This window comes from Glycine max, chromosome 4 (assembly GCF_000004515.6).
Source record: "Glycine max cultivar Williams 82 chromosome 4, Glycine_max_v4.0, whole genome shotgun sequence".
In the NCBI taxonomy this organism is placed as follows: Eukaryota; Viridiplantae; Streptophyta; class Magnoliopsida; order Fabales; family Fabaceae; genus Glycine; species Glycine max.
This window is the reverse complement of record NC_016091.4, coordinates 701772-843798: the sequence shown is the minus strand read 5'-3', so window position 1 is coordinate 843798 and position 142027 is coordinate 701772. Positions and strand designations below refer to the sequence as shown.

Below are 142027 nucleotides of genomic sequence, written 5' to 3'. Positions count from 1 at the left end.
GAAAATATATGAATGCTGGAAATCATATTTTCTGGTAATAAATAAAATGTGTTTAGTTAGCTAATGAGAATTTTTAAATAATTTTTTTATGAATGGAAGAATTACATATAATTTTACTGATTATTTTAATTATTTATCATATTATATAATTTAATTAAAAAAATAGATGATGTTTTCACTATAATAAAAGAAATCCAAAAAGTAAAAATCTCACGATCTCACCTCCTTTCATGAAAAAGTTTTTATTTGAAGTTGATTTAAAAAATATTTCTAAAAAATATCTTTTTCATACATGTTAATTTTTTAAAATACATACCAAATATAAAAAACTAAATTTTTCTACCTATAATTTTCGAGAAATAAAATAATTTTCTCCCAGCAAAAGCCCTGCATACATGTAATCCCAATATTTTTATCTTCTAATTATAATTAGCGTCTATTTAGTATATGAAATTAAGCCTGAAATTTGAGAGTTAAAGTTATAATCAAATTATAAAATAATATAAAATTATTAGAATCTACAATATTCCTCTTGAGGTTACACACATTTTTTATATTATTTTATCTTTTAATTATAAATTAGCATTCATTTGACAATTGATATTATCTTCTCAGTCATGACAATTATTTATACCCTTCAACTATTGGCTTAAATATTATATTTTTCATACATGACACATCTCTTTTTTAATTTAGGTTAAATTAATGATTTGATTCCAAGTTTTACTATTCATTATTTTTACTTCTTACAGTTTGAAAGTAATTTTTTTAATCTTTATAATTTATATTTTAATTATTTTTTAGTCTTTATAATTTAAAAGTGTTATTTTTAGTCCTTATAATTTGTATTTTAATTATCTTTTAATCTCTATCATTTTAAAAGTGATTTTTTAGTTCCCAATAATATGTATTTTAATTACCTTAAATATATATAAATAATTAATTATAAATTATCGACTATTTTTTTATTACAAATTATCTTGTGATAGATTAGTTACGAATTAGTTGCTAATATTTTTTTAGTTAATTGTAATTGATAATATTACTCATATTTTGGTGGTAAGGACTAAAAGGGAATTAAAATATAAAGTATAGAGACTAAAAATACAACTTTCAAATTATAAGGACTAAAAGAAAATTAAAATACAAATAACAAGACTAAAAAAATCACTTTCAAACTACAAATATAAGTTAGAGGATTAAAAAAATCACTTTCAAACTATAGGAATTAAAAAGATACGAATCGTGAAACTACTTAATTTATTATATAAAATATATTTTTTATCTTACTACTTAATATTTTAAAATAGATTGTTTTTGTTAGTCTTAATATTTCAAGTTAATAGAGTGTCACATCTTTGATTTGATTAAGTGATCATGTGACATGTTAACGGTAACGAACTTAAAGTAAATAGATATCAAAAATAAAAATTTGAACACAAAAAAAAGGTAGCTCCTGAAATGTGCAAGGGAGATGGAGATGATGGCATAATGTATATACCAAGGAAGCAAGACGTTCTGAGCTGCGTGGGGGATGACGTAGGCTTTCATTTAATTTTTAGTGAGTGGTAGGACTTAGGAGTAGTAGGAGGCATGATATACATTAATATGTGGAAGAATGGATGAGCTGGTATAACTATATAAGTGTTGCGTGGAAAAGAATAATATGTCATATGTGATTGTGAAGCAACGGAGTGGCTTGCATTTCGGCAAATCCAACTCTCATAGCATCTGAAGCTTACAAAGAATCACCTAATCGAAGACCTCTTCGACGGAAAATGACGATAAATAAACATAAAACAAAGAAAAAATATCAAACTCTAAAATTGTCTACTAGTTCTACCAACCTGGCTTACCGTTTTAGCCTTTGTATATCCCATTACGCGCCCCCACTTTGAGCGATTTATTTGGATAATATATTTGCACTTTTCTCTTGTTTTTTGCAACCCCTGCATTCTTGTGTAAGTCAAGGTATCATCTAAGATAGTTCTTTCATCTTCTCCTCCTTCATTAACTATGAATATATGATGATGTTCATTCATGCATAAACTCAGCGTACCATCTTATAGCGTGTTTGTTTGTTTTAGCCCGTTCTCACTTTTATTGGCATTTCTAGTTGCATGCATGAGCAGCATTTGATCATTTAGATTTAAGATTTCTTTCTTTTGCTAGTTTTCTTTTTGGCCATGCATGCTAATGGTTGATTATTTTTGGAGCTTCTTGAGACGTTTTTCAGGGTTAAGGTGCAGGTGTACGTGAAGGCTCCATTGTGGGCAATTGATGTATTCTAGTACTTGATTTTCTTCTGCCTTAGGGCTGCTTTTGCTCTTTTAAGTAAGTTTATTAATCATGACTGACATCATGTCCGCACCTGTTGACCTACCCATGAAACTTGGTAAGTCTAATTCCTTGAATTTCATAGTATTTCACAACATCCTCTGCAGTTTCACTTATATTTTATGCATGCGCAATGAAATCTTTATCTAAATTATTACACTAGCTAGAATGTCGAGTGGTTCACCACAACAATTTTGCAGGCCATCATAGTTCATAGACAAACATTTTATATTTAGATGTGCCGTTTACAGAAATGGGGGTCAATGATTGAGATGCACATGACTGACTTCTTGAATGGTTTGGTTTCCATTGCAACATCTTTAATGTTGAGTTCCAAACAAAGACAACGGATTAATGTTATTGGTTTACATAATTAATGTACCTATAAAATTGAGAGGATATAAACTTTACAACTATTAATGCATTCAATGCTATGCTGCTATTCATTAATTGTTGGTTAGATAACAAACGTAAAGCATTTATAAATCCAGATGTTATGCTCCAGGAAAAGCATGTAATTTATTTTTGCCTAGGTTGTCAATGGAAACAGGTACAACAACAGCAGTGGATGAAGATGTTTAGCGTCAGAATTTCTTTCTTTCGATTATCTTTTTCAAACTTCTGCGGCTAAATTTTACTTTCTTGCAAGCACAGGTCATGAAATTGAATATTCCGAGGATGAAAGGAAGAAAAAGCTTGGATCGTTCAAGAAGGTGGCAATCAGCGCCTCATCTAAGTTCAAGCATTCCTTTGCCAAAAGGGGGAGGAGGCACAGCAGGGTTATGTCTGTTTCTATTGAGGATGATCTTGATGCAGAAGAGTTGCAAGCAGTTGATGCTTTTCGCCAAGCACTCATCTTGGAAGAGCTATTGCCCGCAAAACATGATGATCATCATATGATGCTAAGGTAGCCTTGTGACATAGTTGCTTCTTCAGTGATTTATTTATTTACCAGCTGTAGCATGAGTAGCTTAACTTTGCTTAATGCCTTAATTTCACAGTTCTAATAATTTCTCTATAATTTAATTGTCTGATGATCCAGATTCTTGAGAGCAAGGAAGTTTGACATTGAGAAAACAAAACAAATGTGGGCAGATATGCTTAAGTGGAGGCAAGAATTTGGTGCTGACACTATCATGGAGGTATTTCCGTGCAAAAATAGGAAAATCACTCTTCATGTTGTGATCTTTTGTGTATAATTTTTTATTTATGTATCTAATTATAAATTTTTTGTCCTCAAGGATTTTGAATTCAATGAACTAGAGGAAGTTCTAAAATACTACCCACAAGGGCATCATGGGATTGACAAGGATGGCCGGCCTGTTTACATTGAAAAGTTGGGTCAGGTGGACTCTATTAAGCTGATGCAAGTAACAACAATGGAACGCTATCTCAAGTACCATGTAAGAGAGTTTGAGAGGACCTTCGCTGTTAAGTTGCCTGCGTGTTCCATCTCAGCAAAGAAGCACATTGACCAAAGTACAACTCTTTTGGATGTGCAAGGAGTGGTATGTACAAAATTCTACAGCTACATTTCAGTTCTCCAATCCCTCTGCCATAGAAAAACCAATAGGAGATAAGGACTATTGTTACATCTCAAATGATAGATCATCATAGACATAAATTTAACAAAGCAATGTCCATTTCCAATTATTTGTGGTGGATATCGTATTAATTGCTATTATGTATTTCACATGGAAAGAAGTTTCACACAATTGCTGACTAGCAATGCTTTCTCAGGGTCTTAAAAGTTTGAACAAAGCTGCAAGGGATCTCCTCCAGAGGCTTCAGAAAATTGACGGTGACAACTACCCTGAGGTACTGCCTTATTTTATCTACTAGGCATGGAAACAGTTTGAATGGCCTCCTAAATTTACCCTAATTGAACTTTTCTTTCTACAGTCACTGAACCGTATGTTCATCATCAATGCTGGTTCTGGATTTAGGCTCTTGTGGAACTCCATTAAGTCATTCCTAGATCCCAAGACCACCTCAAAAATCCATGTAAACCTTTTTAGTGTGCTGATCAATTTGAACCAAGGTTGATTTTCATTTAAGCATGGACACTGAACATGTTAATGATTTATTGACCAGGTCCTAGGTAATAAATACCAGAGGAAGTTGCTTGAAATCATTGATGCCAGGTTAAATTTATCTCCTTTCTCATTGAAGTACTATTTTATTTCATACTCATCATAGAGATGTAGGCTATCCAAGGTCACCCTGTGACATAATTTGGAATTGAGTAGTGTTAACTCTTCATGACCATAAATATTCATTGATTTATAAACAAAAAATTAACTATGTTCCTTAAGACCATAAGTAACACCTCAGTTCTCTATTGTATTTACCAGTGAACTTCCAGAGTTCTTGGGTGGTACTTGTACTTGTGCAGATAAAGGTGGTTGTATGCTTTCTGACAAGGGTCCATGGAATGACCCAGATATCTTGAAGGTAGTTTACTGCAGAAAGATAAGTTTCTCTAGTTATAATAGCAAAGAAAAACAATGAAGCATTTCTTCTGAATGAATTAGATGGTTCACAATGGCGAGGGCAAATGCAAGAGAAAAACCTTATCTGGGATTGAGGAGAAAACAATCATAGAAGATGGTACAGCACATCAAAATGTAGTAAGTTTCCTAATTTTTGGCAATTTTAGAGTGCAAAGATCTGTCCTGAAACTTCTTTGCCAGAATATTTTATAACTAAATATACATTTTTTTTCTTGCCTATAATATTATTAAGGGAAACAAAGAATCATTTCCAGAGACATACGATGTTGATGAACAATGTTTATCTCCAAAAAAGCAATGTGCTGTGTATAAATATGACGCATTTGTCCCTGTGCTGGGCAAGCCAGTCGATTCATCTTGGAATAAATTAACACAGAAAGATAAAGATGCTCTTTCTAAAGGTATTATTACATACTATACTGCTATATAAAATGAATTTTCCTTTGCTTTCTAATATAACAGATATTTCTGGATGCTTTTGTTAAAATTGTAAATTTATTTTCCAAAATGTGCAGATTGTTTTCCTAGCAAGACTTGTGATGGGTATAGCAATCACTTTGTTGGAGGAATCATGGCCATTGTTATGGGAATTGTAACAGTGATCCGCTTGACAAGGAACATGCCAAGGAAAATCACTGAAGCAATAGTGTATGGCAGCAGCTCAGGGTATTATGATGGCACTATGATGAAAGCACCCACCATTTCATGCAATGATTACATGGCAGTGATGAAGCGCATGGCTGAACTTGAAGAGAAAGTCACTGTCCTCAGCATGAGACCTGTCATTCCACACGAAAAAGAGGAAGTGCTGAATAATGCTCTGTGCAGAGTCACCACTCTCGAACAAGACTTGGTTGCAACCAAAAAGGTTTACCGCTTTTCCTTCATACTTCAATGCCATAACATAATAGAGCCTCTTCCGTTTTTGTATTTTAATTTGGCTTTCTATTTCGACTTTAGGCACTTGATGATGCACTTGCTCGACAAGTAGAACTCCAAGCTCAAATTGACAAGAAGAAGAACAGCAACAAGAAGTTGGTATGTCATACCATTACCAGCCATACATTTCTATAAATTTCTTCTATCTATAGACTTCTTCTACTCACTTTTTTGGTTTGTGATTACAGTTCCGCTTCCGCTGTTTCGCTACGTGATTTCAAATGTTTTACTGCATCAGGAAGAGTTGTAAAACTGGAGGTTTTCTACTTCGACTGCCTATTCAGTGTTTGATTAAAAACTTCTGTCCAATATAAAGTTTGCCATCCCTTGAAAATATCGTGCATATGCTGGATAAAATTAAGGCATGGTTTTGTTTTAAAAAAAATCATTTTAACATGAGAATTACTGGTTTTTGAAGATGTTTTGTGTAAACAATTTTTCTGGAAGTATCGTGTGCATTCACATAATCATGACATATATTTTTCCCTTTCACTTTAACTGGTATTCCTAATAACTGCCCCCAAAATAGAATATTAAAATCTTGCTTTCTTTCCTAAAATCATTGAATAAAAGAGCATATAATATTAACGTTATCAATTGCGTCTAAAGTAATACCTTAATCAATGTATTGACAACATCAATAAAAAAGGAAGACTTCATCTAGCCAACAACTCTATTAGTAATTTTTATTTTATTCATGAAAATTAAAGCCAATGTCTGGGTTTTATGATAGCTTATTCTTCGTATTTAACCAACTGAATTAGGCTCTCCCTTGACACAACTACCTATCAATATTTTACCAACCGAATGTGCTTTGATATATCTATTCTAAGATCAGCAAGTTTGTATGCCACAGCTTTACGATAGCTTACAAATAAATGATCGGCCTAGACACCAAAACACCTTAGCAAGATATTTCTTCTGTCCCACCCCGCAAATAGATTCTAATTAGGACATTGCCTTTAGAGAGTAACTGCTACCAACTAGGAAGCCGTCACACTAGGAAAAATAAAAGATAGAGCAACATCTACTTTTTGAACAAAGCAGATCTACGGAAACCAGAGGAGAAGGTTAGTAGGCAAATCCTAATCGGGCACATGAATCGGTTAGGCATTAATCAGGTTTTAGCACTACTGAGAAAATACTCAGCACAAGTAAACGAGAGATAGGAGGGGAAAAAGCTTTTCGACTAACAAAGGCAAACAAATTGTAACAAGGATAGATGAAGGTATGACCATAACAAAAGCAAAAAGGCTCGTGTTTTACAAGCCAGCAAAGATAGCATTCTGAATATACACACGTTGAAACAATTCTCCATTATGTTTACTCGTATACTGAAAATCAGTGGTCAGAGTTACATCATGCGCAAGGTTAACATTCCTTAAGAACAACCTGCACTTTGAGACATCCTCTGCAGAATCTCTTTCCCATTCATAAATCTCACCAGCAAAACTTCTTTTTCTGATAAAAACACAGGAAACAGAAAGATGAAAATTTTGATGCATGTCAAGGTTTTAACTTTATTCAAAAGATAGACTTGCCAACTTACCCGCAACTTGGCTTCTTCTTGTCTGTCAATGTAAGCAAGCAGCTCTTCTTGCCTCATTAATGCATCATATAGAGCCTATGCAGAATTCATCAAATCCAAATGTTAGAGTTAGGGGCTCAGGTAAGCAATCAATGAGACACTCTATTCTTCATATCTCCACCCTATACTATGCCATTTCGGAATGCACAAACAAACCTCGATTCCATGCAGATGTTAATTTATTTTCTATGCCGTAATGTAAGTCAGAGTCATGAAGCAATGGCATGTTTTTAGTTTTAAACTTAAAGATGATAATAATAATAATAATAAATAAAAGAGGAAAAAGAAGAAATGGATATATCTCAATGCTTTACACATGTACTCCATAAATATATAGAGCATTGGCATGACAGCATAATCTTCAAATCTATGAAGCACAGACACTTCAACCCCTTGTCATGTCCGGTGTCCGACACGCGTCTATGTCAATGTCCGACACCGACACAACACCCGTACTACGTTCTATATTTTGGACATTACAGGTGTCCACGTATCCGTGTCCGGTGTCCGTGCTTCATAGCTTCAAATAGTAACTAAAATATCATAAGCATCCTACCTTTTTAGTAGCAATTAACTCAGCTTCCAAAGCATCCACCCGGCATACAGCAGCATTCAACAATTCCTCTTTCTCATAAGGCATCTCAGATGGCTTAGATTGGAGTGTGTCAACCTTCTCTTCAAGCTCACCTAACCTTTTCAGCATGGAGGGAAGGAGATTTTCCTCTGTACATGATGGAGTTGATGAAGGAGGAAGAACTTCCATGTTTGTTGTATCAGGAGGTGGTTTTGAAGTACTCTTATCATCATTGGAAGATAATGCTGGAAATTTCTTGGTCACAGGGTATGCAACTTGGCGTAAGAGAGTTAATACAGTCAAGAAGAAGATAGACAGTGCTACCCACATCCGAGCTTGAATCCCTTCAGGAGTTTTCTGAGTGTCAGGAGGAGGTGCTCCTGTATTGAAATTCAATTTAATTATTCCGGAGAAAATTGCATCAAACAATTCAAATCAAGTTGCACTGTTAAGCAACAAAAATCAACTTAGATACAGGTCCTAGGAATTGTTTAAATCTTTATATGACTCTAACAGACCTATCACAAGCCTTTTGACTTTTAAGTCTAGACAAAGTCAGGATACTATGTCAAGGATCCATAGTTGTCAATCCCAGGGCAGAGACCCCAAAAACTCTAGCATGAGCACGAATAGCAAGGTGACTGTTACTGAAGATTAAGCGTACAACATAAATAATGTATACCTACACATATAAATAGTAAAAAATAAACAAAAAAAATCCCAAAATTAAAGACATGTTCTTCAACAATTGAAAGTTATAGTGACATAGTCTAGACTCACAATCACCATAAATCTAAGGCATAACTAATAAGTCAATGACAACCAAAGTCAAGGAGCATAAAGCCTATCAAAATACCATAGCTTTAGAAGCATTTGTGCAACTGGGTAAATTTTCAATGAATAAGCAAATAATGAGAGGATTCATCAAAAGAGTACATCAATAAATACTAGGCCATAAGTCACTAACCTTTAGAGGTGTAAGACCTCTGTAGAGATGCTTGCTTCTTCCAACCAGCATCAACAGGTATGTCTACCATTGGAACATATTCATCATACCCAGACAAGTTGCTGGCATAGCTTGTTTTTCCTACTATCTTAGCCTGACAAAGAACACAAATGCGAACAACTTTTATATTTGGGACAGAATGGGCCAAATCCTATAAACAGGTTCCTTAACATTTTATTTTGATCATCTTCGTGATATTTTCAAGTATTACAGAACGATTCTAATTATTGTATATTTATATGAATACAATACACAATATAATATGTGCAAGAATTACGAAATAAAACTTTATTGGCATTTTAATGTTACTATGTTAACAAGGAGTGTTCATAAACTGATCCAATTTAGTGCAAACCAAATAAATCAAAAACCCAAAAAAAGAAAAATATATATAGAGAGAGAGAGAGTAATTGGCTTATGAAATAATATTTTTTATGCTTCAAATTAGTTTTTATTATACTTATTGTGTATTTCTGGATTTATTTACTACTTCCCAAAAAAGTATAAATACAACAAAACTAATCCAATCAAAACTGCTTTTGATCAGATTAGTTGGATCAGATCTGAATTTAAAACGAAATTGATAGGATGGTAAAATAAGAACATTGATGGGATTGGGTCAATTACTTTTCCTCTCAAAACCGATCCAATCAAATCCACAAACACTCCTAATTTAACTAGGCAGGAGAGTGTGCACACAATAAGAGAATCATAGCAACTTCTCTAATAAGTTAAAACTCACTTCCTCATGAACAGGGGTCAACGTAAGGTGTGAATAACTCTTCATCGCTTTTGGAGAGGATATATCTTCGGCTTCTGACCCTGATTCAGCAGTGGATGTATCACTGCCTTTTACCTGTTAGGTAAAGGTAATAAAATTAAATATGATAAATGATGAATAGAACATTCAGGAAAAGGTATGAAGGGATTAAATTTGGTTCCATCCAAAAATGAAGTACCATCGGGTATCCTGGCTTGGCATACACAATAACCTTTCTTTCATTGTTAAGAACTTTTACAACTTGTTTTGACCGCCATGCTCCACCAGTGAGAACCATCTGTGGAAAATTCACATGCAATCAACTGTCAGCCTATTACAACTCAAACTGACATAGTATAACTATAAAATATCAACCAAGAACAGCATATAACCTTGAATATATCAGGGTTTTTCCAGGGGCCTTTATCAGATCTAAGGCAACCTCCCTGATCTTCACAAGTGCAGGTACCTCCCAGAAATTCTGGCAACTCACTTCATCATGTGCACAATTATATATTAGGCATTTAGAAGGATCATGTAAATTTTAGCAGTGCAAAAAATTACGAAGCATTAGTCAATGGAAAAGAAAAACATAATAACATGTAGAGATTAATATAAACATATAAAAAATGGAGCCATTAAGTACCTGGCATCTATAACTTCAAGCAATTTGCTTTGATACTTGTTTCCAAGAACCTGAGTAATGTTTCCAAAGAAGCATCAAGCAGTTTCAGCAGTCTTAAACCATCATTAAACAGATCATTAAATAGCTAGAAGAGGGTATTTATACATACATGAATCTTAGAAGTTGTTTTGGGATCGAGAAAAGACTTGACAGTGTTCCACAACAGCCTAAATCCAGGCCCAGCATTTATAATAAACATTTGGCAAAGAGTCTGTATCATTAATAAAAGAATCATCAGTCCACTGTTACCATAGTATATCATCTTTCGAATTTGCAATAACTGACAAAACCAGCATTCCAAAAGAAAATAGCAATTAATTACACGTGACAGGGAACAAGACAACACACCTCAGGGTAATTATCACCATCAATCTTCTGCAATCGGGTAATAAGTTCCCGGGCAGACTTTGTAAAGTTCTTAAGGCCCTGATGATGTCAATTATACAACAAAAATGTTACTTGTATGTTATATAACTTTAGTTTACAGTAGTCAACGCAAAGATGAAAAATTAGAGGTAACATAATACCACTCCGTGAACATCTAAGATTGTGGTGCTGGAATCAATGTGCCTCTTGGCAGCAATAGAGCAAGCAGGAAACTTGATTGCAAAAGCTTTCTCAAACTCCTGCACATGGTACTTCACATATCTATCCAAAGTTGTAACTTGCATAAGTTTGTTAGGATCGACCTTTCCAAGTCTTTCAATATAAACAGGCCTTCCCTCCTTGTCGACGCCATGATGGCCATGTGGATAATACTTCACGACTTCATCTAACTCCTTGAACTCAAAATCCTGATGAAAACATGAAACAGTAGGTAAGCCAATCAATCAATGAAAAGCATGTCGTGTTCCTTGTACTCAAACCTGCCAAAGCAGAAGCCAAATAAATGTCCCAAATTCCAACTGCATTTACCTGCACAATAGTATCAGCACCAAACTCCTTCCTCCATTGTAGCATGTCAGTCCACATATGCTTTGCCTTTTCAATATCAAACTTCCTCGCTTTCAAAAATCTTTAAAATCAATAATTAAGAAATTCCAGGTATAAGTTCATTCGTCCAAAATCATAAGTAATATAACACCAAAATAGGGTTCCATTCTTAATTTTTTTCAAGAACATTAGCATGTGCACACAGCACTACACATCAAGGTTTTAATAATCGGTCCATTTCGGCCATAAGTCAAGGTTTTTGGAGTATTCACAACCACAATTGTGGCCGCATCAGCCCCAATTGTCCCCAATTTCCCACAATATCAAGGAATGTAACGAAATTGAGACTACGGACGGCAATTTAAAACCTTGGTACATGTAATACCTTTTTTGCTACTGAAATTCTTGTGGGGGAGGTTGTTACCTTAACATCATATGGTAATCATCAAAGGCTTCGGGGAGCAATTCGTCCATGATCAAGGATTGGCGAAAGGCGTCGACAGCCTGGAGCTCCTCGAAATCGCGAACGTCCTCAATTGAAACGGAGCTAACACGGCCATCGCTTTTCCTCCTGCTACTCTTCTTTCTAAGAGTGTGTTTGAATTTGGAGGATGCATTAAGTGCCTTCTTTTTGAGAGATCCAATTCTGGTCCTCCTTTCATCCTCGGAGTTCTCGAAGTCAGATCTCCTCTCCTTCTTCTCGTCACTGCCCGAAAACCCCTCAAAGCCTGCCAAAATCCAGAATCAATCAATCAATCAATCAAACCACAAGATTGTGGTGTCACAACAGTTAAGGAAGAGGGACTCACAAGGTCTGGCAAAACGATCGAGGGGACCGGACATTGTGGTTGCGATGATCAATTGCGAGACAAACACATAAAGGAGTCAGAAACCCTAAGAATCGATTCCAAGGTACGTGAATTGAATTGGGTGAGATGAGATGATAATAATTAAAATAAATAAATAATCGGCGTTACAGCTAGAGACAGGAAAGGGAAAGAGAGCGCGTGGGATTGTTGTTTGCGGTGTTATATATTAGGAGCTGAAGAAGGAAGAAGAGTGTGGGTCCCGCTTAGGTTGACACGTGGCGGTTGCGGATGTCAGAAGGTTCAGAGAATGAGCCAATAGTCTTCATTCCCTCAGGGGAAGCATTTTGTGACAGCTTTCACACTCATCTCTGCCTTTCAATGTTTTCTAAAATAAACAGAAAATAAGTTTTTTTCATTAAAAAAATTTACATGAATTGGATTGAAAAACTCACCTAGAGTCATGTCTCAAAGTTTAATAAGTATTTATAAAAATATTTGTAAATTGTAATTTTTTTTTTTGGAATACGAGTTATGTACAAAAATAATTCAGTAAAGTCTGCTCAGAAAATTATTTTCATTAAAGTAATTCAACTTTAACACAAATTAATCTTAAATCTTTGTAAAATATAAGTTATATACAAATAATTTAAAATAATTCTATCTTATTATTTAATCACAAATTCATATTATTTTATAATAATTATTTTAAAATTTAAATTCATTATGGTTTTTTATTGACCAATAATATAAAAGTATTTTACATAATCAACATCACCATTAAAAAAAATTAATTTCACTTTTAACATTTTTTAACTTGGATTTCCTAATTTTGGTTCCAAGTTTTATATAAAATAAAAACTACTCACACAAAGGTACTCTATAAAAATATTTATTACTTCATCAAATTTTTAAAACGACATTTAATTTGAAATAAATATTTTTTTTTACTAAAATGTCATATAAACTAGAATGGACGAAGTATATAATTTCTTAAATAATAATATATAATCATATGTTATCCTATTTTATGGTTGAGGTACATTAGATAATATCAATATATGGTATTAAAGTTTAATAAATATGTATTATGAATGTCAAAGACTTCAAACATAGAGTAATTGTTATCGAAATCAATGATAATACAAAAGAAGTTATACTAACAACGCATTTTTTTTCTCTCATGATAATGCGTGTACATGCGCACACGTCATTTTATCATAATTATATGTTATATTTTTAAAATTAATTTGTAATATATTTTTTACTTTTAAATTATTGATTACTTTTTAAATTATCAAAATTATATCTTTTTTTAAAATTTTGTACATTATTTCATTTTCTATAATCTAAAAATTATATAAAAATTGAATAAAATACCATTGACACAATTAACATTAAATATTTTATAACAAATTACATATTTTTAAGAATTAATTAATATATTTTAAAATTTTAAAATATTACTTTATTTTTAAATTATAAAAATATCTTTATATCCCTTCTTAAATTTTCTGCATTATTTCATTTTCTAAATTATAAAATTGACTAAAATATTAATGGCACAAATAACATTAAATGTTTAATAATGATTTTTCATTTCATTTTATAAAAATAAATTTATAATATATATTTAATTTTTAAATTATTATTTCCTTTTAAAATTATAAAAAAAATATCTTTAATCTTCCTTCTGAAATTTTATACATTATTTTATTTTCTAAATTGTAAAAATCATTTATAAATTGACTAAAATATCAATGACTCAGTTAACATTAAACATTTTATAATAAATTACATATCATTTTTAAAAAAAATTATAATATTAATTTTTGTTTCATTAAATTTAGGATTAAACTGACAACATTTATAAATTTAGAGAACAAAATAGTTATTTACTCAATTTTTAAAAGTGCTATATAAATTTCTTATCTATTTATTTAATGTGTATTTATTTTTTTAACTAAGTATAAAGTTCTACCGATGATTATCAAAAAAAAAAGTTCTACTGATAAAATTCTTCGAATAATAATTATAATAAGTACAAAACATTTTTTCAAATAATATATTTTATATAAAAATTATAATACATCTAGAGTTATAAAGCGGCGGACATATCAATTTAACATTTCCAACAGAAACATTCATGAATTACAAAAGATAATTGATAATTGTTTTCTCACACTAAATAAAACAAAAAACAAAAAAAAAAAAAAACATGTTACCACCAGAGGCCGCAGCCCACAGTTGTTGCATGGAAGACTAGAGAGTCGTTTGAGTATGGAACGTTTGGAACTTTTACATGGTCATAATTAAAAAAATTATGGTTCTTATAACAGATTCTTTAATTTATTTTATAACTTTGATAACTAAATTACAAGTATAACACAAACTCTTGTGTATAATAAGAAAATGCTAGCTCCTATTAAATAAATATGTTTTTAAGCTATTTGTCTTAATATACCTTAAGTACTATTCAAATCAAAACTGTGGTTTGTAAATTATCTGAAAATTACAGGCATTTAGTTGTGTTTAATTAATCTTTTGTTTTTAAATTAATCCTTAAAGCTTTTATAATTGTGTTTAGAAAGATATTTTACACTAAACTCAAGTCTGAATAAAACAAGCTCAGTAAAACTCACGGCACTTTTCTCTTTTTGTTATAAATTGTGTTTTTCAAAAATAAAGATTGTCTATATCTTAAATTGCATTTCTTGCAATTCAACTTTCTTGTCTTAATCAAATTGACTTGTATACCAAAATATAGAATTATAGAAATCAACTTGATTTTGATGCAAACAACAAAGAACAACTTGACTAAAGAAGGAAAACTTGTATAGCGAAATATTAAAATATAAACCAATTTGGCTTGTTTTTTAAAAAAACAGTTTGACTTAGTGCATTTCTAACGCATCAATCATACTCAGTTATTATTAAGTAAAGTATGGGAATTTTGAGTTGATAAACACTTGCATAGACACAACCCGGGCCCAAATGTGAAGTGGTAGACATATCCAATAAAAAGGTGACATTTCATCATGATATAACAAAATAATATTAAATTAAAGTAAAAAAATAATAAAAGACACACTTCTTCTTTGGGTCTCCCTGATTGTCATCTTCTCCCTCTCTTTCATCTTTCATAACTTCCAGGCTTCCACCATTCTTCTCTCTACCTTCTATTTCCGAATTCAACCTTAATTTCGCCTTCCCAAATTTCGGAATAGAAAGAAATGAGAAATCTGTCAAGTTTAGGATAAAACAATATAAATATATATAATATATTCATTCATCTTTCTTTTTTAACATGTTGTGAACTCCTTTTGGCATATTTTTATGAATAAAGATTATTTCACTGTCTTGACAAGATACCAATATTTTCACAGTGAAAAGGTACAACGAAATAAAAAATCAAGAATATTAACATCTTAACCTTCGGCCACGTGAAGAGGTACACAACTTACTAGTTGGCGTTATGTATGACTGGAGAGCTGCGGCCACTGTTACAATTAACTAATACTCTATTAGTAATTGTTAATATTAACTTTTTTAAGCAATTGATAATAAATAAATAACCTCACTTATTTTGTCCATATGATCAATTCGATCATTACAATTGTTATCAAAACATATTAATTTTTTAAAAAATATTGATATATCTATCCATATTTTAAGAAGAAATATCCAAAAATATTACCTTGATCACTAAGCAGTATCAGGAGTTTTTTTTATATAGAGGAAGCAGTATCAGGAGTTGATGATATAATTGCTTTGAATTTGATGAATATATCAAGTCCAATACGTCAATAACTACTAGTCTACTACCTTAGACCTTAGCTGGTTTCACCAAAAAAAGGTAATTGGGTAAAAAGACACTGATGGGCTTTGTTGAACACAACCGTCCCAATAGTTATTTTGTAATCTTTTTTTTGTTTGGGCTTTGCAGGGCATTGAAAGAGTTGGATTTTCTTGTCTTTATATTTCAAATCCTGAATCCCGTTGCACTATATATAGACCCCAAACAAATTTCAGAAGCACAATGTACAGAATAATAATAATTAGTCAAAATTTATCTCAATAATCAGTGCCGACTTTGACTGTTGAACATTGCACAAATTGCTAATATAAAACTTTAATTTTGACTGAAGAAGAACATTAAAATTTAAAAATACCTGAAGTATTAGTATTTTTATGTTTAGTTTTAGGAAAAGTTCATATGGGATTTGCTAAATAACAGGAGTTCCACCTTCTTTTTAATGAGTTTTATACTAATTTAAATTTAGTATGAGTCTAAATACCATTTAGTAATAAAAAACCACTAAAAATACACAAAACAACATTACCACTCAGCAATAAAATGTGTTGAAAAAATGAACACTTTATATTCAATTTGATCTCTTAGATTGTTAAAAAGACTAGTCCCTTAATTTTCTGACTGGGTAATTGGGTTTCTTAGTTTTTTTTTTATTTTAAACAATTGGATCATTTTCATCATGTCCTTTAAGTAAATTGATGGAAATGTCATAAGTGAGGAAGTAATTGCACAGTCGAAAAACTAAGAAATTTAATTCTAACATTTTTAATTAACTAAGGGATGAAATTGGATATCACCAAAAATGTATTAAAGATTGCATTCGGTACACAGTACACACATGTTCAAGATCTGATTCCTAGGTCTTATATCCACCCATTTCACTAGAAACTAGTAAAGTGATCCGTGTTTCACGAGTCTCAACTTGTGTATACGTTAAAATGATTAAATAATAATAATAATAATTTATTGTGTTAATGAAAAACAATTAAATAATTTAGAAATAGAAAATTTTACAAATGTGGAGTACAATATTTATCAAAATAAAGAACATAAACCATATATTATAAGACAAATATAAGTCTAAAATAAAAATACTCATTAATTATCTCTTGAGATTAAGGTCAAGTATTGTGTCAATTATAACAATCAATAATTTTAGTGATGGGTATAAATACATCAATATCATCATTATTGGTTGTTGTAATACAACATACCAAATATTACAGCATATAAATGGAATGGAATGAATCAACTCCATGAAATGGTCATTCTCGGAGAATTAACAACTCCATGAAATGGAATGAATCAACTTGCCTGTGACTATCAGCTTGTCCATCACACAAGTGGGAAAAAGACACACATATGTACATGCACACATTATAGCAATTTTTTGTTTTAGAATTTCTTATAAATAATTTTGTTTTATTTTAACTCAAAATGTAGACTTTTGTTTTTAAGGTGAAAACCACACACAATCTTTGTATGGTTAAAAGGTGAATAAGGATAACTCTAAAATATGAATGATAGACTAAAATATAAGCAAATTTTAGTAAATGTTATTTTTACTTTTGTTAGGCAATTATTTTTATCATATTTAATAATATCATCAGTATAATATCCTTCATTTATTTAAGAATTTATTTATACTGGATTTTTCATCTTTGAATGAAGGATAATTTTTAAAAAATAGACGATTTAATAAAATTGAATAATGTTAAATATTTTTCTTAACTGGTGAGTAAATTAAAAATTATAAAGATAAACACAATTGAAAAAATAATAATAATAATGAATACTATCTTAACTTTTTTAAAAAAAAAATACGAATAAAAATATTTTCAAAAATGAAATTATGGTCTATCTTTCTCCAGATAAAATAAATAAATAATTTGCAGAAGATACTCCATATTAAACAGCAATCATTAGTTCCCATATCAAGAAAAACAGAAAACAAAGAATAAGAGTATCCTCCTCTTGTCTTCTTGCAAACTTTGGATAAGGCCAGTTTGGAGATTATGCAGCGACAGCAACGTATCCAAGATATCGCCCCGTTGGGGCCCAACCCAAGCAGGCAAATACCACGACCCAATGCACAAATAGGCCCACAGTTTGGCTTGCTGCCGGCTTCCCTTACACACATTTTTTTTTTATTACTTTTATATATAAAAAATACTCATTAAAAAATTGCTAAAAAATGCATCGCAGATATAATAATTGATGATTTTCACTCTGAAGAAAAGACGAACACAATTTTAGATGTAAATAATCTTTTTATATCTTTTAAAATATTAAGTATATTTATATGTTAATTTGATATTTCTTAAATTAGTTGTTAAATCTCCCATGTCGTCTAAGATTTCATCGATATTTTAAAATATTATATATATTTTGATAACAGGGAGATTGTGGACATTGCTGTTAGTCTTGTATGTTAAGGTTTCAATTTTATTTGCGAGATAAAGGATATTATTCTCTTTTTTTTTTGTTATTTTTTGAGAGAAGTGTAGCTACAATTTTTCTCATTTCTTTTTTTTTTCTTTGCTATTAGTTTTTGGCTCTTGTACGTTGATTGCACGTATTGGTTAATATTTCTTGCATGTTTAACATGATTATATATGTTCTTACTAGAATTATCTTGTCTGAGAGCATATGTTCTACCATAGTCTTTGCTACGCTGCTCCCTTTCTTGTGTTTGATCTCCTCCTTCGGTTGATTTACTCTGTACGATGGGAGTATTTGCAATAGGACTTTGATGTTGAAGCAAGTGTAGTATGAGGTGTTTAGTGTATTATATTCTATTTTTTTAAAACAGTACTGTATTCTAATTACTCACCTATAGGTAAAAAAGAAAGAAAAATTACTTATCTCTGTAGTTGCTTGTAAAAAAAGAAAAATTACTTTCCTATAGTGTTCTTCCTCCTCAATTTATCGATGACGAAAAAGTTATCAAATTGATAATTAGGAATGAATATATGAATCTAAGTCTACAAATTGGCCCATTAAGCATACAAATTGGGTAAATAGCAGGCCTCTTTTTTAAAAATTTGTACTTGAGTTTTTGAATTTGATTCATTAAGCTCATTGACTTAATGGGTTTTATCCACAAACTTACGGATTATCCTTTAATTCACATAAGTATAATGTATAAGTATTATTAATTTATTATTTTAAGATTTTGATCTTTAATTTAGGTTGTTATTGTTATTTTTTTAAGTTTAAAATGTTGGTATATTTTAGTGATAGATTTTAACTAAAAAAAATGAAGTCAACTTTTTCTCTCTTAATTTTATACATTTTTCATTTTTTAAAAAACATTTTTAAATAATTTTTAAATTAATATTTGAATCAGTGAACCGATTTGTTTATCCGTAGATATTTATGGGCCAAATACAGACCTTGAAAAAAAATATATTTATTTCGCGAACAAAACTTATCTGCCTTGTCTAAAACATGGGTTAAGCCTTAAACGGGTTAGAGGGGTATATATACCTACCCCTATTGATACTATTAAGTAGCTTCTCCAACATAATAAGTTGTGTGCAATGGTGTCCGTCAACCTTCGTGTACTAAGTTGTTCGACCTGTGAGTGAGTTCGTATGATACAATGTACTAACTCAGTTTCTTTTTATAAGAAACAAACTATAATATAAAATATATTATAATTTGTTTTTTATAAATAAAAACAAAGTTAATGTTTATTTTATTAAAAAAATATTAAATTGTTTCCCCACCTCATATATGTAAAATTTTAATATTTTTTAAGTCATAATTTTTACATTGAATCCTTTAAATAAAAATCTTAATTCTGTCCCTGAGTAAGCTGAACATAGTGTGTATAAGAGTTAACAATGGATATAAATAAGCATAAAAATGAAGGTCTTTAACATATTGAAAGAGAAATTATTTTGGTTTAATGTGCAAGTAATGTGTAAAATATGACTCCAGATAAAATAAGAGTAAATATTAAATATGCTTAATTAAAATAAAAAAGGAAATAAAAACATTGTAAATTATATATTTTATTTATAATATAAGAATAAATTATGAATATATGAAAGACCACAAAAATAATCTTATTCGAGCCCATTAAAAATGATTTAATAATAAGTGGTGCATGTATTTAAGTATCGTTCTCATCAACCCGCTTTGTATGATTGTGAATAGTTGGGTCTTACACGTCCTTAACAGGAAAGAAAATGATGGAGGAAAAAAATTTGATATTTAAATGGAAGGAAAAATAGAAGAAAATAAAAATTTAAACTTTTGCTTTTTAAAATCATTTTTTCTTCTATTCTCTTTTCAGTAAAAAAAAAAAAATCATTATGCATGATTTTTTTTCTCTCAATTTTCTTTCTTTTTTAGTTTCATTTATTCCAAATGGACCTAAGTCCCCTTGAAAATCCTGCAACAAATCTGCTACTGTGGTCCCTTTTTTTCAACTGCTTCTTTTTGTTTACTTTTTTCTTCCCACTGAAATATTGGGTCGCTTGCAAAGCTAAACCTATTATTATAAATTCTTTGTATGCTGAGTCAGATTCGAACTTTCAAGAAGAATGATGCAATAGCAGTTCCGGTTATTTTTCTAAGGTACGTACCTGACTGTATAACCAACATATAATTTTTCAACACCATTGCTTACATCTCAGTAAGTTTTCTTCTTATGCTTAGTGATTAAAATTCCAATGACAAGGATTTAATCTACTCAGACCCCATTTCCTAAGAATCACGAGGTTAAAATTGTAGAATGGAAAAAGTGGGCCAATGGTATGTAGATGTATAGTCCAAGAGAGAATTGGGTAATTTTGTCTTTTCACTTTCTAATCTACTGCCAACATCTATAGGCACAAGCTTTTCTTATGAATGAAGGCAATCCCAATTTTATAGCATTTTCAACAATGAACTAAATTTTAATTGGTGAACTCTTTTTTAGTGAGAAAAAAACATACTAAATATATGTTTCTTTTCATTGATCATTACATATTTTATGTTTCTGTCTCAATTTCATTCTATTATTTTATGTTCATTTTCATTTTTCATTACATCTTTTTATCAATTCTTTTTGAATATTTTCCTTTATTTTATTTTTCTCTACCTCCCTTCCTTCTATTGTATATCCCAAAAAATGAGACGTGGGTATCATTACTTTTTCTAGTATATCCTAATATGCTACAGCAATTTTAAGAAACTAAGCATTTTTTTTTATTCTGTTAGTGTAAGTTTTTAACAACTTGAAATGGATTCGCAAATTACCTCACACATGCATGTTTATATATATTTTCATTCAATTTTATTTTTCCAACGTAAATACTAGTTCATTGATATTTTAATTTTAAAACATTAAATACATAAAATATAAAATACATGAATAATATACATAGAGAGATAAATATTAACAATATAATTTATTATTATTATTATTCAATTATAAATTATTATATATAACAAATTTGTTGAATTTTACCGTAATAATCTTATAATTATATAAAAATCATAATTAATTGACATCATAAAAAAGTTATGCAGTGCATCCATATTAAACTCAAAATATATTTCTCAACAGCAAAACAAAACAGAAAAAGGAGAGAATCCACCCACTCATGCTATTTAGTTTTGAGAGGAAACGTTTCCCACTTGCATTGGTGGTGTTGACAGATAACATGTATTTGCGTATTCAGTTTTGAGGCACAGAGGATGAATCCCTCTTTCTTCGGTTCTCAATTGTCATTTTCCCCCTCTCTGTCCATTCTCACTCATTGAATATTATCATTTTTTTATATTTTTATTTTTAAGCAACCATTACTTATACAAGTAACATTCTAACATTTGTCTTCCATATAAACAATGATAAGAAACCAATATCATTGGAGATCAAGTTTCATGTGATAAGCTCCCTTCCTACTTGTGGAGGTACTTTCTTATAGGATGATACTAACAAACTAATAATTGGTTTATTGTAAATTCATGCTTTTTAGCTTTCAAATATATACAAAAACTACAACCTAGTTTTTGAAACAAACAGGGATAATTGTGTTTTAGGAAAGACAATTAATGAAATTGAATGATTTATTTTAACGACTAAAAACTAAAAATCAATGCTTTCATCTTGTTTTAAAATTTAAGATGGAAATGTTTCAAAATTAAGTTTAAAAAAATTCTACTCCATTTTAACCACGGGCTTGATTTTGAAATTTACATTTCAAAACTAAAAATTATGACTATACAATCGATCAGTACTTAGTTTTATTATTTTATAATTTTCATTTTTTAAAAATTAAATAATTAACTAATTTAAAATTTTATATACCATTTCCTTATTTTGGTTAATTCTGTGGTACGGTGATTGGTTGATAATGATACTGATATAACTAAGTTAATTTATGACAGAGGGAGTCACAATAAAGACATTGATAATAATGAGAATAATGATACAAAGAGAGGTAAAAATAATTATAATAACAATATTAATAATATTTTTAAGAAAAAAACAATGTTAATCAAACAATAATAAATGATGTGATGAGTGATAGTAATCACTACCAGATAATAATGATAATAGAAGAATAAAAATAATAATAATAATAAGTATGTTTGATGATCAAAATATAATAAAATAAGATATTAGAATAATTTATAGTATACAATATTGTAGCTTCCAATCTAAAAATTGATTCATGTCAAGACTATTATTGTGCTCGCGGTTCCATCTGATCTCATACATCGAGCGTGCATCACAATCGCGCTACTGTAACGGTTGAGGTTCTTCACGCGCGTTTTAGCAAGACACCTTTATACCGTAGGTAGTAGTAGTCCGTAAGCCACTGCGGAGGCTTCTCAGACCCTTGATTTTCCCACTACATTTGTTCTTCATACCGTACAAATTATTACTAGAATCAATATGGTAACCAGCTAATCCAGGATAATTTCTTAGTTTTACCGGTTCCATAATTATTTTTTAGGGTGAATGTGTAAAATTAGTCTTTGAAAAATATACAAGAGGCATTTTCGTTTCAAACCTTTTGGGTGTGTTCGTTTTGAGAAAAAAAGAATGAAAAAGAAAACATGAACGTGCAATTCATATTTTTATACTTTACTTCAATTCAAAATTTTCTTCTCATTAAACTTATAAAAATTAAAAACTCTATTTTTGATATTAAATGAAGTATAAATAATATGTATCACATCGGAAGACTAACAAGAATAGAAGATCCTAATTTAAGTTATCATCAATGTCTTTATCTAATCCGGTCTAATCTTAAATTTTATGTAAGTCATGTAAGTCACTTTTATTTATACATGATGCTTAATAACTACGAAATATAAACAAATTTGATAGTTATTTTGATTAAGAATGACGGAAATTTTTTTACTTTACTATTATTTTTAATGAAATAATAAAGAACTTAATATCTTTGCTATCTTTGATTAGTAGAATTCAAAAGAAAAAAATTTCAAGCATTTAAGAGAAAAATATCTTTAAAAATATTTATTTAGCAGTTATTATTGGCTTAAATGATAGGAAATAATATTTTTCTTATCTATGACTTGCAGATATGAAAATGAAGGATTAAAATAAAATAAAAAAATTCAAAAGATATCGATGAGGAAGCTTTTTTGCATCAAGTCTAACTCCATTCAAGTAGCTATAAACAGGGAGTCAAACCAAGGAGGAAGAGGACAGTCTCAGAACCCACGCATTGGGTTTATCCCTTAGAGGAAATCCTGTTTCCTTAGTCACCCATTTTCTTGTTATTAGTCATCTGTCACCTTCTTTTATTAACCCCTTAATTGTAAAGTCTTTCATGGTCATGAGAGGCTAAATTCCTTCTTGTTGGGGTACCTGGAGGCCAAAATGCTTGTAATGTAATCCTTTGTCTATTATCTATTTAATGCAATTTTATTTCTATTATTCTTCTTTGTACTTTTATGTTATTATGGTATGATCAACCATATATTGTTTAGAGGGTAATGCATTGAAAAATAGTTATTTTCCAAATAGATCGATATTTATTTTGCCCACATAATTTTGCATCTCTTATCTTAATGCACTTGGCTATCTTATCTCATCAAAGAAATTTGGGAAAAATGATAAATAAACTATGCCCTTCGTGCGGGAAATCAAAGATAAGATAATTCAGTAGATGTGGATGGAATTAGGGATTTCATAAAATATAGAAAATTAATTACATCATATCATAAGTAGTTTTGGTTTATTAGGACCCAACATTATCTTCCTCTTATCTTTTAGTTTTCTTATATTGTATTTCTTTATCTTCTATTTTCTTTTATCTTTATCATTTCTTAATTTAAATATTTTATCTTTTCTATCTTCTATTTTTATCTTTAAATCTTTTAGGGGGTGTGTTGGTTTGGTTGTTTTCTGTTTTCATTTTCACTGGAAATAAAAATGGTGATGGAAATGCGTTTGGTTGGATTTTTAAAAACATTTTTAGTGAAAATATTTTTTCAAACGAACCAACAACTAGAAACAATAAAATCTCGTCTCCTGTGTTTTCAGTTCAAACCATGAACCTCATTTTGGGTAAAATAAAAATGCGGTGGCAAGAAATGTAATTTTAAATAAATTTAAAAATACATTTTCTTTTGAAAACGCATTTTCAGTGTTTTTATTTCTTGAAAACAGAAAACAAGAAGTCAAACCAAACATGTTTTCAGAATTTTAATCTTTTGAAAATAAAAACAGTTTTCAGAAAATGAAAACAAAAAATGAAAATACAAACCAAACACACCCTTATCTTTTCTTTTAAATCTTTATTTTATCTCTTATCTTTTCTTTATCTATTATTTTTTTTTCATTGCTTAATAATTAAGTTTGTATCACTTAAATACAACCAAAATTCTTGTGAATTTGACACTTGAACATTTTACTATTTATAATAAAATTAGTATAGTTACTAATCGGTTAACAATGCTCCAATGTATGTGTGATAGTCTTGTCTCCCTCGTAGATGATATGAGATACCTATTGTGTGCATTTGACCTGTTATGTCATAATGTTTCTTTGATCTTATAGTCACATATTTGATGTACAACTTCATATCATGCGTTCTATCATTTCACTTTCTTAGTCAATCAAGATGAAAGTCAAACATCACTTCAACTACTTAGCCATAAGAAACCGTATACTTAGAATGCCTCCATCATCCAAGACTTCTCTATGAGACGATATACAATGTGTTACAAAATATTTTTTTTATATTATGATCAAATTATAAATTGTCAATGTAAGATAAATTTTCAATTATATATAACTTGAAAATGAATTGGAATCACATGATTCAACATCATGTAATAATTTCTAAGAAGATGCAAACCCCTCTTGAACGTTATCATCACTTACAATGATCAAGAGTATAGAAGCCTTTTTTCACTTTTGATATCTAATATTATCTGGTGACTTTTTTATATTTAAATTTATTTTAAAAATTATAATTATAATAAATTTTGTATTATTAATTATAAAGTTTTCAATCGGTAAACATTTAATTTTTTTATAAAATATTTTAATTGCATTTTTAATTATTTAAAATATATTAAAATAATAAAGAAAGTTTTTTAACATCACACAAGTTTATATATTTTTTTTTGTTAGACAAGAAAAATCTCTTTATCTTTCAAGCATCTTTATTTAAATTTTATAATACATCATATTTTATATTTTTTTGGTTTAATATCTCGTGAACTAAATTCAAACACCTAATTTATTCTGTACCAAAAAAAACACCTTATATATTCACGTGTTCTTTCGTACAAGTTTGAACTTTTATGGTTGTCTCTCAAGTCTCAACCATTCAAATTCATGTGTCAAAAGGAATTTTTTTTAGCTTACAATATCTTTTTTTCTAGACGTGCTAAAAAAATATATTTCATCCCTCTCATGATATTCGTAGTCTTAAAAAAATTTAAACAACAAAATTTGAACCAACTTGAACCAACTGTATTTTTATTCTATTTTTAAACCATCAAATCAAACCAAATTAAATTTAAAAAAAATAGTTTGATTTGATTTAAATTTAATGTTATACCTAAACTCAATCAAATCAAATCCTATATTTATTTTATTTTTTGTTCGGACGAGTTTTTGATTAAAAATCAAAGCAAACCATACTATCAACACTCCTAATAAATTGGATTGAATTAATAAAAAAATATCAATCTAACTTAGTGGATTTTTAAATATCATTAATTTTTTTATTTAAAATGTAAATATAAGTTAGTTAAATTGAAATTTGTTTGTAGTTGATATATTTTATTTTTTATATCTACAAATTTTTAAAATATATCATTACACATAAAAATATTTTTAAATTAATTTATTAAAATATACTAAATATATATTTCAGTAATTTTATCAAAATTGAAATATAATGTTAACTTAACCAACACAATATAATATGATTGATAAATAATCTTGTCTTTTAAACATGTTATTACGTATTTTATCACTAGTGTGTATAAAAAAAATCTGTTGAAAAAATTAATCTCTTAAATGAATTTTCATATCTTGGATGACTAATCCTTAGGATAGCTTGATTAAAAAAAATATAATGTAACTTAGGAAAAATAAGTTCACAAAGTATAAAAATAAAAAGAATATATAAGAAATGTTATTTACCAACAAAATCTGGTGCAGTTGGTAGATAATTGGTATATATAACTCTTTATTTTATTTGAAGGAATTGGTTTCCAATTATTACTAGATGAATATCTTTGGTGTAAACTAAAAAAGTTTGATTTAAATAAATAAAAATGAAAAATTATTATTTTTTTACATATGTAGATGAACAGAAATAATGAAAAGAATAAGTAAACTATATAAAAACTTTATATTAATTAAAAAACTAAGACAATTTTTTTTTCCCTTGTTTCTTTGTTGATCGTTTTGGATTTGAAAAAGACTTTCTTATTTTCTTTTCATCAAGTTGCTGGCATGGCTTTTTGGTTCTATAAATTCTCCGGTTGAAGCATACAGAGTCCCCTTCCACTTTCTTCCTTCTTTCTCATCACTCTTTTAAGATATTTTTGTTACATAGTTTATGGTCTACGAGAGCCCTGCCTCTGTAGAGTGTAGACCAACCTCCTTTTCTTTGCTTTGAGCTCGCTCGATCTTCTTCCATTTCATGTCTTGTTTTATTTTATTTTATTTATTTAAGCCTTTTAAATGCCCAACATTTTGTTCTTGATGTTTGAGATTGATGTATTCAATTCTGAGTGAAATCTTCTTTTCCGGGTGTATGATCAATTCCACTGTGAGACGCAGGACCCATTTAGTTCAATCCTTCTCTGTTGCTTTCCTTTACTGGCTCTACTACGTTTCATGATTTCTAACCCCCTCTCCAATTATTAATTAAATAAAACCCTATTATATATCTCTTACATATTTTTATCTGCAAAAAAAAATAATCTTTTTTTGTTCTTGTTCTTGTTTAGTGTCTGGGTCCTGCGAACTCCAAGTACAAGAAGGGTCAATTTTTGTTTTTCTGTTAACTTTTGATTACTATGGCTTGTTCAAGTGGAACATCTTCAGGGGCGACGTCGTCGATGCTTCAAAATAACTCAGGTTCGGAGGAGGAGCTGCAGGCACTGATGGAGCAGAGGAAGAGGAAGAGAATGATATCGAACCGCGAATCGGCTAGGCGATCTCGAATGAGGAAGCAGAAGCACTTGGATGATCTAGCATCGCAGGTGACTCAGCTCAGGAACGAGAACCACCAGATTCTCACATCGGTGAACCTCACTACCCAGAAGTACTTGGCGGTTGAGGCTGAGAACTCTGTTTTGAGAGCACAAGTGAACGAACTCAGCCACTGGTTGGAGTCTCTGAACGAGATCATCCACTTCTTGAATGCCACTGATGGTGGTCCACCACCACCACCAAGCTCCTTCTTTGAGCCCGATGCTACCTTCTTCAACAAGGCTTATCTGAGCCAGCCGATTATGGCTTCAGCAGACATGTTGCAGTACTGAGTGTGATGGTTGTTGGTTTCTTTTAGGTTTTAGTCTGTTAGGGAAAATTGTAATCGCTGGCAGATAGTGAGTACGATAAGGAATAATGATGAATGTGTAACATATCATAAAGCGGGTAAGCTTGTTGGGGCCCCTGTAGTCTTCAGAGATCAGATCACCCTATTATTGTTGCAACTGCACTTCCCCATACTAGACTTATTATTTATGTCATATCACCAAATCATATAACATTAAGTTTAATTTAGTGTCAATGTAAAAGAATTTATCAAAGTGGACTTGGAAACTTTAATCAAAATTTTAGGTTTATTTTTGTTTATAAAAAAATGTGATTCCGAAATTTTTTTTTACCAAAACTAGTTGGTTATATTTTTTTAACAAAATTAGTTATTAATAAAATGATTAGATAACAAAAAAAAAGTGTAAAAGAATTCATAAGATTAATCAATAAAAAATTATCATTTATATAACTTATAAGATAATTATAATAAAACCAACAAATTTTATCATGTATAAGATTTGTGAGTAAATAATAATATAAAATTATTTTATAGTCTTATTTATTCTTTGATTAAGTTAAGATATAATTTCTAGATATGTTATAATAAAAGTTTAATAAAAATTCACTGATAGTGTAAATTTTTTGCTGACTTTGATAATTGATTAGTTAATAAAGAAAAAAAATCTTTACATTGACACTCAATTAAAACTAAAGTCTAACAATAATAACCATATTGTCCACGCTCTCCTTTTAATAATATTGTTCCATATTTTACTTTCTGTGGTGCCCCCTTTGCTCAAATGCTATGTATCATTCATTATTGTATATCTTCAACTCGGCGATTTGTTTAGTTGCATTTTTTCTTACCTTTTCTTTCTGTGGAGCCCCTTTTACTCAAATGGTCTGTTTAATTAATTCATTGTTGTATATCATGAACTTAGTGCCTTCTTGGACTAAATTCGAGGTGGTATACAATTTTGATACTTGTTCTTGAATGATAATTTAGTGGAGAAAGTTGAATTCATTATTATAATAGTGATTCTCGTTTGAGCTTTGACATGATGCACGCACTCTTCAATCAGTGGGACCATGCACAAATTTTACTTCTCAAACATTGTGGTCTTTTTCAGTCAGTTTCTACTGAACCCGTTTGCTCTTTTGATCCCACAAAGATATGAATTAATTAGGTGCATTGAGCTTTCATTATTCACATGCTTCAGCAATTTTCCACGATTCTTCATAAAAAGATTTTATTATTATTAGGTAATGGATTAGTAATAGATTAATAGTAACAATTTAAGGCTAGCTAAAGCTGTTATTATCATTACCAAGAAGCAGTTTAAGATTCCAAGAGATTATAGTTGCTAGAAATCTAAATATATTCGGTTCGTCTATAGAGGCGTCATGAAATGCCCAGAGATTCGCATATCTTAATTGAAGGAAAAGTCCAAAACTGACCAACAAAAGAAAGGGACAAGTGAAGAGGAGAGTTGGCTGTGGCACCCTAACTTCTGATCTCCTCATAATAGTTTTGCAGCTTAGAAGAAATTCCTTGAAATGGGAAACACAAGCATATCTGGGTAGTGTGTCTGTGATATGTCTAACTCAAATTAGAGCCATTATATTTTCAGCTACTCTCATAGCTAACACTAACAGGGAAGATATTTCATGTCTGGGGCCTTTACTTTTGTTTTGACTCGTTTCAGGAAAGGTAATTAATTAAAAAAAATCAGTCTAATAGGAGAGTTATACACTTAGTATGTGTTCTGTTTACTGTTGGAAAATTCCCAAACGACCATTGAATAAAAAATTATGAATTTCTAGTTTTCACAAAATATACATGAGAATGTGTGTTGTTTAATCTAACGTTAAATCAAATACACACTTATACTTGTACTGACAACTAAGAAAATGAAAGTAAAGGATACAACTTTGAGTTAAGGCTGTCACGCCAAGTTCTTGGAAAGTTATAAAGATTAAAGAGTCATGATTTAGTAATAAGAGCAAAGATGAGTGCGCTCTTATTGTGTGCCAGGGAACAAGTTCCACGTGCTAGGACCAAGGTTTTCAGAGCAATTATCACTAGACATGGTACTGAAAGTCATGGTTTGCATATGCTGTATTATGCTCAGTAACTTCTACCTACATCTTATTTAAGTTAAAATACTTAATAGCAACTGACATCAAGCACAATCATGTGGTTTAGTCACATGGAGCTTACTAAATTTCAGTCTAAAGTATGGCTTATAAGATAAATTAGCATCAAACGTTGTAAAAATTAATCAGCCACTCAAGAACCTTATTAGATTATTCTGGTGCAAAAGATGGACCAGGAATCGCTAGCTGCAGCAATTTGCAAACAGAAAGAAGTTAATTAAAAGTTAAAATACTCTTATTGTAACTAGTGAAGCATTGTAATTAATACTTTAATTGTTTGATAGCTTTTTACCTAATTTTGTTCTATTTATTGTATGTTCCTGTTACAAAAGAGAAAAGGAGGATGGAGAGCTTCTTGCAATAGCAAAGGCTGCTTCTCCTAGATATTGAAGTTAATGCCTCATAAAGTAAAAGTAAGCGCGCTAACTTGTACTTGTAAAGTCTATTTATTCAGGAGTATATATTAGCTTGTTTTATTCAACAACAACAAAATATTAGCTTGTTTTTGACTCTAGTCATGAACATTTCTTCGTATATAGATCAAACTTTTCTATAGATATTGAAACCTTCCTACAAATTAATAGTTTTCTCCTTTTTATCTTATTTCATAAAATATCACCGTTTTTTTTTCTTGAATACATTTTTTATCTTTAAAACTATTCATTTTTGTTTTGTTTTAATCTTTATAAAAAAAATAATTTGATATTTGACTTTATTGGAATACATATTTAGTTTGTTTAGAAGAAATACACATTTAGTTATTAAATAAGTTTCTTCAAATGCGAGCTGTCATTGATCATTGACACATAACGTAACTTGATTTTTCCACTTAATCATTTAACGAAACAAATCTAATAATAAAAACTAAAGACGTGTATTTTAATAAAATTAGGGCTGAGATAGAAAAAAAAATAGTAATTTTATAGTGATCAAACAAAAAATTTATAAATATTAAAATAAAAATAATAGATTATGTATGAACGAAAAATATATTATTCCTTCTTTTTTTTTGGAAAAAGATTCAAAACACAATGTTTTTGCTTAATATAATCCTTTTTCTCCTTGCAACGGTTTGATTTATATCCAAATCCTTGGAATACTTCATTAAAAAGAAAAAAAGATGGTATATAAATTACACGGTGAAAATTAAAATTAAAGGCTAAGGAACTTGGGCGCCAACTTAATATTTATAGCTAAAGGTTAATATTACATACAAAAGTTCCCTCCCACATACCATATATTTTTGTATCTACAAGTTAACATTTGTATAAATAATGAGCATAACTTGGGTTTTTCTTTTCCCTACTCTGCTTAGCATTCCAAGTTCCAACGCTCAAGATTTCCCCATCTTAAATAAAGAAAACAAACAATACACGCACACTATATAAATAGTTTTTTTTCCCTTCCCCAATCACTACACTTTTTTATTTGTCTTTGTATGGTACATTTTCTTCCGGGTTGTCAATGCTTCGGTCACAACCCAAACGCATTTAAAATATAATTTCACGAGACTTACGCAACTATGATTCCCTTTAAATAATGCTCGTTTAATTAAAGCATTAAGATGAGTACCATTAACGATAGTTGCCAACTCTCTCAACTTCAATCAATAGACAAATGCAGCACCATGCCAACTTGAAATTACAGATGTGCCATTGAATGAGTATGTACGTCAAAAGAATACTGGATATTTTTACACATGCCAACCATGAAACAAGCATTTTCTAACCTTTTAAAAATAAGACTTCCATCAAATTACCTCTTAGAAGTAATTTAAGGGCGTGCTTAATAAGAACCAACAAAATAAATTAACATGTAATGAATCAACACATTTATCACTTCTGTTTCTCTTATAAGTTCAATATATTATTCAAAAGTGTTTTCCCTTAAAAACATTTTTTTTTTAAAAAAGTTAATCTTTGCATATGATGAATGGTAAAAAAAGTTGATTTTTGTTAATTCTTTATGTTTTAAGTCCAAATAAATTTGAGTAATACAGGAGATACACTATTTAACATACTCATTCTATTACATTCTTTATTATTAGTTAGATTTACTATAAATTATAAAATCATGAATGATAATTATTTAAGTTATAAATGAATCCACAAAATTTTAATTAATAATAATGAGTGTTAAAGAATGTGATTCTAACATTTGTCAATAATTTTTTAGTGTTAAATATTAAATCTTATACAAATTCTTACGATAAAGGTTTAAATAAAATTAAGTTTGAATTTCTTAAATAAAATTTTATATTTGAACGTTGTAGATAGAAAGTTAAGATTTATTCTAATAAAGATAATCAGTCAATTAAGTTTTTCAATGGTGATTATAGTCATAAATAAAATTAATGAAAATTTCATACCAATGACCCAAAAATACACAAATCCTTACTTAATAACTGAAGTTACATTTGGAACACAATTTAGGCCCTGCAGAAGTGCGCTCAACATATAATAAAAAAAGAAACAAAGGGGTACCCTTCACCCATGTATGCCCATCATCGGATTTCCAAACATATGCTTCAGCTTGTATATAAACATGCTAGTTCTTTACATTATACATTGTCCTTGTCCATAACTACTACTGTACTATTTCGTTTTTTCTATTAATTTCCACTCATACTAGCTAGGTAAACACAACAGGAACGCAATAATATGACAGGGAAAATTCTCAAAAAAAAAAAAAAAAGAGAGAGAGAAAAGTGAAAGAAACAAATGAGTTAAGTGGTGGAGCGTAAAAGCACGCGAAAGAGCTATTTCCAGGAAGCAACATCGGACTATCTAGAATACATTGTCGGAGAAAACCAATGGGTACAAGAGATCTGATTCAATGATTCAGTAATCCCGTGTGTGATTTTATTGTAATGTATGGTGGCCTTAGATTGAGTATCATGTAAGGCTTTGACTCACTACCGGCAAAACAATGCTGAAAGAAAGAAAAAAACAGCAGTCGATCTGTTTCATCTCATTTATCCAAAATAGTATAAAGGAGAAATTCCACTTAGTCTATCAAAGTAAATTAAAGTTTTAAATACATTTTTCAATTGGGGTTCAACTGAAGAATATGTGAAACTAAAGAGGAATATAATCTCTGGCTATATATTCTTTTTCAATGCCTAAATCTACAAAGTTGCATGCGGAGTTAGAAGTTCAATGGCTACAGCTAAATTGGCATCTGCACTTAACAAGATTTGAATTGGAGGGTTGACAACATCTTCGAAAGAATAACTTGCAACTTTCAAACGGGACCTTAGGATTATAATCTATTATTGTTGATAACATATCTGCAATTTTGTAAAAAGTCACGTTTGAATGGATAAAAAGAGACTGAACAAAATAAAGAATGCATGATATCAAGTTTTGTTGTTTGGTGGATTATTAAAAATAAGATCAAATGAAATAGAACCTTTTTATCTTGTTAGAATCCATGATAAAGAGATGGAAAAGAGAGAAAAGGAAAACTAAATATTATTTTGGATAATACTCAAATAAACAAGTCAGTTTTTACATGAATATATTGAGTTTTATACAACTAATAAGTTGTTGTATAATTAGTTATAAGAGTAACTAACTTGTAACTAATTAGGTTAATTTTAGTTACATGATGATCAAACTAAATTGTCTCAAGTAATAAAGTAAAATGGAAGTCCGAATGTCGAATCCATATGAACTTTGTTTGTACTTAGATCGGTGTATATCCAAACAATTAATGAATTTAAATAATTGTGACAAGGATAGTAAAATAAATTGATATAAATTTAAACTAATTATCTAAAACATATAAGGGAAGAAAAACAAACAAATACTCGGAGCCTTGAAGCGGATGTTGATTCAGAATGCAGATATGTTGGAACTTAGTTCACCAAAACTACTCTCGATGTAATGTTAATGATTTTTCTCTATTTAATATTATTCCAATGATCACCTACATCTACGCATATACTTTAACCATGATCATTCACATGAAAGAGCTTAATTTATCTAAATTTCTCTTCTAATCCTTTAAGAAATAAACCAGTTAAATTGCATTATAAATAAAGATGTATAACAGGCTAAATAAAATCATTCTATCCCTAGAGATGAATTATTCATGCTCTATTCCAATTCTTAAGAGATAAATATTTCTCAATGCTTAAACCCTAAAACATACCATGAATATGGGTGATCAAACCACAACCAATGAGATTAAGCACAAAAGAGAGACAATAAAATAGACATAATATTAAATATATAATATGAATAATTATATCAAAAGTATTTGGTTGCTATGCTCCCAACAATGGGGTTTTAATCTCTCATTGTCATGAGAGGCTTTACGATTGCGAGAAGATGATGGGAAGAGAGGAAGAATGGAGATGAGAAAGGAATGAATTATAATGATTGATTCCCCCTATTCTTGCACGAACCTGTGAGACTTAGATTTTTTCCAATACACATCTGAAGCACCGCATTTAAATTAATCTTATATATGCTCTTATACTATCTTATAATGCATAATCTCAAGTTTTGTTGTTGGGTGGATTATTAAAAATAAGATCAAATGAAATAGAAATTTTTTATCTTATATTTTTTCCTCGAATTAGGAATGGTAAGGAATCATTTTTTTTATTCTCTCATAAAAATATTTAAACTGATAACATTATTAATTAATGTCAAATGACTCTATTCCTTTTATCTTATTTACCATTAGATATCAGAACACAACCAAAGGAATAAAACCCCATGCTTTATTGCTTATCAGGCAGGCTTATTCTGTTCCTACAATTTTTTTTTTCCATTTCTATGCTTAAAAACTTATGTTCCTTCCTTAACTCTGGTACACGAATGAATAAAACTTATTTCCAGCTTACAATACGAATACAGAATAATAAGGACGGTTTAGTGGTCACTTAGATTAAAGCAAATATATTGTATATTTTAGTGATGCTCTGCAGTGCAATTTTATTGTGTGAAAGCAAGATTGCTGTGAGGAACGAAATTCTTAAACAGTAAAAATTTCCAATCAGATCATAAATTAAAGCTTCTCTTCTGTCTACGTTACTGGCATTTGGAAGCAGTAAGGCAACAAATTAAAGCTTCGTTTTTTATTTGGCTATGCATTCCTTTCTAGCTAGAAGCATAGACTAAATGGAATGCAATTTTGGAGAAAAATTATTGGAACTCCCATTCTTTGTTTTTTAGTTAAAATATAATTGATGAGATTCCCACACCTCAAATACTTGGCTTAGGTACAACAAAGATGAGTCTTAAATCGGTTTCCATTATTTGCTTAACCGACAAAATAGTTAAGCAAGAGAGACCACCAAGGTTTACATTTCGTTTTCTCATGCTTGAGAAGTACAAAACAACAAATATGAAAGGACATTAAATTTGAACAAACTAACAAAATGATGAAAGTGGGTGTACTTTGGTATTTTGGCTTATAATTATATGTCTTGGAGAGAAAGGGTTTACGAAGCTCGTATTATTATATTATGATGTATGCATATAGGCCCCGAAATTTGGAAAGAGGGGACAAGGATGATGTAATCTCCCATGATGCCTTCTTTTCGGATTTGAGTATACATGTTAAGAAAGAAAGTTTAGGGTATTATTTTTTTTATAAGAAAGGAGGCGAGCATGTGGCCAGCCAAGCTATTGAATGGTTCACATGACTTGGTAAAAAAGTTGTCCTAATTCTGAATATGATTTAGTGCAAGCTTAATTTTTTAATTGAGATCTAATTTTAGTAGGTTATGGTGATGTCATTTAGCCAGAGTGCTAATACTATATTTGGACCGGAGATGTAATAAAGAGAACAAAAATTAGAGGTTGAGACATGTAGTAAAAATAAAATAAAAAATGCGTTATTTGGATATATATATATATATATATATATATATATATATATATATATATATATATATATATATATATATATAAAGAAATATTTTTTTCTTTACTTATTTAGATTAATAAAAATAAGAGTAAACAAAAGTAATTAAATTGTATAATTTTTTTTTGTAATAATAAAAATAAAATGAATTTAACAAAGAAATTAAACTTGTTATCAAAATGTTTTTAAAAATATGTTTAATTTTATATTGTATAAAAACTATTAAACGTTAAAAATAACTATATCTAATGGAAAAGAAGAAAAAAAAAACTTAGAGGATTTCGCATATATTGTTTTTCATCTTTCACTTTATAATAAAAATGTTATATTAATAAAATTTATTGAAAGACTAGGTTCTCTTACAGTGATAAAGTTTCTATATCTAAATAAGGAAGACATTTTTTCCTTCTTATTTTTTTGTCTTCCTTATTTCCGTTTTCTCAATCGAACAAAATAGATTGTGTTAGCAACAAAAATATATGCGATCACATTGCCACTAAGATCCCTAGAGGGGGGAGAGATGGGATTAGTTGGAGTTGGAGACTCATTTCATTTACCTTTGCAAACATATTTTTTCAGAAAAATTCAAATTGGTAACGAGAAGCTCCTACAGTCCGTACTATGGGTTCTTATAAGAATTGGAAGTTAGCAAGAATTCTCCAGGCCTGCCATCAGATAACGAACTGCTTAAGGGAAAACCCGAGACAAGGTGAAGATCACTGCAAAAATCAAAGGTTAAGTCGTGAAAAATTCATACAAATCCCTGATCATGGAAAGCTTTTGTTAAATTAAAACATTAACCATACTTATAAAATAAATATTTCGATTTAATGATATAAGTGGCGACTTCCATGAGGTCATAAAACGGCATGCGTTTTATCATGGACCCTACATTATATGAAGCGCTTATTTTATCAGTAATGGTTTTACATCCCTAAAACATGGGGTTTAACTTTAGAGGAGCAATCCATCCCGTCTGAGAGGGTCCATTGATCTGAATTTCTCAAGCCATTGGTCCTCAATAAAGTTAGACATCAGCTTTTGACCCTAAAAAAAGTTAGATTTTGCTGTGGTTGTGCATATGGTATAGCGCAACCAAGAGAGGATGGGTGTTTTAAATGTAAGAAGTGGTGCTCAATGTTTCCTCTTCAATTGTTATTTTGATTTTTGACAACTCCATTTTTTCTTACAACGTTGGTAATACTAATGATATTTGAGTTTTAGATTTCATGCAAACTAATCAAACTTTTATCACCAGATGGACCCTAATAAATTGTCACCTCCCCAATTGATATTTGATTATCAATTTGTCTCCAAAATTGCTATTTAATTCGTAATTAGTTCCTCTAATTGATTTCAATCAGTTGTTGATTATTATTTGTCTACCAAGTTAGACATTAGATCTAGATTAGAATCTTCTTCACCTGTTGACTATAAAAGATTCCCGAAAATAAAAAAATGGATTCCTCTGTATTCACACTTCTTTAATTAACTCTTGATTTCGGACAAAGATCTAACCATTTATTTTCTCCGGTGAAATAGTAAGTGCACGCTACTAACTAAACACATTTTGACCATGGAGAACGATCACGGGATCAGTTTGCACTTTGCATCACCGTCAGAGCAAAACTATTTTTAGAACAATAATCATGTGCCACATGGGAGTTTATTTAAAACATTTTATTTATAAACTTGCCGTATTGTTTTTACTTTTGATAATTGATTATTGTCGTCTTCCTATTTTAATCAACAAATATACGATGAAATGCCAAGGTATTATATATTTTCCTTTCTCAATATTAAAAACCTTCAAAGAATTCCCAAATAAATAAAAATAGAAAGTTTAATACACTAATGCACCCTTTATTATCTCATTTGAAATAATAATTCGAAGTTCTTTGGAACATCTCTGACAATCAAACTGACTACTTTTTTGGGGGTGAACGAGACTAAAATATAAAATTGGATTTTTCAAAGGGCCTAGTGCCATGAAAAGCAAAATAAGTCAATGAAACTCGAATATAATTCTTGTTGCACTTTTGTTTTGGGAAAAAAAATGCATTTAGATGCGGAGCAAATAGAACCAATCATTAACTTAAAACCAATCATGAGAGCAAAGAAGAAAGGTTAGCGGTAACTGGCAAGAGATTTTGATAGTTTGAAAGATAATGTAAGTTCAAACTTATGTGACGCCATACACCAAAACAAATATATTGTAAAAGCATTCAATTCAGACAATACAATGTTTACATAAACCACTAAGAAAAGGTGTCTTAATAGAATACGCAACTTTGTATTCTTATTCTTCATGAATACATTATGCATGTCTTAGCAGGAATAAGGGTCTACTAATTATCAAAGAGTACACTTTTGATTCACTCTTAAAGTTTTTTGACAATATTATCTAGATAAGTATTTGCAAGTCAACAAAAAAGTTAAAACTTTGAAAATAATAACCAATAATAGTTAAACCTTTTAATGATTTGACAATATACGATTAGATCAAAGTATAAACTCAATAATACAAATTAGCTTTTAAATCTATTATTGTCAACATCTTTAACTAAAGAAAGAATGCAATACACATAATTACATAATTATCATTATGCAAAAGCACTGCATAGCGTTATCCACACATCCTTATCCCATACCTGCAGTTCTGCAAATTGCTCACGGTATCTGACCAAAGAACCTCCAAAGAATGATTGCAGCTGCTCCTCTTTTATATACTTTCTGAATTAGTTTTATTAGGCATAACCGAATAGAAATTAGAAACCAATGAATTTGTCCTAAAAATTATTATGATGACTAATATACACTCTGAACGTGCACGTTTGTCATGGATTATAGATCGAAGTATATCCGATCTGGAATGCTCATTATCCAATATAACGAACCTTATTGATAACAACATTTCCCGTTTATTGGCATTTGATCAGAATCTGCGATCACGGCCCAGCTTTGGCATTTGCATTCATCAATGCCCGTATTAGGCATCAAAGCTAGCAGGTCATGTGACTGTACACGGGACATTCTTCACAACTTTTTTTCGTTCGCATGTTTTGTTTGCCATGCTACTGTGGAACATTCTTTGGCATCTGCGTTTGTCAATGTGACAGTACAGTGGGCATTCTCCACAAGGACAATTCTGAAGCTACCAATAATCCTTACAAGAGCACTCTCCATTTTTAAAATGATGGAAACGTATTCTGTCTCTCACTACGATATCTCTTTTGCATATCTTAGAGATTAGTTTCATAAACTCGTGACAGTCCTCGCAAGACCTTAGGTTTTTCACAATCCAGATTGTAGACCCATGACCTATCCTGATTAGACCATAAGCAAGAGCCAGCTTCTCACTATGGTGAAGCAACTGAACGGCCTTTTCCTCATCATCCATCTCAAGCAAGACCTCCGAAACTCTGGGATCATACCCTTCTTTTCTTATCTTATCCATCACCTCAGCCAATTCGACAAATATTTCCTCCGCCTCAGGGTGATTGTAATCTCCCATCACAAACTCATGCACACCACCATCAATCTCAATCCTACTAGATCCCAACGGCTTCACTAGTCCCTTCTTATTCATCAACTCCCTCACTTCTGCCTTGTTACACCACTTTCCCGTGGACGCATAAACATTGCTAGTAAGTATGTAACTTCCACTATCATCAGCCCTCATGTCTTGTATCTCAAGGTGCTTCATCAACCGCTCGGCCCTGTCATCATCGCCATGAACTTTACAGGCCCATATGAGGGTCCTCCAAAGGACTGCATCAGGTTCAATAGGCATTGCATTAACAAAATCTTCAGCTTCCTTCAAACGCCCTGCTCTAGCAAGAAGGTCCACTAAACAGCCAAAATGCTGAATTGAAGGTTTCATCCCATAACGCCTTTGCACATCACTGAACAACATGAAACCTTCACGAATCAAGCCTGCATTCCTGCACGCCGTTAAAACCGTGGTCACCGTCCTCTCATCGGGTTTTACCCCAGAACTTTCCATGTCCACAAACATGTCAATGGCATCCTTGCAAAGCCCGTGGCTGGCGAGGCCAGAAATCATTGCAGTCCAAACGAAAACATCTCTGTCGACAACATCATCAAACACCTTCCTCACTATGCACCCACTCTTGGCATACATATCAACAAGAGCAGTGGAAACGTTGGACTTAGAGTGAATTTCAATTCCCCATTCCTCTAAATTCGCATGCACCTTCCTCCCCATACTCAAGGCTCCAGAATCAGCACGGGCTCTTAAAACAGAAATAACCGTGGCCTCATTCACCTCTACTCCACATTGCAACATTCTCTCAAACAAACTGATGGCCTCAACGGGCAAATCATGATTAACAAGGCCGCTAATCATGGAGGTCCAGGAAACAACGTCTCTGTGAGGCATTCTATCAAACAGGGAGCGAGCGAGGACCAAGTCGCCGAACTCGGAGTACATATGAACGAGGACGTTCTGGATATAAAGATCTGGGGCGAAGCCGAGTTTGGTGAGGAGAGCGTGGAGCTGTTTACCAAGAGGAGGGAGTTTGGAAGGAGCGCAGCATTTGAGGAGGAAGGGGAAAGTGAAGTTATAGGGTGGGGTGGGGGGTTTGGGAGAAGGCGCGAAGGAGAGTGTTGTAGTAGAGGGATTGGTGGAGAGAAGAAGACGAGCGTAGTTGAGGTCGCCAAAGGGGGAGAGAGCGGCGAAGCTGAAGACCTTAGACAAGTTACGCGACGCATCCTTCTGCCCGTGGAGTTGCAGGGCTTCCCACATGCTTCTCACCTCCATTCCACACGCCTCAAGCCTCAGCTCAAGATATTTCAGCTTTTTAGTTTCGAATAATTTATTTTGTTTTGCATTCTACAATTTAAGTCATTTACAATTTCATTGTTTCGTAATTTATATTCTTCTTCTTCTTTATTTTTGAAAAGTCGTAATTTATATTCTTCATTAACTCGTCTCTTATGCTTTTTTTTTTAAATGAAATATCATATTTTTAAAAAAAATTAATTGCAATATTTTAAACCACAAATATAATTAGATTATATAACTATGCAAACGCGATATATATATTAATTAATCATACAAATTAATAAATTGCGGATACAGATACAGTAATCATAGTTGAACACTTTTAAGGAGACTAGAAGTGACTGTAAATTTGTTCTAATGAAATTAGTGGTCGAATTTTATTGATGATGGAACTAGGTACATTACTTAGAAGTTGATCCTATCCCCTAAACACACGTGCAGCAGAGAATCGATCTTATTAAGATGTAATCAGCAGTTATATGTGGATGGATTCAGAGAGGTTCCTCGCAGAATTTGCATTTGCATTTCTTGAAGAAGAAAACACATTGCCCTGAGATTGCATTTTCTGAGGTCTGGCAATGATGACTGCAAATTGAAGAATGGAAACATCTTGCATGGGGCCACGTTTTACTGTTGCGCCAACATCTTGGTCTCGGTTCATTCCCTTCAAAAGCTGCCCACACAGATATATAGCTACCAAATTAATCAAATAGACAAGTTTCTATTCATTTCACATTAGATGCAATTTATACACCAATCAAGCTAGCACTTAATATCTTACATATATCACATTTAAAATGTTACAAATTAATAATCGTGTCTGTTAATTTGAAATCTGAACACATACATGCTCTAGATAATGTGATAATTAAGTCATTAATTGTGTCACTTGCCTGAGGTTACAAGGACAATGGTGGCCAAAAAAGCCGCAAAGACTTGAATGCGATTAAGAAACCTAGCCATGCCCATTCACTTACGCTGCTTGATGTCTTGATATATGAAATGAGATGTATATATAATGGTAATATATACACACTCAGGATGCTCTATTTCATGCTTACGTGGTGATCTCATGGTTAGGTTAAGTTCACAAATATCGTGCACGTCTGCACCAACCGATGATGCCTATGCCTTTACATTTGTACCCCGAAATTAATTAAATATTACTTGAGCTAAAAAAATTACTATATAAAAATGATAAGTTATTTAACACAAATTAAAATATGAGAAATAAGACTTATTTGGAAATGCATAAAATTACTAAATTTCGATTTATGGTCAAATAATTAATTCTTTTGTCTTATTTTATATTTAGAAGCTAATTTCATATTAATTTTACCAATTCTTTTAATTTAATAAGTTATTTTTAAAAAACTTTTCAATTAACTTACCCACTAATTTCATCAAATGCACTGATGAGGACATGACAAGACTAAGGACAAGGAACCTTTAGAAGGACTTGAATGATCTATGTCAAGGGCTAAAACAAAGAAGACAAAAGAAGTTCTTCAACAAATGTTAATCATACTATTTGATTTTAGGCCCAAGTTATAAGTGGAGAAGTTTCGGATTGTCAATTGCACCATGTTCCAAGAAGAGTAGAGGGTGTCACCTTTGTTGAGTGATTTTATTAGCATTTTGTTAGTTGAAATAAAGACCCAAACTTGTGTTAAAGTGACTGTCAATTCTCTTTGGATTTTCAACATCTATGGGCTTGTTTTAATTTTAAAAAATTAAGATTTAATAAGGTGGGAACTCAAGGTTTGTGGCTGCCTCTTGGCTAACCAAGAGCTAAGCATTTTTCCACATGTTTTTGTGTCTTAATTCTAGTTTAATTAGGTATAATGACATCATTAATTGTTGTTATTGGTGATCATTTCATCTTCTCACTTGTGTAACCAACTTGATGTCATTCGTATTTATGGGCTGCACATTTTCTAATAAAAAAAGAGACTTTGAATTGAGTTTTAATCACCTTCTAAAGTGTGAGAATGAATTTCCTTAGTTATTTGAGTGATTCAAGAAATTGATTTATCAAGGAACACCACCTTATGTGTGACACCAATTCCGGAGGAGTGATTCTTTCAACCACCTTTTTCATTCTCCTTATCCATTCAACCACCTTCTTCATTCAACCACCTTTTTGAATTTCATACAAGAAAGAAAAAACCTTTGAAGATCCATCCTCAACCTTGTGCAAATGGGTTTACATCATTTTGGTAATCAGAGCTCTGGTTCAAGGGTTTTTCAAGACTGCTTGGGCTGAAATTTTTTTGATAACATCCTTCTAATTTCTTCCTTGCCAATTTATATTACCTTGTTCATGCTATTTTTTTTATTGAGGTTGAACCATTGCAAAAATTAGGTCTTTAATTTCTTGCTAAAATAAAAGGCAGAAACTTATTTTTTTTTTTAAATATTTGGGCTGAATGATTCATGCTATAATAGCTTTCAAAAATTCTTGAAGGTAATATAATTGGTTGTTAGAAGGTTTGAGTTACCAAATTATGAAGTTTAATTCCTTCAAAAAAATCCTATTGTGTAGTTGCTGGAATTTTTTGTCCTTGTTCTAAGCCTTTGTTAGCCTAACCCTAAGACTTTTCCTTATCACAAATTGGTGGTTGAACTTTGTGTAAACTTTCTCTTAAATTGTTTTAGAACTCAAGGAGAATTCTAGAGTGGAAAAAGGCAAAAGTGTACAAAATTTAAAAAATAATCATATTTGAGAGATACACTTGAGTGTGGTGAAGTTCTATTTTCTTTATAAGTATTATTTTAATTTTATTTTGAACATGTTAGGTGGTGGTAAATATCATGTTAGTGCTTAGCTTTACTGAGCTTTTAAAAGATTGGCTAAAATTTTGTTAAAACATAAGCACTTAGACAATGAAGGAAAGCTGGAGTTGCTGCACATGATGTCCAACGCTATGTCAAGGAATAAGATCGGGCTGCACAATGCACAAGGCAAGATAAAATGTCAAATGAAGAATTGAAGCTGCAGGATCCAAGATGTCGGATACGATGTCCAGGACATCTGGCCCGAAAATACTGGACACATAAATCTGTTATATCTTTAACAGATTAATGTGCAGTTAGCAACAGATTTGGCGATCTATCTTTAGGAACGAATTAAAAGATAATTAAAGTTCGAATTACAAACTTGAATAGTTCGTTCAGGGATTAAAGATTAAAGATAAAAAAACTAAAAGATCAAGCTTTATCTTTTAGATCTTTAAGTGCAGATTTTCAGGAAAATGATAGATCTCATCCAGCGCAAGTTGTTGCAGCCCAGATACGCACACTGCTATATAAACATGAAGGCTGCACGAGTTTTGTACCAAGTCCGAGATTGAAGAGTTATTTTGTGAGTTTTGGGACTTGAGTCTTTTGTGAGCCACCTTGATGTTACCCTAACATCAAGTGTTGGACCTGAGTGTGTAGAGTTGATCTCTATTGTTCAGAGAGCAATCTCTGGTGTATATTTGATTTAATTGTAAACACGGGAGAGTGATTGAGAGGGAGTGAGAGGGGTTCTCATATCTAAGAGTGGCTCTTAGGTAGAGGTTGCACGGGTAGTGGTTAGGTGAGAAGGTTGTAAACAGTGGCTGTTAGATCTTCGAACTAACACTATTTTAGTGGATTTCCTCCCTGGCTTGGTAGCCCCCAGATGTAGGTGATGTTGCACCGAACTGGGTTAACAATTCTCTTGTGTTATTTACTTGTTTAATCTGTTCATACAGTCAAATATAATCTGCATGTTCTGAAGCGTGATGTCGTGACATCCTGTACGACATCTGTCCCCAGTATCAGAATTTCAATTGGTATCAGAGCGGGCACTCGAAATCACTGAGTGAGATCTAGGGAGATAAATTCTGATGAACATGGAGAAAGAAGGAGGACCAGTGAACAGACCACCAATTCTGGATGGAACCAACTATGAATACTGGAAAGCAAGGATGGTGGCCTTCCTCAAATCACTGGATAGCAGAACCTGGAAAGCTGTCATCAAAGGCTGGGAACATCCCAAGATGCTGGACACAGAAGGAAAGCCCACTGATGGATTGGAGCCAGAAGAAGACTGGACAAAAGAAGAAGACGAATTGGCACTTGGAAACTCCAAAGCCTTGAATGCTCTATTCAATGGAGTTGACAAGAATATCTTCAGACTGATCAACACATGCACTGTGGCCAAGGATGCATGGGAGATCCTGAAAACCACTCATGAAGGAACCTCCAAAGTGAAGATGTCCAGATTGCAACTATTGGCTACAAAATTCGAAAATCTGAAGATGAAGGAGGAAGAGTGTATTCATGACTTCCACATGAACATTCTTGAAATTGCCAATGCTTGCACTGCCTTGGGAGAAAGGATGACAGATGAAAAGCTGGTGAGAAAGATCCTCAGATCTTTGCCTAAGAGATTTGACATGAAAGTCACTGCAATAGAGGAGGCCCAAGACATTTGCAACATGAGAGTAGATGAACTCATTGGTTCACTTCAAACCTTTGAGCTAGGACTCTCGGATAGGACTGATAAGAAGAGCAAGAACCTGGCGTTCGTGTCCAATGATGAAGGAGAAGAAGATGAGTATGACCTGGATACTGATGAAGGTCTGACTAATGCAGTTGTGCTCCTGGGAAAACAGTTCAACAAAGTGCTGAACAGAATGGACAGGAGGCAGAAACCATATGTCCGGAACATCCCTTTCGACATCAGGAAAGGTAGTGAATACCAGAGAAGGTCAGATGAAAAGCCCAGTCACAGCAAAGGAATTCAATGCCATGGGTGTGAAGGCTATGGACACATCAAAGCTGAATGTCCCACTCATCTCAAGAAGCAGAGGAAAGGACTTTCTGTATGTCGGTCTGATGATACAGAGAGTGAACAAGAAAGTGATTCTGACAGAGATGTGAATGCACTCACTGGGAGATTTGAATCTGCTGAAGATTCAAGTGATACAGATAGTGAAATCACTTTTGATGAGCTTGCTATATCCTATAGAGAACTATGCATCAAAAGTGAGAAGATTCTTCAGCAAGAAGCACAACAAAAGAAGGTCATTGCAAATCTGGAGGCTGAGAAGGAGGCACATGAAGAGGAAATCTCTGAACTTAAAGGAGAAATTGGTTTTCTGAACTCTAAACTGGAAAACATGACAAAATCAATAAAGATGCTGAATAAAGGCTCAGATTTGCTTGATGAGGTGCTACAGCTTGGGAAGAATGTTGGAAACCAGAGAGGACTTGGATTTAATCATAAATCTGCTGGCAGAACGACCATGACAGAATTTGTTCCTGCCAAAAACAGCACTGGAGCCACGATGTCACAACATCGGTCTCGACATCATGGAACGCAGCAGAAAAAGAGCAAAAGAATGAAGTGGAGGTGTCACTACTGTGGCAAGTATGGTCACATAAAGCCCTTTTGCTATCATTTACATGGCCATCCACATCATGGAACTCAAGGTAGCAGCAGCGGAAGGAAGATGATGTGGGTTCCAAAACACAAGACTGTTAGTCTTGTTGTTCATACTTCACTTAGAGCATCAGCTAAGGAAGATTGGTACCTAGATAGCGGCTGTTCCAGACACATGACAGGAGTTAAAGAATTCCTGGTGAACATTGAACCTTGCTCCACTAGCTATGTGACATTTGGAGATGGCTCTAAAGGAAAGATCACTGGAATGGGAAAGCTAGTCCATGATGGACTTCCTAGTCTGAACAAAGTACTGCTGGTGAAGGGACTAACTGCGAACTTGATCAGCATCATCAGTTGTGTGATGAAGGATTCAATGTAAACTTCACAAAGTCAGAATGCTTGGTGACAAATGAGAAGAGTGAAGTCCTAATGAAGGGCAGCAGATCAAAGGACAACTGTTACCTATGGACACCTCAAGAAACCAGTTACTCCTCCACATGTCTATTCTCCCAAGAAGATGAAGTCAAAATATGGCATCAAAGATTTGGACATCTGCACTTAAGAGGCATGAAGAAAATCATTGACAAAGGTGCTGTTAGAGGCATTCCCAATCTGAAAATAGAAGAAGGCAGAATCTGTGGTGAATGTCAGATTGGAAAACAAGTCAAGATGTCCCACCAGAAGCTTCAACATCAGACCACTTCCAGGATGCTGGAACTACTTCACATGGACTTGATGGGGCCTATGCAAGTTGAAAGCCTTGGAGGAAAGAGGTATGCCTATGTTGTTGTGGATGATTTCTCCAGATTCACCTGGGTCAACTTTATCAGAGAGAAATCAGACACCTTTGAAGTATTCAAGGAGTTGAGTCTAAGACTTCAAAGAGAAAAAGACTGCGTCATCAAGAGAATCAGGAGTGACCATGGCAGAGAGTTTGAAAACAGCAAGTTTACTGAATTCTGCACATCTGAAGGCATCACTCATGAGTTCTCTGCAGCCATTACACCACAACAAAATGACATAGTTGAAAGGAAAAACAGGACTTTGCAAGAAGCTGCTAGGGTCATGCTTCATGCCAAAGAACTTCCCTATAATCTCTGGGCTGAAGCCATGAACACAACATGCTACATCCACAACAGAGTCACACTTAGAAGAGGGACTCCGACCACACTGTATGAAATCTGGAAAGGGAGGAAGCCAACTGTCAAGCACTTCCACATCTTTGGAAGTCCATGTTACATTTTGGCAGATAGAGAGCAAGGGAGAAAGATGGATCCCAAGAGTGATGCAGGGATATTCTTGGGATACTCTACAAACAGCAGAGCATATAGAGTATTCAATTCCAGAACCAGAACTGTGATGGAATCCATCAATGTGGTTGTTGATGATCTAACTCCAGCAAGAAAGAAGGATGTCGAAGAAGATGTCAGAACATCGGGAGACAATGTAGCAGATACAGCTAAAAGTGCAGAAAATGCAGAAAACTCTGATTCTGCTACAGATGAACCAAACATCAATCAACCTGACAAGAGTCCCTCCATTAGAATCCAGAAGATGCACCCCAAGGAGCTGATTATAGGAGATCCAAACAGAGGAGTCACTACAAGATCAAGGGAGATTGAGATTGTCTCCAATTCATGTTTTGTCTCCAAAATTGAGCCCAAGAATGTGAAAGAGGCACTGACTGATGAGTTCTGGATCAATGCTATGCAAGAAGAATTGGAGCAATTCAAAAGGAATGAAGTTTGGGAGCTAGTTCCTAGACCCGAGGGAACTAATGTGATTGGCACTAAGTGGATCTTCAAGAACAAAACCAATGAAGAAGGTGTTATAACCAGAAACAAGGCTAGACTTGTTGCTCAAGGCTACACTCAGATTGAAGGTGTAGACTTTGATGAAACTTTCGCCCCTGTTGCTAGACTTGAGTCCATCAGATTGTTACTTGGTGTAGCTTGCATCCTCAAGTTCAAGCTGTACCAGATGGATGTGAAGAGCGCGTTTCTGAATGGATACCTGAATGAAGAAGCCTATGTGGAGCAGCCAAAGGGATTTGTAGATCCAACTCATCCAGATCATGTATACAGGCTCAAGAAGGCTCTCTATGGATTGAAGCAAGCTCCAAGAGCTTGGTATGAAAGGCTAACAGAGTTCCTTACTCAGCAAGGGTATAGGAAGGGAGGAATTGACAAGACTCTCTTTGTCAAACAAGATGCTGAAAACTTGATGATAGCACAGATATATGTTGATGACATTGTGTTTGGAGGGATGTCGAATGAGATGTTTCGACATTTTGTCCAACAGATGCAATCTGAATTTGAGATGAGTCTTGTTGGAGAGCTGACTTATTTTCTGGGACTCCAAGTGAAGCAGATGGAAGACTCCATATTCCTCTCACAAAGCAAGTATGCAAAGAACATTGTCAAGAAGTTTGGGATGGAAAATTCCAGCCATAAAAGAACACCTGCACCTACTCACTTGAAACTGTCAAAAGATGAAGCTGGCACCAGTGTTGATCAAAGTCTGTACAGAAGCATGATTGGGAGCTTACTATATTTAACAGCTAGCAGACCTGACATCACCTATGCAGTAGGTGTTTGTGCAAGATATCAAGCCAATCCCAAGATAAGTCACTTGAATCAAGTAAAGAGAATTCTGAAATATGTAAATGGCACCAGTGACTATGGGATTATGTACTGTCATTGTTCAGATTCAATGCTGGTTGGGTATTGTGATGCTGATTGGGCTGGAAGTGCAGATGACAGAAAAAGCACTTCTGGTGGATGTTTCTATTTGGGCAACAATCTTATTTCATGGTTCAGCAAGAAGCAGAACTGTGTGTCCCTATCTACTGCAGAAGCGGAGTATATTGCAGCAGGAAGCAGCTGTTCACAACTAGTTTGGATGAAGCAGATGCTCAAGGAGTACAATGTCGAACAAGATGTCATGACATTGTACTGTGACAACTTGAGTGCTATTAATATTTCTAAAAATCCAGTTCAACACAGCAGAACCAAGCACATTGACATTAGACATCACTATATTAGAGAGCTTGTTGATGATAAAGTTATCACACTGGAGCATGTTGACACTGAGGAACAAATAGCAGATATTTTCACAAAGGCATTGGATGCAAATCAGTTTGAAAAACTGAGGGGCAAGCTGGGCATTTGTCTGCTAGAAGACTTATAGCAATTACTTCTATATGAATGTGCTCAAACGTTAATAGCACATTCACTACTGGGCCAAAACAGATTCGACCGTTGCTTCACACGTCCCTCTACATTCCGCATTCAAATTTACATTTTCGTGGCATTCTCGTTTTCATCAGCATTCCCCAACACCTCTCAGACTTTCACGAAACCGTTTCAAAAGCTCTGCTTCTCCATGGCTAATTCACCAAAAGATACTTCATCTCCTGGTTCACCCTTTGTACCATCATCTCCATCATCCACCAAAGCACCATCAAACCAGGAACAACCTGAATTCCATATCCAACCCATACAAATGATTCCTGGTCAAGCCCCTGTTCCTGAGAAACTGGTTCCCAAACGACAACAGGGAGTGAGGATTTCTGAAAACCCTAGCCTTGCAACAAGTCCTAGGGAAGCAGACCCGGAGATGGATAAGAAGATCCGCAGTATTGTGAGTAGCATTCTGAAAAATGCTTATGTCCCTGATGCTGATGAAGATGTTCCAACATCTTCCACCCCAAATGTTTCTGTGCCTGATGCTGAAAAAGATGCTCCAACATCTTCCACTCCAAATGCTGAAGTCATCCCTTCACCCAGTGAAGAGGAATCAACAGAGGAAGAGGATCAAGCCACAGAGGAGACCCCTGCACCAAGGGCACCAGAACCTGCTCCAGGTGACCTCATTGACCTAGAAGAAGTAGAATCTGATGAGGAACCCATTGCCAACAAGTTGGCACCTGGCATTGCAGAAAGATTACAAAGCAGAAAGGGAAAAACCCCCATTACTAGGTCTGGACGAATCAAAACTATGGCACAGAAGAAGAGCACACCAATCACTCCTACCACATCCAGATGGAGCAAAGTTGCAATTCCTTCCAAGAAGAGGAAAGAAATTTCCTCATCTGATTCTGATGATGATGTCGAACTAGATGTTCTCGACATCAAGAGGGCCAAGAAATCAGGGAAAAAGGTGCCTGGAAATGTCCCTGATGCACCATTGGACAACATTTCATTCCACTCCATTGGCAATGTTGAAAGGTGGAAATTTGTATATCAACGCAGACTTGCTGTTGAAAGAGAACTGGGAAGAGATGTCTTGGATTGCAAGGAGATCATGGACCTCATCAAGGCTGCTGGACTGCTGAAAACTGTCACCAAGTTGGGAGATTGCTATGAAAGTCTAGTCAGGGAATTCATTGTCAACATTCCCTCTGACATAACAAACAGAAAGAGTGATGATTATCAGAAAGTGTTTGTCAGAGGAAAATGTGTTAGATTCTCCCCTGCTGTAATCAACAAATACCTCGGCAGATCAACTGAAGGAGTGGTGGATATTGCTGTTTTTGAGCATCAAATTGCCAAGGAAATCACTGCCAAACGAGTCCAGCATTGGCCAAAGAAAGGGAAGCTTTCTGCAGGGAAGCTAAGTGTGAAGTATGCAATCCTGCATAGGATTGGCGCTGCAAACTGGGTACCCACCAATCATACTTCCACTGTTGCCACAGGTTTGGGTAAATTTCTGTATGCTGTTGGAACCAAGTCCAAATTTAATTTTGGAAACTATATTTTTGATCAAACTGTTAAGCATTCAGAATCTTTTGCTGTCAAATTACCCATTGCCTTCCCAACTGTATTGTGTGGCATTATGTTGAGTCAACATCCCAATATTTTAAACAACATTGACTCTGTGAAGAAGAGAGAATCTGCTCTGTCCCTGCATTACAAACTGTTTGAGGGGACACATGTCCCAGACATTGTCTCGACATCAGGGAAGGCTGCTGCTTCAGGTGCTGTGTCCAAGGATGCTTTGATTGCTGAACTCAAAGACACATGCAAGGTGCTGGAAGCAACCATCAAAGCCACCACAGAGAAGAAAATGGAGCTGGAACGCCTGATCAAAAGACTCTCAGACAGTGGCATTGATGATGGTGAAGCAGTTGAGGAAGAAGAAGAAGCAGCTGAGGAAGAAGAAGATGCAGCAGAGGATACAGAATCCGATGATGATGATTCTGAGGCCACCCCATGACCATCAGACCTTTATTTGTGTTTTTTTTACTCTTACTAGCTATAGGGGCATGTCCCTTTGAACAATTGATTGCTATTGGTCTGTAATATTTGCATGCATTCTACTTTTGTCAAATTCTGTCTAAAAAGGGGGAGTAATAGTAGTATTATGCATGATTTATGATTTTGAGTAGTAGGATACTATGTATGCAATAGTAGTATTATGCATGATTCATGATGTTGAGGGGGAGTTGTATGAATATGATTTTGAGGGGGAGACTGCTGCTGCTGATGATGACTGATGTAAGCTACTAGTAGCTGATAGAAGATGCTGCAGTAAGAGCATGGAGACAGGGGGAGCAGAAAGCTGATGTCACATGAGATGTCTTGACATCCTGGAAAAGACTAGTAGCTGATAGAAGATGCTGCAGTAAGAGCATGGAGACAGGGGGAGCAGAAAGCTGATGTCACGTGAGATGTCTTGACATCCTGGAAACGACTTGCAACTTGCAGAATTTTGCTGTCGCCACTACAGATACCGCTGTGCTTGATTACTCTGATAATGAAAGTTGCTGATCCCACTTGCATAACTGCTCGTACCTGCTCAGGAAGTGTCTAAGTATGTTTTAGACAAAATTTGCCAAAGGGGGAGATTGTTAGTGCTTAGCTTTACTGAGCTTTTAAAAGATTGGCTAAAATTTTGTTAAAACATAAGCACTTAGACAATGAAGGAAAGCTGGAGTTGCTGCACATGATGTCCAACGCTATGTCAAGGAATAAGATCGGGCTGCACAATGCACAAGGCAAGATAAAATGTCAAATGAAGAATTGAAGCTGCAGGATCCAAGATGTCGGATACGATGTCCAGGACATCTGGCCCGAAAATACTGGACACATAAATCTGTTATATCTTTAACAGATTAATGTGCAGTTAGCAACAGATTTGGCGATCTATCTTTAGGAACGAATTAAAAGATAATTAAAGTTCGAATTACAAACTTGAATAGTTCGTTCAGGGATTAAAGATTAAAGATAAAAAAACTAAAAGATCAAGCTTTATCTTTTAGATCTTTAAGTGCAGATTTTCAGGAAAATGATAGATCTCATCCAGCGCAAGTTGTTGCAGCCCAGATACGCACACTGCTATATAAACATGAAGGCTGCACGAGTTTTGTACCAAGTCCGAGATTGAAGAGTTATTTTGTGAGTTTTGGGACTTGAGTCTTTTGTGAGCCACCTTGATGTTACCCTAACATCAAGTGTTGGACCTGAGTGTGTAGAGTTGATCTCTATTGTTCAGAGAGCAATCTCTGGTGTGTATTTGATTTAATTGTAAACACGGGAGAGTGATTGAGAGGGAGTGAGAGGGGTTCTCATATCTAAGAGTGGCTCTTAGGTAGAGGTTGCACGGGTAGTGGTTAGGTGAGAAGGTTGTAAACAGTGGCTGTTAGATCTTCGAACTAACACTATTTTAGTGGATTTCCTCCCTGGCTTGGTAGCCCCCAGATGTAGGTGACGTTGCACCGAACTGGGTTAACAATTCTCTTGTGTTATTTACTTGTTTAATTTGTTCATACAGTCAAATATAATCTGCATGTTCTGAAGCGTGATGTCGTGACATCCGGTACGACATCTGTCATTGGTATCAGAATTTCATATCAATTGGATGTGACACAAAGATTCTTGTTGGATGCTCTCAATGCTCAAATGCAAAGACTATTGAGAGAGAATAACGAGAAGTTATATAAAAGAATTGAGTGATTAGAGAATCGTGAATGTCATGAGGACGAAAGGAGAGGAGGAAATGATGGTGGTCCAAGGCCAAGCTCAACATTCCTCCCTTTAAAAGCAAAAGTGATCCAAAGGCATATTTGAAGTGAGAGCTCAAGATAGAGCATATCTTCTCATGTAACACCTGTGAGGAGGTCCAAAAATTGAAGCTAGTAGTTTCAAAATTCTCACATTATGCTCTTGTGTGGTGGAACAAATTGCAAAGGGAAAGAGATAAAAATGAGAAACCTTTGGTGGAAACTTGGATTGAAATGAAAAAGATGATGAGAAAACGGTATCTCCTGACAAGCTATACGCATAAGGCCCAATTAATACAACAATTAATATATAGCAGCGAAACAATGTAAGTCAACAAAGGACTACCCTTATCCTTATTGTTCCTTTGTGTTATGTTATGTGTATACCCCCACCACATCGACTGTGGAGGCTACCCTTATTCTTCTTTTACTTTATTTCAAGCCATGAATTTGGAAATACAAATAGAGGAATGTATTGTTCCCTGCTATATAAATAAGAAACATCAATACGTCAATTCTCACCAAAGTTTTATGAAAGTAAACGCAAAACATATTACATACTAATTAATTAGTTGCGCATATCATGGGTCTCATACGTCCCAAGAAACTTAGCCTGCTCTTCTACCTTTATTTATATTAGTCCAAAAAAGACATTTCATCCCTGAATTTAAAAGTTATTTATATATATAATTGGGTGTAACTTATTTTGAAAGGTAATTATTATTAAAAGTTAAAACAAAACATTATAATAATTAATAATAGTTAAGAGTTAAAATGTCTAGAAAAAAGATGACACTAGATGTGATTATTCTTTTTATAATAATTATAGATAACTCTTTTATAAGTTTCATTGTCTTTATTACCATCGTATTTTATACTTATTTTTCTTTAAAAATATATTTTAATTTGCTGTAAAAGTATAATTTTTCTATATACTTTGGTCTTTGAGTGTGTTCAACATACAAAACAGGAAATGATTGATTGAAAGATAAAAAATGATTTTAAAAAATCACATGATGATTATATATATGATCAAAATTCATTATTTTTGTAAAATTAAAATTTTAAAAATAGTAAATAAAGAAAAATATTAGTGACACACTTTTTAATATTTTTTTTTATGATTGATTGAAATTTATTGAAAATTTAATAGATTTCACTTCTAAATCAGAAAAAAAATATTTAAATAAAAATGTAACTCAATAAATCGGTAATTTCTATTAAATTTCAGTCAATTATAAAAAAATATTAAAGAAAATGTGATTAGCATTTCTTATAAATAAATGTATTAGAAAAATATAATAATATAAAAAATTATACATCGTAAGCATAAATGCATAATACTCATACAAAGTGTGTATAAACTCTAAACCATTAAATCTTAATTATCACTCTGTCGAACATTATATAAAATTGTATTAAGTAAAAACCAACCAATATTGATGCTAAGACAACTTAACCACACTTTCAGACTGAATTGGTGATTTTTCATTGTCAAGCTACTGTTTAAGAATCAAGAGGAACTTAGTTTTAAAAGTCCTCTGTCCTTGTCTTTACAAAGCAAATTTGAAGAATTTTCTTCTTTAAAAATTTAATTTTTCGAAAATAATGTCGAATGATTAATCAACAATTAAAAATAACATAGATTCAAACTATAAACAAATATTATTTTCAAAGTATTTGTTTAAGTGACTTTTATTGGTACAGAAGTTTAAGATAATTAAATCAATTTTTTCTTTTTGTTTCATATTTTTAATGATGTGATATTTTATTATTGGTCAGTCTAATAATATAAAAATATATTGAATATATGTGTATTATATTTCACTACTCGTGTGTATAATAAAAAAAATTAAATCATAACAAACCTTCATAAATGACCAAACCATAACAAACATAATATCAGTTTTTAGAATTGAAGAGAAATACTGGATGATCTCCTTATTGAATCTTTACGGATCGATAGATCAAAATTGTAATCTTCAAGGCAAGACTATTTTCTTATATAAAATAGGAAAGTATTATATTCTACTTCACTCAAATAAATAAATAAAAGTGAGTCAGGCAAAAATATTTTTAAATAATAAAGTAAGTTGAAATCTAGCTGCTATATATATGATTTGTCACACTTGATAATAATGAATAATTGATTTCTTTTTTGACTTAAGGAAAGTTGCAGTCCTGTGATTAGTGGTTTTATTGATTCCGAGCATTCTTTTTTCTTAATTCAGCTTGATCTCTATTATTATCCATTTATAATCAAAATTAGCTACTTCTAAAATGGTTGGTATCTTATTTGATATGGAACCATCCAACAAAACCCACCTACTTGTAAATATAAGCAAATTTATATTTAGCTCACCTCACGGTTTCTCATTGACTTTTTCTTTTTCTCTTTTAAATTTAATTTTAGAATAGCAAGTTTCAAAAGGTGAAAATAAAAGGAAACGAAATAGGAAAAGAATGAGAAACACGTAGCATAATGATCTAATTATCACATCGACATTTTTTAGGTTGTGTCTGGTAGCTGTTTAATACACTGAAATATGATATTATTTATTTGAAAACGATTAAAGAGAATCCAAAAATAAGAAGAAAGGAATTTTCCTAGAGAATAAAAACTTTTGTTAAGAATCTCTTCACGAAATATTAGCTTCATGATGATACCTTTTGTCTAATGTGAAAAGAATGGAATGCGTACAGCCTACTCCGAGTACAGCACAAGACAATACCGGCTGTTAACCTTTTGCCCCACTAAAACTTCCATACTTTTATTTTTACCATAAACACATAATTTAGGTTAAATTTCTATTGTAAAAAAAAATTGGATAAATAATCACTTTTGTCTCTTAACGTGTAATTCACTGACAAATACGTCTCTGAAAGATGAAAATACAAAATTTAGTCCATAAAAGTGTAAAAAGTATGACAAATATATTTGACCGTTAATTTTCATCCGTCACGTTAATAAAATAACCTACATGACACAGATGGACAAATTTGTCAATAAAATGATTGTCAACGTGGATTGCCAACATAGGGGCATATTTGTCATAATATTTTTTTGACTTTTCGTCTTCTCATTCCGCTGATAAATGCGTCCCTAAAAGATGAAAATGCAAAATTTAGTCCCCGAAAATATAAAAAATGCGACAAATATATCCAGACGTTAATAATAGATTATTATTATTATTATTATTATTATGTATATGTAATTTACTGTTCCTACTCGTTTAGTATCTATGCAATATATTTTTTAAAATTCTCTTTTAATATATATATTTTTATTATATTGATTTCCTTGTCAAATCTTAATCTTTGTTGTTAAAAAAAAAACTATCTTATATCTTATAATTTTATCAAAATTCTACTAAATTTTTCACTTTTAATCTTTAAAATTATTCCATGTCTCAATTCTAACTTAAGTATCCTCATATTTAGATTGAAAATAATTTGTTAGAGAGTTTTAAGTAGAGAAAACACAACTGATTGTCGGACCAAATTTATTTATTTTTAAAAAAATTTAATCAACTATTTTTTTAAAAAGTCTCACAAAATTTAAACTAGATAAAGGTAAAGTGGAATTATAAGTCTTTTTCCTTAATCAATAATATATATATATATATATATATACACACACACACCTCAAATATGAAAGAAATCCTTGAATAAACCTTATGTGTTTTCACTTGAGACAACACTTATTATACATAATATAAATGAAATAAAAATAGTTACTAACAAATAAAGAATCCAAATAAATTTAAATAAAAAATATAATAATGTTCAAACTAATACAAATGTTAACTTCAAAACAAAACAAAAAAAACCTAATACAAAGGTCTATTCTTTGCCTTTGGGATGTAGAGTTATATCTCTCACTAATTTAGAGGTTGTAGCGACCTTGCATTTCATTTGACATACTATGACAGAATACGTAATAAAGATAAATACTTAATTGAAGAAACAAAAAATTTCAAGAAATAAAAGGCTTTCATTTTTTTAAATGGTAACTCAATTTTTTTTTATATCATAAAACTAAAGAAATTTATTTTATTTTGGAAAATAAGTAGTTATATTGATTAATTAAAAACTAATTAACAATTTGATAGATAGATAAATAAATAGGTAATCAAAGTATAAGAGTTTAAATCTTAAGCTGTATTTTACTGTTTTTTAATTATTTTTTCCCTAGCTTCTCTCCTATACACTTCATTATTAACGTCTGGATATATTTGACACATTTTTTATACTTTTGGAGACTAAATTTTGCATTTTCATCTTTCAGGAACACATTTATCAGCGAAGTGAAAAGACGAAAAGTCAAAAAAATATTATGACAAATATGTCCCTATGCTGACAATCTACGCTGGCCATCATTTCAGTGACAAATTTGTTCCTTTGTGCCACATATGTTATTTTATTAACTAACGAAAGTTAGGAGCTGAATATATTTATCACACTTTTTACATTTTCAGGGACTAAATTTTATATTTTCATCTTTCAAGACGCATTTCGCATTTGTGAGCGAATTACACATTGAGGGACAAAAGTGACTATTTATCCAAAAAATTATATCGACAACTATTTAGAAATTATTGCCAACCTAATTTTTAAAATAATTATTATAAAAGTTAAATAATTTATCATATAGTAACATGAAAATATTTTATATTATTAGGACATATACCATTTTCTCTTTATATTTTGTATTAATTTACAATTAATTTTTAATTTGCAATTTCTTTTGAATTACAATTTATAATACTAAAGTTTGTAAAGTAATCAACCGTGTTAAGAGTGTAAAAAGCATGTAAACGAGCGTGGAATTAAGCTGGTATTGATAAAATATAAGCTTTCGATCGTAAGTGACGAATAAATTGGCATTGAGAGACTTTTATTTTTGGGTAAGTATATTATAAGTCTCTGTTAGAAATTTCTTTTTCTTACCATATTTTTTTTATCTCAATGGTTTAGACAATTTTAGAATGATAGATTAAAAAAATGTGAGAATATTTAGTATATATTGAAAATGATTACATGCAAGTTATTGTATACTTTTTATTACAAAATAAAATGGCTAAATTCAAAAAGGGCAAAGGCAAGAGTATTGATTTGAATAATTAAAAATTAAACCATATAGTTTTTTATATCTTTATTTTGAGAAAATTGTTGCAAATATATGTATAAATGTAACCAAACGCTTTACATATTCTTTTAACCATGTTATAATATAACATCTTATCATCATTATCAATAATTAATATATCTTAGAAAACTTATTTGATTATCTTTATGCACTGTTTGGTTTAAAGGATGGGAGGAGAGGAAATAAATTTTAATGGAAGAAAAAGGGAGTAAATATTTTCTTGTTTGGTTCACAGAGAAAAGGAAAATATTTTAAAATATAATTTACTTTAATACCCTTATCATTTTGGATCTCAATACATAAATAAGATTATCTTAGTCAATACACTTTTAAATGTAATTTTCATCCTATTTTGTCCTACCTCTCTTCATTTATATTTAGTCATGGTCTTATCTCTTTGCAAATTAATGTTTATTATACTGTCATAAATATATGCACGATAGTTATCATATTTTTTAGAACCATTCCAGTAAAAAGAATAAAATTAATTGACATGATTAAGCTTCACCTAAACTGTGAAAGCAAGTAAACTAAGCTTGAAATTTAGTAAACTGATTTTCTTTGTCAATTTAATAAAGTCCCATGATTGAAAAATTGAAATAGAATTTAGGACTAATTAAGAAACAAAAAAAAAAAAGACTTTGAGGAGATTGCTTAGAGTAGGAAGCCACAGTACCAGACCGAAAGGAGGGGCCGGGAAAGTAGGAAGCTTTTGATTTTGGCTCTTGCATCAGAGTTTAAAATAATATGCAAAACGACATAAAGAAAAATAATATTCAAACTTTCAACAAGTGACTTAACTAATAAACGAATTTACGCATAAGCTGACTATTAAAAAGTTTAAAGAATGTTTATACAAGTGCGTACCGTCGCTACTGAAAGAAGAAGGAGGGGTCCTCAAACCGGCGTAAAAGAAACCGTCTGAAACGCTCCTCCTCTTTCCGTTCTCTCTCTCTGTGGCACTTGATTTCGTCAAAAGGTACGCGTGCTTCGGCGTCATAGTCATAAGATGTTTCCAATTTGCTATCACTGTATTAATATTATGTACCGAAAATCATGTTTATGCACCCAATTTCAAAATCACTAGTTTTTTTTTCCTTTCCCTCCTCAATTACTAGAATATTAGTTACTGCTATTGTTACTGTTCAAACTCTGGAGGTTTCCTTGATTTCAATTTGATTTTGAAGACTAACAGATTTATTGGATCATCTCCGACTCCCTTTTCAATTATTTTTGGGGAATTTTATTTTGTTTTAATTGTCTCGCCAGTGATGTGAGGTTGGTACGATATCCGTGATGAGGGTAAAATATCGTTTTTTTTTCTCGTCATATACAAGTTTTTCCCCTCTTCCTGCAGATTCTACTGTTTTGAATTTCTTGTGTGTTCGTCACTATCGATATTCTATTGTTTTAGATCGATTGCGAAGTTTGTTTTCTGTCTTTAAGTGGGTCACTTTAGTGTCCCCTTAAAATTAGAAAAGACCGATTGTACTTGCCCCTTTTTCAATTCTCTAACTTAATTTTGGCCGTGTTCATTTTTTTTGTGGGGTGCTTTGATTTGTTTTTTGGAATTTTGTTTAGCTTCAGCTAGATTACTGGTTGAGTGACAGTGAGTAACATGCTTTTGACTGTTATGTTATTGATCGTTGCAATTGATGGTGTGCCTTTTTTGGTTACTGTTCCAGGCAAAGGGATGTGTTCCCGAGTGAATGATGTTGGTTTGTATTTGCTGATGCAATTGGTGGTTATGTTGGTTTAAGAAGCTAAGAACTGTTGCTACTACTTCACAATGGGTGCTGCTTGTTGTGTTGCTGCCAGAGACAAAACTATACAAAGTGGATCAACCAGTGACAATTTGCATCGGAATGCTCGATGTTCTCCAACATGGAGCTTTCGGTGGGATCATCGGGGGCGTGTAGCTGGTGAAGATACTTCTATAAATTGGTTTTCAGATGGTATTAGCAGGAATGATGGATCAGAGAATAAAAATGAATCAGCATATGTGTCAGAGGATGGAAGTCCACTGCAGAATTATCAACAGAAAAGATGCCAAAAACCACCAATTTCAGAAGTAACTGCTGCACACAGGAGAAATTCAACTTCAGGTAACTCTTGGGAATTCAGCTTTCTGACTTTAAACATGGACCTACTTGGGTTGGACTTTCTAGAACTGGCTTTTGTGTTCATTATTCATAGTTCATTCTACACTATAATCACTATGATGTGTGAAAGATATGAAATTAGTACACGGTGCTACATTAAATTTTGAGACATGATGTCTTCTCACATATTTTTCTGCATCAAAAGCTATCAGACATGAGTAAAAATTGAAAATTAGCATCAAGTCTGGTTACTAAAAATGATAGTTCTGTAAATGCTCAAAGTTATTATGCCTGTGGAGGAGAGAAACTAACATCACAAAGTAAGAGCAGGAACAGCTGAACTATCAACTGGTTTTGGTTTATTTTTCACATTGTTGCACTAGCAGGCCTAGAGGAATTATATGGTTATTTTAAATATGATGGCACCATCAATCAAAGATAAATGAACTGTTAGGAATTCAAAATTTTCAGTTAAAGTTAAAACCACACACAAAATAAACAAAAAAGGAATGGGAAACAATTTTTGAGAATGATTTAGTTACAGACTTCCAGATAGTGAGATTAAGAAACCAGATTTTAAGACAATCTTAGATTTACGTGTGATGATTCTTTTTTTTTTTTTGGTGTTGGTGATAGTTTGTAGAAAAAAAAGAAGGTAGACTGAAACATGAAAATAATGGATGCATTTCAACCATTTTCCATCAAGATTATTGATGAATCAAACTTGCTTAGTTTAACGGGAAGTTACCAAAATATTGAAAATAATTGCTTACAGTATCGATGCTTGTGCTCCCTATAAAATCAAGCTGGCTATTCAATCTCCTTGGTTCAGGAAACACTGGAGACCATCCTTACATCATCAAATCTTGAAAGTTATCTATTTTCTTATAAAAAAGTTGTTTCTGTTTCTTCTGGGGGTTATACCAAACAAGTTAAGAAAGGTTCCTCTGTCATGCATTTTGGTTACTAAGGAGAAATCAGGGTAGAATTCTTAACACTTGGCTTAGTCAACTTAGCTCTTAATACAGAATATTCAAGTTTCTATTTTGGTTATTTAGATTGGTGAATTTTTATTAATACTTCCTCTTAGAGAACCTGGAAATATAGCTCAGGCAACTAAAACAATAAGTATAGATAAGGTGGTTTTGTATTACCTGCTTTGCAGCCTTTTAAAATATGGATTACAACACTTTAAATTTAACTAATCCAGTGGTTTACTATTATTCTGTTAATTGTTCCTTTGATAGTTTCTTGCATGGTTATTTGTGATAATTGCAGACCAATCTTTTTCAAGGACTGTTTCTACGGATGTGAACATCGAACAGGTGAGGTTATAAATATAATAGTGATTAGTGAATGTGTGTGTGAGTATAGTTGGTATGTGATTTCCTTGACACTCCCTAATGATGAATCACTTTCTAGGTGAATGGGTTGGCAGAATCATCAATAGTATCTTGCCCATCTCCCACAAAACCATCACTGCCTTCAACTTCATTATCAGCATCTCCTTTATCATCTCAATGTCACATACCTCCATCAAGTTCGACCCCTTTGAGGTGGCCCTGCCATTCCCCAGGACACCAGCTATCACAGCAAGCTTATGATAGCCGTATCCCAGCAGTTAAGTCACCCAGCAGCTTCTCTTTGTCTGACGAAAGGCCTGTGTTTTCTTCATGGAGCAATGAAGTGGGTATGCACTCCCATGGTGGATCTTCAGATGGTTGGTCTATACCTGGCTTTTCTGAGCTGATGGGAACACCCCAGAGAGAAAGATGGTCATTTGATAGTGAGTCCTATGGTTTTAACCGAGAAAGATTAGCTAGACCCAGTAGTTGGTTTTCAGCTTCACAAGTTGATTTGCAATCATGTGGTATTTGCTCAAAGCTTTTAGCAGAGAAGTCTTCTTGGAGCATGCAAAAGATAATTGCAAGTAATGACCTTTCTGTAGTTGCTGTCCTTGTCTGTGGACACGTCTGTCATGCTGAATGTTTGGAGATTATGACACCTGATATCAATAAGTATGATCCAGCTTGCCCAGTTTGCACTTTTGGTGAGAAACAAACTATAAAGTTGTCTGAAAAAGCTCTGAAAGCTGAAATGGATTTGAAGGCTAGAAACAATAAATCAAAGAATCGGGTTGTGGACAGTGATATTGACGATGATTCTGTTGTGTTTGATCACTTTAAAGGGAGAGGGCTTAAAGGTAAAGGTCCTAGGATAGATTCCAGTTCCAGTGGGAGAAGCTCCTTTGGGAAACCTTTTCTGAGGCGACATTTTTCCTTTGGATCAAAGGGTTCCAGATCCGTGTTAGATAATCACCCTACAAGAAAGAAGGGTTTCTTTTGGGCAAAATCTAGCAAGGAATAATCTGCTTCTTGGTTATTCGGAGGTCAGTGGCACCATCTTCATTTTATTGCATGCATATGTTTACCATTAGCATCTTTGAATTTAGCTTATGCCATGTATTGCAATGATAAGGTTTTATTGGTTTTCCATTCTATAGTTGGCAAGTTATTGTACTTCAAGGTTCTTTCAGGTTTAGTCGTGTGCAACAGAAATTGAACTTCCAACATTTATGCCCAAGCTGAAGTCTTAGCACGCCAGAAATCTTTAATAATTCTTCTGTACTAAACACTTTTTTCACTTTCTTTATCGCAGGTTCCACTGTTGATCTTCTGTGCATCCTCAATTGGTTTGTGAAAAGGACAAGATGCAATTCATGATTTCAGAGCTTCTGTATACACTAATCTGCGATTTCAACTGGATAAGAGGTTGAAGTTACTCTGTAAAGAAGACATACAGAAGTATAAGATGAACATACAGACGTAAAATATAGTGTTTGAGACCAAGGTTCTATCTGCATTGTACAGGTTGATTTGTTTATTTCATGGATATGATTCTTATATCCAAATGATGTTCTGTTGTCCATGGTTCTTTTACGCAATGCAAACCATTAGCCCTTCGGAGTTTCTGAAGTTAGGCAATGGTTTTCACAGATTGATAGGCAATACCAATTATTTCGATCGACTCTGGTTGCTTTTAATGACATAGCAGTTTCAGGATAGCCTATTATCAAACCAGTGTTTTTGTAGTTAGCAGATTGAATTACATACATTATTCTGATGTGTTGCCTTTAATGAAACAACGGTTTCAGCAAAGCAACCGGTCAAATTAATGTTTTTGTCGGTAGCAAATTGAATTATATGCATCTTCATTAGTGTGTTGTGTGCTTTCATTTATGTTGCTTTAATTAAAAAGAAATCGAAGGAGTTATGTTGCTTCTTGATTGTATGTTGAATCATGTAGTCATAAAATGAGAAATGTTAATTGCGACTATAGATTATAGAGTTGTGTCCCTTTCATTTATTTGTGTTTTTAATTAACATCACTAAACTTATGTTGTCCTCAAAATTATTAGGCAGTACTTTCTGTATTTCTTTTTTTTTGTCCATTTAGGGAAGTTTTTTTTTTCCTTTCATTTATCTGTTTATATAGAAGTTTAATATAATGTTATTCAGAGCTTAAATTTAATATACTATCTGTCTAAGAATTTTTACATTGCCAACCATTGAACTTGTAGATATGACTTCTAAATTAGTTCAAGTTAATGATTTTAATGATATTATGTCATATACAAGACAATTTGAGATTTTGGTTGATAAAATAAAAAGTTATGTTTTGAATATGTTCTTATTTTACTTGATTCTTAAATACTTTATATATTGAGAATGAGAAAAAAATGATTATGAAAATTGTATTAGGAATATAAAAAATATTTTTTAATTTAGCTATCAATAGCATTTTTCAAACTTTATCAATAAATGATTTTATTGTATTTTAGTATTGGTAAATATACCTTGAAGAGTTGCAAGCTTATACATCTTAAAGAGTAATGTAATGGAAATAATTTTGAAATAAGATATTTTAATTTAATAAATGATATTAATAATTTTGGAAATGAAAAAGCATATAGATGAAAAATTAAGTCTTAAAAAAAGATATTTACATAAATTAGCAAAAAAAATGATGATTGTTTTTTTACGATTTTAGCAGTGATGAAATTTGCGTATATTTAGCATCATCTAGACGTTTCCAAATTCCAAGTAGGGGGAGTATCGGACAAGGTGAGTAAAGAGGATGTAAGATTAGATTACAGCATGAGTGTGACACTACAAACAAAGAGACACGTGTCCTGTTAGGTGGCAAACGGGTGTGAGGTGTCTGTGTGTTCTCCTGTCACGTGTTGCCGCCGAATTACATGCATGTCTCCACCGCCATTGAGAGGAAGGAACTAATTACCCAGACTGAGCTATATATATAACTAAGTACTCAGCACTCAGCAGCAGATACTATTCAAGAGTTGAAGGAAATGGCTGAAGCACAACTACGAGACCAGCATGGCAACCCTGTCCCACTCACCGATCAATACGGTAATCCGGTTATCTTAACTGACGAGCGCGGTAATCCCGTCCAACTCACTGGTGTCGCTACCACCGCTACCGGCACAGCAGGTTCTGGGTTTGGGTCCTATGGTACCGGTGCTTACGGTGGTGGTGCAAGTGCAACCACCGTTGCAGATCTTTTGGCAACCCAACCAAGGAGTGGCAGGGAGGCTAGAGAGCTTCGTCGTTCCTCCAGTTCAAGCTCTAGCTCGGTATTCTCTCTTTCTTTTTCATTAATTTACACATGTTTTATAGCTTGTTCAAACTTCCATTTAGATCAAAATTCATTCTATTTAGCCCTTACGTCTTTTGAATATTTCATCACATGATATTACTTACATACACAGTTTTGGATAAATGTTTTATAGTCTGAGGATGATGGGCAAGGTGGGAGGAGGAAGAAGGGAGTGAAGGATAAAATAAAAGAGAAACTACCAGGGGTAGGAGGAGGGAATAATAATAAGGAGCATGCACACACAACAACTGCTCCAACCACCGCCACTAACCACCCTGCTGATCAGCATGAGAAGAAGGGCATAATGGAGAGGATCAAAGAAAAATTGCCTGGCCACCACACCCACTGAAAACCTGCGTTACATTACCATATGTTTGCGCCTGTCTGTCTTATATATGTAACATAAAGTACTATATATGTCATGGGCTGAGTATCTTGTGCAATTATGCTCTTTATATTATGTTCAGAATATATATCTGATTATGTCACTATCTTGATTCTTTTGAATCATGTATATGGATGTGTTCCATCTTCTCTTTGTATGCACCTTCGATTAATATCTCGGCCTCGATCGCATCAGTGTGACTTCTGCTTTTATTTTATAATAATAACGCTTCTTTATAATATCAAGTTCAGCTAGTATATATAAGCTGCGTGTTTTCATGCGCTGTATTGTCATTGTCATCATATAATCGTCTATAAATCTGGCAATTTCCCAGTTGCTTAATAAATACATCGTTTCACGGGGTTTCATTTCAACACAATAGTAACATGAATAATGGTGTGGAAACTGCCTTTTTGTTTTACTCGATCCGTATCTCTGCATACGTATCCATATAAATTTGGACATGCTCACTTTTTTTCATACTTCAAATTCAATGGGATTGGAGTTCACTTTTATTTACCTGCAGACTGAAACAAATTTTAAGCATCGCAGTTTGATGTCTCTGCGATTTGCTCCATTCCTTTCTCTCTCTCTGATTCATTTCCCCTGTTTGGTTAGAAGAAAGTGGGAAGGAGAAGGAAAATGTTTTTTTTTTTATTTATTTAATTTTTACCTAGCTAGTTTGTTAAAATTTTTTGAAGCAGAAAATAGGGTTAAAATTGCTTCCCTCTTATTTAGAGGTCTCTCTTCCAGTAAGGAGTTCAGTTTTATTTTATGTGCTACCTTCTTTATTGCTATTTATATAAAAAAATAATAATATATTATTTACATTTTTCTCTTCCCTCACTTTACGAACAAATGTGATGTTTTCTCTCCTTCTCTTGAAATAAATCAAAGAAAGAGACCTCTCTTTCCTCTCCTTGTCATCTAACAACACTTTTAAAACCTATATTGTACCCTCCCAAACTCCAATCCTATTCTAAGAAGTTAAGACTTCATATAATTTCAGTCTTTTCAGGAGATAGTAGTTAGTTGGTACATACATGGTAGAAAACAAATTATATGTGACGGATAATTAGCTATTTAAACTAGAAGTTTAATTTCCAATAAATTTGTATGTTTTCCTGATTGATTTTCAAATCACATATCATTTTGGCTTTTGGGAGTTTTGTTTCGTTTTAAAACTTCTGTCATTTTAATAATCTCCAACAAATTAATAACATTGCAGGTTATAAAAAGAGGGAAAAAATAACTTTTAAAAAATTGTTTATATATTTGAAACGGCGTCGTTCTGATTATTAAAATGGCAAGAGCAGAGAAAGTGAGAAACAGCGAAAAGGGCACGAATGGAAAAGTGGAAAACTCCTCATTTGTTTTTTGTGTGTTTAGTATCAGCTGCCATTGAAGCCACGAAGCAAAGAGATTGAGAGTGGCAATTGCAATGTTCTCACAGTGCCATTTTCTCTCTCACTCCCCAATTCCCAATACTACCTTTCGTCTCAGAGCCATGGCGCCTCACAGCACGCCTCTTGAACTCAATCGCTTCGCCGAGGTCGGTAACAAAGTCGCCGATGCTGCCGGAGAAGTTATCCGCAAATACTTCAGAAAAAACTTCGACGTTATTCACAAACATGATCTCAGTAACTTCATTCTCCACTTCCTTTTCATTTTTTTTTTATTTCTGTGCTTTTACTTAATGTTGCATTGCAGGTCCAGTAACCATTGCAGATCAATCTGCTGAGGAGGCTATGGTTTCAATCATACTAGACAATTTCCCTTCTCATGCCATGTAATTATTTAGTCCTATAATCTTCTTGTTGCCGAGTAATTGGAGATTTTATTTTATTTTATGGTTTCAATCATACTAGACAATTTCCCTTCCTTGTTATGCCTCTTGAACCTAATGAAATAAGGGATTTACTATTAGAAAACTTGAATTTGTCTGTGCTCCAGAATTCTAGCCTTTAGATTGATTATTTTGCATTGAAATTTATGTTATTTAATTTACAACTAAAACAACTAAACAAGCAAGAAGTGTATAATGCTGCTGTTTCCCTAGTGCTTATGTACATGGGTGATCAGCAGCAGAACCCATGGCATACTCCATAAAACTTGCAACAGGATGGTAGATTCTGTAGACTGAAGCTCAACACTGGATTTTCACTAAATTGCAGTTACGGAGAGGAAAATGGGTGGAGGTGTGAAGAAAAGAATGCTGATTATGTTTGGGTATTAGATCCCATAGATGGGACTAAGAGCTTTATTACTGGTAATTTTCTTTCATTGTTATATTATTGTTGACTCAAGAGTTCCCAAATTTCACTTTGACTCCGCTTGTTTTGTATCCAATTCAGGGAAACCTGTATTTGGTACTCTCGTTGCTCTTCTACAAAATGGCACACCAGTAAGTATGTCTCATCTCTTGAATGCTTATATGGAGTTGGACCCGGTCACACTAGATTTTCCTTGAACTCCATCACTAATTATTGCAACCGTCTTACTAAAGAATGAAGAAAACGGAATATTCAATCATCTTGATTTCTTTAATATTTTAAACAAGTCCGAGTCTTTTTTTCTTTATGCATTACAATATGAAAACAAATGAAAAGAAAAAAATGGAAAATGTCAACATCAATTGATTGCATTCTTTCTATTAACTGATACACTTTCCAATTTGTAAGTAATACTTGGTATTTTTAACAACATAGTTAGACTGGGGACAAAGTGAGGATGTTGTCAACATAAACTACAAATTGAAATTGATCTTGTCATCATTTTCAGTCAAGTCGTAAACTTTATGTTGTTGAGTTTGGTTTCCTTTTCAATAGATCCTTGGCATAATTGATCAACCTGTGTTAAGAGAAAGGTGGATCGGGATAGCAGGAAAGAGAACCTCACTGAACGGACAAGAAATATCTACACGCACTTGTGCGGACCTTTCTCAAGCATACCTGTATACATTTCTTCTTTTTCCTTAGCAAATTTTATTATGCATTGTTTCTTGAGTGGAATAGGGTTGTTCTGGAAGGAGAGTAGTTGACATTTATTTTCATTATCTGGCATCTGCAGCTTTTGACATGGCTAGCATAGGTTTACAAGTCTAACTGTTATCAAATCTAATTTAATTTTTTCCCTGTATAGGTACACCACAAGCCCACATCTGTTCAGTGGAGATGCAGAAGAGGCATTCATTCGTGTTAGAAGCAAGGTCTGTTAACATTTTTATTGCATTTTTAACATAAAGGGACTCCACATAATATCATAAAAGGATAAAATATACCGTCAGAATATTAGTTTGAGGTGTGCTTTTTCCCAATTTTAATACTGTTTAGTTTGTATTAATGCAAGCATTGATCACAATTTCAAAAAACACAGGGTTGGTGCACATGAATCCACTTGTGTTGTGAACCTGTTCAGTTGATAATAAGAATACTGCAATCTTTTTTTATTCTATATATTTTTATCATTACACATAAGGGAGGAGCCGTGCGAGATTTTCATCTCAAGTACGGTTCTGGAGCTGAGATTCTTTGAACCAAATAAGACCGTAACGGATGTCAGCTCAATCTGAAGGAAATTATAAGGAAGCTTTACAGAATTATTATGAGGCTATGCGACTGAAAATTAATCCCTATGTCAGCTCAATATGAAGGAAATTATAAGGAAGCTTTACAGAATTATTATGAGGCTATGCGACTGAAAATTAATCCCTATGATCGAAGTTATATACTTTATAACATAGGCCTTATCCATACAAGTAACGGAGAACACACTAAAGCTTTGGAATATTATTTTCTGGCGCTCGAAATCTATTATTGTATTACTGAATTCACCTCTCCTGGTCAATTTGATCCTAAAATCTATGCATAATTACATATTATTTACAACACCTTTTTGACCATTACAATGTCAACCCTTCTGAACTACTGAAGTATCAGAGAATATGAATCCAAAATGTCACACTGCACTTTGTCTTCTGCTTAGTTATGTCTCTATCAATGCTACATTATTGCCAAAATGAAAATTTTTCTGTTCCCAAAAATATGTATATCTATATTTACAGTTATTCCTTTTTGCACCTTTACAGGTTAAAATTCCATTGTATGGCTGCGACTGCTATGCATATGCACTTTTGTCTTCTGGTTTTGTGGATCTTGTTGTTGAGTCTGGTCTGAAGGTATGCTGCACTCTCACCTTTGGTTGCATGTTTAACTTTAGAAACTTTTGCCCAGTGTAGAGCAAAACGTACCCCAAGATGATTAAAACAATATTTGTTTGTTAAATATTGTATTTCAGCCATACGATTTTCTTGCATTGATTCCTGTTATTGAAGGCGCTGGAGGTGTCATAACTGATTGGAAAGGAGATAAACTGTTTTGGGAAGCTTCTCCACTTTCAATCGCCACAAGTATGTATCTCTCCTTAGCCCTAGTTTGAATTTCATTCTTAATTGCTTTCTTGGTCTTCTTGCCACCTTGAATAAAATGAGACCCAAAAGTTTTGGTCACTTATCGAATATCGCTCCTTTGAAGCTTTGTCTTATTTGCATGTGGCAGGTTTTAATGTTGTGGCTGCTGGTGACAAACAGATTCATCAACAAGCTCTAGATTCATTGCAGTGGAAGTGATAGCTTGAATTAATCTTCAGTGCAAATAATCTTCTCTGCAAATGGTCTTGATTCAGATGTTCCTAAGGACATGTATTACCGTACCATTTTCTGGCATTTAAGTTGAAAACCATGTACTCAGAATCTTGAATAAGTTCCTGCAGAAATTAACCTCTTTCTCTATTGGTTGGTCACGAACTCTTCAACACCTTGTAACAAGTTCCAAATTCAAAATAAACTCTATAAATAAATTTGAAAACTCTAACCAGAAGTTTTTCAAAATTTAAGGAAGTCACGTCTTCCACTCATTTTCAAATTTATCAAAGGAGTTAGAATTCCATGTTATTGTAATATGATCGTTTCGTATAAGTTAATGATGCTGCCAACCTGTTTTAAGATAGATTGATCGAATTAATATAAAGTAAGTGCTGAAGGCCAAAATAATCCAGTTTTATAATTGAGTTATGGACAAATTAATATTATTAGAAAAGTATAAGATTAGTAGACAAAGTACGGTACCTCGAATTTATTCTACCTGCAATTTTTTTCCGTGAGTGTTGAGCCATCATCTAATTGACTTTAATCCTTCAAATTTTCAAACGAATTGTTATGAACATTGTTTCCACCTTAAGTCAGACGTATATTCTTTTTAATTGATGATTTATTTTTTCACTGGACAAAACTTGAGCTAGACAATTACGTAACAATCTGAGCAGACATCAGAAGTGAAGGATGGTAGTATTTCATTCATCGCAAACGGTAAAGTACATCTTCCAATTAAATCTAAACTTTCTTCCATTCACCAAAAGCATATTGGGTAGCGAGAAATTGAACTTGCGGTACAACTTTTTTATACGATGAACGGTGATGTCCTTCTTTTGTCTTACAAATTTAAAAAGGAAAAGAAAATGTAATGAATGTGATATCAGAAATGCATTAACCTGCAAAGCATTTGAAAACTGGCTAGAAGAAGTCAAACAATGAAGGGTGCAGTAGTCCTTTGTGTTGCAACCAGACAAACATCTGTGCCAAGTGCTAACAACAATTTGATTTTATATCCTGAAATTTACATTATAATGGGCGCTTGATTCCAGTTTCTTTGTTTCATTCAATTTGCGCACAGCCAGAAGGATCAGAAACACAAAAGGCCAAGGCAATTAAGAATTTATAATAAGTGCATGCCCTTCCCCCCAAAAATTCCGTTATCAAATTGGGAACACATTACCTTCACGAAATCTCCATCAATCACATAATCACGTTGTGCCCGAATGGCGAACAAACCAGCTTCAGTGAAAACATTACGAAGATCAGCACCATTGATCCCCTGAAAAGTCAAAACAACAAACTAAACCATTAGGAAAAAGAATGAGAAATACTTTCAACCTGCATATAACTCTAATTTTACCTCAGCAAGCTTCGCAACTGCTTCAAAGACGATTTCACCAGCAGAATAGATTTTGAGGATTTATTTCCTCAGTTTTCGCAAATACATTCTGCCTGATCGAGTACAACAACATCAATTGGGCTTTGAAGTGAAAAAGAAATGCGAACCTATTGGGACCATGCGAAACGCTTTCTTTGATACTCGGCCACCACCGCAGAACGACGTCGTGCAGCTAAATGCTAATGCTCTTCTTCACAGTTCTCAATTTCATCTCGGCCAAATAAATTTCGAACCATATTTAAGCACCTTTGCCGCCACCCCTCACCAACATATTACTTTTACTTTCAAGTCATCATTATACTATTTTTTTTTTATTTCTTGTAGTAATTGTTAATATACTCAGAAAATTACATTTCACTATTATTTTACTATTTTCATTATTTAGGATAAATTTTTATTTTTCTATAATTAATTTTTTTAATCAATATTTTTTTAATATGTAAACTACAATTTAGATTATTTAAATTATGATACAAGATTATTTTTAATTATTAATAATTTATTTTAAAATCTATTAATAATTAGGATAATATTTTTTAAGAATTTAATTGAAATGCATTTTGAGTTAAAGAATTTTCATACTACCATATAATTATAAATGATCTATATAATAAGATTGCTAATTTTTTTAATAATATTTTTCAAAGATATATTAAAGTGATTTCTATATAGTTGATGCGGACGGTATATCAATTTTTTTTATTAGGTGTGTGATTATTCGCATTCTAAATAAATAAAATAATATTGTTATTTATACTATTTTAAAAACTTATATTTAATTTTTTTTAAGTGGGAGGGGCGAATATGAAACTACATCTCTTATGATATTTATTGTTAATAGAGAATCCCGGGAGAAAAGACTACATTTCAAAATTAAGTTGGAAACAATCTTTGTTTATTTAATATAATTTCCTATTAGTCAGGATGTATCCACGATGCATCGTGGCTTAGGTTGATTACCAAAAAATTTTTATATTTGTATTATTCAGGATCCACAAAATAAGTGTGACATCCTATATGGTATTCTTTGAGACACGTGTCAACCCTCCACGAGTTCTGTAACAGGAACATGGACACTCAACCCTTGACAGTCGATTCCTTAGCTAGAAGGTTATCTCTAACTTATTAATATTTGAATCTCTATGTGGAATATATATAATTATTTACTAGTTTTTATCTATAAGCTATCATTTATCTCTAACATTATGTACAAGTTATCGATTATTATCTATAAGTCAGAAATTATCTTCAAAGGCTATAACAACTCTTACAAACAAGAATCCACATTTACGCCATACTCCAATAAATATCATGTTTCATCTAACTCTCAACACATCCCACACACTCAAACACATCTCTCTCTATCATTTACTTTAATCACATTCACCCTCACATGTGATAGTTTCAAATTTTGGTAAGTATAATACCAAATATTGGACTATTGGAATAAATACTCGTTTAATGTTTTACGCATAATCCCTCTGATTCTAACACTGAATTAGGATGATGTTTTATGCATAATCCCTCTGATTCTAACATTGAATTAGGGTGATGTATGGAAATCTTTATCCATAATTTAAAGCTGTTGAATTTTGTGATGAGAGTCCAAATTTCACCTTAATTAACCTAATAAGCGAGACATTAAACAAGTACATTGCTATACATTATGAATCTTGATGTGTGCAGACTACACGAATAGATACATGTAACAAATTCTTTCTTGACAAAAAATTTGGAACAATGTGTATTAAAAAACAATTAAATACTTTAATCTCTTTTACACATATATTTTTTATTATTATGTTTATTGATATTGAACTTAATTCTATCTAGACCAATGTAAGGTTGATATTTTAATTTTCATGCCTTTAGATTTATGCAATTAAGTATTTTTCATTTAATAATGCCTTTGAAATTAAACACTACATGAGTGACATGACCATTGCCCAAATATTTCCCTCTTTCCTCTCTAAAATGGATGGTTGTATTACCCTCCTCTTCTTACCCATTCTTTATTGGTCTATATTTTTATTTGCACGTGTCAGAGGAGGTCTGGTAACATGCTAAAATGAGAAATGAAGAGAAAGAAGGGTAGAACTTTGCATGCATGCCTTCAGCCAAAAAATAGTAGCATCTTGAATGATCAAGAGGAAGTGTAGACAAAGGATGTGATCATAACCCTGTATCTATAAACACCAAACATAATAATGGGTGAAGATTTATTCAAAACCTTCCCATATTTATTGAACCCGAAACCAAACCCTATCCTTGACGAATGAAATTCTCACATCATTTTTCTCACAATCAGAATTCAGCGTTGGGTTATCTTTCTTTCCCTCTCGGCAATATGGAGCAAGAAATTGACAATTTGATATCAAACATGGGTTCACTTGGAACCAGCTTTCCACCAAAGTAAGAGCATTCAGCTACAAAAAGAAAAAAGTCCATGTTTGTTTTCATTTGTTCGTATAGAGTTTAATTTTGATGCACTCTTGGTACAAAAAAATTTCACACTAAATAAATTAAAAATCACTTTAGAGTTAATTAGATATGATTTTTAAAATAATTATTACAAAAATTAACAATTTTTTAATTACGTGCATAGCATGCATGATGGCAATTTAAAAAACCTTTGAACTATTAAATGTATTTTAATTAATTTTAAATTTTGACTTTTGTTTGCACAGGAGAGGATTGTCAAGGTATTACTCGGGAAAATCAAGATCATTTGTTTGCATGGAAGATGTACATTGCGTGGAGGATTTGAAGAAACCAGAACATTATTCTGATACAAAGAAAAGGAAGAAACGTTCGCACAGAAAGGAATTGCTCAACCTTGCTCCTTATCCATGCCGAAGGGCACCAAGTTGCACTCAATTAACTACCCCATACGTCAACGTGTAGAACTTCAATTTTGTAGCTGAAATTCCATATGATCACTCTACATTTTTCCCACATCGATCCCATCTTCCTATGCCCATGTGTATATATATTTAAGCCAATTTTATTATTAAAGCAAAAGTGTGTCACGCTTTTATGCGGTTTGTTTGTATCAGTGTAGATAATTGAAATAAAAAAATTATGATTCGGTGTAATCCTTTTTGCCATTGTTTTTCCTTGCCACTACTGGAGAAATTGGAATAAACATATTATTTCTTCCCATATTGGATACCATCCCAATTCAATGATTGTCATGGACATGTAATATATAATTCTTGTCTTGCCATGAAGTTTTCTTTTATTTTAACTTTATCTTTCATTCCTTTAATTTGTATTTTGTGCAATTTTGATCCTCTAAAGCTTTTTTAGTAAATTAATTCCTTTATTTTTAAAACCAAGCAAATTCCACTCCTCTGCAAAAAAAAATTCTATTTAAAGTTCTCAAATTCTCATTTTCTAAGCATTTGACGATCTATCTATAATAGATTTGAGATATGATATAACTTTAAATGTTTAGAAGTTAAAAATTGAATAAATATTTGATAAAATTTGAAAGATATTATAGAATGTGAGATTAGGGTTTAAGGAGGACAAAATTGAGATTTTTTTTTTATTTCAAGTAAAATTTAAAGTTTTGATTAATGAATTTTAAATAGAAAAAGGTTTTAAAATAATTTAGTTGATTCAAGTTTATAAAAAAGTAGAAAATGATAACTTAAAGGTTTTAACTTTTAAATAAAAAATAATCAATGGAAGTATCAAATTTGTTTAATTCAATGAAAATTTTATCTTAAGAACAAAGGCGGCAAAGATTAAAAAATCACACAAGTTTTATACCTACCAAATCCACTCTCATTTAAATATAATATTTCATTGGACTGCCAGTTCGTGTCCAGTGTGCAAGTTTCATGTTTAATATATTCAATTCCAAGCATTAATACAATAATCAGCCAATCCATTTATTATTTACCATTCTCACGTTTCTTGATTTCTTCACAGCAAAATAGACCTAAATATACATGTTTCCTTCTACACATTAACCATAAGATAGATCTTCCCAATAAATTTCATGATATCATACAACTGTTTTGTCAGTCCTATCATCCTTTGAGGGACCACTGAGTTCCTTCTATGATTCACTGTCTGTAAAATGGTCCCAACATCAGCACTCACCACTCTTTTCCTTCCCACGGAATGATTGCAAGAGATTATCATCATACTTCAAAATCATGTAGCATATGAGGTGAATTTAACCTTTGTTGTTGGTTTCCAGCACCAATGCACTCAAGTTCTGTTGTCTCTACTCCAACTGTTGAAGCTGCGGTCGCTTTGGAGATGTCGTCCTCCCTCATGGAAACCAAACTGAGATGGGTCTTACCAGGCAAAAAATTACCTCCTTCACAATGCTGCAAACCCAATGTTAGAGACACTCCACTTCCTGACTTGAACCTCTCAGACTCTGGCATTTGGCATGTTGGACCAACTGACACAAACCTCTTATTAGTAGCTCCATCAGACTGAACAACTGTGTCATTAGAGAAGAGACCACAATCATCCAAATTTCGCCTATGTTCAGTTTCAGCCCCATAACCTCCATTTATGAGACTAGCTAATCCAATGGATGCCATCATTTCTGTATCAAGAGCCTGATCATGTCTGAGGTCCTTAGCTTGTCCACCACTGTGATTTGTATCGGCCACAATTGGACTTTGACAGTGCTGCGAATCATCACCCACATCATTGGAGGTCTTGACATAACTTTTTGTTACCTTGGACACATTTTCAGATGAAGAATTTGAGTCCATGCCAGCAATACAATTATCTTGCTTGTACATCTCTTCAATCATAGGTTTCCATAGACGCACTCGAGCATTTATAAACCAATTTGACACCTAATTCAAGCAAAAAAAAAAAAGGCGTTCATTGCAAATAAAACTATCACCCTCTGGAGTTCTTTTGAAAAAATAATTTCAAGCAACAAATGAAAAAATAAAAAACACTTTTTTTTCTCATCTTATAATTAACACAAGAAAGCACTATCTATCATGTTGCTAAAATCATATTCAAGTTGTTTTTCTACCTGACTTCTGGTCAAGCCTGTCTGTCTTGCTAGCATGATCTTATCAGAATCCTTTGGATAGCTATGAAAAATAGAAAATACCAATTAGATTAAATAACCACAATGATCATGGTAAAATAGTTACAAAAATTTACAAAAAAAAAAAGACCAAGGTTGGTATGCGAGGGTTTACGGATGAAGGAAATGCTCAAAAAGCCAAGCGCGAAGAATTGAAACAGAGCTTTCTGGAAGCCCCCTTTGTGGTCTCCATGCATGTTGCATCATGCCAAACTGCTGAATAACCCTCTGTTGTCGGATTTGTTGGTCCACATACTTTAGTCTTGCCATTCCAACTCCATTGTTACTTCCAGAAGCATCTTGCTCTCCAAGGTTCTTTTGTGTTGCACTGATTTGACCAGTGATTGCATCACGCAAACACCGAAAATGGCATGAAATGGTTTGCAGAGCAAGGGCTGTGTATGGTTTAGCTGCTCCACATCCTGCTATCACATCAAATGATGACACTACAGTCTGCATCTGCTGATAATATTGTTTATACCTATTGTCAACCTACAGCAATTGACAGGGGGCCATTAAAACTATATTGTTGCTACAAAGAAGAGCAGAATGTATGTTAGTCTAGGAGGCTCTATCAACTTTATGGATTTAACTATAAAATTGGCACCGGATACATCATCTTATGTACTAAATTACACAAAAACAAAAACAGTGAATGTGAATTTTACTTTTAGCGTGCCAGTTAGATCCATCCATGAAACTATACAAAGATAAAAAGGAGGAAATAACAATTAGTTCTACCCATATCATCTTATTTTCAGTATCACATACCAGGAGAGGGTTTTTTTCAGATAGATATCAGTCATAAAAGATAATATCAACAAAATAGATCCAATATTTGCACTTGTATCACTTCAACATATTCCTTTTTCATGCTTTAAGGTGCTTAAACCACTGTTAAAATGATGACTAATATACAGGATAGAACAAACATAATTATGCTCTATCAGGGGAAGAAAGTCAATTTCCGTTATCATAGTTTAGCATGCATTTATTTAACAAATGCTGACACACATGAACATAAACACAGGTGAGATGGAGTTATAATATTCAAATTGGGGAAGGTTACAGCGACTCATAACTCTGAGAAAATCTACATTTTCTTTTATAGATATATAGTCAGGGTCAACTGTTTGAAGAAATCGGAGTTACAAAAGTATGGGAATCTACATAAATATGTCTTACCTCGTCCAACATTGACAAAAGCTTTGTTAACTTGTGGTGCAGATCTTGTTTTTCAGCATGTGAAAGCTCACAAGAGGTCTTACCAGTTGAAGCTTGAGAATTAGGCACTCCATTTGCAGAAGGCCTGTCGTTTTCTAGTTGCTCATCATCCTCCTTAGAGTCCTTCTTAGATTTCTCATGTGTGCTATGACTTTTCATAGCAGGTCTTTTAATAGCTTTTCGGATGTCAACAACTTCATCAAGTAGTAGTTGCACTGTCTTGAGGTATTTGGAGCTAGGAACTGTTTTTCCAACACCAGACATTCCATGAAATGAAAAATCCGCTTTGGCCAAATCTTGATTAGCTTCAGGTAAGCCAGGTGGAAGATTTTCAGAATGTCTCATACCCTCATCTCTAGATGAATCATTTTGGTAGGCCTCATTACCCGAAATTGAAGGATTAGTACCCAAAAATGAATCAAAACTTGAACTATGAATTCCTGAGGGTATATGGGTTCCAAGGCTGAGAGATAATCCATGACCTTGTAAGTTCTGTCCATCCATAGGTTGTCTGACTAACATTTCACTTCTACCTTCCCTCCATGCACTGAAATCATGAAACCCAGTTTGGAACCCACTAATATTGGCAAAGATTTCTTGTTGTTCAGGAGTGGAATGTGAAGCCCCTACTGATGGTGATGGAATCACAAAGCAATTGTTTTGCTGCTGAGAATTGCCAGACAGTGCTTCTGAATATGATCCAGAGTTCATATAAAATGTCATATTGCTCGGCAAAACTGGTGTCTCGGGATATGAATTAGGCAAAGGTTCCCTAAGACACAGCATAGGCACTGCGTTCCTTTCATTACTTGAACTCGTATAGTAAGTTGCCATAATTTTAGGACAGTGGGAAAACCCACTGTTTGAAAAATCCTAAGATAGATTACGGGCGGCGGCTACCTATAAGTAAAAACAGCAAACTTATACACACAACCTATTTTGCTAAGCAAATGAGACAAATATTGTCTGAACTTTTCTGATTCCTAGAAGTCACAGAATTGGTGGGTGCTGCAAAGTTTGGAATTTCATATTGTTCAATCATGAAAGTTGAAGCAAAAGTTGAATGCCTCCTGAACAGAATTTTTATGCAGTAACATAACAATTAGTATGTCACCAACGTCATGCTTCCATTGCAGATCTTCAATCTCGGGCCTACCAGGCATTACACATAAGAATTAAGCTTCAAAAAGAAGAAAAGAAAAGAAAAAAAAAAATCAAAACTCACTTGCATAAAATGAAAAAGAAAACAAAGCAGGTTTAAAATAAAAGCCACTAAACATGCCCACATTCGTGTAAAGTAGTCTTAGCAATGATGATTTCAAAGAGAGAAAGATGCAGAGAGGACCGAACTTTGGTTTCTGAACTCAATTCCAGAAAACAAACCAAATACCAGGAGTAAAAGAAAGAGTATCCCATCAAAGAGAAGAGACTTACACCGGGTTGCAGAGGATAAGTAACCCAAGAACAATAACATATGCTACTCTTTGGTTGGAACTTGAAAGGAAGTGCAACATTAAAGCAAGGAGAGAGAAGCAGTTTTCTGTTCAATAGTTCATCTCATAATCTGAAACAAGAATGAGTGAGTGAGAACAAAGAAAGAAAGGAAAGACAGAAGGTGGGACCTAGATAGCTTCATTGATATATTAAAGGGATGTGTGTTGTGTTGTGTGTATGGTGGGGAGAAGGGAAGAAAGATGAAGAGAAAAAGAAAGGAGAGGAGATAAGAGTGAGGAGAGAAAGGGAAATAAGCAGTGAGAGAGAGAGGGAGCAGTGTGGAGGTGGGTTGACATTACATTACATAATGTTGCCCTGTCTTTGGGATTGGTGCAAAATCACTGTTGGTGTTGGGAGCAGCTTCAATTTGCGTCACAATGAACTACCTTCACACCAAAGTACTAAAAAAAGCTTGCCATGAAACTGCAAAACTAAAAAAACAGATTAGTTGCACTTCTTTTATTAATAAAAAAAAAATACCTGAATTTATATATCTTACTATGTCAAGGCTCTTTGAAAACAGTTTAATGAGAGTTTCGTGTGAGTTTTTAGTAATGTATTGTTTATTATTAGTTAATATTTTTTTGCAAAGTCTATTAAATTAAGAACGAAAGCCACTGTATAAAAATGAAACACGCATTTAACGAGAGTCTCTTGTAAGTTTCAAGTGATATTAAAAAAAATATTTGAAAAGAACAGCTGATAAAAATATATTATTAACATTTTTTTACTATCCACGATGAGGTTAGTGTGACTTAAAAATAAGTAAAAACATTGAACAATGACATTTATTGGAATATTAATTTAAAGAAAAAATATTTTATACAATGTGAATAAAATTTACACTCTCATCCGATTAAAAAATGTTACGTAGGTAAGTTTATTAATTTTTAAAAATTACTTGAAAATCATACCTATTATAATTTTTTATTGATTAATAATAGTGTAAAAATCTTGCATAGAAATTGAACTACACGTTAAAAATAAAAACCTTTATAATAACTTCCATAAAACCTAACAAATTTGTGATATTTACAAATATTATTACTAAAATATTTTGTTTTAACATCCCTGATTAATTAGAGGTAATCATAGGAAAAAAATTATGTTAGGCAAAAAAAAATTACACTCACAAATATTCGTAGATAAAATATCATAATATCAAATATCTATCTTTAACAAGTCATCACAAGTTACCAGTACAAGTATTTTTACTATCCAATTATTAATGGGGGAAAGACGGGTATCATAGTACCAGAATTTGTTAAGCTTATTGTCTTTCTTTCTTTTGCCAAAATGATGCTCAAACAAGACAAGTTATAATGGCAAATGAACCGATTGAACGTACGTTGAGAAGAAGCTTGCTTTCCTCTTCCCTTTAGCATATGAAAGGACACTCCAGTCCCTTACAATAATGTGCCTTAAGCCACGTTTCTCATCACCATGTGTTACTACAAATCTAAGAAAAAAATTATTAAGAAATATCCATGGATACATGTGGATATAAAAAAATTTCACCAACAATTTTTAAGTGGGTATATGGTGGATAACAAGACAAATTTTCTCTAACAAGACATATATAGCTATTAATTATGCTTATGTTTGTCTTTCCTAAAGTTGGGGTCATAACAATAATGATGATGACAATGTAATGAGATGACGGTAGTAGGAATAAAGACAATATTAATAGTGATGTCGGTGGTTTATGATAATCGATAAATAGTCAGAGCAATTATGATAAGATGAAAATCAAGATAAAAGTGATAATGACTCGATGACAGTAATAATGAAAATGATGATAACCAAAGCTACAAAATAAGGCAAAAAATTACATAATATCACAAGTTTTAATCCTTTACATCAACTATGAAATTAATCTCCGGTCCAAAGTTTAGTCATTCTAAAAGTTTATTATTACTCTCCAAGAATGCATTATGCGGGGATCAAACTTAAGTTTTTCTCACTAAACTTAGTGTGTGTTTAACTCAGTTATATCCATTGAATTCTCTCTTATTTTCTTTAAAGGAACATTTCATGTATTATTCTTTTTTATTTTTTAAATTAAAATTAAAGGCTTTTTAAAAAAAAGTAATAATTAAAATAAATTCATATAACACTTTAAATTATTTATTATAAATAGAAAATATAATTTATAATTTAAAAGTATTTAATTATAATATAGTTTATATAAAATTTAATAAAATAAAATAAATATTTATCCTATATAAATCACTGCTAGTTTTTAAAACTCCTTTCGTTTCTTCTCTTGCTTTTCTTTTATTTATCCCTTCTATTAGTTTCTCTCTATTTTTTTATTTTTTTTTAATCTCAGTCTTTTTCTTCCTTCTACCTAATTATCAAAAAATGAGATGCAGGTTGACAATTCTCCTTCAATAAACCCCCTTCAAAGAAGGCAAAAAAAGTTGGCACTTGGAATGAAAAAAGCAGAACAGATCGCATCTTGTGCCCAAAGCGGAATAGCCTCAATTTACCGGAACGATCCACGCTTCCGTTCCGTGATGTGTAAAGCACACTCAAGAGTATTACGCGATACATTATAACCGAATGCCACATGGAATGTCCTACATCCCATTCCATTTTTGTTAGGTCCATCCCATTCCTTCTACTTACAAATCATTACCATATTGTGCCATTCCATCCCTAACTTTGTTGTAAGAAAGAGAAAAAATATTACAAATTATTACTCCAGTCTCAACTATAAATATAAACATATTCCATTAATTTTATCATTTTTAGTGAGACAGTCTTCTTAATATTTTTTATTTAACAAGAATTTTATATTTAATATTAAATTTCAATAAAAAAATAGTTTCTTTGTTATTTAAAATTAACATAATTTAATAAATTTAATTTATTTTTTTAATAAGTATGTAATTAATTATTTTTATTTATATTTGAGACCAGAGTAATACAAAATTATTTTCTTTGATCCCAAGTATAAACAATAAAAATTAATTTTTTTCTTAAATATAAATAAAAATTAACTAATTTTATCTTGTTAAAATTATTTTTAAGATACTCTTTATTTAATAGAATTAAAGACTAAATTATGCTTGATAAAATTTTTTAATAAAGGATAATTTAAAAACATTATTTTTGTTTTGAGATTACCATAATTTAATAAACTTACTATTTTTTAAGAAAATAAATAATTTTTTTAATTTTCTTAAAAAATTTGTTTCTTAGGTATGAAATTATTTTTTTTCTTATAATAAAGACCAAAAAAGTACAAAATACTGTACTAAAAGTTTCTGGTCCATTCTGTGTACGGTGTACCTGCAGGTCAATGAACGTTGATAACAACGTCGGCCCACCATTTCACCCTGTTCAGCGAAGCACTGAAACAAAAAGTGTAATACACAATTGTCATATAAAAAAAATAAAAAAATCTGTATTTTTTTTTTCATCCTCAATCTTCTCCATAGCGTGTGCTTCCATTCCATGGCCAAACCGAAGGCTCCAAGACGAACCCTAGAGTCATACTCAGTCAAACACATAAGCAAAACCATTAGAGGTAAACGCATTCACTCGCTTTCTCGGCCAAAAATTAAAAAAAAAGAGATGAATTCTGTTTTGTGCTCTCTCTGTTTGATTGTCCTAAATCGAAACGCGCGTTTCGTTCTTGTCTCTCAGCTGGCGATTGCGTGCTCATGCGGCCCTCCGATCTGTCGAAACCGTCGTACGTGGCGAGGATCGAGCGGATCGAAGCCGACGCGCGCGGCTCCAACGTGAAGATTCACGTCCGGTGGTACTACCGGCCGGAGGAGTCAATCGGCGGCCGCCGCCAGTTTCATGGCTCCAAGGAGGTTTTCCTCTCCGATCACTTCGATGTTCAGAGCGCCGACACAATCGAAGCCAAGTGTACGGTCCACAGCTTCAAGAGCTACACGAAGCTCGATGCTGTCGGAAACGACGATTTCTTCTGTCGTTTTGAGTACAATTCCTCCACCGGCGCCTTCAATCCTGATAGAGTTGCTGTGTGAGTCCATCACTACTCCGAGATATAGATATTTTTTTTTTCTGTTATAGTCTTTGCTGCGCTAAATTTGAAATATATATTGTTCTTGTTTTTGGTAGATTCTCTTATAATCTCTGCTGCGCTAAATTCGAAATATAAATTGTTTTTGTTTTTGGTAGAATTTCGTTTTGGAATGGAATTTGTGTCTTTATTTTATTCAGCAGCCATATATGATTAGCAATTAATTTCGAGTGTGTTTTGGTTAATGGCTCAGGTTACTGTGATTGTTCTAAAATATGTAGTGCCTAATATGTTATTAGGATTTTTATTTGTTTGTTCAGTTGGAAAATGGTAAGTAGTAGCTTTTTTTTAGAATCGAGAAGCTGTGGGATCTTATCTAGATTCTGACTTGTGTGATGTAAGTTGTTTAAAATTTTCATTGCAGGTATTGTAAATGTGAGATGCCTTACAACCCTGATGACCTAATGGTCCAATGTGAGGGCTGCACTGACTGGTAAGTTGAATATGTAAGGTGATATTAATCTTTAATTTATTCCGTGTCTGCCCTGTTGTTTTGTTTTATGTTTCTGGACTCTGGTATGTTCAGTTCTGTAGATATCTTGCATCATCCTGATGGAAATATCAGTTTTTTATTCATGTTTTTTCTCTTTTCTTCTGGTTTCATTTGAAGAAACCAAGTATTTTAAGTCAGCACCAACTATGCATGCATCATTTTTCCAATAACAGAACAGCCTCTGCGTTTGACTATTTTATGTATTGGTGATTTGTTGTTCTGGTTTTGTTCATCCTTGCATATTTTGCTTCTGTCTAGGCTGTGTTATTTAACTTCTCCCCTGCCCTTCTTTCCAATTTTTCTTATACAGTACTTGTTTATGTGCATATACTTGTATTCATGCATTGTTGCATGCATTTAAATGTTGTGCAACTCCTTTTTGTGTGGGTTATGGACATCTGGATTGTAACTCAAAGAGAACTAAGTTACCTATGTTTTGACTTTTGTTCCTTCACACTTTATAGGACTATGTTTTTTCCTGTGTTCCATTCTTTCTTCTTCTTCACTTAAACTTCCTAGTTCACATTCTGCTAATTTTTAATCTAATTTGTTATGTTCTTTTTCTATTATTTCGCTATCATCTTTCATTTTTTGACTTCATTACTATGTTTTTGTTGCTCCTAGAATCTGAATTAATGGTGATTGTGTGTATAAACTGTAACTTGTTATTTATCATGAATTTCATTAATTTTTTTGTTTGTTTTCAGTATTTATATGTGTAGTATAAATTATTTAGTTTGTAATATAATATTTAAAATAGCAGCCATTGCAATCCTGCTATAGCGTAACTGCTTTCCAAGATTGTTAACTATGGCTTGAATGGAAAATATATGGATAAGGAAGATCTGAGATATAGGAGAAGATTTAGAGGATTAGTATTACATTTGGGATGGAATCCCTCTCTTATTCCAGGAGGGGATTCAGCTGTATAATTATTCCTGTGGCAATTTAAATAGTAGCACATCCATGGACTAATTAAGGAATAGCATTATAGATTGTATGGTGTGATGAACTTGACTTTCATGGCTATCCCAAATTGTTAAAATCTTGATCAAGTAATAAGTTCATGGAACAACTGAATTAAAATCCTTGAAGCTTAGTAATCAATTTTATTCATAGCGATTTTCATATCCTTGTCATAAAACTAACTGAAGATATGCTTTGTGAATGTTGAGACTTTTAACTTATTTTTTATGGGTGGCATACTAATTTTGTTAAGGTTTAGTAGAAAGCCAGTTTTAAGAATGGACTTTTAAGATCTATTTCAGCCATTAATTTGTTAGATAAATCATGATAAACAGAAGATTTGTTGGCTTTGGTACCTTTTTCAAGGAGGATTTGTATGTTTAAAATAACCTGTTTTGCAACATGTGCTATTATTTTGTGCATATCAGGCTTTGAGTGAATGCAGTCTTCAGCATAATATTTTATGTATTCAGGTTCCATCCTGCATGTATAGACATGACTGTGGAAGAAGCCAAAAGACTTGACCACTTCTTTTGTGAAAATTGCTCTGCTGAAGGTCAAAAAAAGTTGCAAAACTCTCATTCTGCTTCTAGACACTCAGATACAAAGGTATTTTAAATAATGTTGTTTGATAATGTGAGCTTATTTTCACTTTTTAAGAATTTAATACAATTTGAATTCACTTGCTGAGGCAGAAGTTGATATCCTCATCTATTATCTATTGGTGTGTTAAATCCTATTCCATTGTCAAATGATTATATCTTGAACATTCTGTGATTCTTCGTCAGATGCATTATCAGTTGGTTCAATTTGTATGTGCGGGGAGTTACTTATTGAGGATAAGATTCTATCAACAGTTACAAATATGAATAACAAAAGCTGATTGTGACAGTCATGCATTCAGTATTTCGTATCTTTATTGTTATACTGCCTATTCAAGAATTTGAAACTTCATTTTGAATTGCTTGAATGCTTAACAAACAGGGCTAGCATTTTATTTGTGCTACATATTTATGAAAATCTGCCATGATATTATACATAAGAATTGTCAGTTTGGACAACCTGAATAATGTAGATATGTCTGGATTCTTTTTCATATGCATTAACATCTATGGTTGAAGTGCTATTGCTCATTACAAGGATTTACGTAAGAGTGCAATTTTAATGTGAAGTTTCTGCTGAAAAAAGGAACGGTTGATGTATTAACATCTATGTTTTGCCTGGAATTGCAGGTGGATACTAAACGCCGTCGTAGGTAATAGTGTGATAGTATATAAAGCATAAAATGAGTTAGATCTATAATGGATGTACTTAAGATCTTGCTTTTCTAATCCTGGGTAGGGGCCAGACAAACACATACAAAGTTATCTAGTAGTAAGCTGTAGTCTTTCTACTTTCATGGACAGAGACTAGTTTGGAAATGTTTGTCATGTCTATTTGGTTTGAGCACTCATCCTGTTTCCTTTGGAAGTGGAGGACGTGTTTATGTAATTATTTAGTGTAGATTCTGTCTCTCTTCTCCTCTGGTCCTTGTTCTGACTTGGACGTTTTGTAAAGTATTTTGACTTATTTATAAGCAGTAGACACTTTATTCTTTCTTTTTTACTGATAGAGGTAGGGAATGATCTAGAGTTTCTATTCACCGATAATGACACCGTGTTGTTGGCGTGAAAAAATTTGAGGATAAAATATAGGCAAAATTACAAATTTGATCTCCAATTTATCTCTAGTTTTGAATTTGGTCCCCCTATTTTGTAAAACCGTTCAATGTTGGTCCCCTAGGCCACAATTGGACGTTGATCGTTAACAAGTGATGTTGACTGTCACGTGTCACGTTCTTATTGGATGATGACTGTCACGTGTCATGTTCTGATTGGATGTCAACTCCATAAAAGAAATGAATTGTTGTTTTCATTGATTAATTAGAACATGACACGTAGCAGTCATCATCTAATAAAAACGTGACACGTGATCGTCAGCATCACTTATTAACTTATTAACGGTCAAAGTTCAATTGTGACTTGGGAGACCAACATTTTACAAAATAGGAGGACCAAATTTGTAAATTAAATTACTGGGGTACCAAATCCAAAACTGAAGATAAATTAGGGGACCAAATTTGACGTTTGCCTAAATTATACGATATTGGGTTGTAATTTGATTTAGCCTTTCATACGCAAAAACCTCTGAAAGAACTTGCTAGAGACATTGCATGCCAATAGTGTCTCAGATCTGTATCATTTGGCGTCATGACGTTTGAAATTGGAAAATACGTATTTTTCCCATCAAAAATCAATATTGGAGTGGATTAGATTGGAATGTCGCGGAGTGAAACAAAATAGAATGACATTGAATGGAGTAAAAATATTGTTCGAATATTTAATGTAAGGTAGAATAAAAATATCATTTTATTGCGAATAAAAATTAGATTTAGCTCTAGTGTTTTTCAGCTAGAATTTAAGTTTGATCTTGGTAATTTTTTGTTAGCCTTTAATGAAAATTTTTCTTATGTAGATTATCAAGGTGAAATCTAAATTGGAAAATGACACTGAAAGTATCTGTAGAACTGCATTTTTGTTTTGTTCTTTTATTTCATACCTTTTAGAGGGAGAGAAATTAAAGATGAGGATAGGGTTTGTAAGTACTTTGGAGTACTTGACTCTTACCATGAACATATTTTAAGATAATATTTAATTATTACTTGTTAACGTACTTCAAAAACTTTACATTAGCAAATTCATATAGAAAATGTCAAAAAAATGATATTAACGCTATAACTCAAATTAATTTATAAAAATTTAAAATAAAATCAACAATTAATATTATAAAAAAATAGTTAAAGTGGTTGAAAGGAGAAGGGAGAGAGAAGTCATGAATTAGAATTCCTCCCACTAACAAATTAACCATTAACATTAACTTTTAAAAAAACAAAAGTTAAAGTGAAATAAGTTAGTTTTGCTAAAATTTAGCTTTTAAAAAAACAATAGTTAAAGTGAAAAAAGTTAGTTTTACTAAAATGACGGTATAATATTTGGAAAAATTAATAACACGCCTCAATTAATAGGTTGGACTAGGATGAATAAAAAAGAAAGTTAAGAAAAGAAAAAGGAAAAAAACTAGATGTGGCAAGTGATATGATAAAAAAGAGAGGGATACAAAAATAGTAGAGACAAATAGGAAGAAAAGAAAAAAAAAAAAACAATACAAGTGATGTGATGAAAAAGAGAGGTTTAAAAGAAAAAACATATAGAAGAGAGACATGAAGAAAAAAAGGTAATAGATATGACTAATGATATGATGAAAAAAGAAAGAGAGTGATTGAAAGAAAACTAGATTAAAATGGACTGAATGAGATAGTAAGTAAATATTTATATTCATTCCAAATAATATCATAAAAACATGCATCATGCAAAGAAAAAAAATTACTTGAAATTATAATGGCTAAAAGTATAATTAAAAGAATATTTAATTATCTATTAATATTATAAAATGATAATTTAAGAGAAATGTGTCACTTATTAATTGATACGAGAATTTATCAATAATTTTTTTTGTTAGTTCGCAAGTAACATTAATGAGAGAAAATTTTATTTGAGCTCGATTGTAGTAAAACAATTATGATCGAAAAAAAGCTCTCACTTTAAGAATTTAATATAACTCTATACTTAAAATTCAAATTCAAAATGTTAGTTAAGTTAGATTAATTAGTGTCAATTGATACACAGTAATATTAATGATTTATTTAACTAGGTAGATATGAATGACCATATATGAATGAGATAGAGTAAGAGTCAATAATAAATTAAGTTTTAAATTTGTATTCTTTGGATTATTTATTTGTTTTTCATAAAATAAATAAAGAAATAATCAATGCAACACATGATTCATCAAATAATAATACACAAAAATGAATTATGTAAAAAATAAAGTCTACAGGAATTATTGACATACCTGGTGAAGTGTGTGTTTAGATGTGGATCTCTAAGTCAAGTCTCAAAATTTTGTTCACATCTAGATTTGAGAAACGCAAAAGCTAGTTTTTGTAACTTGTGCATGACGCGGATCCATCGGTAAGAAACATATTACTCCAAAGACGCGGGAACTGTCTGTCCTCTTTGTATGGAAACCTAAATTCTGAAAATTACATCAAAATTCAAATCAACTATCCAGTCTCAAATCCTTCATAAGCATTGTATTGTATCTAAAGCGTCACAAAAACAAAAGTAACAATGAGAATTTGGTTATATGAAGAAAATAGTAGTTGAGTACTCGACGGCGGAGAATTCCGATGCATTGGGTTTCATCACCATCGCGCCCACCTTCACAAGGCTCTCGCTTGTCGCTCCATTGGTACAGAAATCCAGAGACAATTTTATTTTAGAAATATATATATCATCAAATATTGGAAAATATGATTTTTTAATAATTAAACGAGGGTAGTGATTTGGGTCTATAGTGGGCTGATTAAGGCCCACACCACCAATGAATACATCTGTCTATCTATGAATAAAATAAATAGACATTTTTATTCAATTGAATGATGATTTCGTCAAATAATTCAACACATTTCTTATCAATAATCATAATATTTTGTATTTTCATATAATTTATTTGGTAGAAAAAATTTATAATAATTAGTTTGACTTATCATTTTCTAATTTTTTATAAATTTATATCTTATTTTGTGTATTATTTCTTTTTTCGTATAAGTAATAACTTCAGTTATGTCCAACAAAAAATGGTAATAATTACAGTTATTATTATAATTAACAGTAGTTGGTAAGGAAGAATCAAACTTACTAAGTTTATCACATTCAACTTGTAATCTCAAAGAGTTAGTGCATGCATGTTTGGAAATGAGTTGAGAACACAATTTATGGCATTCAACAGCAAAAATAATACGAAAGCAACAACTGATAGTTTCAGACGTGAAAAACTCATCCAATATGTTTTTGGATTCATTTTCAATCACGGTAATTGAATAGATTTGAACTCTCGTTATTCTTTTCTATGTAAAGTAAATGTAGTTCTCTTATAAATAAAGTTTTGAAATAGTAAAATTTAAAAGAAAACTTCAACTACATAACTCAAACATCAAATAAAGCATAAAAAACTAATATCTCTAACTTTTTGTATCAAGAAATTATAAATATTTAAATAATAAGAAAGAGGTCAATATATACTAAACAATAAGTAGTAATTATTCAAATACTTAATAATCTTTTATCTCCCATTACAAAAAATATACGTAACGATCTTAATCACACACAAAATAATCTTAAGTAAATTAAAGTCTAAAATACTACGTAGTTAATAATATTTTTTTTTTTATAAAAAAAGTTGGTATATAGCCTGACTCGTTAGCCCACGAATCATATCCATTTAACTCATGGATCAAACGAACCAAATCAAATAAGTTCCTATTTAAATACACTAACATTTTAGTTGGTCCTATCTTGCTTGATTTGTAAGTGAAATACACTATTTGCGGGTTTGAACATTTATATACCCACCTCTATCCTAACAACATACTTAAAAGGCGTGGTTATTGATTATATTCCTCATATAACAAATTTATTAAAACTTGATAATCAAACTTCAACTCACATATTATTTGTCAATTGTATCACTCCATATTGGTACAAAGTTTACTTTTATATGATATTTTTTTTATAAAATTATTTTCCTTTATTTTCATTATACTATTTGTAACCCTTCGATTTATGAATGATCAATTTTTTATTATCCTTTAGCCTCTTTGTGTTTATACACTTAAGACTATAGAATTATGTATCCCTTTGAGTTCACTCGATTGACAATTCGTTTCATGAGACTCACACACTTAGATTTTGACTGATTGAGACAATCTCTTGTGTCAATCGTTGAACATGTCACAATCTAGAAAGACCTAAATGTGCATCTTGAATGTAATCCCATACGCGGGACGCCGGGGATGTATGCGATTTATAGGTATTCAGAATTCAAACGATGTCAAATCCAGAGAGGTTGAACCATGAAAACAAAGTTTGATCAATAGACAATAGATTTCATTCAAGGAAAGGAGAAGAATAGATTTTTTTTATGAACATAAGATGAGGAGATGAAAAAACGTGAAGAATGGAGTCTGGAGTCAGTGAGATACGTTAGTTAGGAAATTGGGATGGGTTTAAGGAAAGTTAATAGAAATTTACTTTTTTGGAATAAATAAAATACTTTAAATGACATTAATTGTGATATTGGTTAATTTTTAAAAAGATGATATTGATTGACTGATTTTTAGAGAAGAGAGACATTCTAAATTATTTTATTTTGATCAGTTAAAAAAGAGTTAAAAATACAAATGTAGGAGCAAAATAATAAAATTTGAAAAAATGACTATATTCAATCAATAGACATTGCTAGACACACGTTCAATAAAAATATAACGATCAAATGACCCAACACACAAGATAAAATGAACTAAAAAAGAAAAGATATTAACACATGTACCAATAAATTAGGTTCACATCCAACAAATAACAGACTTTACATCCAACTACAAATAAAGAGAAGAAAGAGGGTTAATACAATATAAACTAAATAATTAAAGAATTTTTTACATGATAAAAAAAAGCAAAAATGTCATATATAATTTAAAAAAACAAAGGAGATAGAGTATAATTTAGTGATTTAAAAACCGACCATCTATCCATCCTTGGAAATCCAAGACATAATGTAGTGTAGCGGATAAAAACAACGTCCCTCTCTGGCGAGTGCACATAACCCACAGGCAAAGTGCCAACAGAAACTCTCATTCCCGACGCAACTGACTGCCACACACACACACCGACCCTCTTGAAGCCGACATTTTGGGGTCCCGCACTTCACCTCCCCCACGTTATTTGTCCACGTGTCTCGCTCTCCATTGGTCACCTTACAGATCCACCATTACCACCGTGTCTCCCTCATCTTTTCTACACTTCTCTTCTTTTTTTCCATCCTCGCACCTCCTCAAGCTATCACTTCACTCGCTCACATACTTTTTTTTTATTATTCATCAAAATTAATTAATTCTAGAGTTATTTCTCTAGACTATTCTTTTTTTTCAAATTATGAATAAAAGTTAAGAAAGTAAATTATTCAATAATTTCTCTTTTTAATATTTCCATCCTCACATATAACAGAAATTTGCTTATCTTTTAAATTTTCTATTATATTAATTATTTTTTTATAATAATATTTTTTATTATTTTTCATTTTTATAGTCAATAAATAATAAATATTAATATAAATCAATAAAATAAACTACTTTTTCTCACGAGAATTGGAAAAGATGACTTATACACATTAATTGATTGGATAAAAAAATAATTAAGATCTCAAATTGACACACTTGTTTTCAATTGTCTTTTGTTATCGAATATTTAAATAGGAAAAAGAAAAAAAAATTGGTTTTACTATTTTCTACATATATTTGAAAAGAATGAATAAAAAATAACGTGATAATTTCATAGTTAAAAATAAAATAAAAAACGTTTTCCCAAAATAAACATATTTTCTTTTGGTGACAAAGAATATTTGAAAGAAAGTTATTAATAATTGTCACCTAATTAGTAAAGCGAATTATTTTCGATAATTGAAATGATGAGTAAAAGTCAATTAGGATTATTCAATAATTTTTCTTTCTACTATTTCCGCCCTAATGTATAAGAGAAATTTGCATATCTTTTTTATAAGATTTTTTTATTACTATGATATTAATGTGAAATATTTATTGATTATGTTAATAATTAATTTTTTTTTATAAAAATCTGATTAATTACTCCAATTTTCCTCAAGGTAACAATATATTGGTTAAATTGTCTCTCATATCAATTATTTTTTTTTTATCAAAATATTATTATTTTTTTAATAACTTTTGTAGATAATAAAAATAAATGCTATATATTAATAAGATAAATTCATTTTCTTGCTTGGGGGAATTACAAAAAATGACTATCACACGTTCAAAAATTAAGTAAAAAAATATTAATTTAACTACCTATTTAGTTTTTTTTTCATTTTTAATTTACAAAATTAACGTTTTATTAATATTTTTATTTTGTTTTTGTTGTCAAATATTTGCCTAGGAAATAGAGAAAACAAAAAATATTTTCACTATTATTATCTGTACAAGTTTTTTAAAATAGAAAACAAAATATCAACTTGTAATCAATAGTAAAGGAAGAAAATGAAAATAAACGAAGTTTCCATTTAATTATAAGAATATTTTTTTGAAAATAATATAAATTATTAATAAATTTAATACATTAATTAAATTAATCAATTTTAATGATGATTTTTGTAAATTACTTAAAAAGGTCTTGTATATGGAGTATTACACATGCATGAGGTTGGTATTGGAGCCAAATTCATAGCGAGTGCATATGTAGGCGCGTGGAGGAAAGAGAGAATGAACTCTCTTTTTTCCCATAACTTAATTCACACGTCGGTTACCACCTTTTGGGTTTTGGTATTTCTTAATCGCGGGAAGTGCGCGTTATGTGAAGTATAAATGGTGTCCCAGTCTTGCACCTTAAAACCATCCAATCCAATTGAATTCTCCAGAGAGAAGAAGAAACTTAATCGATCATCACTTCACTTCACTAATACATCATGGCAGACGAGACCCAGAACAAGTATGAGAGCTCTGAGGTTGAGGTCCAGGATCGTGGTGTTTTTGACTTTCTCGGTAAGAAAAAGGATGAAGAAGACAAGCCTCATCCTCAGGAGGAGGTCATCGCCACCGAGTTTCAAAAAGTCACTGTCTCAGACCAAGGAGAGAACAAGCACAGCCTCTTAGAAAAGCTTCACCGATCTGACAGCAGCTCTAGCTCTGTAAGCTTCTTTTCCTTTATTTTCTTTGCATGCATAAACATTATATATATATAACTTGTTCATCCTGAAAGGAATAACTTTATATTAACTTGTCTTTTTTTTTTAATATTTATTTTATAATTTAAACAAAACTTAATTTTATACGAGATTGTTCTAGTTGAATCAGCGATCTTGAGTTTGGTTCTAGGATTGTCAACCCTTGATGAATGATTTCGGATCTAAAAAATAAAAAATAAAAAATGTTACTTCAAGGTGGGTTTTGATTGGTATATATATGTTTGCAGTCAAGTGAGGAGGAAGGAGAAGATGGAGAGAAAAGGAAGAAGAAGAAGAAGGAAAAGAAAGGGCTGAAAGAGAAGATCGAGGAGAAAATAGAGGGTGATCATCATCATCACAAGGATGAGGACACAAGTGTCCCTGTTGAGAAAGTTGAGGTTGTTGAAACAGCACATGCTGAGGAAAAGAAGGGGTTCCTCGACAAGATTAAGGAGAAGCTACCAGGGCACAAGAAGACAGAGGAGGCCACAGCTACTACTCCTCCTCCACCACCACCTGTTGCATCATTGGAGCATGGTGAAGGTGCTCATCATGAAGGAGAGGCCAAGGAGAAGAAAGGTATATTAGAAAAGATAAAAGAGAAGCTTCCTGGTTATCACTCCAAGACAGAGGAGGAAAAGGAAAAGGAAAAGGAGAGTGGTGCTCATTGATATTTAAGATTGAGACAAGGCTTTTTTGTTGGTTGGAGATGCATGATTGTGGTGTGCTTTGTTTTCATTTCATCATATGACAGCCTTGTGGGTTTCTTTGGTGTTTCTTGATGCATACTTAATTTACTTTATTATTGTGTATTTATCTCTTCCATTTACAAAAAAAAAAGTTTGTGTAGGTTTCCTTCTTTGAAGTAAAAAGAAATTAAATATGTACTGAAAATGGAATAATAGTGTGTTTTATTTGTGTTTTATAATTTCTTTTTTAAACAGTTGTCGTCTTTACATTTCTATGCACATGCACCCTAATAATTGTCGATCGTGTTCTCGCGTGTGTAGCTAACTCGACCATGGTACATTTTTTAACTCAATTTAATGTGTAATATCTAACTAATTGAAATTGAACGTTACTACTTTATTTGGAATAATTTAATTTGATTTAACAATTGAAATTTACGTTTGATATTATTAAAAATAAAAAGATTTGGAATAAAAAAAAATTGATGGAAAGTTTAATTAGTTATATTTTAAAATCAATTTAAAGACTTCCCTAAACGTTATATTTTACGAGATAAGAATATAAACGCATTAAGTTCTTGATTTCCTTATTTATAAATAAATGAAAATTAAATATTATCACATTAAACATGATTCTAAATCTAGAATTCTAAAAATTAAATGATTTTTTTTTCAATATTTCAAATGAAGGTTTTTAATAAACAAATTAATGTATAGCACACTGATTTTATTTGAGAAAGAAAATTGCAAAACCCGTGCTTGACTGTAGTCTATATGAATTCGTTGAGAACATGATAATAAATAACCCCTTACCAATAATGGGTTTCCACGGAATTCGATCGCCTTCTTTATCTTAGCTAAGATCCTCTTATTGTAGGGCATTCGAGCAATAATTTATACTATGCTATACCCCACTTCAAAGGCCTTACAAATGATGAATGTTGACCAGTTGTTGTTGATCTAGACAATGGTACTAACTAATATTCAATTTCTGTGTTAGGATTATTTAATACTTAAACTGTTTCTCAGCACTCTGGCAGGTAGGTCACATTTTTCCAATCTTTTTTTCTGTTAATTAATACGTACCCGTGTCCACGACCATTCATGTACGTGTTAGCACAAGTTTAATAACAGCATTAGCCTCCACTAACCCTTTTGGCACCAGGTTGACGACTTCTCAATAATCCAAACTTACATGTCAGCTCAATCACAGACTTACAGTAACAATTGTGAACTCATGCATAGAATGTACACATCTACCATCATATACATAAATCAATCAACAAGTTCAACAATCATCACCACTTAGACCCGATTATGATGAGAATTGAATTTTGAGGGACCTTTGATATCGTATATCTCTATTAATTAAAATGATTTTATTTTATTGGGTTTCAAAGTAATAATTTTTAAAGTGAAAAAAAAAAACAAAAATTATACAATATATTAATATTAAATGACTTTTTAGGAGACCAAAAGTAAGAGAATGCTAATTTACTTACTTTATGTCATGGCCGGCCCCCACAATATGTCCACTACCTCTTTAGGTTGGACCTATCTACAAAGTATGAAGCAAAAATATCACATTTTATAACAAAAAAATTGAAATTTGCTTAGGTTCAAATAGTGTGGATTAGATATACCAACAATATGGATTACAAAGAAAAAAAATACAATATGCTTGTCACCTCTAGGTTGGACCTCCCTACAAAGTACTAAAAAAAAATACCTATTATCAAATCAATTAAAATTTTGCTTGGATTCATATTTTCTGGATAACAGATATCAATAAGATTAAATGACAATTCTTTATCTTATTTTTTTGCTGTTTATTTTTTATTTTTTAAAAATTATTTTAATCCTTTATCATATTTTTTGGTTTAATTTGATTTTTTATCTTTTAAAAAATTTATTTTAATTTTTTATCTTATATTTATAGTTCACTTGAGTCTTTTAATTCATTTAAAATTAAGATCGTTAATAATTTAAAATAAACATTTTTTTTAGTTTTCTCTCATTTTCCTCCATTTTATTTTTAACACTTAGATTTGATTTAACTTAAAAATTTATAAACTAGATTAAAAGTCAATTGAAAATAGGAAAACACTTATTAAAATCTTTTGTTTTGAAGCTAAGCTTTAACACATTTTTGGATACTCAAACCTTTTTCTATTAAAGACAATTGATATACCTCCCTTCCTTACTAACTTACCACCCTTTTGCATGCATTTTCTAAAAATACCCTCGATGTAATTAATATAAACGTACCTCCCTACAACAATCTGAAGAGGCGTGGTTGGTCAAAATGGTAGACTTGTGGGACATGTTGAGGGGTTAGGTGTCCATGCTCTTCCCGCTTCTCACCTTTTTTCTTCTATGCGGAAATTAAGTATATTTAGAAAGTACCCTTTGCTGTGCCCACAATGACAGAAAGGTTTTTGGGGGGTATGCAGGAACAGTTTATGAGTATTGGGGAGGTTGTGTCGTGCACAAATTTATTGACTTGCTGGATGGTATATTATAGTGTGGTGCTAATTAGAAAATGCAAGGGTGGGTATATCAGAATATGGCAATTGTGTTTCTTGATCATGTGTATAGCTTTAGGTTATTGGGGTAGAGGATTCATATAGCGCTCTGTACATGTACGATGTTCGTATCTTGTATTTGTATGAGTGGATACCCTTTATAATCTACCTTAATAGCATTCAGTTTGGAGGGGCGGTGGGTTTGCAGGAGAACTTCTCAGAAGCATTTAGCATATGGTAACTTGGTTTCTTCAAATTGTTGTGTTGTAGTTGTAGGGGTACATTTATACAACGGGTATTTCTGAAAAAAAAAATTACAGAAGGGAGGTTAGTTAGTAGAAAGGGAGGTATGTATAAAACTGTGCAAGCGAATTAGTATCGTTTTAAAGGCCTAAATATGTATATTTTTCAAAACAATAAGCCCAATTTTATGTACTGTATTTTGTTGCCGTGACCAAAATCTCAAACTTCAAGCACATTTTTCTCATTCTATTTAAAACGAAACGAGTTACAAACTTTATGTACTGTATTTTGATAGCCTGCCTTCAAAAACAGTATTTTGATAGCCTAAAAAATATAGTTTTTAAAAAGACATCCCATCATGTTTGATTAGAATATATCCAACGTACGAGCAAACCACACATATTTGCATTGTAAGATTGAGTACTGCGGCTTAATTAACCTATGATTGATGCAGCATTATTAGGAAGCTGATGATAATAAACCTTCACGTGATGTGTGTCTCGAGGCTCCAATCCAAAATTAATTCTAGACCAATAACGGAACCTATTACAGTATTAATACACTGATAGTAACAAATAACAGATTAGTTGATCCAATCCAAAATTCATTTGTGGAAGTGGCTCACGATCAAATCTGGCAAGGGCAAGAACCTAACCTCCTATGACAGTATTTATACACAGATTACAAATTCATTTGTGGATGTGGTCATATAGAGTCTCGCAAGGAAAAGAACTGAACCACGTATGCCAGCTAGCATTAATACACATATCTAACAACTAGTATAGCAGATTGCTTCACATATGAATAAATCAAAGGAACTGATTGCCGAGACAGTCTAGATTCATAACTGGAAGAATCTTGAATCCGCCAATTTGGATTTCACTATATCCCCGTCAGAGGAACTAAGGAGTACTTCAAAGTTCAAAGTTAATAAAAGAATGTTTTGTCAATTGGATATTATTGACATTTATGTCATGTACTTTTTTGTAAACTATTCTATTTTTCTTCATTGGTTTAAAAATATTAATCTCATTTTGGAAAAGAAACTGAATTTGTTTCGTTTTATCTACCACTTTAAAACAATAAAAATATGATTAAGTATTTCTCTTTCTGGCATGCTTTTCTTAGTAATATACAACTGTAGCATCTCCGGGACACATTTTTAATGGAATTTTCTGCAAAATATGAATATATATATATATAGGTTGAGTGAGATGAAAATGAAAATGAAAATGAATGATATGACCATTTCAAGGACGGAAAGTCCCACGGCCAGTTCCCAAACGATGTTCATGTTTCGCAGGGCAGCAATGTGGCATTAGTAATGCGGTCCAAGATATGCTTTTTGACGAACACGACATCAATCAACCGCCTTCAATCTTGCTTTATGAAATAGTTAATCCCATAGTTATAAGATGAAAAAAGAAATGCTATAAAAGAGAAAACGATAAATATGATGATAAGTGTGAAGTGATGAAATAGGTGAAATGAAATAAAAAAGATCAAAGTGAGAGGTGAAAGAAAAGAATGTTATAACAACCCTCATACATAGATGCAATGAAAGACATAGAATGTCCACTTTACTATTGGCTTTACTTTTTCTTTTCTTGTTCCCAAAAAAAGTTCCATTGAAATTTGGGGATAAAGGCATAAAATTTGGCCAAATACTTAATTGAAATTGCCTTACTTTAATTTCTTCATTCCCACTGGTTTAAGATACTCCCACATGCTACAATTGTTCCAACCAAAACATGAGACCGAAAGGTACTTGAGCATCGTGATAAGGTATTTTATTGTTGTTGATGTTGCGGAAATGTATTTGTAAAGAGAGAAGAAATAAATATATTATGTAGATAAACTTTACTGTTGTCAGTATTTTTCTCAAATTTAAGAAGCTCTGTTTATAAATCTAGCATTTTAATCTTAACAAATCATAATAGATAATATCTTTAAATTTATATAATATTCTAAAATAAGATATCATCATATAAATTTAAACAATATCCTAACAAATAATATATTCTTAAAAGATAAAGTAAATTATTCTTTTCTAAAAACTAAAAAATCAAGCTTAATTATCGTTAGGCAGAAAGGGAGAATTACTAGTCGAGAAAAAAAATAGTAATCATTAGAATTGTTTTCGTTAATATGGAAATTAAACCATTAGCATAGACAAATGTATAGGTCGACTATAAAAATTTAATTTTTGTTAAAAAAATATACCATCATATAAGCTAATTCAACGTTAAAAAGTTAGCATTACTATATATATTATGGGCGATGACCGTTTTCATGTTTTACTGTTTTGAGTAACTAATAGGTGTGCATCATACATAAGATATATTGTATGTAAATAATTTTTATTTTTTTATATTGCTAGATATGCTATGTAAATAAATTTTGGAGCGACTGACTTTTTGGTTTTCTTCAAATTAGGGTTTCTGTTTCTGAAATATGACTTTATTTTTCACTTGCTAATATTATGGTCAATGCGCCGGCAAATATATTTTGAGGGCTAGACGGCTAAACCAGCAATAGGTAACCAAGTAAGTGTGCAAAAACGGATAAAAAAAATGTTAGAAACATACTAAACCATTTTTTAAATATATATTTTTATTTAATATAATTTGTTGCGGACTCCATTTCCAGGTTGATATCCAAGGTCCAAACCAACCTCTGAGATGGTCCAAAACATAGTAGTCCAGCGGCCCAAAATAAATAACAGTTAGACTTGGCATTCCACAAAAAAGCTATGCAGATAATTAATGCCAAGACACTAAATTATAATTTTTTTAACAATCATCTGATAATCACGAAAAAGAAGATAGACGAACCATCCATGCATACATGAACTTAGCACCATCGTAGAGGTAGTTGGTATGGCGCAAAATATAAAATCGAAAAGAGCTTAACACTAAAGTATGTGTTTTCACTCTTGGTAAAAATCTACCCGTACTCCTTATTATTTTACCAAAAAATATATTAATAAAAATACTGACAGCAAAAGATGTATTACTAATATTTTCTCTAGACAAGAATACATGACAAAAAAGCACTTTAGACACGCTAACTTTATATCTGCCTAATACACTACTATAATAATTGTTAGTTTAAATTTCAGACATGAAAATTAACCAAAGACATCTAAGTACTGTTGAAGATTCATGCTTAAATTTATATATAAAGTGATTCACTTACTAAAGTGATTAATTATACCTTCATTTTGTTGTGAGGACATGACATGACCCTTTTCCTTATTCTAACACGTTTTTTTCTGGTATGTTTGCCTAGTGGTTCAGTGACGTGGGTTTTACTTCAACCTAGCTAGAATTGATTCTCCTGCCATAATGTACTTGTATTTTAGAACTCGAGCAAAGTGCATGATTATATAAATAACAATAATAACTTTGGTAACTAATTATTTAACAAAGAGAAAGAGAAGAATATTATTGCTTTCAGTAGGAGTAGGTACTCTAGAAGCAGTGGTGGAGCGCTAGCCGGGCCAGAAAGGGTTCTTTTAGAGAAAATAAGATGCAAAGGGCGACGCAACAAGGCATATCAAGTTCAAGGGGTTCAAAGTGCCATGACTGTGGGAACCAAGCCAAGAAGGAATGTTCATACTCAAGGTGCAGAACTTGCTGTAAAAACAAAGGCTTTCACTGCCAAACCCATATCAAGAGCACTTGGACTCCTGTGGATAATATTAGGAGACGCCATATTCCTCAAAATCACAACCCATATTCAGGTATGCTACTATTTCTTTATACACAACCAAAATTAAGAACCATATACTCTACATCCCTAGGAGCTGTAGCTTTTTCGGTTTTTTTTTTTCTCAACTATATGTACTTATATCTTTTTCTATGTCTGACAAATATCAAACTCCTGAAGGATATATATATATATATACACACACATACATACACTACTGCTATTACTGAATTAGGTCTAGTTATATCTGTATCTTTCTGCTCAAGCGTTATTTTACTTAATTACTGAATTACTTCTCTTTTTATTTTGTGTCGTTATCTTGTTGACACTAGCTATAAATAAATAGATATATATGTATATGTTAATGTTAATTTCAGGATTAGAGTTGAAATTTCCGGGTGCTACAAATTCGATGGCTATATTTCGGTGCGTGAAGGTTCGTTCTATGGATGATGCGGTTTATGAAATAGCGTATCAAACATCTGTGAACATCGGAGGGCATGTATTTAATGGACTACTATATGATCAAGGTCCTGACCAAAGCTATAATAATAATTGTAAGGGTGAAAGTTCCACGAGCCTTGTTGATCAGCAGCAGAATAATCTGGGTTTTGTGAATATTAATAATGGTTCAATCCAGAGTAGAGATAGTAGTGGTGCAAGTGCAAGTGCAACTATGGCTTCTGTTGGTCCGGAAGAGACTCTTTTAACTCCATCACCATATCCGTTTTCCCTTGCTTCTTTCAGGTCCGGTATGCCATATTAATATCACATACCCATCAAGATCCTAATTAATTGGTTTCTTTAATAATATCTTGCTCATGAAGAACATGCATGACAGGGCAAGAGGCATTTATGGATGGATATGAGGAAAGTACTAATTAAGAATAGAATGGAATATCGGCGTTGATGGATATGAAATACTTACTTTAGCTAGCTATCTAGCCACCTTAATTTGTGGAGCATTTTATATTTTAATGCTCAAGAAATAAACACGCAATGTGTCATGCCCTAGAAACAAATTTATTAATTAAACAAATGCGATCGAGAGTGATTGTTCTTTACTTGTTGAAATACCGATGACTAGATTTGTTCCCTTAATCAATTTGTTCAAACAAGTTTGGCAGTTTTGTCGTCTTGCTTTGCTGTGATCCCCTTTTTAGATTTTTGTTGATGATAATGTTTAGTTCCTGAACTTCGACTCCCTTTTGTCGCCATTATACATGGGACAAATTATACGATTATGAGTTGAAATAATTAAGGATAAATTTTTGTATTAGATAAAAAATAATATATTAAGTAGAAATTTTTAATTTGATTTTATAATAAAAATATGTAAATATAAATCAACCTAGTCCAAATCAATTTTAAAAAAAAAAAATTATGAGTGAGTTTGCTTAAATTTTTTGTTTTATTAGTGTATTCGTTTAAACTGATTCTGCTTAAAAAAATGGTTTTTGTTTATTTTGAAAAGCAAATCTTATCTACTTATTAAAATACTTATTTAAAAAGTGTTTCTTTAGGTTTAAACAAACCAGTCCTATGTTAATATTCATCCAAACACAATAAATTTTTTATAAAACCAATCAATAAGTATAAATTTATACTTATTCTGATTAAGAAGTTAAAAATATGTTTTTTTTAAAAATATTACTCTCTTGATCCCTAAATACAAGATTTTTTTTTCAGTTTTATTTGTCACTTTTAATAAGATTCTTTTTAAGCAGTCTTTTTTATTAATTATTTTTTGACTAAAATACCTTTTATTACTTTACAATAAATTTTATATTTAAAATATAAATACATTATCTCTCTTATAAGAATTGAATAAAAATATTAACACACATTAATTAATTAAGTGTGAAAGCAATTGAGTGAAAAGAGAGAGAATATGAGTCACAATAAACTTAAGGGTAATTTTGGCAAAAAAATTACAAATTATTAATAAATTTAATGTTATTAACTAAGTTATTCAATTTTTTAAATGTGTAAATTAATTAAAAGAGTTTTATATTTACGAATATTATTTTAATGTAAGACTATTGTATGCATTTTTTGTGTGTATATTAGTTAATAAAGGATACGTTATATTTGAATTATTAGTCCATGCATTAATTTAGAACACACGTAATTTTTATTTTCCTATTAAATGTAATAGCCTAATAGGTAATTAATTATCTTCTTCCTTTAATTTTGTCTATGATGCATTATATACGTTATTGTTCCTTATAATTCACCAAAAAAAAAAAATGTATGGTTCGTTCGTTAATTTGATTTTTATTTTTTAATAGTGCGTATATTATAATTTTTCCTTGAAAATAGTATAAACAAATAATTTAACAACAACAAAAAATGAAATTATACTCCATAAAATGAAAATTATTGATGACTAATTGTTGAATGAGTTACTACCACTCCTCTTACATACTATCATATTTTTTGTTGGGCTTACGAAGCCCTGAGGGGAGTTACTATTCTCACTCCCCACGTCGTTGATATTTCTTTCAATTCCAAAAATGTTTTTCTCACCGAAAATTTTTTTTTTTTGGGCGGGGGGGGGGCCCCCCTTGGGTTAGCCCCCCCCCCCCCCCCCCCCCCCCCCCCCGAATTTTTTAAGCTTAGTTTTTTATATGTATTATAGAGATAATGACAGTTAAGTTTTCTTGTATATTTTTATAATAAAATATTTATTCTCCTTTTATAATATTTATTATGAATATAAAAAATGAAACAAATATTTTATTTCCATTTTTATAGTCTTTAGAAACAATTGTATTCTTTTCCTATTAGACAAAATATTTAAGTGTGACTTTTTTTTTTCAATTTTAAAGGTAATAATTGATTGCATTTGGAATCAAATTACTTTATTATTTTTTTCTGTATTGATTTATTTTTAATTATTTAATAATTAAAGACTATTCATTGTTAATTTTTGCAAATGGAATAAACTTACTAACATTAGAAGAAATTTACAAATTAAATTTTGAGACACATTTTTTTTCTATCAATATTATTTGTATATTTTTTTCCTCTTGTCTTGTTCTTATCATTATTTTTTAGGCTCTAATACGTTTCTGATTTCAAATATATGATTCTAGACATATTATTGTGTAAACTTTGGAAAAACAAATCCATTATCGGTTGAACTATATGTCTGTCAAATTTGGATTTCATAATTAATAAGACTTTTATTAGGCGAGTGCAAGTTGAAGAAATTTGCAAAAACTCATCCAACTGAAGATATTCATATTTTATAAAATTCTACTGCCATTTTGTGGGAAGTGATAATTTATATCAGGCTTCTTTCACATCAAATGCACCTAGAGATCGCAAAATGGGATATGCTAGCAAAGCTAGCCTAAACCTGTCTGGTGAAATGTAGAGCATTGAGCACTGAATTTCAGACTTGTAGGCATGTGAAAATGCTTCTCCAAACTAAAAACTCGCAAGCATTTCATGCAACATTAGTCACATTCGGCAGTTCCATATCAATTTTAGTCCGAATTTGGATCATCTACAGTCCTATACAGAAATATATATATATAACTAACTCGATCCGATTTACTTTTTTAGTAAAGACCTATGTGATCTTTAGAAGAAAAATAAACTATATGGAAGTTGTAAGTGTATATGAATCAATCTAACATGACTTCTGTAGTTTGAGTTTCAAAAGTCGAGTATCCTACCTACACTTCTAGCATATAACCTATGCAATGATATGAAAATATTGTAAGTTTTATTTGACATGTGAATCAGTTGAGTAACCGGTCTGAGTTGAGTATGTTATTAGATGAGTTTCGCAAAATATTAAATGGAATCCATTGGTTGAATTAATGAGCCAAAACCTAGCATCCTGACAGAGTAGATATATGGATGGGTCAAGTTTAATAACACTGAATAATGGTATACATTGACTAATTAAATAGTACTACTATTAAATATAGCACATGAATTATGAATCACTTCATTTTTAGAGGAGGTATAATAAGAAAAGGATTAGGGATTTTACAAAGTGCAGACCTCGTGTCCTTCTAAAAGAACTTTTGCATAGACACTTGAAGTTCTGTATTACACATGGAAAACAAGTTTATGAAGACAATTGTACTTATAGACTCAATTGTCGGCTCTGTTCAATTCTTAGTGAAAACATTAAAATCATTTTCTCTACTCTCTACTTTATGTTTGCTTAAATAAAGACGTTTAAGCCAGTAGGAATGGTAGAAGGTAGAAAAAAAGAAACCAGGAAGATTCAATTACTTTGAACTCCTAATGTGAAGCAAATAATCTTTAAAGCTGTTAAATCCATAATCTCAAATATATCCTATAGAAAATTATTCTAACTATTAGTTATTTTCTTCATGAATTCTGCAGCTAGCCCGAAATTGAAAATGGTGATAAAAGTAAGTTTCCACATCTAGCCAGGTTAAGTTTTATATCGTGTACTATGTTACCTGTCTAAATGTATTGAATATCGTCTAGGTTAGTTTTTTAAGTCTTATCTTATATTTAATTTGATGTATGCTCTTTCGGTCTTTCCACTGATGCTGATGTCCAATTCACAAAATATGAATTGGTTTGGTTCGTCAAATATAGCCAGGATCTTCAGATTAACGGATGGGAAAGTTTATTTCTTTTCAATTTAAAATCTGACATAAAAAATATAAAATATAGAATAATAAAAGGACTACATTGCAAATAACAAATTTTACAACAAACACATAACGTGGCACGAGTAAATGTTGTGTCTCAATATTATATGTCCAAACTCATGTTGGGTACCAAAACCCTTCAGAATTCGCGCCACAAAAAGTATTGCTTTCATGCACTTTGTTAGCTTAATAATTAGATGAGAAAAGATTATAAAAATCATTTTAAGATTCGAAAGCACTTCTCACTCTTTCTCCCACTTAGTCAACTAGTAATCACTCTTATGCGTATTAAATCGGTGTCCTTATTGGAGTCAATTGCCGATTATTGAAAAGATTTCTAAAATCAGATGGTTTGAATGGTTTATTCATGATTAAATAGCTAATAATTAAATATTATTATTATTTAATATAATATATCAAATAATATTATAATAAAATAAGATAAATATTCATAGTTTTATAATATTGAAAATTAAACTTTAATTGTAAATATTTTTATTTATCATAACTTGTAATATATAATATTCAATATTAAATTAAGTTGTCATGACATTTTTTTTAATAAAAAAAGGTTTAACAACACACAATTATATTTATTAAAAATTATAATAAAAAATTAAATAAATATAATTGATATCATCACCATAATATTAAGTTATAATTATATCAATCATCAAAATATTTTTAAAAAAATTATTGTGAACCTATCTGAACCAGTTATGCATAATTTTAAACCAATTTTATTCTATTTTCTTGCAAAATTAAACAAATTTTAAATATTAACCAAACTAATTGAATGATTAATTCTCAATTAAGTTGGTCGGATCTTCCATTACAATTCTACAACAATTATGATTTTTTTCATGTCAGCATAATATTGGTGAAAAGTATTAACAAGTTTTAAAGATAAATAATCTTTATTGAAAAATTTGACTATCATCTTTAGTGAATCTTCTCTTTCAACTCTCAATCATATTTTTTTCTTTTGTGAAATATTTTGAAAACAAGCCGTTATATATATATACACACGTTAATGTTTTGTGTTTAAGTTATTAAAATAGGATTCTCACCCTTAAAAGTTAGGTAACGACTTTATCCTTAAAAATACACTTTTCTTGTATTTTTTAAAATATAAAAGTAGTGGTAATTACTTTTAAAAAAATTACGTCTACATTTTCTAAATATTAGTTAAGACAAATGATTACTATACACAATAAAATTATTTTTTAAAACATTTAAATAATTACATACTTAAGATTCAAACTTACCTTAATCTAAAATGACACTTTAAAAAATAAAAAAATTCTTAAATTATGAGTAAAGATTTTGGTGGGAACCCTTATTTATGATTTTGAAACACCAATAAGAAAGATTGAAGGGATAAGCAAATTTGACTAAAAATTAACGAGTACATGTACATGTAATGTATCCAAGCTATAGAGAAAGAAAGTCTATGTAGTATGTAATATGTTAAATACTCATAAAAAAATGTAATATGTTAAATTAGGATTAATCCCATACGCTAAAGATCGATGAAGAGAAACCTCCCAAAAAAGGAAAAAAGAAATAAACAATGGCCTTAAATCAAGGAAGAAAACTTAAAATTAACCAATATAAGATGATGTTATTAAACAGTTTTGAATAGCAATATAGTCATAGAGAAAGGGGAGGACAGGAAATTAACAATCCCTATTAATTATCTCTGTTTACATAAACATCCATCTTTAATGTGTCAACAACTTAAATAAGTATTTAACAATATATATAGACATCTATATATAGTATTAAAAATTATAATCATTAAAGTTAATCTCATACGCAGAGAAACCTCCCAAAACTAAAAAAAAAAAAATGCTTTGAAACCAAGAAAACTTAAAATTAACCACTGTAGAACTGTAAGGTGAGATTATAAAATACAAAAGACGGTTAAATAGGAAGTGAAGTGAGGCCTACAAAATTGAACTTATTAAAAAATTGTTACTAGCATTTCTCCTATCTATATCTATATTATTAACAATTCACGGCATGGAATGAAAGATGGACCCGTGGAAGGAATCTAAGATGGAAATTAGAGCTGGCAGTGGCACTACTAGTTGAGAGTTGCTCCAGCTATCTTTCTCTCTGGCTTAGGGGCATCATTTACAACAGTGATATTATTTATTTAAACAGAAAGGGAAGGGAAGATTAAAACTCGTGAATCAATAAAGGAAGTAGATAACGGAGACCATGCCTGAGAGTGAAAGGCAACTTGCACTCTCCCTATTTAATAGTACTACCAAAGAAAGATAAAAATGCATATATGGCAATCGTCCAGAGTTTTCTCAGAGTCAGAAATCACTAAATAGCCTTGATCTCTCTGGACCCCTAAAGCCAAGTCGCCCATAATTTGTTTGTCCCTATACTCATACCCCCCCTTCACAACATTAATTAAAAGCCCACAACACACAAACAAACAAAGCACAAGAGAGAAAAAAAAAAAGAAGAAAAAGATGAAGATCCAGTGTGCTGTGTGTGACAAAGTGGAAGCCTCCGTCTTCTGCTCTGCAGATGAAGCTGCTCTTTGCCATAGTTGTGACCGCACCATTCACCACGCCAACAAGCTTGCAACCAAACACCCACGCTTCTCTCTCCATTACCCCACCTCCCAAGACTTCCCTCTTTGTGATATTTGCCAAGTACGTACTCACTCCTTCCTACTTCCTTCTCAAACAAATATCTACATGTTCTCTCAAAAGATCATTCAACGTTAAAACAGTAACTAGTACTTAAACATGTGATCGGAAATTCTATCCATTGAGTAGTCTCTATGTATAAAAAGAAACATCTATCTCAGTCTCTTACCCACGAGTCTGTGTTTATAAGAAGAAAAAAACATGTCAGAAGAAATCAATCTCTTACATGAATCTTCCTACTTCCAGAGATTAGTTTGTGTGTCCCCGGGGAATAATACCCTTGAATCTTGATTTTAAGAAAAAAAGACACAGTAATATAATTAAGTAGTAACCATTTTTATTTATTTAACAGGAGAGGCGTGCATATCTATTTTGCCAAGAAGACAGGGCATTGCTATGCAGGGAGTGTGACGTTCCTATCCACAGGGCGAATGAGCATACCCAGAAGCATAACAGGTTTCTTCTCACCGGAGTGAAGCTCTCTGGTACTTCTTTGGATCCTGCTGCGTCCTCCACCAATTGCACCCATGGCTCTGAAGGAAGAAACAACGCTCGATCTAGAATGAACAGACCCAGATCATCAGTTTCCAATGAAGAAAATGCAAGTAATTCTTCTTGCAAGGTTGAAGACAACGTGGCTAGTGACACTGGTTCGGTTTCAACTAGCAGCATTTCTGAGTACTTGATCGAAACAATACCCGGTTACTGTTTTGAAGACCTTCTTGATGCTTCATTTGCACCTAATGGTTTCTGTAAGGTTTGCTTTACACCTTATATATTATTATGTATAACTTGTTTTTTCTTCTCAGGTTATATCTAATTAACAACTTTGAACCGTGTTTGTTTCTGTTGCAGAACCAGAACTATGATCGTCATAGGCGTTTCAGGACCAAGATCTTCAAGTTATTAGGACGTGTTTGGTTTGAGTTAAGGAGATTCCAAAATCTTAACGCTATCGATGATCAACTGTTTGTAAAAATCTGTTGGAAAATATCTTCTTTTGTTTTTGTTATTTGCATTTCTTTTTGGGCTCCCTGCTGCATTCTTTATGATTTTTTTTTCATTCTCTATTCCCGACCACTGTTTCGGCCTCTTATTTTAGTATTTTTTTCAATTTTCATTGGGTTAATTAATAATATTTTTTGGGGGGGGGTCCATGCTTTTATTGACATGAACATGAATTCATTGAATAACGCAACTGAATATTATGTGCCACTTTCTTAAACTAGAAGTCGGCTCTAAACCTTTTAGCATTTTTTTGATATGACTAGTAACTTTATGCGTATAAGAAAAGGTCTTAATGCATCTTTAAAGCTATCCAGTATTTTCATAACATGGCTATCAAATTGTCGTAATTCGTAGTCAATGCTAACAATTAAACAAGAACAACCGGCAGTTTTTGCGTAGTTGTAATATGCGACGTTGATTGATCGTGATGGATAGCAGGATTTTTCAAGCTGTTATGTTTGCATTGTCACCTTGGAGGATATTAAGAGAACGACTTCACATAAGCTTCAAACCCAAACAAGGGGTTGGTGCACGGGCCATTTTTCTTTGAAAATTGATTAGAACTGAATTTGAAGTGCAGTATTAAACATGATTTAAGATGTATAGTTAAATTAATTTCAACCACAAATTTTACATCAAGGATTTGTCAAAAATATACACTAAATCTTATATCTGACTTCTTCCTTTGAGTTAGTTTAGTTGAGGTATTTAAGCGATAGAGATAAACGAGAGACAAACATATAAAGAGAGAGATTAATGTTAATAAGGCATTTATATTCAAAGGTGCTCACATATTAGTATGCTTTCTCTTATTCATTCATTTCCTATTTACCTCCTCCTTCTAAGGTTTACATCAATGATATGTTTGGAACATTAAAGAGAAGGTGAGAGGTAAGAGAACATTAAAATTTGAATTGAAAGAAAACTAAAATCGTGGGGTTGGTTCAAGCATAAGGCGGTTCAAACCCTATAAAAAAAGTTATTTAATATTAATATTTATACATCTTTTACTATTAGCTAATTTAGCGCTATGGTAAGTGATAACTACGGTGTGCTTTTTCATTAATGAATAGAGTTTGAATCCAAAGAAAAATATGTTTGCTGGCCCTAAGTGAAAGAAAAAATAAATAAATTTTGCTTTTAGAAGTAAACTTTACTCTCTCTTTTTTACTTCTATTTTCTCTCCGATAAAAAAAATACATTATTTTTCTTTCCTCCTAATTAAACATACACAGATCTTCTCTTTATATATTTGATTTATACCAAACTTTTTTACTCTTAATAATTTATCTGATAAATTTTACCAAATATGTTGTTTCTAACTTATTTTATAAAGTTTCATAATGTTTATAGTATAATTTCATACGCGATGAGTTTGTTATTAATTGAACTATTTATTCAAACACACTCTAGATATTAAAACGCCCACGCCCACGAAGGCCCGTCTCAGTTTGACCCAACCTGGAGAGGAAGATGTCAGCGACACAAATGCCTTGTTCTGCTTTTCTTGAAACAAGACTAGAATCATGGTAATCTTCGATAGCAGATGCATGTGGTTTCACATTTTTTTTAAAAGAGATATGGGGAGACATGGTTTCAATTTGAAATCAATTACATCAGGTGGAGGTTAGCGTTTAGCGTTTAACATAACTAGGATTGATTTTCAATTAATATACCTACAACCTGAATCCCCGAATCCATCTCCAATTTAGTCAAAACGGGAAGTCAAGAATATCACCTGTAAAACGATAGCGATTCCTTCTTTCTAGATCAACGTATATTTTTTTTTATTAATAAAGCGCATCAAACGAAGATTATTTAGTTAAATATTTTTTTACCAAATTAGTCAGGGTGGATTTGATCGGTTGGAATGGAATGGAAATAAATGAAAAATAATATTTAAATTAAAATAGGGAGATAAAATATGAGATGACACAATTTTGAAAATTTTCATTCCTTTCTTTCATGTTTGAACACAACCAATTCAACCCTTAAAGATGTTCATACTTATTCACAAACACTCACCTAGTGTAATTGGTGTTATTGGCAACAGAGATTGTAACTAATGATTAAATGCATACGATTTGTTTAGATAAGCTTATCTAAAAGGATTTTTAGAATAAGATCAGTAAAAAATTAAATAAATTTCTCCCAAAATCAGTTTATATATAAGTTAAAAATCATCTTTTAAAAAAGTTTTAAAACTTCTACTAATTTTAACCTACGAAAAAATTATTAATTTTTTTTCTTAGTTTTTTCTCAAGAATTTGGGTAAATATATGTAAATAATCCCGAATTTCACCGCCTGAACATGAGTTCAGGAGGTTCAATGCCATTTAACCATGTGTTATGTTTAGTTATCAACGTAAATTTTAATCTAAACGTATGAAATGTATGCCTTTCCAAAACATAGGCTAGGAGTCTTGAATTGGTGATCGTGGGCAACCACCCTCTTCAAGGAGATCTCCCCAGGAATAGAGTCTTCTTGAATAACCATGTAAAAAACAAATCCATAGCCTATAGTACCTTGCCTAATCCTCTGCGTATATCTCTACTATCCTTCAAGATTCTAGACATATCACTAATGTGCTGCCCGGTAATAGTTTTAGTACCTTATTATATATCCCTTCTTATCCTTAAATGATATTACAAACTATAGATAACTTTTGTGCAAGAGACTCATGCCGAACGTCAAGGAAGTTGGTGACCTGACCGAAGTCCCGGTGAACGGTGGTCATAACTATAATGGAACTAAGGTAGTGAAATTCCTTGTCGGGTGTGAAACTTCCGATAAAACTCGGAAGTGGAAAGAAGCTGTATGTATCGCAGTGAGACAGTATTATGCACAAATTGCAGCAGGAGAGAATCAGTAAGAAATCTCACAGCTCTTACACTCAGCAAAGAACATACAGAGGATGGGAAACAAAATTCTGCTGGATTACATAAAACAAACGTATATTGTGCACATGTACTTCAGCAGTGCTGTTTACACCTTTTTCTTTTTACATTCTTTCTCCGCACCCCTTTGTCCCCCCCCCCCCCCCCCCCCCTATAATACAGTTCCCCTGGGGTAGTATAAAAGAAAGAAGATATTGATATATCTTTTAAACGGATTTACATACAGGCAAACTAATAAAAGAATTGCACCCGTAACAGCATGGAGTATATTAATTCAATGGGATAGAGCCCTGCAACAAATGAAAGGCCGAAAATGAAACACGTTAATGTTTTTACAGCATTTGAATAGAGTTCATAAAAATATTGTAAGATAATGGCAGGACCTCTGTTATGTAAAAGCAAAAATCCTATCTGTAATATTTGTGCGGCATATTGGACACTCAGAACAAGCAAGTGAACAAGATTTACACACTGCAAGATGAAACAACAGGCTAAAAATATTCAGACAAAAATTGTAAATCCAAAAAAGAAAAATCACCAAGAAATTTTTAGGGTAAGAGATTCAGACAAAGTTAGGAAGAGACTTACAACAAAAATGTCGGCATGGAAGCAGAATTGCTGCAGTTGGAGATTCAAAACATACTTTACAAACATGGGAATTTGCATCGCCGTTCCCAAGGTACTTGAGTTCTTTTTCCTTCATTTCTTGCATGCGCGCCTGAAATCATTAATCTCACTGAATCTTTGAAGACCTTTCAGCATAAGTTATAAACTTTTGCAGTAAATATCAAAAAATTATTTGTTTTCTCAGACCTAACCATCCCCTGTCCAACAAATTCGAAAATTACAGAGATTGAAAGTTACACTCGGGTGTCTTAACAGTTTGAACATCTAGCAATATCTTTGATGTATGTTAGAACATTTGAAGTGTCTCAAATGATCTATTAAGGCATCCATATTTCTTGATTTATTTCCTTAATTAGGATTAGTAAATCTTGTCATCTAAATGGATTTAGGACTTGTATTCTGCACTTGACCATAATATAAACCAGAAACACAATTGCACGCTGCGAAAGCATCTTAATGTTTTACAGAAAAAAAAAAAATAGTAATTAGATATATTAAGTTAAAGAAAGTGATTCGTCCCAATTTATATCCATAGAAATCTAATTGTTTCTTATTATTGGATGATTGCAAGAGATCAATTTTTTATTTGCCTTTCTCGTGACTATCATTACAATAAGGAATTAGTTATTATATTTACTTAGGGATGACAAAAAAATCTACACATGCAAATATCTATGGATAAAATTTATTATAAATAAATGATAGATACTTTAAATGGATACTCGCTGTCGACAAATATGGATATCTTTTATCCGCTCGTTAATGGATAGGGTGAGTATCATAGTACTGGTACCGTGGATACTCACTACCCGTTAAATTACACAAATACCCTATATATATTACAAAAGTAACATTTATATTCATATTGATTCATTGTTACAATTTTCTAATGAATTTATTTTCTTTTTCAGGCTCCTTAAAAATGAAGATGGATAAAATGAAACTGAATACAATTATAGAAGATTTGGTTAACGAAGATGTTAGTACTTAGTAGTTTTTTAATATTTTATTCCATATTCTAACTATCATTATATTAATTGTTATTGATATTTATTTTGATCTTGTTTGTTTTAAGTGTCAAAAGTAAAGTTAGTGATGAGGGAACCATTAACGACTTTGTAATTTAGACTTATTGAATTATGTATTTTTAATTTATTATAATCTATATTTTTCTTTATATTTATGCTTTTGAGATATTGTAATTTTATTTATAGTTGTACTTTGGATTTATGTTTAATTCTTTTGTATTGTTTTTTTTCTTGATGGATATGGATATGACTCTAGCAGTCTAGACACAAGAGAAGAGGACCGGAACTATAAGTACTATCGTCGGATTCAGAAACAGGAAGTAAAGGAAGCGTTGAAAAGAATGAGTAATGGTAAGGCGGTGGGGCCAGACAACATACCTATTGAAGTGTGAAAAACTCTTGGAGATAGAGGTCTTGAGTGGCTCACCGAACTCTTTAACGAAATTATGAGGTCAAAACGCATGCCGGAGGAATGGAGGAGAAGCACGTTAGTGCCAATCTATAAGAACAAGGAGGATATACAAAATTGTACAAATTATAGGGGAATCAAGCTCATGAGTCATACCATGAAATTATGGGAAAGAGTGATCGAACGGAGATTAAGAAAGGAGACTCAAGTTACTGAGAATCAATTTGGTTTCATGCCGGGAAGGTCGACCATGGAAGCGATTTATTTATTACGGCGGGTGATGGAGCAATATCGCATGGCCCAACAAGACTTGCACTTGATTTTTATTGACTTGGAGAAAGCGTATGATAGAGTGCCTAGAGAGATTCTGTGGAAAGCTCTAGAGAAGAAAGGGGTTAGGGTTGCATATATTCGAGCTATCCAAGATATGTATGATAGGGTATCGACTAGTGTTAGGACACAGGGTGGAGAGTCAGACGATTTTCCCATCACAATTGGTTTACATCAAGGGTCAACCCTTAGCCCCTACCTTTCTACCTTAATTCTGGATGTCCTCACGGAACAAATCCAAGAGATAGCGCCGAGATGCATGCTTTTTGCAGATGACATAGTCCTCCTTGGAGAGTCGAGGGAGGAGTTGAATGAGAGGTTGAAAACTTGGAGACAAGCTCTAGAAACACATGGTTTTCGCCTAAGCAAAAGCAAATCGGAATATATGGAATGTAAGTTCAACAAAAGAAGGAGGGTTTTTAACTCAGAGGTGAAAATAAGAGACCATATTATCCCTCAAGTCACACGGTTTAAATATCTTGGGTCTGTAATACAGGATGATGGGGAAATTGAAGGGGATGTGAATCATCGCATTCAAACAGGATGGATGAAATGGAGAAAAGCTTCGGGGGTGTTATGTGATGCAAAGGTACCGATCAAGCTAAAGGGAAAGTTTTATCGGACTGCGGTAAGACCGGCGATTTTGTACGGAACAGAATGTTGGGCGGTCAAGAGCCAACATGAAAATAAAGTAGGTGTAGCGGAGATGAGGATGTTGCGGTGGATGTGTGGTAAGACTCGACAGGATAAAATTAGAAACGAAGTTATTAGAGAGAGGGTTGGAGTAGCGCCTATTGTAGAGAAGATGGTGGAAAATAGACTTAGGTGGTTTGGGCATGTAGAGAGAAGACCGGTAGACTCTGTAGTGAGGAGAGTAGACCAGATGGAGAGAAGACAAACAATTCGAGGCAGAGGAAGACCCAAAAAGACTATAAGAGAGGTTATCAAAAAAGATCTCGAACTTAATGATTTGGATAGAAGTATGGTACTTGATAGAACATTATGACGGAAGTTGATCCATATAGCCGACCCCACCTAGTGGGATAAGGCGTTGTTGTTGTTGTTGTTGTTGTATTGTTTTTTTTCTTGATTTTTAATTCATTAGTTTTGCTTGATGTTAAAAGTCCTTTTTGAAAAAAATGTTTTTCTTTTGTTTAATTTGAAGTATCCAAGGTATTCATTAATACCTACAGATATAAAAAAATCCACCATATTAACCAAACAGATACCTGTCAAACAAATGGCGAACAACAGACAAAAGTTTTCTCCAACAAGCGGGCAGCATGCAATCCATGTAATCCCTACCCGTGTCCGACCCTATCCATTTTCATTCATATATTTACTTCAAAGTTATTGAGAAATATTCTTGGTCAGTTTTGTATGTCTTCCTAATATAGGTTGGATATACTTCACTGATGTTTTTGGTATGTTTTCAATAAAAGAATAGGATTATGATATTGATAGTGCTCATTTAAACTCCCTAGTCTAAACTAATTGGATGCATAGATGCACCTAAAATAAAGGTTGTCACTCCTAATATTTTTTATGCTAATCACTCTAAAGACATGAAAGAGATAGATTGACTAGAATGGTCTATATAAAGACAATACCTATAATAGTTTAGTTAGCAAGATAAGTTGAAGTCAAGATTAATGGGTCAGTATTTTGTATCACAATCATATCATATCAATTAAATATCCCATTATTCAGGGTCTTGATTCTCTCTCTTTTCGTTCGTCCCTACCTAAAACCCTATAATTTCAAAACCAACTAAAGAAAATCAAATCAAAATTTTCTAGGACAAAGAAAAGTATAAATAACTGCAGAATAGGGTTACCTTGAGGCGAACAACCAAGGGCTCATCTTTGGGCATTTCATCATCTGGTTTTGGTGCATCCAAAAGCTGTTCCTTGGGAACAATATTACTTTCAACGTCATTAATTTTGGGATTATTTATGTGCTCTGCACCATCATTTTTTTTATCGATGTTTGATTCTGGGACAGCACCCCCTTCTTTTTTTAACTTAGCAACAAGGACCCACATATTTGCTAAATCGTTCTCTAAGGCTTCTTCTCTTTTCTTGGCCTCTTCAGCTTTTTTCCGGTACTGTTCTTCCACAAATTCCTTCTCGGCTAATGCAGCTTCCAGAGCTGCCTCTCGTTGTTTCCTTGCCTGTAGTTCCATCTTCAAATCATCAGCAACAAGACTCCATGACTCAAAATCATCTACACCAGCTCCTGAAATTTCACTAGCACGGCTAGAAATCCTCCCCTTCCTTCCAGCTCTTGGATCGTTGTACTTGCGGTTGACACCATTAACCGTTTGCATGACAGCACTACGAGAGTTGACCAGGTCTCGCGCGGCCATCAATTCTTTTTCTAACTTTGCATTCTGCAATGAAAGTTTTGTCACTTCCCCAGCCAAATTTTTCAGCTCCACAGCAGCTGCAGAGGCCAGTTCTTTGGCATAAGAAGCTTCTTCAGAGAGTTTCTGATTCTGCACACGCAACCCACTATTCTCTTCTGACAAGTGAACTTGCCCTAGCTTTAGCTTTTCATTTTCAATTTCCTGAAAGTAGGGAAGAGAAGTGTCAATTTAGTACATAATGCAACACTGAAGCCTTGAATGACTTAAAATATCAACCCTAAAAGCGGATTTCATTAATAACTATTGATAAAAGGCGGAGGTACAAAAATCATATAAACGAAGGAAAGAGAAACAAACAGAAACCAAATGAATGGAATTAAAAAACATATAAACCATTCAAATGTGCTACTTCAAAAGCAACAAATTCCCAGTTACCTGGGATTGTATTTTCTTTTTCATGTCATCAATGTGTTCTCCTGATGCACACTGTTCAGAAGACACTGACGATGTACCACTGTTAACTGCTGCCAGTTGCTGCTCTAGCTGCCTCACCTTTTCTTGCAACTCTCTGTTTTCAGAACTCTGTTAACAAAAGAAGAATCGAAGAGGGTGATGGTCAACATAGAAACTTTTACACTTATGAGGTTTCCATCATCTTTAACTTCAGCGAGGTAAAACTAAAAAGAAAGGGATGACACATAAGGATCCAAGTAAACTTGCTAAGCTTAAATTAAAAGTGAAAAAAAAAAGGTCAAAATGTTGAGAAAATAGCAACAAAAAAAAAATCAAGCACGTACCTTATCATTTAACTGTTCCTGAAGGACACGGTTGTCGGCAGATTTTAGCTACAAATATTTTAAAAAGACAAATTAATTTATATGAAAGAATGATCAATGTTGACTATGGAGTATGCTGAACATGTATAATGCAATTGCCAAATACTTGGGAGAGGGGGGCACAATTTTGGAAGCAAAGGGACAGCTGAAGAACACCCTAACAAAGCTAAAGTACTACTCACCTCCAACTCAAAGGCCTTTTCATTACATTGAGTCATTAACTTTGTGACTGTCTGTAATAACAAACATAAAGAAAAGGTATAAATGAGCCTTATCAAAGCATTTACAAGATGCAGCCTTCAAATCTATATTATTAATTTTAATACCAACATCACTACCTGCTGCATTTCAACTAGTGATGAATTAGCCACAGGAGATTCTTCAGTCTCAATTAATCTTTGTTCTAGCACCCTCATTTGCTTCCTTTTTTCTTGGATCTCACGTTCCAAATTCTCAATCTGTAATTAAGACAGCATTTTTCAAGAAGAATATGAATAAAAAATACAAGCATTTCAATAATGAAGACTGTAAATGTAAAGGCAATCAGAACACTTGCACAATATTGTTTGGCATCAGTAAACACATCAAACAAACTTGATTGACATTATAGGAACTACAAACATGTATTTGGAGACATCACCATTGAGGAAAATAAAAAGATTGGGGAGGAAGTTACTGATTAATAATTTCTTATTGCATTTACGCCAACATATTTCAGTGTGACGTTTGAAAGCAAGGCAAAATACCTGAATTTTGGAGCATTCAGGGTCATGTACCGATTGCTCCATCAAGCGCTTCAGAGTGCTGGTACTGAAAGCAATATCGCCGGCTAGCATTTTGACTTGTTCAATAAGAAGATCCTTCTGATCAGATGTTGTCATCCCACCCTACAATTCAATTAGCAGTCCCAATTAAAAATTTTAATAAAGCATACAGCAACCAACTACTTAAAGTAAGGAACCAAAATCAAATACAATTGTGTCTAGACAACATCCAAAGAACATTCTGTATTTAAAAGATCAAAGCAATTTTAGTAAAATGGACCTGTAACTCTCAAAGGATCAGAAATGGTGATTCTTACCATAGTTATTAGAATCTCACAGTAAGTGATTTTAATCACACAGTTCAATACAATTTGACAACAATTGTTGTGATTCTGTATCATCGAAATGAATTGCACAATTCAATAATTTATTTATTTATTTTTTTGCTTTTCTTTCACCAACTCTCAGCAGAGAAATTCAAAAGTCAAATAAGGTTAAAATGTTAAAAGAAAAGAAACAGAAGGAGCACTAACAAGTTCACCCTATTTGGTTATTCCATTGCTTTATTTTCATTTTTCTGAAACAGGGATTTTAGAGTCATTCAGGCATCCTGTTTGGTTATGTTGTTGCTCTGTATTCATTCTTCTAAAACAAAGGCTGCACACAACTACCACCTTACCATGCATACCTTACTTGGCTGTACCATATTATCATTGCTTTATTTTTGTTCTGACTTGTAACACATATGGTTTATGCTTTTGTTTTGTGAATCCTATAGTTAACTTGTTTTGCCAACTCATAGTTTAAAACGTATGAGAAGGGATCAAGTTACTCCAAAAGTAACTCTTTGAAAGTTACTCCTCATCTCACCATTTATTTTCTTGAAATCTAATGGTTAAGATTAACTACTCATTACAACCATTAGATTTGATAGCCTCCCGTCCCGTCTAATTCTATTGGATCACCACCATTGGTCATGTCATTCTTTATTCTTATACATGATCAATCCATCTTAAGAAACTCTCTTGGTGGAGGTATTTTAGACTAAGGTTTTGAAATGATGTGATTGCAATCCTACTTACATAAATTCCTGCCCTAGGATGCTCTAACTTGGATTGGAGTGTACATGCTCTATAGTCCTACTCCATCACTCAGGCCATTGACATCAACAAAAGGCAAAAAACCAACTTGACCCTCAGTAAATATTTTTTCTAAAGTTACTGAGTTGACAAAATGTAGAACCAGACTCCAGACTGATCCCATCTCAATGCCATGCCAGCTTTCTGAGAACTTTATTGAAAACAAAAATTGAGAGAGGTAATATGAAATATTAAAAAAATAACAGATACTGTTATAGAGAAGGATGATGAGTATACCACTGTCAATTTTGTTCTACTGATCAGTTCACCAGCTTGTGTTGATTCAGTAACAGTACTGCTAGCTGGGGAGAACTCTTCATTCCATCTACTAGATGATCTTTTATGTCTAACATCATGAAACAGATCTGATGACACTGCAGAAGAATCTTTCTGACTCTCATTTTCAATCTGTAGAGTGAGGAGTTCAAAGTATACACACTTTCAGAATGAAAACTGAAAAAGATAGTAAAAAGACAATCTACATTATTTCACTGAAGGGTGAGCTCACATCATCCTCGCCAACAGAGTGACTTCGCTGATGGTTGGAAACATCAGTTAGATATCCAGGAATTGCATTCTTTGAGGAAACCAGAATGAGTTTGGTTAGCCTCTGGATCCTACTCATAAGAGCAGCCTTGGCTTCCTCCTCTTCTTCCAATCTTGATTGCATTTTCACTTGACCTTCTTCTAACTACTCATATATATTATATGATAGAGAAGCAAATATGGTTACACAATCACAGAGAGCAAGTGTAACAACTAACAACAACAATATGAAATGAATATCAGAGAAGGCTAAAAACCTTTTGCTTTAAGGTCAAAATTTCCTCATGATTGACACCAACTAGCATCCCCTTCCTTAGTTGATCAAGTTCTAGTTTGAGGAATGAAATTTCTTTCTGGTATTTCTTAATTAGAGATTTCTCATCAATAATCTGTTAACAAATAATTCCACAGTGAATCAGGAACCTTTCATGCTAATAGGCATGCAATTCTATAGATAATCACTAGCTTCAGCAAACCTTATTACGTGACGCATATATTTCTACTCGTTTTGCCCTGCTGGCAAACTTCAAGGTATTATGAGTTTCCTCCATATTACTGGATGCTGGAGTTACTGTGCATATAAGCTGAAATTTTCACATTGAAACAAATTTTAAAGTGGTACTTATGTAAAGACAATCTAACATTGCAGGAATAAAGTGAAAGAAAAGAAACTAGAATAGCCATAGCCTTACTTAAGAATCATATTCAAATAGAATAACTCAGCAACTATACAGAGTAAAAGAGACAGAAAAATACAACTAAACCATATAATCATTAAAAATGGTGTAGAACCCAGAACTCACTGAAACATGGCCATGTCCACCAAGAGAAGATTGCAGGAGGCGGGTTAGCTTTGAATCTCGATATGGAACATGAGATGCCTTCCCCTCACTCAATTTTCCAATAACCTTCACAATGAAATCACAAAACCAAGAATAAATATATGGTCCCCCCCAAAAATAAGGGAAAAAAAATTTAAAAAGGTATACTATTTAATCCAATCCATTCCCACCAAAACAAAAAGAGAAGCCTATGCACTACTAGTCTATCTACAATGCAGGACTGTTCACTAACAGTTGGTCCGACACTTGTTTTATCAACATTTAACAGAATTAGATTTGTCAATAAAATTATTTTCTGGTTGCTTGCTTTACCCAAAAAAGAAGTTTAAAATGAATTAATTCCATGCAGTTATAAGTGTATCTTTTACAAAGATATTGCATGTCATACAACCAGTCATCTCAAGTGCAAACAAAATGACATAACCTCTCCCTAGCCAAAAATATAGAAATTACAAATAGTGATTTGAAGTTAAAACAAAATTTCATAACAAAACTACGCAATTGACAAAAACAGAAATTGTGTAACACCTACAGTTCCAAGTGTCAGAAGACTTTTGTTGATGTAAGATCCTTCCTTTCTTCTTAATCCAGTTGTTTCAGTTTTTGAGCTCTCAGATCCAGCCAAATCAATCAAATTCTAAAAGAAGAAAACAAACAAAAAAGACGTTGGACATAACTGTCCAATAAGTATAAATATGTAGATTTTGGGGAAGCAATAAATAATTTTCACATACTAGCTGAGAGAAGATGACTCCATCATAATCATCACCATGAGCACTGCTCTCTATCATCTGCAAATGTATTGGATAACAATAACAATAGAGCTAAGTTTTTTTTTATAAAAAAAAAAGGTAATAATAAACAGCTGACCTGAAGATGTCCATGACAGAAAGCCAAAATACATTACTTAATCATTAAACATTTCTGTGAAGCAATCATCAATCAGTTTTTAACAAGCAAGCAGAAAAGGCAAATACAGCAATCCACACAAGAATATACATGCATGCATGTAGCATGTTAGCATTTTTAAAACTTTAAAGCCTCAGGCATGATTCAGATATTATTTCTTATTTTCTTTATACAATTGAAGCAAGCGTAGAAAGGAGTTGTTTGATAACAATTTTAACACTACCGAATCAAGCATGCTTACCAGTGTAAATATTGTGTGACTCCGGCTGCTAAAGAGATTAAAATTGTTAGATCCAACATGACGATGCTCTGCCATATTAAAAGAAAAAAGAACTTATTAAAGAATGTTTCTCAGACCACCATCAGTCAAAAGACTCTGATAATATATAATACTCCCTCCATCCCTATTTATAAGACATTGTTTTGAAAATTTCTTGTCCCTTTTTATAAGACTTCATTTCAATTGTCTTGTGCATTAATTTTTTTTGACTAAAATGTCTTTATTTATTTTAATCCATAATTGAATGCTACTCTGAACTGTCTCTTTCTCTCTCCTATGGAGATTGGAGAAGACGAATAGGCTCCCAATAATGTTAAGGGTAAATTTAGAAAAATATTATAATTACAAACAAATTTAATGCTAATACCTAAAGTTAACCAATTTTCTTATTTCTTAATAAACGTAAATTAGTCAACAAATGTCTTATAAATAGGGGCGGAGGGAGTGTATAATTTTGAAAACAAATGGGAGGAAACATGTTACTATCATCTCAACATAAGTACCTTCTCCAGCAGCAATAAAAGAAAGTGCATGTCCGGGAGATAAAACAACTTCTTCCTTTATACCCTCCACATAAGTTCCCTGGAAAACAAGCCAACATAAAAACTCAAATACATACCCAATCAGACTACAGAAAGAAAATATATTGTTTCAACTTCAAAATTGGCAATAATTTCCTAAATTTTATTTGAATTACAAATGCTTTCATTTTCATTTCTTTAATAGAAACTATGACAAGTTATTTCAACATAGAAGTGAATGTTTTAATATACAAACACAAAACAACAAAAACGTAAATCTTCTAAGAATGAACATCATCACAATTACATTGTAAGGGTAGAAAAAGAAGGGCGGAGAAAAGAATAATGAGACTCAAAAATCAGAATTCACCAGGGACCAATTTATCATCCATGATCTCACCAAAGCAATTTTAAATTAAAGTTCATAAATAATACTTGCATTCCACATTCCAAGATGATTGGAAATATCAGTATTCGTGTATAAAAAGACAAATGAAAATAAAGTAAGAGACTCATCATTTAAAGATAGAATAGAAATAGTGAACCAAGTACTCTAAACAGATTTCAATTTAGATAAGAAATAGTAAGAATATACGAAACCTGTGCATCTTCTCTAACTCGCAAATTTTGGCCAGTTGGATCAAGTAAATCATTTATCACCTGATACCAAGAAGAAATAACAAAAATCTCTTTATTAAAAAAAACATTAACACACAGAGACAATATAACAAGCAACAAGCTGACAATCAATGCCACATTGTGGTAGAGACGAGATGAAAAATTTAAGGCAAGTACTAGACCATGTTCAGCACAAAAATGATGGAACCAACGATATTCTGTCATTTACCTCATTGTATATTTCTAAATATGACACTCGGAGTAAGAATTCTCTTCCTGGGGTCTGCAGTAAAAATACAATTAGACACTCCAAGCAAGATGATGTAAAATATATTTAAGATGGAATACTTTGGAAATCAAGTCAAGTTGAAGCAGCAACCATTAACTACTATCAAGCAGAACATAGAGCTCAAGTATACTTGTAAATAACTAAAAGGAGCACAGAGATGGCCATTTACAGGAGGAAGTAAGAGAGTGACACACATGATACACACAGAGAAACTATTAACAAAAGATACAGCGATCTGACATGACATTAAAGCATAAACTTATAATGACAGCAATGGCATAAGGCCAGATATGTAATTTAAATAATCAACAACTACTAATCTTGCAAAATAATCTTACATCTTGGATCATACTGAAAACATCCTTTATAGCCAGTGGTATGAGACCAGGAGAATTTTGGTCTCCCTGCACGTTATTATTGAAAACAAAATTAGAGTTTAGAGACATAACTGGAGAGATCATGTCTATACAGAAAGTATCAATTAGATAATGCAGTATAAAGGCATAAAGTATTTTAAGACAGAAGCAAGAAACATGACAAAGAAAAATGTGGTAAGATTGTAAACAGAACTATAAGTTAATCAAGCATTACCAAGCAAAAGCATGCTACAATGATACCAAATTTAAAACTTTTACAATAGACCTACTAATAGATTATACAAATGACTGCAACTTACAATAAGTATGCAATTAACCATAATGTATCACCATCCTTCATAAGCCTTATGTAACATGCATATAAAGAGCAGTACAAGTCACCCAAGAAGATTTCTTATCATGTTAGAGCTCGGTAACAGATTTTCTTTGAGACCAAGTTACTTTATAACATCTTACTTTCTACAGTTCAACAAGTGGGAGTGAAATTGAAAGTGCTATTCTAAGGCTATGTTAAATGGGTAGCAAGAATAAGCTATCAAAACTACATATACTGGATGGAAATAAGAAGTTAAAAGTGCATCTATTATAAAGAATGCACACTGTACATGTCAAGGTAAAAACTGGCAGCCAGACGATGTTTCAACTCAGGCTCTAATCTCAAATCAAATGTTCAGTTCAAATGTGATTTTCAGAGCTAATTCGCATTAGAATACAAAATTCCTATACTTTCTTGTAATGTATTCTTTATACACACACCTTTTAACTTAAACAGAATCATAATTCTAGTTGCAAGTTTTCAGCACTGCTAATATGACATTTTTCAATTTCCAGCAGAAATTATCCTAACCCTACAAGTTGTTTCACACTTTCACATGTAATTTATCACTAACATAAGTGCTTAGTAGGCAGTTTACCAGATTGTGTTATACCAAAAACTAGTTAACTATCTATCCTCCCTAGTGTCCAGAGAAACTATGTCAACCATAAGTGGACCAAAACCCTTTAAACATCACCGAGAAATAAACCTTCCGAGAAGGTATCCTTGGCTACAGAAACATCAAACAACGGCTGGAGCAATAATATTGTCTTTATTCTCCAGAAAAAGAAAAAATTATAAAAAATTCAATGTTTACAAGCAATAGATGTCAAATGGCATATGTGCTGCTGTGTTGAAAAATATAAATCAATACAAAATCATTAACTTGTTGACACGAACCTTGTTTGACAAATAACCAACACTAGAAGAAAAGAAAATCTGTATAATTTGAATGACACACAAGTTGCAAATTTGCAACATGGTGATTGACGAAAGGAGATACATGACACTTGGATTTTCAGCACAAGACATCAAATGAAAACAAATAGGAAAATCAAATCGGTAAATCAAGGAATGACACTTACATGCATAGTATGTGTCTTACCACTACTTGTCACACCATAGGCAAACACAGTTCCTGCAATGTTTAGAATAAAGTTATCTTTCATCCACCAAAAAAATTATTTAACAACAAAGAAGAAAATAACTTCCAAATTCAACTGAATCCAAATCCATTGGCCACTCTAACACTAAACCAGAATACAATTAACCAGTTCGACCTGGTTATTCAAGTAGAGCCTAAACCAGTATATAACCATAGCAGCTTTCGTCAATCCATTAAAATGAATTGATAGTACCAAAATCAGACTCTGCTCACATCACATTGTCATTTTGTCTTAAATAAAAAAACCAGCATTCCATACCATTGACCCCCTCCATGGCAGCCTTCACTACAGGTTTTGCTGCCACTTCATACACTTCGTCTGAATTGGTATGTGGTCCAAAAACTCTATCTGCCACAAATTAAATCAGAATTCTAAAATTAACATTCACAATTTCTAAGCTGAAAGCAAGATCAAAGTCAATTTTCCAGTAGAAGCCTATTTGACTGATCGGGAAATCAATCAGAACGGATAACAATAACATCACACGAGGAAGACAATAAAAACAATACCAAATGCATAAGCAGTAGCTGGATTATACTCATTTCTGACAATCTTTTCGCCATCGGCATACCATGCGATCTCGTCCCCTCTCTGATACTCCCTTTCACTGCAACCGAACCATTCACTCGTTCAGTGAGTAGTGACATTCAATCCTCGGATAACAGAAATACCAAAATCAAACGATTCAATCGCGCAGCGAATGGATCTGAAAGCACAACCTCAGATCTAAGCATTAATTACCTCAACGGCCTAAACCGAATCGTGACCGAAATGCTATCGCCGGTCCTCGAAGAATCCACCACCGGCTCCGCAATCAGCTCCTCAGCTCCGAACGCCACCGGAGAACGGGCGGCGTAACCGCGCGAGCCGTGATACGCCGACTCGCTGCGACCGCGACTCGGAGTCATGGATCGGCCTCCGGAGTTGAAAAACGAGGACGTGGAGGAAGAGCTGGAGCGAGGCATTAACCTTCCGTTGGTGAAGGAAGAGGACGAAGAAGTGGAAGAGTAAGGAGTCGAAGGTTTTCGGTAAGAAAACGGTGAGCTACTCCTTGCGCGCGAGGAAGAAGCCATTGAGTTCTCTCACTCGCTGACCGAGTTAGTGACTCAGTAGAAACCACCAAAGCGAAGAAGCCACGCAGCGAAAGGGGAAGAGAATGTGTCAGAACTCACACATGGCTATGCAAACAAAAGAGAGCAATATTTGGTTCTCAACGCTTTTCATTTTTATTTTTCTCCGTTGCTTCCTTTCGATGGTTTGGGATATTATTCTATCAGACAGATGGAGGAAAACACGCACGCACGCACACAGAGACAGATTGTTTCGTCTTCTTTAGAGCAGAGGAACTATCAGTGAGGATGAATCGGGGCCGAGAAAACGGAGAAGAAGGTCGTCAGAGTTTAAATTTAATTTTTCTTTTTAAAAAAATAGTTTTGAATGAGAGGACAGGGGATTTTAAAATTTATTTTATTGGAAAATTAATCAATTTTGTTTTATTGGAAATTGGATTTGATTTGGATTTTACCGAATCACAATGACAATGTAGCGGGTGAAAAGAAGGGTTTAAATTGAATTGAAGTGTTTGGAAGCACCCGCGCCGCGCACGATAAAATCGAGTGGCGACGAAATCCTTTCAAAAATAAAAACGTGAAATTGAGCGGGAATAACTGCGGCCGCCAATCAATTCATTCATGAGCAAAATACATAAACATCTCTATAATTTAGATATATTATAAGCATGTCCTTTCCTGTTTAATCCTTACACAAATATTTATTATTTTAGAATTTCAGTTACACTAATATTCTTTTCTAGATGTTAATTTCGTTTATCCATAATAATTACATGATTCTTTAAAATAATTTTTATAAAAAAAATATTCATATTTCCTTTCACGATCAAACTTTTTAGGAATTTTTTATATCTTTTTTGGTTTTTACGTTGATTCCTATTGGTTAAATTAATTTTTTCATAAGAGGTGATAACAACCATTTGTCAGATGTAATGTAATATTTTTTATTGCAAATTTAAACAAAGATAACCACCATTAGTCTTTCAATAAAATCAATAAGCACGATAATAGTTTATTAAGAAAAATAAAATTGCTATCTATAATTTGGAGATAAATTATTAAAATTTCATCAAATAAGTATTATGCATCTAGTAAATTGTCTGGATCCCCTCTATAACAACTTGAATTTCAGCTCCATGCTAGTGTTCTTGTTCTCCCATTTTTCATGTAAATATATATGATGAATATTCTTGGAATATAGTTGAAGCATTTGTTTATTTGGAGGGAGTTTAAATTTTAATTCATTTACAATACTAAAAATCATACTTATGAATGTCAATATCGACCCTACAAAATGAAACATAATTTTGGTTTTTCATTGATGAAGAAATCTCAATAGGAAGTTGACGAAAATCCCAAAGTTGTCCAAATACAAGAGCCTATGACCAGGAGTAGGACCAAATAGTCAGAAAATACCCTCCAACGAAAGGTATCAGCCATACTTGACAAGGTCCAAGTGGAGAAGGATGTAGACTTACATGCACTACCAAGAATCTTGTTTGTTGTTGAAGGCCCATGTCAAATATTTATCTATTTTTTTGTAATTTTAATTAAATAAAATTAGTGTCTTTTCAGTTGCACCTCGTCTACACTGTATGTATTGAACTTATTTTTAAGAAAAGGGACTTTTGACATTTTGAGAAAATACGTGTGTATTTTTGTGAGAACATTTTTATTGATTTCTTATTAAATTAATCTCGAACTTATCAAAATAGTCCTTGTGGTGTCTATCTTGACTTATTTTCCATCTCTGAAAGTAGTGTTATCTCCACTCCTAATAAAAATCACATCAAAAGCCAACTACTTATTTTAGATCACATTAATGTCTGTATATACAAAAATTATTGTTTAATAAGGTCAAGTGAAACACCTATGTAATATAACTTCAATGAAGATGGTGGTCATCGAACTCGAGAAATAACTCAAACTCCAGCAAAATACATTTTGGGAGTTTTAGAACATGCGAGAGAGCAGTGAAATAAGGGATTTCAAAATTATGAAAGATAATTTTGATCTTTCACAAACACACTAACAATATTAATTAACAAATTCGGTTAAGGATACAAAAGAAATACATTTTAAAAGAGAAAATATACATATAATATGTTTAAACATAAGGGAGTGTTTGTGGAATTTGTTCTTCATTCATTTTGTCAACAATGATAATAAGACAAAATTATAGTTTGAAATTTTGAATACTTATTAAGAACGAGTAAAATATTTATTTAATTATTTAGAGAAACTTTGTAATAACGGGACTTGTTTATTAATCTATTAATCTTTTATTATTACAAGTAAAGATTTTGAATTTACGTTTCTACATTCTTTGGGCATAGTGGTAATTTGACGTTGTTTGAATTCAAATTTTTTTTACTTTATTTCTCCTACAAAGTGGAACTTTTGTTTGGGCGAAATGTGTTGCATTTGGGTGACTTGGTAATTTGCGCGTTGCCCAAAATGAATTGCCGGTGGAAGTACAAAAAGATGTTCCGTAGGCTTTTTGGCTACTGATGTTACGTTTGTTAGCAAAACGGCGAAATGTTCAAACGCAAATGACATGAGAGCGTTCCAACCACATTGTGGAAATAAAGAAATAGCGAACAAAATTGTATAATCGTGACATGACGATGGCCAACGACAAAGTGTGACTTTAGGTGAGCGATTGCAAAAATTTAAATATAAATGAACTAAAGTTTGTAAAAAATGATCTCTTCTAAAAGTAAGTTAATAATAAAATATAACGTAACTTTTCAACTTAGTACAAAAATTTGAATTCATTATATCTGCTCAAACTTGATTTTAGAGGCAAAATTAATTATATTCTAATCCAATCAAACATATATCCATGATGATGAAAATACTTATTCATTTATTTAACGTCATTCTAATGATACAAATTAACGTGTTTGCCGACGAGCACGAAAGGAGCTCATTAAAAAAAGTGATGCTGTCATTTGTCAATGCATTTAATTTCCTGTTGTTTTATTTTTCAAATGATATTTGTACGCTTTCTAATGTTAAATAGTTTTGTTTTGTACAGTATGAAAAAGAAACAAAAAATAAGAACTTCTTGGCTAAGACAACCAAACTATGTGTGTGCTTGAGTAAAAGATTGTAAATATATGTTTACATAAAGGTCATCACTTTTTACTTTCTGTTAGATTTACATAGAAACGCATTATCATATTTTGAACTTAAATTCAAACACACATTATATATGCATATTTGTCGGAGGTTGAGGCAAAAGCTCGAAACCACCTTTCGTCATCGCCCCAATTTTGACAAGACCATCTGTCCATGACAATATTTTCTAAAGAAAAAAATTTCCTCCACCCAACAAGACTCTATATTAAGAATGCTTGTAAATGACCTAAAAAAAAGGGATGCTTATAAATTAATCCTTATAAATTAATCCCAAAACCTTATTAATTGATCGATTTATTAAAAAAAAACGAAACCATTCAAACTTTTAATTAAAATAAGGTTAAAATATATTGATTATTTATTTTATTGTGAAAAATTGTTTAGTCTTTTAACTATTAAATTTAAGTTAATATTATTCTCCCTTCGATTTTTGGAAGTAGCACAATTATTGTTTCATTATGTGATAATTTGGTTAAAATGCTACTTTTAACATCTAACTTTTTATATTTTATTTTTTTATTCTTAATATATTTATCTTATTTTTTATTAATTTTTTTAAATAAAATATGATTTTGTTGTTTTTCATTTTCTAGTTACTTTAATGGTTAGTTTTATTAAACACTTATAATTTAATAAATAAATTTTTTAGTTTTCATCAATCAGCTTTTTTTTTCAATTTGTAGATAATTTTTTAACTTTCAACTAATGTTTTAATTAGTTTTGTGAGACATAAAGGAGTAAAACAAATCTATATAAGAAATAAAGGATAAAAAATATAATTTAGCTTGTTTTTATTTAAGATCAAATAATCATTTTTATTGTGAAAACCTAACCCTAAATCAAATCACGAAGTGCTAGAGCATATAGGAGGAAAAGGTGTGGCACCGGTGGAAACAACAACGGTCATCCATGGTTACACCGATGACAGGAAACAAAATAATTGGCAAGAGAAGAGGGTGGTGATAATGGATTGATTTTTGGTTGCATGGTTTCTTAATGATGAAGGAGTCCACCTTCGATGGCGGAGCGGAGCTCAGCAACACCCCTACCAAAAAGGAAAAGTAGAAGAAGAGAATGAAACATTGTTTTTTAATTTTTTTAGTTTTATTACTTTGATTATAAAGAAAATAAATGTACTTTAAATTGAAATCATTATATATCATTAGTAGTAAATACTTCCTTTATGTTTTATATAAAAGTTTAGAAGACACTTGTGCTGTGAGATGAGAAAACCACACACACACCTGCAAAAGGTAGATGGGATACATTAACACTCGTAATTATATAGTCAACCCCCCATAATTAACTCCCCCGTAATGAGAAAACCACCCACTGGTGTATCAACAATACTACCCGAAATTATAAAATCTAATCACTAATTATCAGTCACAACCTTGTATTGTATTCCTTCTTAGTCACGGTACAATAATGATAGATTTGAAGTAGCTTTTACGTTAAGATTAAATATTTGATTTGGTAATTTTAAAGAATCGTCACTAAGTTCATGCATAACATTGATAAATTATTTAGTTGTCAAAACATATTTGTAATTAATTAATTTATATCTGTAAATATATTAGTTTGGAGGCTTTTCTATTGTATAGGTTCAATGCCTCTCTTACATGAATCATATCACTTTCCAAAGATTCCCTTAGTCATCATCCAGCAAACCGCTCAACTCTAACTAAGGCAAGATTAAACAACAAAAGCCTACAATAAGATAAAAAAGCATCGAAAACATGCATTTTAGTTTGAATAATTTTCTTTATAATGATAAAGTTACCTTAAAAATTGTTTTTAACTATAATTTTTTTAGTGTTAACTTGGTCTAGAAATGACAAGGTTTAGATAACATTTTTATTTAAAGTTTATTTATTATAACTTATAAATTTTTATTTTATACTTATTGATTACAAAAATATTGATCAAATTCTATAATTAATCATTTTTAAAATTTCACTCCTAATATATATAAAATAAAAAAGTATGCAATTTATCCTTTAACATAATCAATATTAAATAAGATTTGAGTATCTTTAATTTTATAAAATTACTTTCAACAGTAACAATAGTTTCAAGTATTTAAAGCCATGCATGTATTTGAAGAAGAATATAATCTTTTGACATTAATTACTTCTTGCAATATTTTCATTTTTTTAAATTAAGAATTTTAATATTACAGTACTCATTCAAGTACTGAAAAATCATTAGCTTTTGCTTCCAATTTAGAAGACTAACTATCCTTATCCAAATCCATCAATTTCTTCAATGATGGTGATTTAATTTGTAAACTTAAAAGTGAGAGAAAAGGCGTAACGAAAACCAAGATAAAAGAAAAACTTATTAGCCTTCTCTCCCATTTTCAGTTAGGATGTAACTGTTTGTTCAGTTAGTTATGAACTAACTCTTGTATATAGTATCCATTATTGAATTGATAATAAGAGAGAGAGAAGCATTCCTTTCATCTTCTTCTTCAAGTACCTTTCCTCTGTTACAGAGTATGCTGTGCCATACTTTTCACAAAACTTAGAGGAAAACAAGCCAAAAAGATGTGTTTGTTTCAACTAACCAATAACTATGGAAGCATTAGTAACAAAAACCAAGATAAAAGAAAAACAGAGACAACAAATCGAGGCATTAGGATTCCTTTCCAATTTCGTGTTGGACGGTTCTTTTTTTTCTTCAGATGCTGCCTATATAACCTGCACATGAAAGAGTACAAAGCAAAAGAATTAAATGATTTTATTTTTGATTCCATCTTGTGGGGGATACTAGCTTTTAGGGCACATGCAAGAGGCAATTAATAGTTTTATATTTATATATTGTGTGTGGTCCATTTTATTGGTGATGCTTGTGAGTGTGTCGAGAAGCTAGCCACAAGCTGTGAGCTCTACATTGAACCACACTAGTGGCTCACGTGCAAATGGGACACATCTTGATGAGAGCTAGGGCAGTTATGCGGGTTCCAATTTTCCATCTTTTGGGTTGGAAGGCAATGCTTCACCACATTTCAGAATACGGATACCCTAACTCACTATTTTTTTCCTCTCTTCCTCTTCACGACTTATATTAGCTTTCATCTTTGCTCGTATGAAACATAGGCTGACGAGGGTCTCATAGCTCCTCCTTGATTCATTGCTCGATTTCTTTTCACTAATGAATGTGCTATTTCACCCAAAAACAGTATCTTCTTAAGGCAAAACCTTCTTGCTTTGTTTTATTAGAGTCATAAACTATTTCCTCTGTTTTCCATCAAAATCTAAAAGTACTCATAATTGTGTCCGTACGATTTATACCACAGGACGTCACAATTTTTTTTTCTTGCAATTATATAGTCTGTCTTTTTAGAAATATTATAATGCTGAATTGGTTAATGTTACAACAAAGCATGATCGAATTAGCAAAAAAAACGATGTCTTTTTATTTAAAACAATAAACCATAAAGATTACTGCTAAATTTACACAACGTTGTCTACCAACAATAATTCCCATGTTCAGATTCTCTCTTGTTTAACTGATTAAATTTAAAAAGGATGACTAACTGAACCAATCAATAATATTTAGGAAAAATTATAAATTTAATCCCCTAGTTTATCTTTGGTTTCGAATTTGGTCCCTCATTAATTAAATTCACAAATTTGGTCCTCCTATTTTGTACAATCGTGCAATGTTGGTCCCTCAGGCCACAATTGAACGTTTACAGTTGATTGTCACGTGTTACGTTTTTATTGGATGATGACTGTTACGTGTTATGTCCTGATTAGATGTCAATTCCATGAAAGATGAAATGAATTGTTATTTTCATTAACCAATCAGAACATAACACGTGGCAATCACTATCCAATAATAATAATAATAATGTGACACGTAACAGTCAGCATCACTTGTTAACAATCAACGTTTAATTATAGCTTGAGAAATCAACATTGCACGATTTCCTAAAATAAGAAAACTAAATTTATGAATTAAATTAATGGAATACCAAATCCAAAATTAAAAATAAACTGGGAACCAAAAATACAATTTTATTTAACATTTAAATAGTTATCTCGTGTTTTGATTGTATTTTTCAACAACACACTCACAAGTAGTTACTACCATAGGAAATCAAAAGGCCCAATAGGCTTATTCTTCCATGATCCCACCATTGGGCCATATCATAGTGCAAACATCTTTGATGTTGAAATGAATAACTTCTACTTCTAGTAGACCCCCTAAAATAAATAAATAAGTGAATGAGTTCTAAATTTTTACTTTCCTCCCCTTAAAAGAATATAAAATAAATCAGCGCGTCTCTGCGACTTTTCTAAACATTGCTGGTCATAAAGTGATCTTTCTGGGGGGATTTGACGAAGAAGATTATTTCTGAAGCCATTTGGTATCATGGTTTTCTAAAGATACTTCAGTAGTCCACCTACCACATGTCGTCTTAAATGATAAATATCTATCTTTTCAATATGGGTAACTGATCCTTGCTTTGTAGCACTAAAATATGTATCTTTCTTATAAATGGAAAGAAAAAAAATCCTGGTACCCATCTTTTCCTTAACTGTTTTTCATACAAAAAAAAAACTATGAATTTAGTTTTGATACATTATAATTATAAATATTAGTTTTAAACTGATTATCACAAAAATGATTGGTTTTACCAAACATAACAAATTTATGATTGGGTGATTTACACTGTCAGCACATTTTAAATAAATTTTAAACAATATTTGACAAAGCTCGGAAAAAAGGTTGAGTAATCCTAGTATATAGATATAAAAAGTAAATTTGAATTTGTAGACTGATAGGAAAACCCCCCTTTGACTTAAGACGAGTTCGGTATTTTGAGATTTGTAAAAACGGGTTGGGTACACACAACGGTATATAACAAGTAATATTATTTACAGTAATTCTCACATTTTTTTATAAGTTTTTTTGTTATCTAGTATAGTATTTTTTATATATTGTTAGAATTAAAATATAATTAATAACTTAAATATAATTTATTTAAAATATTTAAGTAGATTAAAATGGTAAAAAAAATGTGACACTGATGAAACATGACAGAGACAAGGATAAGTTTAAAATATTTAAACGTGCATTTTTAAACTTGAACGTGTCTCACATTTTGCAAAGATATGGACAGATCTCTCTTGATTTGTCTTGTTACTATGTCTACCAATATATAAAAATTGGCAAGGATAACCTTTGTCATAATAATTAAATTAGGTAATTTAATGTTATACTTTATATTAACAATATAACTTAGGTAATATACTGATGATATAAGAATTAAACTTGCGGGTGTCATTCAATGGGACAAAGAATTTCTCATCCTACCGAGAATAGCCAGAGATTCAACAGTAGACAGATCAAACTTAATTTCGCTTCACCTTTAGAGGTGGGTGTGTAGGTTGTAACTTGCATAACATAGGAGCTAGCACAAGTTTGAAAGTCACAATCTATTTAATCACGAGCATACATGAGTTGATTTGTGAAACCTACAAATCGAATAGGTTTGAGGGTTTACGAGTTTGCAAATTAATCAGTTTACTTATTTCGTTCATGTTTATTACATGATTTTTTCGTAAAAACTTTGAGTTATATCTTTTACCTATTCAGCTTTGAGGCACGTAAAATAATTTAGTAATTGATTTAAGTTATATGTAAGTGGACAAAATATCCTTATAAAAAGTGATGCCAATAATCACAATGACAATACTGATGAATGGTGATAATGATAAAGATAAAAGATAATAATAATGATAATTGTAATTTTGATATGGAAGAAAATTAGGATAATTCGGATAGTGACAGAATGAGTAGTATTTTTTTTATCTTTATAATTATGTTATATGTAGGGACAAAAAGTTGTAGCTCAATTTATTGAATAAGTTTCTTTTTCTTTTTGTTATATTTGTTTTATGTTATTCCATGATCAGTTTTAAAATCAAATATATAATAATACATTTAATTTAATTAATCCATTATTTACTAGAAGGAGGCAGATCAACAACAATGTGAATTATAAATGAATTTAAAAGGCAGTGGGAAGATGAGATCGTGATATAAACTATAAGCATACATCTACATAACGGAAACGCATTTCTCTTGTATAAAAAGAAATATAAAAAAATATACAACAAAAATACATTTTTATTACATATTTTATACAGCAAAAATATATTGTTGTCGTGTAATTTTTTTTTCATCTTTACTTACATAGTAGAAATATGTTTTTATTTTGTTAAATTTATTGGAATAAAAAAATTATATATATATATAAGTTTTTTTTTTAAAACTAATCAAATTAATGGTGAGACACATTATCTTTTTCTAATATTAATATTAATTACCTTTTTAATTAAAAATTTAATTGACGACGACACAAATTATTATTTTTTAATTTTAACCAAATAAACTATGATACAAATTAATGTCATATTTAATTCGGTTACTATTAATAAATTTATTTTTTATAATAATTAATTTGATTATTTTTATAAATGATAAATTCTATTAAAATAAATCAATTTTAATTAAAAAATATTGTGATACTGATTACAATTAAAAAGAATAAATTGTATCTTAATTAAATTAACTTCAATTTTAAAAATATATAATTTATAACACCATTAATTTGATTAGGTTAAAAAAGGTAATTTATATCTAAAATTAATTATATTATTTCATAAAAATTTAATAAAACAAAAATATATTTTTATTATATAAGATAAAAAATACACAATGAAAACATATTTTCATGCATAATATATACAACAATGAAATGCATTTCCATTATATGAACTAAGGGAAAAAGTTACTCCGAGTATCTCTAAATTTTTTTAGAAATAAAAATAATATTGGATAGTTTTTAGGAAGTGAGTGGGGTGTGAGTTTAAGAGAGTAGTTATAGGAATAAAAAAGAATTTTGAAAAGGTGGTTTTAGGGATAAAATGGAAAAAGAAATATATACACCAAAATATCATATTCCCTTTATTAATAGTATAGATATACAAGGAAAATATATTTCTGTCTAAAACTTAAAAGAGTATTTTTGGAATTATAATTTTGTTTTTCACACGTTTGAGGCGAGAATAGGAAAACAGCAACTACCTAGACCGAAATAAAGCAATACAGCTCTACGCGGTATGCAGCCCAGGCCCAGGACGAGTCATTGCTATCAAAGTCATTCAGTCAGGCCATTTAAAATTATTTGATTTTCTTAACTGATTATTCCTTTCATTTTAAATTAAATTATAATAGAATTTCAAAATTTATAAATAATTATAAATAAATTAATATTACAGTATAAATTATTTAAAAATTAAAATATAATGATATATAAACAAATTATTTATTTTAAATTTTAGTTAAAAAAAATATTATTGCCCATAGTGCAATACTAGTTTTAACATAAAAACTTGGCTTAAATTAACAGCCAAATCCAAATACCAAGACAGGAATGCTGAAAATGCCTGAGCAAAAAAAGAATAACCAGCAGAACAACACTTGGCGTTGCTGTACGGATTTAATATGATATATATATATATATATATATATATATATATATATATATATTCTTGTTTATTAATTTATAAAAATTACACATTAAAAGAAAAACATTCTATTTAATTGGAAGGCCAGTAAAATCCAAATCCAAATATAAAAGTACCAATTCAATACGAGCATGGATAGTTAAGTTATTCATTCAAACATGGATTTATTATTATTATTATTATTATTGAGAGATAAAATAAAAGCGAAAACAAAGAATTGCTGAATTGCATCCTCAATTTAGATACATTTTTATTTTTTTTTAACAAGGAGAGTATAAATATTTAATACTTTAACTAAACCATACCTATTATCATTCTAATAGAAAAGAGAATCATAAAGCGATTGATAATCACAAGAGAAGAAAAAAAACAAAAAAACTTGTCATCTATATATCACAAATCGATTGTTGTATGCTAAGCACACGTTATCCATTAAGCACAAAACCAAAACATACGCACATTCAAAATCCCTGAGGCAGGAAACCACCAACTCAACCAAGCAGAAACATTCAAAACACTTCAGCCACCTTGCTTGCGAGGACTCGCTCCCTTCTTTCAATGTAACCAAATGGAAACCAACCTGCTTTCCCTTTGCATTCACCCTCAGCCCATCCATTGTTTGTCACCTGCCAATCAGAGTCATATTGGGAACAATTTAAAATATGTAATGATTTTAGGGTTATCCATCCCCACTACCACCACAACCAAAAGTTTGTTTTAAATATGATCTTGAATATGACAAATTAGTTATACAAGCTTTTGCAGGACCACAATTCCTTTAGAGCCGAGACAAGCATGTCATGACTCAAGCAAATGACCAACATCATATTAGATTAACAATTTTGTCTGAAGCTTAAACTGATAGGAAGAGGGTCTAACTATTACATTTTGGTACACTTATACTTTACTTTCTTTTCATGTGTCAATTTTAAAATTTTTGTTTCTATGGTTGGTAAATACCAGAAAAACAATCCAAATATAAAGCATTTTCCCCAAGGAAAATAGAGATTCCTTAAAAAAAAAAGATGTAACGATAGACTTGGGCAAGAGACAAACCTTTCGAACGACAATATAATCTCCGACGGATAGATTCAATTCAACTTCAGACTCAGCATGGTAGGGAAATAACACCTGCATGAGTAAAATGTACAATAGAAAGTAAATGTAAGCACTAAACAGACACTTATTTTTCGGTACAATATCTCTAACTTTAGTGCAAGAAATAGTCTAACCTCTCCTAAGAAGTAACCCATACTATCTGTTGAGCCATTATGTGCTTGAGAAGCACATACACCATTTACTTCTTCATATGATGGGGGTGGTGTCATGCTGCTATCCACACTAGGTGTAGGAGGGGCTTCAATTCGTTGTCGTTCTGATATCATCTATTATTAAAATATACATATGCCATATAATCATTTGTTGATACCAAAAGAAAACAATGTAACAAATAGCATACTTTTCTATATGGAGAATATAATGAAAAAATGAAAAAGGGATACAATGGCTCACCTCTCCCTCAAGCTGATCAAGTATTTGGAGTACTCTTTGATGATAGGCATGCTCTGCTTCAACCTGCATAATAGAAATAGCACGCTGGAATTAAGTGGGAATAATAATTTCTGATAACTCAGATCCAAGATTTTAAAACAAAAGAATTGCAGAATCATATGGTTAAACAGTAATACCATAGCTATAAGACGCTGGAGGGTTAACCTCTGTTGCTGTGCTTCTACAGCAGCCATTGCGGCAGCTGCTTCTTTTCCCAATATGGCCATGTTTGTCTTCAGGTCTTGCAGCTTTGTTTCAGCTGCTTCCAGCTTCATAGCATTCTCAGCATTGCCTGGTGTTTCTCTTACTTTTGCCTGGCGTTTGGAAACTTCAATAGCCTGTCTAGGTTTAAAAGACAGTGTAATTAAAAAGTACATAGGAAAAAAAAATCGTTGATGAAACAGATACTCATTCAGACATTTCCCAAAATGTAAGCAGGTGACAAATGAAAAAAGTACAATAAAATTCCAGATACCTGTGCTTCGGCTTCCTGCCGCATTCTGTCATAACGTTGAGCAAGATGCCGGGCATCCTCCAATGGAGCTCCCATCACCATTGCTCTCAAGGGCTCTGCAACCTAAGCATCAAGCAATACTTAAAATGTTCACTCGCAGAAACATTATGCCAGATAAAAAAAATCAAGCACAAATTGGATAAATTGACAATGAGCCAGCATATTAATATAGAGAGAAAGAATAACTTGATGAATGTATATGGCTGTTAATCATTAAGTTCAATTAAAGGTTGAACTGGGACCTAGCCTAAATATTACTTCTTCAATAGATTAAATAGATCTGAATATCCGTGTATCCTATGATAAAATAGTTCAGTAGCTGAGTAGCATGGAATCCAAGCATCACATCAATGAAGCCAAATTTAAATTTAAATATCTATAAAGCGCAACCAAGTGTACAAGCTATGAGGCTCCCAACTAATGAGGTCTGGCTGGGAAGGGTATAGTATATACAGTTTTTTATACCACAATTGGAGATGATGTTTCCTCAGGTTTGAACCAATGACCTAGGTCACAAGGCAGCAACCTTACGACTGCAACTAGGCTCTCCCTCTCAAATTTAAGTACCTATAATTCTGTATCTTATTCATTTTAGTTAAAAACATAAAATAGTTCAGTTATGGTTAAATCCAAGAATTACATGTAGGAACACAGATTTGAACCCTAAAATCACACAATTATCAGCGGCTATATGATGGACTCATGCATAACACCAAAGAAATTGGTTAATGTCATAAATCCCTATCATTTCTCCTTTTCAGAGAAATACAGAGAATTTATTAGGCAGAATTATAGGATACAGTGTATAATATAACAGAAGGCAAAGCAAATGTAAGAACTCAAAAGCAAATGGAAAAAATGTATAGAGTAAAATAAATATCAATACTTAAATTTCAAGTGAATAAACTACTGTAGAGGATTCAGGAAACTGCTAAAAATCTCACTGCTTAACCAGGGATGGTGGAGCTTGGATTAAAAAAAGGCAGCAAAACAGGAAAATAAGTAGTATCCATCCAAGCAGTATTAATATATCAATATACTGGTATTTTAAGATGCTTAAATCTACATTATTTTGGCACAAAATCACAAGAACTGGCAAGAAACTTAACTATAGAACCCTATGATGTGTGACAGTACAAATGTGCATGTGCTAGGGCGTGTTTACCTGTGTGCCAAGAGCTTTTAGTAAGCTCCCACGCTCCTTCTCCATTTGTGCACGGGCATGTGCATAATTTAGCGCAGCTCTTGATAATGTACTACCACTGGTACACGTATTATCTGCACCATATTTCCTGTTATCTTCTGATAACTTTGTTCCTGTTAAATAACATGGTAATTCAATAACAATACCGAAAAGAGCTGGTATTAAGATTAAACTAAGATCAAACTCGTGGAAATGGAAATACATATACCAGAAAACAAATGTAGAAATAACAGATAACAGCTGCATAAATGGAAATACAGATACCAGAACAATACCGATAACAGCTCCATAAATGAAAATACATATACCAGAAAAAAAATGTAGAAATAACAGATAACAACAATCATAGCTGATACACAGATTATGCCCTCCCAGGCCTAAGCTACCAACTCATTCCCAAAATTCCGTTCTGTCTTGCCACTATTCCCCACTACTGTTTATTCACATTTCCATTCCTCTCCTATAAGTGTATATTCTGTTACACTTTCCCATCATTGTTTCCTCAGTCCTCCTAGCAGCACTCCTATTTCTCTTATCATAAACACTTAATTTTCATACCACCCTCCTTTTTCTTCTCCTGCACAGATATCAAAGCTATGACATACAATATATTCCATAAATAACTGCAAAGAAAATTTCACCAACCAAAATTACTGACCTATTTCAACTTGCTTGGATCCAGTTACAATATAACCTTCCACACCACGGACAATATCCCTTTGATAATGCTGAAAAACAATATATTTCATTATCAGCCAAACAGGGAGAGCATAAGTGGAGGTAAAACACAAACAAAAATAGAGGGTAGGTACAGAAAAACCAAGTAACCTTTCCAGCACGTGTTGATATGTAAAGCTTCTCAAGTTTCTGATGTTGCTGAAGCTCTACCTCATCAGTAACCATATTATCTGATCCTCCATATCCCCCAGCCCCAAACTGTTTAAGCACAGCCTGAATAGAAAGGAAGCAAGCAAAACTGAGGAACATTAGAGAACAGGAAATAAAACAAGGAGCAAAAAATGAATTGAATCTTATCATAAAAAATAACAAAAGAAATTTCATTATAGAGATGAGAGAATAAGTATTTTAGTACAACCATGAGGGAGGATAAGGTATCCTCTAAAGAAAAAATTCAGTGATCTTCTGATTTATGCTCACCCCTTTCACGGAAAAAGAAAAAGGCTACCATCATATTGCAGACCACAGTCATACGAACAATATCTCTTCAATTAGTGTCCCAATGTCTCACAGGGACAGGTTACTGGTATTGTAAAACAGTATTATTTTTCTTTTTTTAAAAATTTACTTTCCTGTTCAGGGGTGGGGGGAGTCAAGGCCAAATCTATGGACCCAATCAATATCCACCCCAGTATCATGGCTCAGGAGGACAGTAAATTGCATCATGGCAGTGTGTCTTTGTGATTTAATCTTGTGTAGGATACTAATAGCAGTGCATCCAATTAG

The 142027-nt window shown here is 32.1% G+C and overlaps 15 protein-coding genes and 1 long non-coding RNA gene across 23 annotated transcripts in view; 10 read left to right on the top strand and 6 right to left on the bottom strand.

Annotated features, from left to right (window-relative positions):
• The first annotated feature begins 1750 nt into the window (after positions 1 to 1750).
• Positions 1751 to 6256, top strand: LOC100802579 (phosphatidylinositol/phosphatidylcholine transfer protein SFH3). 3 transcript variants are annotated; one of them, XM_026128148.2, is made up of 13 exons: positions 1753 to 2395; positions 2992 to 3244; positions 3380 to 3479; positions 3579 to 3845; positions 4078 to 4155; positions 4240 to 4341; positions 4432 to 4481; positions 4692 to 4791; positions 4872 to 4967; positions 5083 to 5251; positions 5366 to 5718; positions 5811 to 5888; positions 5978 to 6256. In XM_026128148.2, the coding sequence occupies exons 1-13, from the start codon at positions 2350 to 2352 to the stop codon at positions 6002 to 6004; spliced, it is 1719 nt and encodes a 572-aa protein (XP_025983933.1). In that variant the 5' UTR covers positions 1753 to 2349; the 3' UTR covers positions 6005 to 6256. The 3 variants fall into 3 exon arrangements, with proteins under 3 accessions (XP_040870668.1, XP_025983933.1, XP_040870669.1); XM_041014734.1 differs by lacking the exon at positions 5978 to 6256 and having other exon boundaries at positions 1751 to 2395; positions 5811 to 5949; XM_041014735.1 differs by lacking the exons at positions 1753 to 2395; positions 5978 to 6256 and adding an exon at positions 2470 to 2887 and having other exon boundaries at positions 5811 to 5949.
• A 699-nt stretch (positions 6257 to 6955) lies between these two features.
• LOC100783495 (phosphatidylinositol/phosphatidylcholine transfer protein SFH6) lies at positions 6956 to 12355 on the bottom strand. The gene is made up of 14 exons (XM_003522850.4): positions 12145 to 12355; positions 11760 to 12063; positions 11318 to 11417; positions 10930 to 11196; positions 10751 to 10828; positions 10512 to 10613; positions 10364 to 10413; positions 10110 to 10209; positions 9917 to 10015; positions 9700 to 9813; positions 8919 to 9051; positions 7934 to 8331; positions 7339 to 7413; positions 6956 to 7250 (listed from the first exon to the last, which is right to left on the bottom strand). The coding sequence occupies exons 1-14, from the start codon at positions 12176 to 12178 to the stop codon at positions 7230 to 7232; spliced, it is 1875 nt and encodes a 624-aa protein (XP_003522898.1). The 5' UTR covers positions 12179 to 12355; the 3' UTR covers positions 6956 to 7229.
• Positions 12356 to 26951: 14596 nt separating this feature from the next.
• Positions 26952 to 28194, top strand: BZIP125 (bZIP transcription factor bZIP125). Its single transcript, NM_001250720.2, has one exon. It carries the CDS (start codon positions 27473 to 27475, stop codon positions 27938 to 27940), a length of 468 nt encoding a protein of 155 aa, NP_001237649.1. The 5' UTR covers positions 26952 to 27472; the 3' UTR covers positions 27941 to 28194.
• A 10621-nt stretch (positions 28195 to 38815) lies between these two features.
• On the bottom strand, positions 38816 to 40842 carry LOC100802052 (pentatricopeptide repeat-containing protein). The gene is given in 3 exon segments (XM_003523465.5): positions 38816 to 40567; positions 40569 to 40614; positions 40617 to 40842. Coding segments are annotated over 3 exon segments (1626 nt in total). The 5' UTR covers positions 40759 to 40842; the 3' UTR covers positions 38816 to 39129.
• Positions 40843 to 59174: 18332 nt separating this feature from the next.
• Positions 59175 to 63613, top strand: LOC100778123 (uncharacterized). Its single transcript, XM_003522840.5, has 5 exons — positions 59175 to 59332; positions 60039 to 60458; positions 61734 to 61780; positions 61878 to 62844; positions 63114 to 63613. The coding sequence occupies exons 2-4, from the start codon at positions 60143 to 60145 to the stop codon at positions 62820 to 62822; spliced, it is 1308 nt and encodes a 435-aa protein (XP_003522888.1). The 5' UTR covers positions 59175 to 59332; positions 60039 to 60142; the 3' UTR covers positions 62823 to 62844; positions 63114 to 63613.
• Positions 63614 to 64809: 1196 nt separating this feature from the next.
• Positions 64810 to 65694, top strand: PM12 (dehydrin). Its single transcript, NM_001250385.1, has 2 exons — positions 64810 to 65109; positions 65266 to 65694. The coding sequence occupies exons 1-2, from the start codon at positions 64825 to 64827 to the stop codon at positions 65479 to 65481; spliced, it is 501 nt and encodes a 166-aa protein (NP_001237314.1). The 5' UTR covers positions 64810 to 64824; the 3' UTR covers positions 65482 to 65694.
• On the top strand, positions 65668 to 70306 carry LOC100527811 (bifunctional phosphatase IMPL2, chloroplastic). Of its 2 annotated transcripts, XM_003522836.5 has the most exons (9): positions 65668 to 67157; positions 67228 to 67306; positions 67692 to 67786; positions 67872 to 67921; positions 68346 to 68470; positions 68659 to 68725; positions 69605 to 69694; positions 69814 to 69925; positions 70074 to 70306. In XM_003522836.5, exons 1-9 carry the CDS (start codon positions 66959 to 66961, stop codon positions 70142 to 70144), a joined length of 888 nt encoding a protein of 295 aa, XP_003522884.1. In that variant the 5' UTR covers positions 65668 to 66958; the 3' UTR covers positions 70145 to 70306. The 2 variants fall into 2 exon arrangements, with proteins under 2 accessions (XP_003522884.1, XP_040870667.1); XM_041014733.1 differs by lacking the exon at positions 70074 to 70306 and having other exon boundaries at positions 69851 to 69925.
• LOC106798361 (uncharacterized) lies at positions 70208 to 71993 on the bottom strand. The gene is made up of 2 exons (XR_001387750.3): positions 71529 to 71993; positions 70208 to 71447 (listed from the first exon to the last, which is right to left on the bottom strand). It is a non-coding gene; the product is annotated as an uncharacterized lncRNA (long non-coding RNA).
• Positions 71994 to 73821: 1828 nt separating this feature from the next.
• LOC121174758 (uncharacterized) lies at positions 73822 to 74723 on the top strand. The gene is made up of 2 exons (XM_041014732.1): positions 73822 to 73979; positions 74255 to 74723. The coding sequence occupies exons 1-2, from the start codon at positions 73843 to 73845 to the stop codon at positions 74469 to 74471; spliced, it is 354 nt and encodes a 117-aa protein (XP_040870666.1). The 5' UTR covers positions 73822 to 73842; the 3' UTR covers positions 74472 to 74723.
• A 675-nt stretch (positions 74724 to 75398) lies between these two features.
• Positions 75399 to 89297, bottom strand: LOC100801522 (BEL1-like homeodomain protein 6). Of its 2 annotated transcripts, XM_006577849.3 has the most exons (9): positions 89151 to 89297; positions 88833 to 89015; positions 80711 to 80821; positions 79662 to 79785; positions 79303 to 79432; positions 77830 to 79020; positions 76760 to 77136; positions 76588 to 76648; positions 75399 to 76399 (listed from the first exon to the last, which is right to left on the bottom strand). In XM_006577849.3, exons 6-9 carry the CDS (start codon positions 78700 to 78702, stop codon positions 75722 to 75724), a joined length of 1989 nt encoding a protein of 662 aa, XP_006577912.1. In that variant the 5' UTR covers positions 78703 to 79020; positions 79303 to 79432; positions 79662 to 79785; positions 80711 to 80821; positions 88833 to 89015; positions 89151 to 89297; the 3' UTR covers positions 75399 to 75721. The 2 variants fall into 2 exon arrangements, with proteins under 2 accessions (XP_006577912.1, XP_006577911.1); XM_006577848.4 differs by lacking the exons at positions 79662 to 79785; positions 80711 to 80821; positions 88833 to 89015; positions 89151 to 89297 and having other exon boundaries at positions 77830 to 79048; positions 79303 to 79645.
• LOC100526926 (uncharacterized) lies at positions 82816 to 86293 on the top strand. The gene is made up of 5 exons (NM_001249165.1): positions 82816 to 82897; positions 83017 to 83362; positions 83787 to 83855; positions 85355 to 85490; positions 86114 to 86293. Exons 1-5 carry the CDS (start codon positions 82825 to 82827, stop codon positions 86138 to 86140), a joined length of 651 nt encoding a protein of 216 aa, NP_001236094.1. The 5' UTR covers positions 82816 to 82824; the 3' UTR covers positions 86141 to 86293.
• Positions 89298 to 93405: 4108 nt separating the features above from the next.
• LOC100816984 (dehydrin family protein) lies at positions 93406 to 94729 on the top strand. The gene is made up of 2 exons (NM_001253177.3): positions 93406 to 93737; positions 94022 to 94729. Exons 1-2 carry the CDS (start codon positions 93516 to 93518, stop codon positions 94442 to 94444), a joined length of 645 nt encoding a protein of 214 aa, NP_001240106.1. The 5' UTR covers positions 93406 to 93515; the 3' UTR covers positions 94445 to 94729.
• A 5952-nt stretch (positions 94730 to 100681) lies between these two features.
• LOC106798607 (protein SHI RELATED SEQUENCE 3) lies at positions 100682 to 102067 on the top strand. The gene is made up of 2 exons (XM_014775221.3): positions 100682 to 100975; positions 101319 to 102067. Exons 1-2 carry the CDS (start codon positions 100762 to 100764, stop codon positions 101705 to 101707), a joined length of 603 nt encoding a protein of 200 aa, XP_014630707.1. The 5' UTR covers positions 100682 to 100761; the 3' UTR covers positions 101708 to 102067.
• Positions 102068 to 107246: 5179 nt separating this feature from the next.
• On the top strand, positions 107247 to 109802 carry LOC100800981 (B-box zinc finger protein 20). 2 transcript variants are annotated; one of them, XM_014774397.3, is made up of 3 exons: positions 107247 to 108265; positions 108615 to 109019; positions 109118 to 109802. In XM_014774397.3, exons 1-3 carry the CDS (start codon positions 108080 to 108082, stop codon positions 109484 to 109486), a joined length of 960 nt encoding a protein of 319 aa, XP_014629883.1. In that variant the 5' UTR covers positions 107247 to 108079; the 3' UTR covers positions 109487 to 109802. The 2 variants fall into 2 exon arrangements, with proteins under 2 accessions (XP_014629883.1, XP_014629884.1); XM_014774398.3 differs by having other exon boundaries at positions 107252 to 108265; positions 108615 to 109014; positions 109118 to 109274.
• A 2338-nt stretch (positions 109803 to 112140) lies between these two features.
• LOC100812720 (kinesin-like protein KIN-7D, mitochondrial) lies at positions 112141 to 126964 on the bottom strand. Of its 2 annotated transcripts, XM_006577846.4 has the most exons (25): positions 126275 to 126964; positions 126043 to 126140; positions 125792 to 125881; positions 125453 to 125505; positions 124013 to 124078; positions 123615 to 123668; positions 123368 to 123427; positions 122750 to 122828; positions 122208 to 122275; positions 121792 to 121848; positions 121590 to 121694; positions 121019 to 121123; positions 120692 to 120799; positions 120473 to 120604; positions 120178 to 120360; positions 119907 to 120077; positions 118513 to 118653; positions 118105 to 118224; positions 117949 to 117999; positions 117728 to 117775; positions 117366 to 117512; positions 116400 to 117131; positions 112757 to 112886; positions 112552 to 112639; positions 112141 to 112458 (listed from the first exon to the last, which is right to left on the bottom strand). In XM_006577846.4, exons 1-24 carry the CDS (start codon positions 126604 to 126606, stop codon positions 112557 to 112559), a joined length of 3213 nt encoding a protein of 1070 aa, XP_006577909.1. In that variant the 5' UTR covers positions 126607 to 126964; the 3' UTR covers positions 112141 to 112458; positions 112552 to 112556. The 2 variants fall into 2 exon arrangements, with proteins under 2 accessions (XP_006577909.1, XP_014629882.1); XM_014774396.3 differs by lacking the exons at positions 112141 to 112458; positions 112552 to 112639 and having other exon boundaries at positions 112864 to 112992.
• Positions 126965 to 137660: 10696 nt separating this feature from the next.
• The window catches only part of LOC100810746 (SH3 domain-containing protein 2), a 5746-nt gene continuing 1379 nt past the window's right edge, over positions 137661 to 142027 (bottom strand). The window contains exons 1-10 of one of the 2 annotated variants that reach the window (XM_041014731.1): positions 141660 to 141805; positions 141392 to 141514; positions 141222 to 141291; positions 140525 to 140676; positions 139321 to 139422; positions 138983 to 139183; positions 138807 to 138869; positions 138527 to 138679; positions 138351 to 138425; positions 137661 to 137920 (exon numbers count right to left, since the gene is read on the bottom strand). In XM_041014731.1, the coding sequence (XP_040870665.1) occupies positions 137804 to 137920; positions 138351 to 138425; positions 138527 to 138679; positions 138807 to 138869; positions 138983 to 139183; positions 139321 to 139422; positions 140525 to 140676; positions 141222 to 141291; positions 141392 to 141514; positions 141660 to 141662 (1059 nt within the window). In that variant the 5' untranslated portion in view covers positions 141663 to 141805 and the 3' untranslated portion in view covers positions 137661 to 137803. Of the gene's footprint in view, positions 137921 to 138350; positions 138426 to 138526; positions 138680 to 138806; positions 138870 to 138982; positions 139184 to 139320; positions 139423 to 140524; positions 140677 to 141221; positions 141292 to 141391; positions 141515 to 141659; positions 141806 to 142027 lie in introns of those variants that run through there. The other variant, XM_003522817.5, reaches the window with a different exon arrangement.

Excerpts from the sequence above, each read along its gene's own strand:
- LOC100802579 (XM_041014734.1), top strand. The coding sequence starts at position 2,350 with ATGACTGACATCATGTCCGCACCTGTTGACCTACCCATGAAACTTG. Across the intron at positions 2,396-2,991 it reads TGACCTACCCATGAAACTTG|GTCATGAAATTGAATATTCC; the intron begins GTAAGTCTAATT and ends TTGCAAGCACAG. Across the intron at positions 4,156-4,239 it reads ACGGTGACAACTACCCTGAG|TCACTGAACCGTATGTTCAT; the intron begins GTACTGCCTTAT and ends TTCTTTCTACAG.
- LOC100783495 (XM_003522850.4), bottom strand. The coding sequence starts at position 12,178 with ATGTCCGGTCCCCTCGATCGTTTTGCCAGACCTT. Across the intron at positions 9,052-9,699 it reads TGACCCCTGTTCATGAGGAA|GCTAAGATAGTAGGAAAAAC; the intron begins GTGAGTTTTAAC and ends GTTCTTTGTCAG. Across the intron at positions 7,251-7,338 it reads AAGAAGAAGCCAAGTTGCGG|AAAAAGAAGTTTTGCTGGTG; the intron begins GTAAGTTGGCAA and ends TGTTTTTATCAG.
- BZIP125 (NM_001250720.2), top strand. The coding sequence starts at position 27,473 with ATGGCTTGTTCAAGTGGAACATCTTCAGGGGCGACGTCGTCGATGCTT.
- LOC100778123 (XM_003522840.5), top strand. The coding sequence starts at position 60,143 with ATGGGTGCTGCTTGTTGTGTTGCTGCCAGAGACAAAACTATACAAAGT. Across the intron at positions 60,459-61,733 it reads CAGGAGAAATTCAACTTCAG|ACCAATCTTTTTCAAGGACT; the intron begins GTAACTCTTGGG and ends TGATAATTGCAG. Across the intron at positions 61,781-61,877 it reads CGGATGTGAACATCGAACAG|GTGAATGGGTTGGCAGAATC; the intron begins GTGAGGTTATAA and ends ATCACTTTCTAG.
- PM12 (NM_001250385.1), top strand. The coding sequence starts at position 64,825 with ATGGCTGAAGCACAACTACGAGACCAGCATGGCAACCCTGTCCCACTC. Across the intron at positions 65,110-65,265 it reads CCAGTTCAAGCTCTAGCTCG|TCTGAGGATGATGGGCAAGG; the intron begins GTATTCTCTCTT and ends AATGTTTTATAG.
- LOC100527811 (XM_003522836.5), top strand. The coding sequence starts at position 66,959 with ATGTTCTCACAGTGCCATTTTCTCTCTCACTCCCCAATTCCCAATACT. Across the intron at positions 68,726-69,604 it reads TCATTCGTGTTAGAAGCAAG|GTTAAAATTCCATTGTATGG; the intron begins GTCTGTTAACAT and ends GCACCTTTACAG. Across the intron at positions 69,926-70,073 it reads TCCACTTTCAATCGCCACAA|GTTTTAATGTTGTGGCTGCT; the intron begins GTATGTATCTCT and ends TGCATGTGGCAG.
- LOC121174758 (XM_041014732.1), top strand. The coding sequence starts at position 73,843 with ATGAAATTCTCACATCATTTTTCTCACAATCAGAATTCAGCGTTGGGT. Across the intron at positions 73,980-74,254 it reads GGAACCAGCTTTCCACCAAA|GAGAGGATTGTCAAGGTATT; the intron begins GTAAGAGCATTC and ends TTGTTTGCACAG.
- LOC100801522 (XM_006577849.3), bottom strand. The coding sequence starts at position 78,702 with ATGGCAACTTACTATACGAGTTCAAGTAATGAAAGGAACGCAGTGCCT. Across the intron at positions 76,649-76,759 it reads TTTGAGCATTTCCTTCATCC|CTATCCAAAGGATTCTGATA; the intron begins GTAAACCCTCGC and ends TATTTTTCATAG. Across the intron at positions 76,400-76,587 it reads CAGGCTTGACCAGAAGTCAG|GTGTCAAATTGGTTTATAAA; the intron begins GTAGAAAAACAA and ends TGCTTGAATTAG.
- LOC100526926 (NM_001249165.1), top strand. The coding sequence starts at position 82,825 with ATGGCCAAACCGAAGGCTCCAAGACGAACCCTAGAGTCATACTCAGTC. Across the intron at positions 82,898-83,016 it reads CATAAGCAAAACCATTAGAG|CTGGCGATTGCGTGCTCATG; the intron begins GTAAACGCATTC and ends CTTGTCTCTCAG. Across the intron at positions 83,856-85,354 it reads TGTGAGGGCTGCACTGACTG|GTTCCATCCTGCATGTATAG; the intron begins GTAAGTTGAATA and ends TTATGTATTCAG.
- LOC100816984 (NM_001253177.3), top strand. The coding sequence starts at position 93,516 with ATGGCAGACGAGACCCAGAACAAGTATGAGAGCTCTGAGGTTGAGGTC. Across the intron at positions 93,738-94,021 it reads CTGACAGCAGCTCTAGCTCT|TCAAGTGAGGAGGAAGGAGA; the intron begins GTAAGCTTCTTT and ends ATATGTTTGCAG.
- LOC106798607 (XM_014775221.3), top strand. The coding sequence starts at position 100,762 with ATGCAAAGGGCGACGCAACAAGGCATATCAAGTTCAAGGGGTTCAAAG. Across the intron at positions 100,976-101,318 it reads AAATCACAACCCATATTCAG|GATTAGAGTTGAAATTTCCG; the intron begins GTATGCTACTAT and ends TGTTAATTTCAG.
- LOC100800981 (XM_014774397.3), top strand. The coding sequence starts at position 108,080 with ATGAAGATCCAGTGTGCTGTGTGTGACAAAGTGGAAGCCTCCGTCTTC. Across the intron at positions 108,266-108,614 it reads CTCTTTGTGATATTTGCCAA|GAGAGGCGTGCATATCTATT; the intron begins GTACGTACTCAC and ends TTTATTTAACAG. Across the intron at positions 109,020-109,117 it reads CACCTAATGGTTTCTGTAAG|AACCAGAACTATGATCGTCA; the intron begins GTTTGCTTTACA and ends TTTCTGTTGCAG.
- LOC100812720 (XM_006577846.4), bottom strand. The coding sequence starts at position 126,606 with ATGGCTTCTTCCTCGCGCGCAAGGAGTAGCTCACCGTTTTCTTACCGA. Across the intron at positions 122,276-122,749 it reads TTTTATTGCTGCTGGAGAAG|AGCATCGTCATGTTGGATCT; the intron begins GTACTTATGTTG and ends TTAATATGGCAG. Across the intron at positions 112,640-112,756 it reads TCCATGCCGACATTTTTGTT|TGTGTAAATCTTGTTCACTT; the intron begins GTAAGTCTCTTC and ends TTCATCTTGCAG.